Below are 125,632 nucleotides of genomic sequence, written 5' to 3' on the forward strand. Positions count from 1 at the left end.
ATGATCCCTTTTGGGGGAGGGAACTGCAGGACCCTCTGAGGGCAGACACAACACACGGTGGCTCAGGGTCAGCTCGGGCTGCGTAAGGGGCACTTGAGCCTGAGGGAGGCTGGGGGCCCAGGATCAAGGTGCCGGCAAACTTGGTACCCCTGAGGCCCCTGTGTCCTGGGAGGGAGAGAGTGGGTTTTGGTCCCTCCTCTCCTTCCAAGGACACTGACCCCATCACGGGGGCTCCGCCCTCACACACACCACATGTGGGGCAGACTTCGCATGCAAACCTGGAGCCACAGTTCAGCCCATGGCAGTAAGCGGTCAAACACGGCTGTGTGTTTTCCTTCGTCCAGTCCCGGATGCGGTTTTGAGTCGCTTCCCGCAGCTGGTCCGAGTGCGAGTTCCACCCCATGGCCTACTGGGTTCCCAGCTTGAGGACACATCAGTGAGAGCAGATGCAAATCCCAGGAAGCTGGACCCCCAAGCCCCACAGAGACGCGTCCTGGCTTGTTTGTGACTTGTCACGTGTCACCACCTGGCCTTGGTACGCAGGTGTTAGGGCCAGCAAATTTCCTTCTAAAAGTCTTAAAATGGGCTTAGAGGCTTTTCTTAAGATTTGTCACTAGATAAGCATGTAATTCCAGCCTAGTCTTCAGTCAAGTTCAGAACATCTTATCGAACTTGCTCTGGTGATCAGTAACTGGGTTCTCCAAAGGTGAGTTACTAATCCTTTGGAAACAAATGAATTCTTTCATGGCCCCAGGATGTCCACTCCCATGAGCTGTGAAAGGGCTAATTTCCTAGATGGATGCGGGCAGAATTAACTCACCTAATTCCTTCAGGGACGCCAGGATCTTTGTTAATGGGGTTTCTCCTGCTTTCGTTAGCCACCCACCCGACTCCAAGTGGCTCTGCATTTAAACCTGCCCCTTGTTCAAGAGAACACCATGCAACTCTGATTGTGAGTCACATGCGGCCAGGACTCGTGACTTGCTGCCCTCCCCCTGCCCTGGGGGGGGGGGGTGGCGGGCACTAAAAATTGACCGGGCTCTGAAGCAAGGAGATGGGGGAGTCAAGGAGACAGAGCAGCAGTGTGTCCAAGGAAGTGGCAGAAAGGGTCTCACAGTTAGTGGCAAATTCATCCAAGGACCTGCTTCCACTGTGCTTCCCTGGGGAGAGGATACTGTCCCAGTGTGACCTACCTGCCACTCATCATCGTCCCCAGCTGCCTTGAGTCCAGAGCAGATGGCTCTGCTCCAGGAGAACCTACTGTCACCAGGAAGCCTGCAGTCATCCTGAAATGTTTCTCGAATTTTCTTTTTCTCTTGTCCTGGGAAAGAGGCTCATTAGCCAAGAGCACATGGGAGCTGTTGAGGGCTTGGAAAAGCTTTCTGTCCTTATCCAGCTTCCCTGCAGACAGCACACCCCACATGCTGCCTCCTTGACTCTGGTGCAGGAACTGTCCTCCCAAGTTCCTGTAGGCCTGCCCACCCTCAGCTCTGAGCAGCTGCATCTGCTCCTGACAGAACAAATGATCCTCCTGATGGGTTTGAAAGTTCTTTAAAGTTGCAGTGCTAGTTATCAGCACCTCTCTATAGCCCTTAGGACCTTATGCCTTGATGCACTGTTAATGGTAGGCAGGTTTCTCCCACCCTGCTAGCCTGGGCAATCCATTCTTATATTTGCTTCATGATACATTGTGGGCAGAGAGAGACATTGTGATATGTATGAATAATAATTGGTCTCTGAATGTAGCAGTGACTACACATGTTACTCACTGTGAATTCATTTATTGGGTTGATAAATATTTGAAGAACAAACACTTGTTAAACAGATTAAAAAGAGTATTATCCCCCCACTTTCAGTAACAGAACATCAAAAAAGGATCAAGAAGGAAATAGAGGACTGACCACACTATAGACCAGTTAGACCAAGTAGACGTGCACAGAACACTCAGAAAACAGCTGCAGAACACACATTCTGCTCAAGTGCATGTGAAATAGTCTTCAGGATAGATCACATGTTAGGTCAGAAAACAATTCTCAGTACATTTGAGAAATTTTGAAATATACACACTATCTTCTCTGATCACAATGGAATGAAACTAGAAATCAACAAGAAAAGAGAAGAGGCACCCTCACACCATGCACAAAAATAAACTCAAAATGGCTGAAAGACTTAAATATAAGACAGGACACTGTCAAACTCCTAGAAGAGAACATAGGCAAAACACTCTCTGACATCAACATCATGAATATTTTCTCAGGTCAGTCTCCCAAAGCAATAGAAATTAGAGCAAAAATAAATCCATGGGACCTCATCAAACTGAAAAGCTTTTGCACAGCAAAGGAAACCAAAAAGAAAACAAAAAGACAACTTACAGAATGGGAGAAAATAGTTTTAAATGATGCAATGGACAAGGGCTCAATCTCTAGAATATATAAGCAACTTATACAACTCAACAGCAAAAAAGCCAATCAACCAATGGAAAAATGGGCAAAAGACCTGAATAGACTGTTCTCCAAGGGAGATATACAGATGGCCAACAAGCACATGAAAAAATGCCCAACATCACTGATCATAAGAGAAATGCAAATCAAAACTACCATGAGATACCACCTCACACCAGTCAGAATGGCCCTCATTAATAAATCCACAAATAACAAGGGCTGGAGGGGCTGTGGAGAAAAGGGAACCCTCCTGCACTGTTGGTGGGAATGTAAACTGGTACAGCCACTATGGAGAACAGTTTGGAGATACCTTAGAAATCTATACATAGAACTTCCATATGACCCCGCAATCCCACTCTTGGGCATCTATCCAGACAAAACTCTACTTAAAAGAGACACATGCCCCCACATGTTCATTGCAGCACTATTCACAATAGCCAAGACATGGAAACAACCCAAATGTCCATCAACAGATGATTGGATTAGGAAGATGTGGTATATATACACAGTGGAATACTACTCAGCCATAAAAAAGAATGACATAATGCCATTTGCAGCAACATGGATGGAACTAGAGACTCTTGTACTGAGTGAAATGAGTCAGAAAGACAAAGACAAATACCATATGATATCACTTATAACTGGAATCTAATATCCAGCACAAATGAACATCTCCACAGAAAAGAAAATCATGGACTTGGAGAATAAACTTGTGGCTGCCCGATGGGAGAGGGAGGGGGTGGGAGGGATCGGGAGCCTGGGGTTATCAGATACAACTTAGAATAGATTTACAAGGAGATCCTGCTGAGTAGCATTGAGAACAATGTCTAGATACTCATATTGCAACAGAACAAAGGGTGGGGAAAAAAATGTATACATGTAAGAGTAACTTGATCCCCAGGCTGTACAGCAGGAAAAAAGAAAAAAGAAAAAAAAAAGAAAAAGAAAAGAGAAGAGGAATATTTGCAAATATGTAAAAGTTAAATAAAATAGTCAAACAACCAATGTATCAAAGAAGAAATCACCAGGGAAAATAGAAAATTTCTCTAAGAAAATATTTATAGAAAAACAAAAATGGAAACATGAAATAGCAAAAACTTATGAAACACAACCAAAAATAGTGCTCAGAGGGAAATTCATAGCTCTAAACACCTACACTTAAAGAAATAAAACTAATTCAAAAGAACTCCTATGTTCATTGCAGCATATTTAAAATAACCAGTATAAGAAAACTAATTGTGTCCATCAATAGAGGAATGGATAAAGAAATGCGGCATATATACATATATGTATAGATCTTCCTCATCTTATAATGGATTATGTCTTGATAAACCCACGGTGAACTGAAAATAGCGTAAGTCAAAAATGAGTTAATACCCCCTAATCTACATCGCAACTCACACTTTAGCCTAATCTCCCTTCAGTGTACTCAGAACACTTACATTCGCCTGCAGCTAGGCAAAAACATCTAATACAAAGCCGATTTTATCATAAACTGTTGAAGATTCCATGTATCTTATTGGATGCTGCACAGAAAGTCCAAACCAGAATGGTGGTCTGGGCATAGAGTCCGTTGTTTGCCCTCGTGGTCCTGCGGCTGATGCGGAGCTGCAGCTGCCGCCACTGCTCAGCGTCACAAGAGGATCATGGCTCGTATCACCATCAGGAGAAGGTCAAAATTCAAAAATCCAAGTACAGTTTCTACTGCATGTGCATGGCTTTCACACCACCGTAAATTTAAAACATCGTAAGTCAAACCACCAAGTCAGGGACTATCTGTACAATGACATACAATTGAGCTGCTAAAAAAGAATGAAAACTTAACCATCGCAACAACATAGGCAGACCTTGAGGCATTATGCCAAGTGAAAGAAGTCAGACAGAAAAAGATAAATACCATCCGATTTCATTTATATGCGGAATCTAAAAAAAAGGATATAAATGAATTTATTTGCAGAACAGACTCACAGACTTCGGAAAACTTATGGTTACCAAAGGGAACAGGTGGGGGGTGGGAAGGCTGGACAGGGGTTTGGGTTTGGCATGTGCACACTGGGGTCTAAGGAATGACTGGCCAACGGGGACCAGCTGTAGAGCACAGAGATGTCCATTCAATATTCTGTGATAATCTATGTGGGAGAAGAGTCTGAAAGAGAATGGATGTGTGTATAACTGAATCTCTTTGTTGTCCAGCAGAAACTATCACCACATTGTAAATCAACTATTCTTCCATAAAACTTTAAAAAATGAAGGGAAAAATCCAGTCATCTTGATGCAGAAAAGGCATTTGACAAAATTTGACACTTTTACATGATAAAAAAACTTTCAAGTTAAGAATAGAAGGCACGATAAAGCTTATTTACCCCAAACCCACAGCTAACATCATACCCAATGGTAAAAGATTGCAAGTTTTCACCCTAAAATCAAGAACAAGGCAAGGATGCTTGCTTCCACACAGCTATTCAACCTTGGACTGAAGTTCTAGTCAGAGCAATTCAGCAAGAAAAAGAAACAAAAGGTATAAAAGTTGGAAAGGAAGAATTAAAACTGTTTCTATTTTCAGGAGTTCCCGTGTGGCGCAGTGGTTAACGAATCCGACTAGGAACCATGAGGTTGCGGGTTCGATCCCTGCCCTTGCTCAGTGGGTTAAGGATCCGGCGTTGCCGTGAGCTATGGTGTAGGTTGCAGATGCGGCTCGGATCCCGCGTTGCTGTGGCTCTGGCGTAGGCCGGTGGCTACAGCTCCGATTGGACCCCTAGCCTGGGAACCTCCATATGCCACAGGAGCAGCCCAAGAAATAGCAAAAAGACAAAAAAAAAAAAAAAAAAAAAAAAGAAAAACTGTTTCTATTTTCAGATGTCATGGTTCTATATAAAGAAAATCCCAAATAATCTACTTACACGCACAAAAAAAACCCCTAGAGCTAACAAACAAATTCAGCAAAATTACAGGATCAACACCAATAGATGAATTGTGTCTGTAGACATCATCAATGAATAACCCCCCAAAAAACATGTGCAATAGTATCCAAAAGAGTAAACACCTCAGAATAACACTTTCAAGGAGTTGAAAGACCTGTGTGTTGAAAACTACAACACATCGCTGTAAGAAACATAAAAGACATTCATGCACGTGGGTTGGAAGACAATGCTGTTAAGACGGAATACGTCCTAGAGTGACTTACAAATGCAGGGCAGTCCCCATCACACACAAAAATTGCAAAGGTTACAATGGCCTTTTTTGCAGAAATGGAAAAGCCAATACTTAAGTTGGTATGGAACTATAAGAGAGCTGGAATATCCAAAATAGTGCTGAAAATGAAGAAAGATGGATAAGTCACACTTCCCAATATCAAAACTTACTACAAAACTATAGTGATCAAAATAGTGTGTTACCAGCATAAAGACAGACACATAGACCAATGGAATAGAGCTGTGGCACAGAGGATTAAGAATCTGACTGCAGTGGCCCAGCACAGGGGGTTAAAGGATCCAGTGTTGCCATAGCTGTGGCTTGGATTCAATCCCTGGCCTGAGAACTTCCATATGCTTTGGATGAGGCCATAACAAAAAAAAAAATTTTTTTAAAAAGAACTGTGATTCCAGACAAACATCTAGAACCAATTGATTTACAAGGAAGGTGCTAAGATCATCCAATGGGGGAAAAATAGTCTCTTCAACAACTGGAACGACTGAATAACTGCACACAGAATATGAATTTGGAGGGAGTTCCCACAGTGGTGCAGTGGGTTAAGGATCTGGCGTTGTCTCTGTGGTGGTGCCAGTTTGATATCCTTCATATGCCATGGCCGTTTAAAAAAAAAAGAATGAATTTCTGACCCCACCTCACTCACTGTAAAAAAATTAACTAGGATGGATTGATGACCTAAATATAAGAGTGAAAACTTATAAAAATATTAGAAGGAAACAGGAGTAAAATGTCATGACCTTGGATTTGTCAGTGGGTTCTTGGATTTCACACCAAAAGCACAGATATCAGAAGAAAAAAATGGTCTTCATAAAAATAAAAAACTCGGAGTTCCCGTCGTTGCTCAGTGGTTAACGAATCTGACTAGGAACCATGACGTGGTGGGTTCGATCCCTGGCCTCGCTCAGTGGGTTAAGGATCCGGCGTTGCCGTGAGCTGTGGTGTAGGTCACAGACACAGCTTGGATCCCGCGTAGCTGTGGCCCTGGCGTAGGCTGGTGGCTACAGCTCCGATTAGACCCCTAGCCTGAGAACCTCCATATGCCGCAGGAGCGGCCCCAGAAAAGGCAAAAAAAAAAAAAAAAAAGACAATAAAATAAAATAAAATACTCATGCATCAAAAGACATTATCAAGAAAGTGAAAAGACAACCTACAGCATAGTGTAAACTATTTGCAAATCACATCTCGAATGAGGGTTTAATCTCCAAACTTAACAAAACTTACAACTCCACAACACAAACACCTCAGTGTTTTAAATGGGAAGAGAATTTGAATCAAGATTTTCTCCAAAGAAGATATAAAAATGGCCAACAAGCACATGAAAAGATGTTCAATATCATGAGTTATTAAGGGAATGCTTATCAAAACCATAATGAGGGAGTTCCCACTGTGGCTCAGCAGGTTACGAACCCAACTAGTGTCCATGAGGATGTGGGTTTGATCCCTGGCCTCGCTCAGTGGGATAAGGATCCAGTGTCTCCATAAGCTGCGGTGCAGGTCGCAGATGTGGCTCGGAGTCCGCAGTGATGTGGCTGGGCTGCAGGCCAGCAGCCGCAGTTCTGCTGGACCTCTCACCTGGGAACGTGCATATGCCACAGGTGCAGCCCTAAAAAGCAAAAAGCAAAACCAAAACACCAACAAAAACGCTGTGGGATACTACCATATATCCACAAGGATGGTTGTGACTTTTTTTAGAGCAAAACAAGGTGAAAATGTAGAGAACTAGGACTCCTCACACATTGCTGGTAGAAAAGTTAAGTGATGCAGCTGCTGTGGGAAACAGTTTGGTGGCTCCTAAAAAAATTACATGTACAATGATCTTGTGACCCAGCACTTCAGCTCCTAGGTGTACATCCAAGGGAAACGAAGCGTAAGTCCACACGGAAACTTGCACACGAATGTTCACAGCAGTCAAACCTAGAAACGACGCCAACGTCCCGCAGGTGAGCGGATAGACAAAGTACGGTATGACCCCGCAAGGAGAGCGTGTTCAGCCACAAGGAATGGAGTAGGAGACCTGTGCTACAAACCGTATGACCCCTGAAGACCTCATGCTCAGTGAAAGAAGCTGGACACAGAAGGTCACACATCGTAGTGACCTTCTACATGAAATGCCCGGGGCAGGCCAGTCCTCTGGGACAGAGTGCTGGTCGGTGGTCATCTGGGGTTGGGGTGCAGGGAGGGATTAGTAAAGGTTTGGGGCGTTTTTCCAGGGTGAGTGTTTTGAAAACATTTTAAACTAGAGACATGTAAGTGCACGTACACTTTAAATGGTTGTTTGTTATGCAAAGTTTACCTCAATAAATAAAAGTAAAAAGAAAGCCTTAGGTTTATGAGCGAGTCTGTCTCTACACGGTGATGGCAGCTTATCAGCTTATCGCGGTTATTTCAGTGCACAGACCAAACCACCGACACCTGCCTCCCCTTCCTGCCCCTCCTCCGGCTTCATGGCCCATCAGAGCCGGCAGGGACCAGATTGGCCCTCGAGGCCGAGGTTGTTGAAGATGCTACAATTTGAATCTGCCCCCGCAACTCTTCTGACACCTGGCCATCTCCTGGGGATCGTCCCTGGGCCTTTGACCCCTGAGGCAAGGTCAGAGCTTGGCCCGAGTGTCACACTTACCATCCTGCCGACAAAGAGCCACCCCATCTCCTGTGGGGTCAACATACCTCCTGCACCTCACTCGACAGGGAGGCCGTCGGTTCCGTGACTGGGGCCAGTGCGGGTGGCCTGCTGTCTGGGCCGAGGCGGGGCAGCACTGACCCTTAGCCCGGAGCTGACCCTGAGTCTGGGGGCAGGACCCTGCAACCTGCACGGCGGTGCTTCCTCGGATCAGCAGTCCCCGCTTGCCCTCCTTCGCCCCCAGTCTGGGACTTTCAATGCCAGGGACTGGTGCTGGGCCTTCTGCCCCATTCCCTCCCCCACCCCCACCCCTGGGTGCTGTCCCGCACCCACAGGTGGCCCTCCTGCCTTCAGGGAGCACACGCGCCAGGCAGCCGCTGCTGCTCCAGTGAGACCTACAGTAATTACCGTGATGACTAAGTAGGTTTGGTCATGTGTGTATTTGCCAGAGTTTCCAGCTCCTGAGGCCAGCGTGGCGTCACATACTGACACCAGCCAGCAGCCCGAGGGCTCAGAGCCTTCGACGTCCAAGCTCGCCAGCCGCCCGGGGAGTCTCGGGGGCTGTTCACGCAGCCTGGTCCCCGTGGAGGAACGTGTACCCACAAAACTCTGGAGGTTCTTGGAACAGATGTTGCGAAACCTTAGCTCCAGATGTGGCTCAGGCAGTTACAGGGAAATGGGCCGTTTGTTTATCCTGCTAAGCGCTGCCTGTGGGTCGCGTGTCCCCGGGCAGAGGATGCGTGGGGCGGGTCCCTGCCAGACCTCAGGGCCTGCGCTGCAGTGCACCCGACTGGGTGGTGGGGGGGGCTTCCAGGGCTTGATGGGGCACCAAGCAGGGTGGAACACTGGCGCAGGTGCAGGTGCAGGTGCAGGGCCCGCGGGTTTCCAGCTGTGCACGAGGAAAGGGGCGAGCAGGGCTGATGAAGGAAACGAAGGCCAGAGCTGGGGGCGACGGCCGGGAGCAGAGACCTGAGAAGGAGGAGCAGCAGGGGGCCCAGCCCCTCCAAGCGCCGGGCCGACAGCCTCCGAGACGCCTGCTCCTGGGCCTCCCAGCCTCGGTCTCACCTGTGAGCAGATACCAGAGGCTGCCCCACGAGGTCATGACACAGGAAGTGCTTTGGGCTCCTATCACCATGTGCCGGACACCCCTCCCCGCAGGAGCTTAGTGCCAGCTTCCCATGAGGGCTCTTGGCCTTGGTCCACTGTGCTCTGCGACCACGGATGCTAACGCTGAATGCCACACTCCCCAGGTCACCGTGCCCCACTGCTCTGGCCAGGACAGGGAACGGCTGCATGCCAAGGAGAGGCTGTGCTTGCTTAGGGAGCAGTCAGGGCCAAAGTCAGAAGGTGCTCAATCCTGGCCTGACTAGCCCGGCTGGAAAGACCCAATCGCCAACCAGACGCTGGGGCTCAGCCAAGCAAGGAGGCGGTCCCGCCCCAGGCCAGCAGCCTCCACTCCCCTTCCCCACCCCCCACTGCAGCCCGGGAACAGAGCCCGGGGAGGGGGACTGTGTCCCTGGGGGAAGTTCTACCCACCCCTGCCTGAGGCCCCCTGTGCCCCAGGCTGTGCCCCGCCAGGGAGGTGGGTCTGCCTGAGGGCCCTGCCCAGGTGGGAGCAGCACAGTTGGGAGGGGGGCACTGCTCCTGCCAGGCCGGGGTCCCCCATCAGCAAAGTGGATTCACAGGACAGACTGTCAAGCCAAAAAGGAATCCTTGGCCGTCTGGAGCCTTCGCATGGCTGGGATCAAGCTGCATTCTTTCCCCTTGAACATGATGTCTGCGAGACTCTCTTTGCAGCATCAGTAGTGAATCTAAGAGAGAAATGGAAGCCTGAACCTTATAAGCCGGGAGACTGTCTCTGGGGCCCTGAGACTGTTTCTCCCGTTAGAGGTCAAATCACAGTGAGACGAAGGTCACACATCAAAGTGACAGTTCACATAGTCCAACAGATGAGGAGCGAGCCCCCGACCCCTTACAGGACTGAGAAAAGAGGCGTTTATCCTCACCTCCTGAGGAGTTACCTTGTGGCGCCACGAAGGAACCGCTTTGGGGCTAAGTCGGCGTTCCTGTGTCCTGTGGGGGACCCAGCAGAAGTGTGGCGACACTCACAGAGCACACTGAAGGGGGGTGTGCCCAGGGGCAGAGAACACTTTGTGTCACACTTTTCTTGTCCTGCCTTCCCAGTAACTACTTCCCAGTAGCCACTCTTTTGGGGTAAGAGTTTGTGGGCGGGGTTGTCCAGGTGAGAGTTTGTGGGCGGGGTTGTCCAGGTGAGAGTTTGTGGGCGGGGTTGTCCAGGTGAGGCAGGATGGGGCCTTGTTCAGGGCAGGGCCATAGGATGAGAGAGAAGCCGCTCAGGCGGGAGGCGCATCTCTGGTGGGGTCCCTTACCTGGGGTCGGGATGCTCTCTGCAGGCTGCAGGGCGTTTGGCAGTGAGAGACTGTCGCTCTTCTGTGATTTCTTATCACTTTCCAGAAGTAAGCGAGTGTCACTGGTATGACCAGCGTCCACCTCCTTCTCCAATCCCACCCGAGCAGGACTCAAGGAGTGAGATGGTGTCACTGTCCCCAGAGACCCACGGCCTTCTGCTGACCTAAGTCCCTCACACCACAGCTGGCTGCCATTCGTCGTGGGTTTCTGTCCACTTTTCAGCTTTTTTGGAGATCTATTTGAAATATAACAGAACGCACATGTTTAAGACACACGGTTTGGTAAATTTTGACATCCAGACACACCGTAAAACCATCCCCATAGTAAGACGATCACGAACGCATGTCACCGCAGAGTCGCGGCTGCCCTCCTGCCGCTCTCGCTTGGGGACGCTGACCTTTCATCACACAGACTAACTTGCATGTTCTGGATTTTTGTAAGTGGAAAAATATGAATGTATGCTTTTATTGCCGGGCCTTTTTCACGCCGAGCACTCGTTTTCGGATGCACCCAATAAATCGTTCCTTTTTAGTGCTGATCCATTCGGGCGTGTGGATCTGTAACGTCCACTCCCGTCAGTGGACCCCGGGTGGCTTCCAGATGTTGGCTATTAAAAGCTGCCATGGGCTTCCATGTACCAGTCTTCATGTGGCCATACCTAGAAATGGAAAGTCTGGTTTAATTTTTTCAGCTCCTGCCAGACTGTTTTCGGAGGAGGCTTCTGTCTCACTCTCGGGCCCACTCTGCGGAGCCCCTGCCCACGTCCCCACCAGCACGTGCCTGTTGGTCTCTTAAACATTCGCCTGCACAGGGGGTTTGTAGCGGCAATTCCTGTGCCTCTCATTTGCGTGTCCCTGAGACTAGGGACGTCCTGCATCTTTTTTGTGCTTCTTGGCCATCCACATATCTTCTTTGGTGAAGTGTTTGTTCAAATCTTCTGCCCATTTTTAAATTGAATTGTTTCTCTTCTTACTGAGTTGTAGGATGTCTTGATACGTTCTAGATAAAAGCCTTTCGTTGGATGTATATTTTGCAAATATTCTCTCCTACCTTGTTGCCTGCCTTTTCATTTTCTTTGGTGCCTTTTGAAGGGAAAGTTTTAAGATTGATGAAATTTGATTGATTGGTATTTTCCACATAGTTTACACTTTTGCATCATATTTGAGAAATCTTTTCCAAAGGAAACGTCACTATGATTTTAGTGTATATTTCTTCTAGAAGTTTCATTGTTTTAGCTCACACACTTAGATTTAAGATCTATTTCAGCTTAATTTTTGAAATTGTTTAATTTCATGTGATTTCTTGGAGTGAGGCAAGGGTTTTGAGGGTTTTACTTTGCTGCTTTGTTGCCCATGAAGGTCCAAACAGTCCCGTGTCATTTCTGAAAAGATGATTCTTTCTGCTCGAGTTGCCTCGGCCCCGTTGTCAAAGCCGGCTGAGCTCCTCGAGCAGGTCTGTTTCTGGGATCTATTCTGTCTTATTAGAGTGGTGATATCACAGTTGCTTAAACTAACCTTAGAATCAAGTAATATAAATTCTCCAACTTTATCCTTTTTCATGCTTTCTCTGGCTACTTTAAGTCATGTGCATTCCATACACATTTTGGAATTAGCTTGATTTTAGGATTTCTACCCAAAACCTGCTGCAGGTTTTGACTGGGGTTGTTTGGCTCTACAGATCTCTTTGAGGAGACAGCATCGCGACGATGCTAACAGTGTTGAATCATCCCTTTGCCACAAACTCGCTACCTCTGTCTTCTCAGGTCTTCTTTCGTTCCTCTCAGCAGTGCTTTTCATTCTCAGTGTGTAAGTCTCTTATGTATCTTTTGTCACATTTTTTGCCCTAAGTATTTACATTTCTAGCTTTATCTTTTGAGCTAATTACCCTTCACGAGAGGTTGCAAAATAGTACAGGAAGGTCCCACGTACCACCACTCAGCTTCCTGGGTGGTGGAAACTTAGACAACAACAGTAAATTAGGGTGAGCAGGAGCTCCCTGTTGGCCCCCTCGTTAACTAGACTACGGCGCTCACTCGACGGAGGTTCGTGTGCGGCTTGGGCTCTGTCTTGTGTTGTGTCAAATTCCACACTCAGGATGCAAAACCATTCAGCCCCACAGGGGACCTGTTGTGCTGTCCTGCCCAACGCCTGGTTTCTCCTCTGTCTTGATAATCTGTCTTTTGGGGGCGTCAGGGCGACGAACTCGGTCCCTCCCGGGACAGACCAGGGCTTGCTCAACCACAGAGGACACTGGGGTTTCCAGGCTTCAGCTTCAGCTCTCACATTTGGGGCTGCTGCGGGCATTTATGTGCAGGATTTGTCCGCATGTAAATTTTTGCTTCTCCAGGATAATTAACCCTCCAGGCAACTGCTGGGTCATGTGGTAGAGGTGCCGCTGATCTTTTAGGAAACTCTGAGACAAACAGAATGGATGGAGCTGAGTCAAATGTGGGAGGAGGACAGAGGACCAAACTTGGAAAAAAGGGTTTGCAATTTTCCTTTCAAAAGTACCTTTTTTAAAAAAAGAAGTAGATCTACTACACATGGTCAATCAGGTTTTGGCTCCGTTGAAATGATGGAAATGATGACAGGTTCTGGGCTCAAACACACCCCCTAAACCGATCTAACGACACATTTCACATACATGCTGTTTACTGCACTTTAATTTTAATGCGATAAAGTTACACCCAAGAAAAAATTTGAAGAACATGACCAGATGGTCCAGGGTCAGACCCTCCCGCCCACCTGGTCTGTGAGGTTCACCAGGAAGGCCAGTGTCCCCTGGAGTGGTCAGCGCTGGGCGTCCCTGAAGGGCTCCATGCCGCCGCCGTGCCCCCCCAGCTTGGGGAAGAGTTCCTCCTGCTTGCCCGGCATTCAAGGCTCTTGGAACCCGGCACCTCAGCCCCACTGCCTGCTCCCTGGTGGCCCCAGCACGTGCAGCACGATCCCCTGGCTGTGGTGTCCGAAGGCTGGATCCCACCTCCCTTCCCAGCCCCTGGGCTCTGGAGAGACCCTGGGCAGAGGACCCCTGCCTCGGATGACATGGTCCTCTCTCGGTCCTGACGGTCGCACGTGAACTACTAACCAACCCGTGTCTTGGTGCCCTGGGGACAGGCTCCTGAGGGGCCGTGCGAGCAAAGGACCTACTTCCTAAAGTGGGACATGGACCACCCAGCCCCCAGAGGGCGGACAGCGGACCAGGTGGGGGGAAGCCAGCCGGCTCCCAGCTCGCCCTTCCCACCTGCTCGGGGAGCCAGCGGTCTCTCCCTCTCCTTCCCAGCTCTCAAGCCCTCAACCTCGCCCGAGACCCTGGCCGTGAGAGGGCCTGTCCCCCTCACCTTCCTGGGCCTCACTCCTGGGTCAGGACCTGGTCTCACAGGCTTGAGCCCCATGAAGCCTCCACCCCAGGACCTCCAGCTGCTTGGAGGAAAAGTGGAAAACAGTTCCAGAAAGCCTTCTTTGGCCCCGGGCCACTGTTTTTTGTTTTAGCAAACTTGGCCCTCAGTGCTATTTAACCAATAAAAGTTTGGCTGCTGTCCCCGAGCTGTGAAGTGGGGCTCTGGCTGAGGCCAGAACAAACAGAGCCTGGGGGCACAGGGTGCGGGTGGGGGTGCTGGCCCTCCGCCAAGCTGCCTCCTCACCCACCAGCCTTGCTTTTGTTGGATTTCAAGCTGTTCTCTCAAATACCGTTCAGGACATCCCGTTTCTCCCTCTTCAGTGAGGACAAGGATTGGTAGACTGGGTCCCTGACAGCCGCCTCTCAACAGCCGGACTGGGACCATTGGCCTCAGGGCCTCTTGCTTTCCGTTCCTGTGGCAACCACTGTTTGGGGTAAATTGCATCCTTGAGCTCCAGGGCTGCTGGTGAGGCTGCGAGCTGCTGGACACTGGCGCTGTGCCCTTATTTTCACATCTTCTCTTTGCTCCCGGCCCCCCAGCACCTGGAGGAGTGCCTGGCACAGCGGGGGCTGCACCCGCGCTTCATAAGAATGGGAAAGAGCCGTGCGCCTCGCCACACCGGGCTCAGCGCCGAATGTCCGCTAAGAACCAGCATCTCTGCAACCCGTGATCACAGTCGGAAGACTCTCTGCTGCATGAAACACACACACACGAATAGCGTCTTGGAATCCAGAAGGGCTGCCTCGTACTGAGCTGGCGAAAGAGGCAGGACGGGTGGTTCCTTAGTGTTGGCAGAAAGGCTGTTCACACACAAGAGGTTTTCATCAAGTTCGAAGGACTTTTTAGGAGCCCAGAGTTAGAAAAGACAGACATAACTTAAGAGCCCACAAGTGCAGGTCCATCAGGAACCGTGGCTCCAGGATGCAAGGGTCAGCCCTCCTCCATGCCGTGCGCCTGGGCAGGGCAGCCCAGGGCCCAGTGGTAGGTGAACTGTGCCTTCCTGGCTTGCTCCCTCCCCATGCTTCGGGGCCGTCAGCACAACTGCTCCTCCCACCCTCTCCAGGAGCCCACATCAAGCCTTGGGACCCGAGGGGGGACCGACAGAAACATCCTACTTCTCTGAAGCCCGGTCCCAAGTGCATGCAGATGGAGGGGGACCTGGGGCAGGGGGGCATCTAGCCAGACCTAATTAGGGTTCGTGCCGCCCAGCCCACATAACTGTCTTGTTGACTTAAATGCTGGGGTCCTCCCTGGTCAGGACATGGGGTGGGGGGCACGGGGACGTAGGGGGTGTGCTTGGGGACACATGGGGGACATGGGGACACTGGAGGACACTGGGCACTGGCCTCAGGGTGTTGCAGTCTGAGTGAGCTTTGCGTTTGTCTGTGCGAAGGGTGTCAGGGCAGCACCGAAGCATCTGTCTGGGGGTGGGTTTCCACGAGCCCAGCATTGTCCACCCTCCAGGACGCTCAGGACTCTGACAGAGGCACAGGGAGGTCTGTCTGTCTACCCTGCTGACCTCAGGGGGTCATGGTGTGGGGAGGGCGAGCAGGCCGGACACTTGACCTCCCAGCTTCATGTAAACTATGAGCCCTGGACTGGAGGGGCCACGGTGGCTGGGCACACAGGGCCTGGGTCAAGCAAGCCCCCCTCCCCCGCGACCGATGGCCGCCATCAACTCGCGTTCTGGCTCCTTTAGTGAGTAGACAATCACTAAAATGAACCACCTCTATCGCGCCATCGCCTCCTGGTGAAAAACAGCGGCGGTGAGGGCGCCGGCCCGCCACCAGGGGGCGCGCTGGGCAAGCGCGGTCGCGGCGCCAGGCGGCTGGGGGAGGGCGGGCTGCGGCGGGGGACCTGGTTTCACGTCCATTTCCTGGGAGCAGCAGGAAACGGCTTGACATTCGTAGCTGTCGCAGCATCAGCACATGTCAGTTGGCGCTCTGGCACGGCGGTCACTGAGGGCAGGAGCCAGTGCGGGTATCCGGGTCACGGCCGCTAGTGAGTGACCAGCGTCCCCCAGAGCACCTCCCGCCCCTCCCCCGCACGACCCCCCGCGTTCCTGCGGCAACGCGGGAAGCCGGTAGGGCCCACCTTGCAGAATTAGTGAAGGAAAACGTGCAAAACGGCTCAGGACAGTTCCTCCGCCCTTGAGGTGTCTGCCACTGTGGGTCCGTCTCCTCCACGCCTTCCCCGCCGGGGTCCACCGTCATTCCACGGCCGGGGCCAATCTGCGCGCTTGAGCAGGTGTGCCTTGCCCCGGCATCCCTTTCCAGAGGGAAGCAGCTCATTTTGCGGGGCTACTGCAGATAAATCAGGGTGCGCCCCGTGTCCACGCTGTCCCCCGCCCCCAGGGAATGAAGGCCAGGCTTTGCTCAACCATCCCCATGTCCCCAGCACCTGGACAATGCCCCGCTCGCTCGTGGTAGGCCTTCAGCAAACATTTATGGACCATCCTGGGGAAAGGGCTTAAGACATTAAAAACAAAACAATCAAACCGGGGCAATGCGGTGTGAATTTTGCAAAAAAGCTCTATTTACCTATCTCTATGTAGGTCTCTCGGTATATACGGAGAGACTAAGGCGACACTCGAGAGAAATTGGTGAAAATTCTGACCGTGGAAATCTGAGGGTAAGGCGATGACGAGTTAAATGTGCTTTACTAGTTCCCACATTACTCCCGAGGAAAATGCATGTTGGGTCTGGGGACAAGTTGGAGGCAATGCCTGTTTGCAGGGTGAGAGGTGCCGAGGCTCTGGCTGGGGGCTGTCTGCTCCCCGCTGCTGTGTCGGAGTAGGTCTGGGGTCAGCAGGGAGGAGGCGGCTGCGGCAAACCTGGAGCCTGCGACTGTGCCCCTGCCGGCTGAGTATGGACCCTGAGGTCGGTGCCTCTGGGCAAGGCCGGGGAGGGCACAGCGGCCTGGGCTGGATACTCTGGCTTCCCTCCTGCTCTGAGGTGGGCGTATCAGCCGCAGCAGTGAGCTACCGGTCCTCCCTGCTCTCGAATAAACAGATTTCCTCAAGGTGGTCTGCTCGTTTTCAACCCGCAAGGCCCGCGTCTGTCCTCCTCACGCTTGGGACTGGTGTGCACGCTGGTGGGAAGGTTGAGCCCCGCGGCCGTGCTGCACGGGTAGGGCCCTTGCAAAGGCGCTTCCGCCGAAGACCTCACAGGCCTAGGGGGCCAGAATGGGGTTTCAGGGCCACCCCCCCCCCGCCCCTCCAGGTTTCCACAGGGCCGCCAGGACTGGCTCCCCACAGACACCCCAGAAGAAACAGGAGGTTCATCTTATTTCAGAGGGTTTACACATTAGTGGAAGGTCACTACCACGCCAGCCAGGTTGAATGCACGTGGGTGCCTTCCTGCTCTGGGCCCTCTGTGGCCAGACGGGCCGCTCTGAAAGGGGCCAGCTGCATGTGGTGGCAGGGTACTGCCCAGGGCCAGTCACCCCTGGCCTGTGGCGGAGGGCCCGGTGCAGCAGAGCCAGAACGACTCAGGCCCAGAGGGCCTCCTCCGGCTGCTTCTCTTGGTGCCTTTCTCGGTGGCCAGGTGCCAAAGCTGAGGGCTGGGACGGGGCACTGGTGAAACTGACAGCACCAATGCCCTGAACCCAGACCGGGACTCAAACGCACCCTAAAGCCAGATTGGGACTTGAACCCATGGTTTTAAATTACACTCACTCCCCTGGTGTCTGGACTCACTGAAGTTCAGGTTCTTTATGCCTCCGTGCAGAAGGAACTCAGCGAGAGACAAAGGGATAGGCAAGAAATAGATTTATTAAGATAGGACGCTGGTGAGAGATGCAAGCGGGCAGGCAAGGAGGCTCTACCCAAGCATTAGGTGGGCTACAGTTTTATCCTCCAAGGGGAGTGGGGGTGGGGAAAGCCTGCCTCTTCCTTTCTCTTCTGAACCTGAATGCAGACCTCACCCCATCCCGCACCCAAAGACCTGAGGCAATTCTCGAACTTCCACCAGTCAAGCAGCCTGCCTTGTTCTGATGGCTTTCTTGAGCAGTTATTAACTTACAGTGATCTCCCAGCCTCCCCTGGGTTTCCCTCTCACCTGTGGTCCCTTATGGGGACTTCGACAGCTACCTGTGTCTACTCCATCCCTGTCACTACCGTGATGCTTCCGTCTCCAGGGGACAAGCAGCAGACCCAGATTCTGGGGGGCCATGGGGTCAGTCCTGTGCCCAGCACACCATGAGTGGTCAGCAGAGTTGCCTCGTCTATGCTCGAGTCCGACAGCTGGGCAGCACCCCGCCCCCGGCCAGCTTCTTGGGCCGGTTCTCCCTTTGGGCAGTGGTGGCCGCGGGGGGAGAACTGAGCTGATGCCCATGGTGGCCTTCGAGGGTTTCACCTGTGTCCTCTGACCTCCGGTCTCAGAGATGCTGCTTGGCCCCTGCCCATGTCCTCCTGCATGCTCCTGTGTGGCCGTGCATGGGCATGTGGACCGCGCGTCACGTGTGCTATGTGTGCACGTGCACACAGGCCGGTCCTGAGCTGCCTCCCTTCCCTAATTTACATTTCGTGGGATGAGAGGTATGAAAAGAAGGGACAGCCCTTGGCCTCGAGAGGGAGTACATCCTCCATCCCTCTTTATTGGGTCTTTTTAAGAGATGGCGTCATCGCTTCCGAGCCGTGGGGGTCACGTGTGGTGGTCACAGAGCCTCTGAAACAGTGCCTGGGGCAGAAAGTCAGCTGCCAGGCTATGTCTGGTGTAGCCAAATCCATCCCCACATGGGGTGGGGAGAGAGGTTCGTGCGGTGTCTCTCTGGGCCCCTCCCGGGTCTGGCCGACCCCAGGAGACTGAAGTGGAGACCCTGTACCTGGGCAGAGGGGTGGGTGTCGGGTGGACCCGGGCCGGCGGGGGGGGGCCCCCCACCTCCTACCCGTGTGAATTACCTTCTCTCGCAGCTACGCGCTCTCCTTGGCTTTCTTTCTGGTGGAGTAGGGGATGCAGCACACCCAGCCGGTCCTGGAGGCCGAGGGGCAGGCGGTGAAGGCCCCCCAGCAGGGGGCCAGGGAAGCACCCCCACCCCACCCGCAAGTCCAGGGCAGCCCGTTTCCCAGCCTGCCCCCACCTCTTTTGTTTCCTGCTCCGGGGGGAACCCCTTGAACACAAGGGACCTTAAGGCCAGCCGAGCAGAGCCACACAGCTCCCTCCCCCACAGCCTGCTGGGCAGAGGTGCTGCAGGCTGACGGTGGGGCCCCAGGGGTGCCAGCATTTCCAGAGCATCGCCACCATGCCTGCTCAACAAGGGGTGGGCTCTGGGGTTTCCATGTGCCACCAATGTTGCTTCTGGGATGAGGTGGTGGCCCCTTCCCTCCCAAGGGGCCACTAGAGCTCAGTGCCAAAGTGCCCCTGCGGGCAGCTAGAGGGCTGCAAGTGTGCGATGCCTGAGGGGGACAGCTGAACAGATGAGGCTCAGCTCTGAGGGAAGCTGAAGCTGTAGGTCTGTGACCCCACCTGGCAAGTGTCCAGGCCGGGGCCCCGTGGAGGGACCCTGTCCTGCTGGCCAAGCAGCTATGGCAGCTGAGGATAGTTCTTGGGCCCTGGCCTGCCCACGGGGTCTCTGGGGCACCTGAGTGTTGGGGGTGGGGAGCCAAGCCCAAGAAGCCAAGAGGGTGGGCCAGGGGCGGAAAGCCAACGGCCAGGCTGCGTCCAGTGCGGCCAAATCAGTCACCAGGCCCACGAAGCAGTGGTGAGAACGCCATCTGCTTAGGACAGACTGTCCTGCATCAAGTGCAGGTTTGGGAGCGTGCCGGGCAAGGCTGACGTCTCAGTAAAGCCCGCGTGCCAGCTGCGTGAGCTGAGGTCAGGTTCTGGGGATGGCACCTCCGCACCCCTCTCCCTAACACCCAAACCTAGGGAAGTAGTAACAACAGCTGCCGGTAAGCAACGTAATAACGCTGTGAACGCACACAGCTGATGACCCAGGAAAAGTCTGGGTTGGCCTCTGTGCCCGGCAGCCCTTCAGGGCCATGCAGAGTTCCCAGGGTTTCCAAGAGGTGGCACTTGGGTGTTTAAAACTTTCCCTCTGTGTTGTCCTGTTTTACATTTGTTTTGTAATTTATTTATATTTGCTTTTTAGGGCCATATCCACGGCATATGGAGGTTCCCGGGCTAGGGGTCAAATCAGAGCTGCAGCTGCCAGCCTACACCACAGCTACAGCAACACCGGATCCTTAACCCACTGAATGAGGCCAGGGATGGAACCCGTGTCCTCGAGGCTACTAGTCAGATCCATTTCCAGGGAGCCACAATGGGAATTCCCTCTTTCATTTATTTTAAATGACAGTGTATCAGTTTTGCAAAGGAAATAGAGAAATATTTCTTTCAAAAATCATGCGAGCAAATGAGTCAAGATATGAATACGGTTCTTGATTCAGAGTGGTGGAGAGTGGATAAATGGCTATTTCCTGCTGTGTGTTTCTCCGGAGCGTTTGAAATACCGTAGATCCATGCCCTTAGGTGAGCATCTCGCTGCTCACAGCGCACTTCCCAGCCTCCCAGTCTCTATGCCTTGGGGCTAGGTAGTCGCGACACACTGCCCCTGCCCTGACGGTCCCAGCCAGGCCCACTCTGCTTTGCTGGGCAGCAGGAACCCCAGCCTCACCCTCTTCCTCCCATCTCTCCTTCCCTCCTGCCCTGGCTTCCTCTTGACTGATGGGGACAGAAGAGGGCTGGCGTGGGGCGGGTTAGGGCGGGGCTCCAGCCCTCCAGCTTCGGCAGATGCTTAGGTCCCTGCTGTGCCCAGAGGAGGGAGAAGGCACGTGGACTCGCTCTGCCCCCAGGAAACCGTGGGAAAAGGCCGCACTTCCCCGAGTGTGCACCCATCACTCACTCGTCCTCTGACAGATCCCCCATGTCCAGCTGGGACGGCTTCTCTTCTTTCATGGCACATGTGATCACCTATGGGAGGTGGTGGGAGCAGATTAGGGGACAGGGGAGGGGGCAAACCTGCTGGACCTGCGCAGGGATGATGGGGGCGTGGAGGCTGCGCTGGCCCTGGGCACCCTCCCACAAGATGGGGCTCTGTCGGGTGGACATTTCTACTTAAGGGACCCAGAGCAAGGAACCATGACCTTGATGTGAGCCACCATGACCTCTGGGGTATAGGTCAAAAGACCTGGGCCCTTAGTCACAACTCTGCCCTGGCGGACCCTTCTGGAGTCCTTGAAACCTCTGGTGTCACCATGGTAGCCTTGAGAGGGTCAATAACCAGCTCTCTTCACCACAGAGCATGTTCTGAGGGCAAAGAGAAAGTGCAATCTGAAAAAGAACAGCCCTTGATAGGAGCTTACATTTGCCAAGAGGGGACTGCTCACTAGAGCAAAGAAATGGAGAAAGACATTTGAGAATCCTTTTACAGAAAAGGAAGGATTACGACAATGACTATGGGACAATGGTGACGGTGGTGACGTGATGAGGACGGTGGTGTGGGCGGTGGTGGTGAGGGGTGGAGGTGGGGTGGTGATGGTGACGTGAAGGTGGTGGTGGTGAGGGTGGAGAAGTGGAGGTGATGGTGATGATGCAGCGGTGGTGACGGCGGTGACGGTGGTGACGTGATGAGGACGGTGGTGTGGGCGGTGGCCGTCATGGTGCTGCTGATGGTGGTGGGGGCGATGGTGAATTGTGGTGGGGGCAGTGGTCATGCGGGTGGTGGTGGTGGCGATGGGGATGCCTATTACTGGAGCTTTCTGGGCACTGGGCACTGTTCTGAGGGCTTCACTAAACAACGCTGGGGTGTGGGTACTGCTAAGATCCCCACGTTGCAGGTGAGAAAATTGCAGCTCGGGGAGGTATGGTGACTTGTTTGAGTGTTTGCTGGAGCTGGACATGGAGGCCAGTTCTCCCAACTCCCAAGCTCGTGCCTTTTTACCACCCCAGCATGATCCCACAAGGGGTTCTTGGGGCCCCTGGGCACCTTGAAGGTGGACCCAGGCCCTAGAGTCTCTGGTCGTGCAGGAACGGGTGCAGGTTGGAGTGGGGGGAGTGAGGACGAGGTGAAGCGTCCTCTGGGCCCCTGGCCGGTCCTCCACCTGGAGGCCCCGTCTCTGCCTCAGCCTCTGGCCCACGCGAGTGCTGGGCCAGTTCCTGGAAACCCTCATGGCCCTGAGCAAGGCGCCCCCCAGGACGTGGTTTGGCCTTGTGGTCTGAGCGTCTTACCTCCTCGGCATGGTCTCCCAGGTCAATCTCCACAAACACAGATGGTTTCTGTGGATGGAAACCAGAGGCGTGGCTGATGGGTTTGGGCGAGCTGGGGAGGAGTGAGGTTCCGGGCAGCGAGTTGGGCTCTGTCCTGTGGCTGCCTGGGTCCGGGACCACCAGACACAGCCAGGCTTGGCAGGGGCCATCCATGGCAGCTCTGGCAGTGAGGGAGTGGAGGGGTGGCCCTGCTCACCTCCCCTCAGGTCCCTGAGGACCAGGGCCTCTGGGTACCAGGGCGATGCCTGGTGGGCACCTTCTCTGCCCACTACAGACCTGCTCACCTGGGCAGCACCTGAGCTCTGCCTCTACAAACCCACCTGCCCTCTGCCTGAACTTAGAGACCTGCTGAGATGTGTAAGGCCTGGGGGGCTCGAGTGGGGCTGCCCCAGGCCTCAACCAGGCGCCTTGGTGCCATGGAAGTGGAAGCACTTCAGTCAACAGCTGGAGAAGCACTTGGGGAGTGGAGGCCTCCCCCGAGCCCTGGACACGGGCCAAGGACCAGCTGCTGTAAACCTGGTGGGACCCGCCCAGCTCCCCCTCCTTCCCTACGCTTGGATCAGGACAGAAAACTGTTCCCTGGCAGGGTCTTTGGGGAGGGGTACCTCTCAGTGTGGGGCCGCAGGCCGCCACCCCGCAGGGCCCTGAGCACAGTTACTAACTGTGCTGCTTGGCAAGCTGGGCCTGGGGCGCCCAGCACCAGCCGAGAGCACAGAGCTGGATGCCAAAGGCTCAGCTCAGGGCGGGGGGGGGGGGGGGGCTTGGTCCAGCCTGCAGCCCATGTGACTCAAGGACAGTGCCTCCACAGCAGGACTGTCTGACTTGTCACCAAAGTGAAAAGCTCTTGCCTCTTTTTCCAGCAGGTCAGCCAGTTTTATGGACTCTGGCTCCTGCTCCTGTAAAAAGACACCAAACAGGTAAGAAAGGCAGGACTCAGGGCTGAGGGGCCGGCAGTGCCTTGGCATCAAAGACCCTTGGCCTGACCTTAGCCTCCGGGGTGCACTTGTCCACGCTCTGCCCTCTGTCCTGCTCCTCCTGGACGCTGGCCTCGGGGGTGTTCACAGCCTCAGGCTCTGCCCTGTCGCCCTCACGGTCCTCCTTCCCCAGGGCGTCCTGGTGCTGTTCCTGCTTGTCCTCCTCCAGGTTAGGCTGGCTGCAGGGGTGGGGGCGGGGGGCGGGAGCCCGGTGGTGACCCAGCGCCCGCGGAGGGGACGAAGCAAGGGCAGAGGATGGGCAGTGGGCAAGGCCCACCTGGGGCAGAGGCACATGTGGGGTGACAGATGCAGCAGGGCTGGTGCTTCTCTCTGCAGAGCTGTCCCCCTAACCTGCCCAAGAGGCCACTTCCTGCAGCCCCACCCCTCAGGTGAGACGCTTCCTTCCTGGACATCTGAGGGGATGTTTGCAGAGCCAGTTCCCGCTCCCAGACAGATGGGGAGGTGGGGGGGGGCTTTGGGGAGGGGCCTGCAGCCCCGAGAGCCCCATGGTCACCTGCCTCGAGCCCCCACCCCAATGTCCTCTTCTAAACTCTGGGCAGCTCCCCGCTGCACGAAGGCCACTCACCAGCTGGCATCTTCCGCATCACTTTTGAGGTCCTTCCCCTGGTCTTCAGACTCTGCAGAGGAAGCGGCTGGCTTGCAGTCAGCCTGTGATGATGCAGGCGGGCCGCCCGTGGGCCAGGGGTGCTGCCTCCACCCTTATGACCGGAGGGTTTTTATCCTGACCTGTTCTGCCGAATCCCCAGCCCCGGAAGCCGCCTGCTTGACTCCTGACCTCAGCACTTAGCAAGCCTCGTGCCAGAGCCTCCAAAGCTCACAGCCCAGCCAAACCCCCGCACCCCCAGCCCCCAGTCCCCAGGGGCCCTCTGCCCTCTCAGGGCACAGGCTGAGGCACTTGGCCAGGAGCAGTCCTCCTGGTCGTCTGGACTTGGAGCAGCAGAAGCAGAGGTGGGATCTGTGCCACACTCAGCCCCTTCAGGATGTGCCTCCTGGCCCCTGAGGGGCACTGCCAGGGTGGGGGCACCTGGCCAGGAAGGGGAGCTGGGCACATGGTCATGGGAGCGGCCCAACCGGAGGGAACAGCTGGGACCTCACGCAGAGCCGTGGTCGGTGAAGGACTAAGGGAAGCTGCATGTCGGTGACCTCACCGGGCAGCGTGAGCCTCTTAAGTGTGAGCTCCGAGCAGGAGACCATGGTTTCCTGGTAAAACGCAGGCTTCTCGCCGCCGGGAGCTGGCAGACCCCGAGGGGTCTCCTACCCCCATTAGGGCCTAAGAGGAAGCCTCCGATAGGTCTTCGGGTCAGCGACAGTCAGGGCCCGTTTCTGTGCAGTCACACCTGAGCCTGAGCTGGCTGAGATGAAGGGGTCTGCAGCTGCTCCAGACTCTCCCCAGCAGCGGGATCCCACGCCCCAGGCACATGTCCACTGGGGGAGTCCAAGCGTCTGATAACATTTCCATGGGAGACCAGGCAGGGTGCCTGCGAGCAGCTGCCACCCCGGAGTTTCCTACAGAATCTGGTGGGCGGATTGGTTGCTCTGTCCTTTCACCTCACAGACCATAGGGCTGAGGGCACCTGATGGACAGAGGAGGTGGTAGCCTGGCTCCTGGCAGATGCCCTGCCTTCTGCTCCTATTTCTTGGCGGAAGCAGTTCCATACAGACCAGGGTGCTTGGGGCACGCATACCTGCTCCGGCCATGCCCTGGCCCCTCTTGGCAGGGTTAGAAATACGCTGGCATGGGTAACGCCCCGACATAAGGTATACTGTACACACTTTACATTTACAAGCCACACACATTAGCGCCCAGCGTGCCAGGAGGCACCTAGCCCCTCAGTTCACAGCGGTCCGGGCCCTGGAGTGGGCTGGGGACTGGCCCCAGGCCCATCACAGTCCCTCGCGTGCGGTCGTCTTCTCCGCGCGCCAATGCCTTCACAGGTCAGTGGTCCTGGTCTCGGTCTGTCCTCCTCACCCCCCACCCGCTGGCCCTGCTTCCTGCAGACTCAGTGCCCAATCCTGCCCCCCTTGGCCTCTGGGTTTTTTTTTTTTTTTTTTTTTTTGCTATTTCTTCGGGCCGCTCCCGCGGCACATGGAGGTTCCCAGGCTAGGGGTCGAATCAGAGCTGTAGCCACTGGCCTACACCAGAGCCACAGCAATGCGGGATCCGAGCCGCGTCTGCAACCTACACCACAGCTCACAGCAACGCCGGATCGTTAACCCACTGAGCAAGGGCAGGGACCGAACCCGCAACCTCATGGTTCCTCGTCGGATTTGTTAACCACTACGCCATGACGGGAACTCCGGCCTCTGGGGTTTTAGGCAGGGGCAGTGGAAGCCAGGAGGTGGCCCAACCCCCAACCCTGGCCCCAGGAGAGCCGAGTGCCGCCGGCCCCCACCTAGCTCCTTGCACAGCCTCTTGATGCAGCTGGGAGGGTCCCCCTTCTGGTGCAGGCCGCCCACACTCCTGCTTCTTTGCAAGTCAGTCATCTCGCTGGCTGCCTTGAAGTGCCCAGGGCCCACAGCCAAGGGAGGGGCCCCGGGACCCAGCCGGTGCCTCCTGTGTGCAGCTGAGGGGTCCTTCTCCATCGTCCCGCCTTCAGGTCGCGGGAAAGAAGATGCTGGCTCTCACACAGCCTTAGATGGACAGCATGTCTTCTAGGCTCTGCACGAGGAACAGCCCGAGGTGCCAGGGCCCGTTGCTAGGTGGCCCCTGTGACATCACTGCAATGTCAGAGGCCAGAGGCCAGCCAGCCGCCCTTCATGCAGGCCGTGGCTGGAGTGGCGCTCCTTCTGGGCCCCTGGCCCCTCAGCAGAGACGGGGCCGGGCGGCCGGGCCTCACGTGGCTCCGAGGGCACTGCTGGTGCTGGGTCTGCTGAGCCTTTGGATGATCCCACGTTTACTTTCAGGGGCGAAGTCTCAGAGGTGGCGCTGGTGACTCCACTTGGCAGCCTGGGCCTTGGTGGCCTCCTGTGTCGACCCTCTGCCAGCCCTGTGTAGACTCAGCTTCGGGGCGGGGTCTCGGGACAGGCGTGCACGACCTTCACCGGCAGACCCCGGTCTGCATTTTCAGTCCAAGCAGGTTTGCTGGCGTTGCTGTGGGGAAGGGCTCAGACCTGGACTCTGGGAGCTGGTGTCGGGTGGGCTCTGTGTCCTCTCTCCTCGGAGGGTGCACGGCTGTCTCTGCCCATGTCCACACCCCACCCGCCCCTGTGTGTGATCAGCTCTGACGAGGACACAGTCAAACGGTCTGGGGCCACCCTGTGACCTCGCATGACCTCACTCGCCTCTGAAGGCCAGTCTGCAGTGCAGCCGCTCTCTTGAGTCCTGGGATTAGGACGTCACACATCAGTTTAGGGACACAGTTTAGCCCATAACACAGCCTGAGAGAAGGTTTCTGATAGTCTCTTCACAGGGACAAATAGTAGCAGATGTTTCCCCAGGACCCAGCCGACAGCACTTGGTCGTAGATCTTCAGAACGAAGCCAAAGTGTCCGCTTCTGTTTTCCCACACGCATTCGCATCCCCCACATGAAACCACAGGAGGCCGCGGGGCAGCCAGGCAGCCAGGGCGGGTGGCGCCATGGACGCCACTCTGAGGCTCTGCTCTGGAGGTGGACCGAGGTGGCCAGATGATAGGACGGCAGGCTGAGACGGCTCTTCCCTGCAGGTAACAGGTTTTCTGGAGAGAGCCAGTGGATACAGATTGGGGTCCCCAAAGCCCACTGTGACCTGCCATGGGGTCCTGGAAGAGCAGCTCCTGGCTCCCCACTCCCTGGTTCTGTCTTCTCAGCACCCCCGCCCCTGTCCCTCCACAGGGCAGAGCTTCTTGGGCCTTGGTCCCTCCTCTGTGAGCATCTCACACCAGTAGACTCCAGCTAGAAATAAAAAGAGAGCCGGATGGAAACCAAATGGAGGAAACACTGGAAAAAGGAGACGAGAAGATGCATTTTTGCCCTGGGGGGTGTGCTCCCCCTCCCCTGTCCAGAGGGCCCTCGAGCCCACTGCTTTGTTCTGGGAAAAGGAGCTTGTGATGGAACCCGCCTTTCCCATCCTCCTCCAGGTGGATACCCATCTCTGCCCACACTGGTGCCGCACTGGCTCTCCCAGCGCCCGGCTTCACATCTTCCCACCCAGAGAGCATCGTGGTTTCCAGCTCAACCCAAAGCCCTACAACTGGACCTCACCTGTCATCAGGGGGACCTCACTAGTGATCAGAAGGGCCTCACCTGGCATCAGAGGAGCCTTACCTGTCGTCAGGGGGGCCTCATTTGTCATCAGGGAGGCCTCACCTGTTGTCCTGGGACCCTCACCTGTCACGTGAGGGACCTCGTCTGTTGTCAGAGGGCCTCACCTGTCATCACAGATATGTCACCCAGTCTCCCACCTCCCTCACTCCACCACACACCCCCATCTGCATTTTCAATGGGCGCGCCTGTGAAACTAAGCCAGTCTCAGAAAGAATAAAACATCCATTTTAATCGACCAGTAAAATACATCGCAAATCATTAGTATCTTACAAACAGAAACACTGAGTTACAAATCCGTGTTGAAAATTGCAGTTCAGGGCAGCCTCATAGTCGTGTGCTCTGAGTTTCCTTTTGGCAACATTTCTTCCACCATTTTTGTGACAACAGGTAATGTTACTCTCTGCCACTTGGGTTAGGAGTCTGAACAATGACAGGCGCAGAGCACCTGGTCCTACGGGGCCTTTCCGAAGTCGGGCTGCAGTCAAGGACTGTTAGGGAGTCAGCAATGGCTCATGAGGGTCCCCAGCCCCAGGAGCAAACTGGGCAGACAGCCCCCAGCGGCTTCAGACGGTGAACATGGCTCCTGGCCCCAGTGTCCCCGGCATCGGCAGGCCCAGGAGTCCCCTCCCCCCTACTCCCTGGAGGCCCTTTACTCGGCTGCGTGAGACACACCCATTCCCATTCTGTCCTGTGGTAGCACCTCCCCGGAGTGGTACAGGTTTGGATGTTCTGAGTTACTTTATATCAAAGAGCTAATTAAAAACAGTCCTTTAAAAACATTAAGAAAAACAGCTTGAAAATAACGCTATTTTATTTTTCTATTTTAGTCTTCCCCAAACTGCCACCATGGTGGCAAGTGTGGATTCTACTTTTAAGCCCCACTGACAGCAAACAACACAACTTTGCCTGATGTGGGGGCCAGGAGGATGCCCAGCTCAGCCTGTCGCCGGCTCACGCAGCAGCCACAGGCCGTGGATGCACCTCAGCAGCAGGCCAGGGGCTCCCAGCTCAGGAATGAAGCCCAGGGCCCCCAGAAACTCTCTGCAAAAGGACCCGTACCCCTAAGTACCGAGAGCGTCCTCAACTGGCATCTCCGTGCAGTTCTGACCCTCCAGCCAGGAACTACGACAACATCAAGCTGAACCAGGAGGCTGTGTGCCCAGAGGAAAAGAACAAGGCTCACAGTTCCCCAAGTGGCAGCTGACGGGTGGAGAGGGCAGGAGTCATGGACCAGCAGGGCAAACGTGCATGCGACACAGGAGCGCATGCTCTGCGAGGATGCGGCGTCGCCGGCACCCAGTTCTGGCAAGGCCAGCTTAGGTCCCCTGCCACTGGCACGAATCAGGTGCACGGCCGCTCTGGAAATAGCCCAGGTGCCTCAGAGGTTCACGAGCTCCATGCCTGTCATGCTGCGAGCACCTAGCTGGCTCTTCCTCCCCAAACACGGGCTTTCCTGGTGCAGCTCCGGCCCATCTGGGACAGGGTCCGTGGGTGTCACATGGAATGGGCGGGGGTCTCAGACTGCTGCCTGATGTAGCTCTGGAAGCTCTTGTCTCCAATGGGGTGTTCCCTGTGGGGGCAGTGAGGAGAGAATGAGGCAGAGGCCCCTCTGTTGCTCGCGCTCTTCTCAATGTCAGCCGTCCTTCGCTGCCTATAATTGTGACGCACATTCATCACAATAAACGTGGAAAATACAAACAAGCAAAGGAAGAACTCAGCCTAAAACTGCTGTGGAAGCTCCCACCGTGACCCTGGTCTCCACGTGTGGCTCATGCATGCACACGTGTGCAGACCGCGCACTCTGTTCTATTAGCTGACAGACGCTGGCACGGCTGCCGCCACAGGAAGCAGGGCCACAAGTGACCGGCTGTTTCCAATGCGGTGGCTTTGTCACCTTCAAGAAAGGCAGCGTTTTTAGATGGTCGGCATCCCTGGAGGCACCGGGCAGCCTGGACAGAGCTGGGGTCTCTCCCAGAGCCAGCCTTCTTTCCCAGACCAAACCCACAGGCTCCCGAAGGGGGGAAGCAGGAGGAAGGCCAGCTCCACGCAGCCCCCATCCCAGACAAGGGGGGTGGGCTCTCCCACATGGTCCAGGTGTTCTGACGGCTCACGGGCTGTTACCCCGTCCTTGGAGCAGAAGGGGTGCAGCCTGGTTGACCTGCCTATAGCCACAGCTGCAGCGCACCCCTCCCTCCCAGGATGCAGGGTGGGTCCAGAGCCAGCTTGGGACGGGGTGTGGGACTTCCTAGGGTCGGGGGGGTGGGACCCTGGCCCATGAGAGCCGGATTCCAGAAGCAAATGGGTCAGAGGCAGGCGTGGAGGGAGGTGTCACACAGGGAAACTGTCCAGAGGGCCCCAGGCCCCCACACCGCCGAGACGCCACACTCACTGGCTTCCGTACTTGGTCTTCTTGAACTTGTCCCTTCTGTACTGGGCGTGCTCCTGCTCCAAGGCCCCTACCCCCGCGATGACCTGCTTCAGCGTCTTATAGGTCTCCTGGGGGTCGTCGATGAGGAAGGTGGAGTACTCCTCCTGCTCCGGCCCATCATACACGGATCTGCTCCCACAGGCCTCTGCAGCATTGGGGAGTCAGCAAGGGGGCCGGGATGGCCGTTGGGGAGGGGGTGTCTCCGAGGGGGCCCAAGATGGCCGTGGTGGGTCAGTGCATGGGAGCCTGGGATGGCCACTGGGGGGGTGAGCACAGGGGGCCCTGAGATGGCATGGGGGGGCCTGAGATGGCTGTGGGGGGGGGTGAGGGGGACCTGGGATGGCGTGGAGGGATGCCAGCACATGGGAGCCCAGGACAGCCTGGGGGCAGTCAGCGAGGGGAGCCCAGAATGGCCATGGTGGGGGGAGGTCAGCAAGGGGAGCCCAGGCTGGCTGCCCCCTGAGATGGAGAGAAAGGCTGACGGCTCTGGTGAATGCACATGAAACCAGCCCTGAACCCTGAGCCCTGAACCTGGAGAAGCCTGTGGGGCCGGGAACCTACCTCCTAAAGCACTGGCTTCACTGTCACAGAAAGTCAGGGGGACACTGAGTGGGTGTCCCTGCCGTGGGGGGTGGAGTGCAGACCCTCCGCTCATAGGCAACTGCGACACGCTGCCTCCAAGCACAGCAGGGCTGCTGGGGCCCAAGGAGACTTGGAGGTCATGAGCCCAGGGCAGTTCAGCTCCCACAAAGTGGGGTTTCAAGGCGACAAAGCCTCTGAGAGTGACCATCAGGCAGAGCCCTGAAGGCGGTTCAAGTGCCTCAGCACTTTGGCACCGACACGAAGGGAGCTGTTAGGTCTCCAGTGCTGCTGGCACTGCTGTCAAGGTCACTGCCATACTAGGGGAAGGCTGGGTCTTCAAGACTGCTCCCCATCAGGCACATCTGAGACGACTGCCATCACACTGACAGAGACACGCACAGGCTGTCGGGATGGGTGACAGTGTGAGCTCCTGGGGAGACCCCCAGGACACAGGTGTCAACCAGACTACGGGCGCCTCAGGGGCCGGGGCACAGGGCAGCCCTGTGCCTGGCACCGCTGGGAGCACAGGGAGGTGATGGGTCTGGACAGGAGCTGGCTTAGTGCACAGGTGGGCAGGTGTCTGCTCACCAAAGCACAATGCAAAGGACTAAAGTACCTTCAGGTCTCTGGGTGCCTCCAGGAGAATGAAAAGCAAAGGCCCAATAGGTTCCTGGGCGGGACCCAAGGGCTCCCCACAGAATTCCTAGCGGCAGCTCTGAGAAGAGCAGCACCAGCCCCGGTGCAGCCAAGGGCGCACTCCCCGCCCCCGGGGGGGCTCCTGCCACTTCTGCCTCTCCCGAGGTAGCTCCAAGTGACAGCGGTATCATCTGACTTGTCCCACCCAGACTGGATAACTCCATAGTGTGTGGAAAGCAGTGAAATGCCCAGGAAAATGAAGCTGCATAAACGTCATGCCCGGAGCAGCTGGGCAGCCACACACTCACACGTGTCCACCTCTGTCTAGAAAACACACAAGATCCCACCCTCTGCCTGGGGGCGTGGGAAGTTACTAAGACACTAAGGGTCTTCTCAAGAATTTGGCAGTTCAGAAATTGCAAGCTACATTCCACCTTAACATTATCCACAGAACCTGTTATCAAGGTAGCTCCCCCTAGGGAGCCTCATAACCTGCTGAAAAGTCTCCCGTCGTCTGGGCTATAAACACGCAGGCAGGTCTCGCGCTGGGAGGGCTCGGGCCTCCCACGCGTCACCCCTGCAGAAGCGCCCGTGCCCGCCGCGGCCGCCCGCCCTCACCCTGCATCTGCTCCAGCTTGCGCATGTACGAGCTGAACAGGGTGTAGATGCGCTCTGTCTCTCGGTCCCCATCGATGTCCAGCTGGATGTTTGCGGGGAGGCCGCTGCCCAGAGCAGATGGAGAGAAGGAGGGGTCAATGGCGACAGTGACTGTTGAAGGTCCCGGGGGACGTGAGGAGGGCGCCGTGCTCGCCCCCGACCCGCCGGCTGGGCACTCGCAGGGACCTACCCGGTGCAGGGGGAGCAGCCGGCGGCCGTGTCCGAGGAGGCCCTGCAGCACAGCCAGTGGCCGTTCAGGTAGGCGGAGGGGTGGTAGACGGTGAGCCGCTTCTGGTTGCACTGGCTCACCTTAGTGAGGATGTCGATCCAGGCCTTGGCCTCCACGCAGTTGTTGGCCTGGATGTACAGCGCCCGCTCGGGCTGGATGACCTGGAACATCTGGGGGAAAGGGCGGGCTCAGGAGCCGCTCGGCCGGGCTCCCGCCCCAACCACCAGGGCCACCCTCGCGACGCCGAGGACCAGTCAGAGGGCAGCAGGGGGGCTGGGGGCGGGGGCGGCAAAGTCCCTGGCGTGCCCCAGGGGCGGAAGGATCCAGGAGGGGACGCGAGGCTCCCCGCTCCCTCTCTCCCCACCGCTCGGGTTGCTGGGCCTGGAACCACCTGTGGGAGGGCTGTTCCCACCACCATCACCCTCAGGGAGACCCGCCAGCGGGCCTTCTCTGGTCCCCTCCAGGCCTCAGGACGACGGGGAGGAGCCAGAGAAAAGAGAGGCGACAGACCCGTCTGGGGCCGCTGAGGGGCGGGGTCGGCGGGTGGAGGGAGGCACGGGGAGGCTTGGCCCACAGGGGCCGGGCCGCGGACCTCCCGCCACCCTTCACCCTGGCCCTGATCACAGGCTGGGGTCTCTTCAAAGCTGGAAGATTAGGCAGTCATTTGCAGAATTCTAAGTTTTAACTATTATTCATTATTTATAGTCCCACCTTGCTTCGAAAAATATTTCTATGACTTAAAATACATCTAATGAAACTGAAAAATATAAAAAATATCTAGAAAATTAGGAACAGAGAAGCAGAAATGGGAATAGACTTGGGAGAAGCAGGACCTAAGTGTGCAGATTTCCCAGTGAAAGCAGACAACCCAGAGAGGCCCCTGGATCAGGCAGGCTTCAGCTCATGGCCGTGGGAGGTGGGACCTGTTACTGAACCAACTCAAGGGCTAGGCTGCAGGGACACTGCTCTGGAGACACCCCCTCTGGGAGCGGGGTCCTCCCAGCACCCCGTGTTCCCTTGCAGAGCCTCTTGGGGGGGGGGCAGATGCAGTGGCCACAGTGGGAGGGGTGGGGCAGGGTTGTGTCCTCCAGAGAGTTTGGAGGTGCCTGGTGACCAGAAGACGCAGACATCACACCCCAGGTCCCCACAGGGGTCCGGGAAGCAAACTCAAGGCTGTTGGTCAGGATCGGGACGACTGGCAGAGGCGCGTCTGACCAGCCCATGGCCTCCATCTAAAGTCTGACTTTGTAGCGACTAAAACCATGGGCAGCCACCCACCTGCCACCAGGTCAGGCCACGGGTGGGACGTGGGCCAGGCACCCCAATGAGCACGACTGAGTGGGTGGCATGTGCCATTCTCAAGGGCCCCTTGCACGCCAGGCAGGGCTCACAGCAACAAACACACAGATAAACCTCCACGGGGACAGAAAGCTCCTGGCAAAAAGCAGCAAAGGGGTGGAGGCGGGAAACGTGCAGCTGGGCAAAGGGTGTGCGGACCCAACACGTCCGGTGTCCCCACGAGCCCCTGACATGGGACTCCAGCCGTTGTGCCTCCTCCGTGTGGGTCCTGACAAATGTATCACCGAACCTGCCATGCCGGCCACCTGGCACCCAAACTGATGGCGGTCCCCAGACACTGGCCCGTCTGCCTCCGACATGCCATGGCCACAGAACAGAAAATCGGAGGAGAGCGCCAGGTTAAGGAGATGGCAGAGAACTGAGGATCTCAAAGCCATTATGGGACAGTGGGATGCTGGGTCACTAGTACTGCAGCGGCCATGGCGGGGTCCTGACTCCGTGGCCGAGTGGGGCTGCCTAAAAGAACGTCCCAGTTTCTAGGAGACACACGCAAGCATTAAAGGTTCAGAAAAACATGCACGTCCCACACGGAGAGCTGAGGGGGGACTGGGACGCAGCTCCAGAGGCGGGCAAATGCGAAGACCAGTCCCTCAGGTGCGCACTCTGCTCTGCTCTGCTCTTGCAGCTTTGCGCACAGATTCAGACTTGACCATGCGGGTTCCAGGAGCAGACGCAGGACGAGGGCGCAAGCCAGGGGTGGAGGGACACTCACATTCTTCATCTTGAAGGACTCCTCCTCCAGTGGCTCCACAGCCAGGATGTTCTCGATGGGGATGCTGTAGAGAGGCGGGTCTCCTGCGGCAGAGCGCGCCCTGAGCAACAGCGGCCTCGCACACCCACCCCTCAGGACCCGCGGCCTGCCTCCAGACGCCAGGTCCCCACTTCTCCACAGCGAGAGGTGCCAGGATGGCAGCATCTGCCCTGGGCCCTGCCCCCCACCCCCAGCCCCCTCACGGTACCCCCACCTTTCCCACGAAGGGACCGGCTCACCTTGCCGGGGGCTGAGACAAGGCTCTGGTCCCTCAGAGTAAAATATGTGAAAACCAGCAAAAAGCAAGCTTTTCTTGTTACCTTTGCTTTTCTGGTAGGTAAATTCATGGTTTGTCAGGCGGAACCATCTTTTCTTAAAATTCTTCATCCCAAAGCGTTTCCGCCCTTGCGCTCTTTTAATCATGAACCTGTTGAGAAAGGCCAGCTGGTGGGGAGCATCCTCTGGCTGAAGGCACGTTCCCCTGCCCTCCCCAGCACCCCAAAGTCACAGGTGCAAAGCCAAAAACAACTCGCCACTTTCGAACCTGTGACAGTACAGACTGTGGGTTTCAATAGCATATCACTCTATTTCCAAGTGACATGATTTAAAAACCAGATGCCTCTACTTTTGAAAATTCTAGGCCCTGTACTGGTGTTGACTTCAAGTTTGTAATGACAGGGGTCTATCCAATGCAGCGCCTCCACCGCCCACCCTGGAAACATGGACTGTGGGCCCCCAGCCCCAGCAGCTGTTCTGGAAGCAAGGCCGGGGACGAGAAGCAGCTGCTCTCTGCTGAGTCCTTGCTCCGTGTCCGATGGCAGCCCTTCAGAGGCGGGAGGTCGCCCATGCAGAAGCGCCTGCCTATTTGAGGGCATTCAGGCTCCCTTCCTTTGCTCCCAGACAGGCATTTCTCCACTTGCAGTGCCAGCAGAAAACAGGCCCAGAGAAGTGAAGGCACCACGTCTCTGATGCCCTGGCACAGCCTTGGTGTGGCTCCAGCCTGGGCCCGCCCCGCCTCTCCCACTGGCCTTACCCTTCCTTAAGCAGGATGGGCTGCTGTACACTCTTGGGGTCTCTTCTCCCCGAGGATGAGATCAAATCTAAGAACTGAAGTGGGAAGGAAACCAGATGGTTGTCAGGGGAACTGGCTCCTCCGAAAACCCATTCTTTGTGGGGACAATGACCTGTACCTCCTAACCCAGGGTGGGGATCCCTCTGAGGGGACCATGGGGTCCTGCCCTCATCTCCCCTGTGGCTGAGAAGCTTCCAGCCCCACCTGAAACCAACCCCGCACCCCATCCCATTGGGAGGGTCTCGATGCACCTGCAGTTGTTACCACACCTGAGAGGCTACCATGTTTCAGTCAGCACCTGGGTGCAGATGACCCAAGAATGCACCTCCCATGGCATCTGAAGCCGTCCAGGCTCCCTGGGCTTTGCAAGGGCGGGGCCCTGGCTCAGCTCTGCCTCCCGCAAGCCCTCTGGAACCCTTCCATCACTCAGCTGCCTCCACTTCCCCGCTTCCCTCTGGGTCCGTTTTTTTATGATTTCTGAGAAACAAATGTGTGCAACCGCCTCTCAGCAGGAGAGAAAGCAGCTTTAGGACCCAGAAGAGTTTCTCTGCAAGCACCGTGTTCTCACTCTGGGTCTGGGGTCCCGGAGCATCCAGGCCGGGGCTCCAGGGTGGGTTGGACACCTCCTGGGGACAAAGGGGCGCTTAGGGAGCAAGGACTCGAACACAAGGCAGGGATGGGGCCCTGAGAGCCGGACCCGGAGAGGCATTTATGGCAGCCTCGGGACGGACCACAGGCTCTGAACTGTGTGAAAGCGCTGATGGTCAACTTTGTGTTACGTGGGTTTTAACTCAACTTTTAAAAAAGCAGCTGTCTCTGGGCCACAGCGTACAATACAGGCAGCAAGTCTGTTAACGGACTGCAGGGCTGTTACTCACGTTTTTCACTGCATCAGCGTATTTCTGCTCATTGAAGAATTCATAAAATGCAGCCATGTAGGATTCCTTAAAACTGGCCTAAAACGAAACAGGCCACTTAGTGAAGGCCCCACCTGAAAAATCCAGAGGAGCAGGTCACGACCAGCTGGGCTGCAGAGCTGAGGAGCAGGACGAGGTCCCCCCGCCTTGGCCACGGCGACAGGCCGTTGGGAGGAAAATTACTGCGAGGGGTCCCCGGTGGGGTCTTGGTCACAAAGGCGCAACACCCCTCACTGGTGTGCAGCTCCCAGATGCAGTCGCTGGCATGAGGTTGAGGGGAGCCCTGAAAGCCAGACCCTGTGTTCGGAATCAGACAACAGCGGGAACCCCAAAGGATGGGAGTCAGACCCTCTGGCCTGGCAGCAGCGTCAGTCTTGAATGAGTCAGTGAAGCAGAGACGCAGAGTTATCAACACAAGAGGTGGAAGGAGTCAGGCCCAGGGACAAAGGGGCTGCCACTGCATGTGGACAAGCCTGTGGCCACCAGGCAGAGGCCACCGGGCAGCACCCAGACCCCTCAGGTGCTCAGGCCGAGGATGCCGGGCTCGTGTGGTAGCCACGTGCTGGAGACATGCAGTCTGAGAGTCTACACGTGGCAGTGGAAGTGCCACCACCCACAGGGGATGGCCACTACTACATGCTGCCATCTTTTCCTCGCAAAGAGCAGGTTCACAGCCCCACAAGAAAGACGCCTAAGCGGGTGGGGCTGAGCCCGCCTCCCCTGACCCTGTCCCTCCACCTCCTTCGCGCTGAAAAGAGAACTAAAGTCAGCAACTCACAGACTTGGACTTGGACAGGCTGCCGAGAGTCTGAATGGTCTTGGAGACAAGTGTCAGCGTCCTGGACGTCTGGGGGTCCTGCCAGTGACAGGAGAGGGGATGGATGTTGAGACAGAGCCAGAACCACAGCTGACGAAGTGAACAACAAACACTCCCTAGAGCTGCCCCAGCCAAACCTAGGAGTCCCTCTGGGTCCCCACCCAGGAGCTGCTCAAAGTGTAGGCTCTGGGCCCACAGACCCCAGACCCCGGGTGGCTGCCCCGGGAGCACCCTGTCAGTCTCCCGGAGACCCTGCCCGGGTACCACTCTCACCCTCCACATGTGCGCAAGCTTAATTTGATCCCAGCAAAACCAGGAGCAGGCCCCTCACCCCGGAACCCCTCACACTGGCTTTCTGCCCAGCGCTGGGGCCACCTGGCCCCCTGTGCCAGAGCTTAGAGCCTGGCTCACGTGGGAGCTCAGTGAGCATCTGCTGATCACCAAGTGTGCAGAAGGTCTAAATGTTCCCCTTGTTCAGAGCTGGACGGCTCTGACGGGACAGGGCTGGACGGCCCGGGAGGGCTGACGGGACAGGGCTGGACGGCCCGGGAGGGCTGACGGGTCGGGCCTGGACGGCCCGGGAGGGCTGACGGGTCGGGCCTGGACGGCCCGGGAGGCCCAGTTCACTGGCTGACAGGACTGCCGCGCACTTACCGTGTGGTGAGGCGTGAGCTGGAAGAGGTTGGGAGACAGGATGGCTGGAGCGAAGAACCTCAGGAAGATGAAGCTGCTCACAGCCGTGTACCTCACGTCCAGGTCGTCTGTGGCCAGGACACAACTACCTCAACCCAGGCCCCTGCTACCCCAAGGCCCCCCCTCCCCCCGTCCATCTGTCTGTCTCTGTCTCCGACTAAAAGATCAGGTCTGGCTGGAGCTAGGCTGTGAGAGCCGAAGCTAGAGAGATGCTCGCGGTTGGTGTTTATGTGCAGCGGGGCTGGGAGGCTTCAGTTTGGGAATTTATTGCTTCCGTCTCATCCCAAGGAGGGTGAGGTTGGGCGAGCTTGTAACCGCCCCCCACCTCCACAGGCGAGGTCTTCAGGTGTGGGCAGAGCCTGGCCCTCTGGAAGCAGAGGGGCTGGGATACCGCAGGGACGGGTCTGGGACCCTGGGCTCTCAGACAACACCCCTGGGCTGATCCCTGGACTCCTCAAGGCAGGAGTGAGCGGGGTCAGGATGGGGCCTGCTGGACGGGCGGGAGCTGGAGCCACGCGGCCTGGTCCTCGGCCCTCTGGACCCGGCCTGCACCGGGGCCCAAGTCCAGGTCCTCAGTCAACCTGACACCTGCATCCAGGGCGGGACACCTCTGCTTGGCCCGTGCGGAGGTCTGCGCAGGGTGGCTGCTGGCACCTCCCTGAGGAACTAGCATGAATGAAAGGAGGTGTTCTGCCCTGACCCCTCTGGGCCCAGTCACCCAAAGGCTTATCCTGCTTTCTTTCTAGAAAATGCAGCCGAGCAAAGCTATTGCTTGCTGTGGCCGGCCGCAGGGAGAACCCAAGAGCCAGGAGGGGTGGCCTCTCTGACGGTACAGGTCCAAATGAGCCCCGGGGACAAAGCTGGGCTGCGACCTCCTATGTGGGGCTGGGTCTGTCTCCCAGGCTCTCACGGGGTGGGGGGGCAGGGCGAGTGCAGATAGGAGCAGGACACAGGGCAGAGGGGTGCCCACATGGCGTCGGAGCCCGGCCCAGCAGCCATGGTCAGAACCCCCTTTACGGGACCCTGAAAGTCCCCTCCCCACTTGGAGGCATCCATCTGGGGAGGGGTGCAGGTGTCCCTGCACCTGCGTGCCAGGGCCTCACCTTGGAAGCGCTTGGCAGCCGCCTCTCGCAGGGAGAAGAAGATGTCACACATGACAGTGGGGCAGCTCACCCCCGACGCGGTGATGACGCTGAAGACGCGGTCCACGTACTGCCGCAGGTTCTCCTGCAAAGGGGGCACAGTGCTGTCTGCACCCCACCCCCTCCCAGGGCTGCCGCACCCCCGGGGAGTGGCGAGAGCAGGGGCCAGGGCGCTGGGCGCAGCACGGACAGGCTATGCGTCTGGAGAAGGACCAGCCTGCTCTGTCACAGTGGTTCATGCAGACACCCAGAGAGCTGGGGGAGCAGCAGCGTGGCCTCTGCACCCTGCCCCTCATCCCGAGCGCCTGGAGGCAGCACCCACAGGGGTGCCACTTCCTGCAGGCAGGATTTGGTCTCTGCTCTTTAGAAGCAAAGCCTCAGTACGATCCGTGCGAAGAAACCACACGGAAAGACTACCACAGGGACTTGGCTGTTTTACAAGACAGGCGGTGCTGCGGGAGCGGCCAGAAGCGGCCCTGCTTTGGACCCGTGTCTGCAGATGAGGGAGGCCGGTCAGGCTGGGGAGGCTGCCCCCTCCCCAGAGGCTCCTGGTTCCTGGGGGAGGGCGGGGCGCAGAGGAGGTGGCACCTAGCCTGGTGCCTCGGCGCTGCCGGCATCCCGCCCACCCCAGTACTGGGGAGGCACATCCCCACCGGCTCACCATGTTACTCTCCAGACTCTCACCATCCTTCAGCCTCACAGGGTCAATTTCACAGGACTTGTGGCCCTGGCAGATCTGCAAAGAGCGTTTAGGACACAGAGAGCGTGAGCAGCTGCCGGAGCACAGAACCGGGCGCGGCGGGCAGTGGGCCTGGTCCAGAACCAGACGAGGGGGCAGCAGTGTGGCCCAGGCCCGGGAGGCACGCTCACGTGGGACAAGGCTTCATGGTTTAGCAAGGTTTTTACTTAAGTGCTGCTGGGGTTTGGCCTGTGGATCAAACCAGAGCACTTTTCTCAATTTTTTCCATCGCAAAGGGCCTGTTTCTTGTGAAACTGTTCTGGGGAAAGCGCCGCCCACGAGGTGTCCCCGCAGGGTCAGGTAAGGAAGGAGAGCTGTCTTTGCAGGGCGTCTGACCTGAGGTTCAGCAGCAAGGCTGTCTGACCACCTGCCAGGGGGAAGGGGGCCCTGGGAAGATGCCCTTTCCCTCTTGCCTGTCCCTCTGTCACAGTGGAATGATGGCCTTTAGGCACATGTGTTTGAGAAGACGAGGACGGAGGAGCTCTGGGAGGCTGAGGTTCCCTGGGAGGCTCGGGCTCCGCCTCCTGCCCCCCACCCCGGGCCTCCCTCGCGCCCCCGGGGGTGCCCTGCACCTCCTCTATGGTGGGCTTCAGGGTGACGTGCAGGTAGTGCATGCCCGCCAGCTTCATGGTCTCATCGATGCACTTGGACGTAAGCGAGTTTCCTCGGAAAATGGTGTTGGGGTCCCTGGAAATCAGCGGTGGGTAGCGAGGCGTCCAGGGAGCAGTGAGGCCACCCTGACTGGAGTCCCGGCCCTGCCTGTGTAACAAACCACCCCCACCACACCCAAGGGCAACCGGCCGCAGTCACCACGGGTTCCGAGTGGCTCATCTGCTCCTAAGGGCCTGGGGTCAGCACAGGGGGCCAGGCCACCCTTGAGGCCCCTCCAGCAGGGCACGTCGATCTTTCTGAGCCGACAGCACCAGGGGGCCACTCCCAGCAGAACCACACTCCCAGGATGGCCTCAGGCCCCAGGGCAGCGATCTGGCCTCCGAAGTGGGCTTAGAACTGACTCGCAGCCCCAACCGCGGGACCTGAGCTGCCTAGAGGCAATGGGTGCCCCCTCACCCCTTCCCACCAGCGCCTGGGGTTTCCAGGAAAGAGGCACATTTTTCAAACACTGTGTCTCCAGGGAACTCTGACTGTGCAGCTTCTTCCAGGCACCTGCCCCCACCCCCTCCCCAGGTGCAGGACTCACTGAGTCCTCCGGACCTCGGCGCTGGCGATGGCGCTGATGAAGGGCACCACGCGGCCGTAGTGCAGGAGGAGCCTCACCAGCGGGACGGCCGCCTCCTGCTTCTCCCTGCAGACCTCGCCCAGGATGTGGGCTGCGGACGCCGACACGGGCTGAGGAGGACAGGCGTGAAGGAGGAGCGCCCCGGCACCCTCCCACCACAACAGACGTGGCTCTTGTCCAGGCGGGAAAACCTGGGCCTGGGTGGTGGTGGTGGGGGTTCCTGTGCCTTCCCCACCCCGACATCCAGCACCTGGGCGGGTGAGCGGAGGGCCCATGACCTCGGGGTCACAGCAAACCACCTGCAGGTCGTGGGCCCTGCCACCTCTCCTTGCAGGGGTGTCTGGGGGGCCCTCACCCCAGCGAAGGGTCCTGAGCACAAACAGGCCTGAAGGGACTGGGCCACAGGTGGGCAGGGCCGCGTGAGCGAGCGGACACACGGGTACCTCCACGTCCGCCGACTTGAGCAGCAGGTCCCGCAGAGGGCTGTAGTAGTCAGAGCTGAAGACGTGATCCTCCGTGTAAACCACGTTCAGCCGCAGAGACCCCAGGTCCCCCGGTTTCAGGCTCTTGCTGCCGTTGTCTCGGGGCTGAAGGAAGTACCTGATGCGGACACACGGACAAGGCAGCGTGAGGCAGCAGCACCCTGCAGGAGGCCGGCTCCTCCGGCATCTGCCCAGGTCCCTGCACCTGGGCATCCCCACCTGACACTCACAGGGGATCTGCGCAGGGGCGCCCCTCACATAGAACCACAGACTTAGCTGAGGCGGGAGAGTGGGGAGCAATCAGCAGGGTGGGGGCAGGGCGACCTCTGCGGTGGACAAATGCTCCCCGAGGACCGGCCTGGACAAGGGCCGGCACGGCGCAGAGCCAAGGCAGTCACGTGTGCAGTGGGGCTTGGGGGGACGGCATGCTGGCACTGCCGGGTGGGGCAGACCCCAGGCATGGCCATGAGCGGTGTTCCTGCCTGGACACCCTTTCTCTTCTGTCCTATCCAGGGGGGCCCTGCAGGGACCAAACACTCTGAGCTCAAGGGTCAGGCGCCTGGGGTGCAACGGGGTCAGAGCTGAATCTGGCTGAGGTGGGGCCTCCGGGGGACCTGGGGCAGGAATTCCCAGTTTCCTGGTGTTGGGACACCCCCGGAGGCACAACCTAAATTCACCCTCCCGGAGCCAAGGGTGCAAGGCTCTGGTGTCTGGCAAGGTGTGTGGTGGGACCTGCCCCTTCCCCCTAGCCCATGTCCGTTAGAGAGGACATGGGAGTGACACCCCAGTCAGTGGCCGGAGTGTCCAAGTCTGCTCTCTGCTCCCTGTGGTGTGATGTGACCTGTGGACTCTGCTGAAAGGGAGATGGGGAGCAAGGCCCTGGTCTCCCGGACACGGAGGAGGCAGCCGAGGCCCGGCAGGTGGCCGTGAGCAGCTCTGCTGAAGCCCGCAGGTCCGCAAGCCACCCCAGGGCCCATCCGGGCAGCTGAAGCCATCCTTAGGGCGGGCTGCTGTGGGTCCGCCCCGTGGCCCAGCCACGCATGCCCTTACCAGGCTTCGTAGGGGCTGGACTGCCGCAGCACCTTCAGCGGGACCCTCAGCTCTCCCAGAAACTCGTCCCCGAACTTCAAGTTGCTGGCGTTCCAGAGGTCCACCCTGGAAATGGTGTCGATGGGGCTCTTAGGGAATGGCCAGGAGGCCAGTTCCCTCTCCCCAGAGCACGTGGAGGCCCCCCTGGGCCTTCGGTCCACACCAAGCAGTGGGCAATCCAGGAGGTCAGGCCCTTTCCTGGAAGAAGCTCCCCCTGGCCTTGTGCTGGCGGCCAGGGGCTGAAGGGCCACGACACACAGAGTCCAGTTGGCAGCCATGCCCCCACCCCTGGGGGGCCTGGGGGGAGCAGGACTGTGGCCCCCGGAGGCGGGGTGCCCTCAGTGTGCAAGGCCCAAGGCAGAGGAGCGAGGGGACAGGCCTCCTCACCTGCACCAGGTCCCTGCCACCTGCCAGTGTGGTCCCAGCCTGTAGGCCCTGGGGGCAACCACAGCAGTCACCACCATGGGCCATAGCAGCACCCATGCCTCTCGTCACCCTTTCCTTTGGATGGGACTCACTATTCTCTCTGATTTGGGGACTGTACTGTGGGACAGAGGCCCGGCGCCCCCCCTTGTGAACCAGCAACCATCACCACAGCCCCAGTCAGGACCATGCTGGGGGCCGGGGCCCAGTCCTGGCAGAGGCAGCAGCCTCCTTTCCCTGAAGGTCAGGGCTGCCCTGCAGAAATCGCACGCGTGGGCGGGGAGGGAAGCACGCAGGCAGAGCATTTTGAAATCAAAGATTTTAACTAATTGGAAACATTCAAAACTGGGCTCAAACCGAGTCTGTGTGTGGATGCCACCGTCTCTTAGGGAGGGTCCCACAAGGGGAGGAAACAGCCCTGCCCCCATGGCCGGTCACTGCTCAGAGGCCAGGTCGAGGGAGGAACCCAGAGCTGCCCCCGAATGAACCTGGAACCTCAGTCACGTGGGAAACCCTGATCCACAGAAAAACTGCTTTTAAATGACATCAAATCCGGAGAACCTGTGAGTGGGGCCAGTCACACCTAACTGCCCACCCCAGCCCCGGGCTTATGATTTGTGTCCCGACACCAGGCGGCACTGCGGCTGGGGGCTCCTCCCCAGGAGCCGGTGGAGGAGGGTGACGGGGCTGGGTGGTGGCCAGCGCCACCCCGAGGGGCTCGCAGCCTCCGCCCTTCTCCCCAGAAGACCCTGCAGTCTGACCTTTCAGCCCCACCGCCACTTCCAACATCCTTGTGTTAGAGGAACCAAGCCAAGCGACGTTCCTTTCTCTATCTGTTCCCGATTTGCAAACACAAAGAGCAAGCAGGAGAGGGAGGGGAGGCTGCAGCCGCCGGCAGGAATCTGGACCACACGCCGACGGCCGCTCACCGGATCTCAAGCTTGTCCACGTCCTCCTCCTCAAAGTCGAAGTGGGACTTGCGGCTGTAGCTGCAGGGCCTGGTCACCTGGGGGCAGAGGGAGAGGGTAAGGCCTCCACCGCCCTGCCTGCCTGCTCATTTCCTGGGGGCCCAGCTGGAGGCCCCGGAGGGCAGAGTGGCCACACAGGCTTCCCTGTCTTGAGTCTCTTAAAGACCATCTCCCCCCGACAGTGGCAAGGACGTCCTGCAGCAGAGACGGCTCTTCACCCAGGGCCTCCCTCCGGAAGCGGGGGTTCGGCCTCCAACCCTTCCCACAGCTGCCCAGCAAGGCTCTGGACTGGCCCGCTCCTCCCAGCCTCCCTGCACGTCCACACAGGCTCCTGCCGCTGCCACTCCACGCGTGCCAGGCCCCCATTCCCCAGACGCCACCACCAGGCAGCCCTGCCCGAGGCCTGGCGGAAGGCGGCCTGTGCTCTCTCTGCTCTAGGAGCGCGGTGTCACGGTCGCCACAGCCAGGGCACCTGGCTCCTGCTCCCTGTGCTGGGCAGCCGCCCATGGAGACGAGGGGAGGCCTCCCGTGCTCGTCCACGCTGGCCCTGGGTGCCAGGGAGCCTTGTGGTGGGAATGCCAGCCTTAGCGTCACCGAGAAGCCCCAAACCAGCTGCTTGCTGTTCTGCTCTGGTCTCGGCTTAGGTGCTGTCCTCCAGTTCGCATCCTGAGAGGCAGTCGGAAGGCACGTCCTCTCTACCCCAAATCCTATCTCCAGTGAAACACGCCTCCCTCCACTGCCCAGGGAAGCCTGGGCACAGCAGGCAAAACGCAAAAGCCCAAACCAGGCAAACCACCCCCCACCCCCCAAAGTCTTGATAATTTGAAAGTATTAATTTGTCAGCATTCAACTCAAAACTGGATCGTGCTGAAAATGCAGCAAATGGCCTTTCTTCCCAAGGAAGGAAGGGAAGTTCCTGGGAAATTGGGCTCCGGAGTGGGAGGGGTTCTGTGTGTGGAGAGGTCCCCCGGGAACCGTGAGAGCACGTGACTGGGACTTCGGTTCCAGATTTTGCCAAAGACACAACCGCGTTCATGTCACGGAAACACCAACCTCGAAGTAAAACACTTCGTCGAACTGGGGGTTGTTGGTCTTCTTTTTCACCTTTGTTTTCTTTGCTTCTGACCTGTAATCAGGGAGGAGGGAGCAGGATAGAAAAGGGCACCGCTGATGCCGAATCTCTCGGCCTAGGACAGGCCTCCTGCTCACGAGAAACACACGGCCGCTAGCAGTGCTGCTGTCTCCAAGCCCAGAGGGCATGCAAACTGGGGACCTTTACCGAGCCCCAAATGCCCAGTGCGAAGGCTTTGTAAAAAGGGCTTTCTTTTTCCAAAGCAACTGGAGGCGATACAGGGAACAAAGGGACATGAGGCCGCACCCCCGCTTCCAGAGGAATCCCACCACCTTCCAGGCTGCAGCCAGACTTGCCTGCATGGTCCTGCCAGCGTCACTGTGGCGTAGGGGTCACACTGCCCATTCACGATGGGGAGGCCCTGGCACTCCAGGATGCTAAGGAGAGAAGCAGAGGGTCAGAAAGGGACATGAAGCCCAGGGTGTCTCTCCAGGCCACCCTGGGGTCCAAGAGGGCAGCTGCGTCAACAGCTCAGGGCCAAGAGCCTCGAGTCCCTGCAAAGTGCTGATCACCAACTGCCCGGGGGTTCTGCAGTGGCCAGCAGTCAGCAAACACCCGGGAGCAAAGGCAAGCGTGCCTGCCTTCGGGAGAAAGGAAAAGCAGCCTCGGTTGAGGAGGACATGTTTCTGGTGTCAGCTGAAAAAAACGCACAACCTAAAGCGGGAGAATTATGCTTTATTAGCTGGACACTCTGAGGATTGCTCTGAAGAGGAGGAGGAGGAACAGGACATGCAGGAATTTTTACAACCAAAACCCTGTACTTGGAACCTCAGAACGATTCCTATTAACCAGGACGACCAGCATCCTCAAGCGGATGACACAAGCACTCTTCTGCGTATGGGCAGATGCAAGAGACCGGGCTTGCGTTCCGTCAGTGTGACGCCTCGCTGTCAGGGCCAGCACCCTGCTTTCTCCTCCTGAGTCTGCTCAGGGCTCCCTGAGGGCTTGATGGCTGCTACGTCCTTTGTTGACAGAATTTTTGTCCACTCTGGTGATGCTTCTTCACTTCCTAGGAGCTCCGGAGAGATTTGCCAGCCTGTGGTTTACCTCCCGTAGCCCTGCCAGGGGGCAACTGCGGTTACTCACCGGCTGGCGGGAGCGCTCAGAGCCGCAGCCTCTGCACGGCCTTCAAAACCCCTCTTGGTGCGAGATGCACTCAGGCTTCACACCGACCCCGCTTGTAGGCCCAGGGCCACCAACTGGCTCCTGGCTCCCTGGGCTCTGGGACACCAGCTCTTAGTCCACCCTTGTCACTACTCCATCACCCGTCACATTGGCTACTATCCCTGGACTGTCCTTTCTCCTGCTTCTGGCCGGTGTCAACAGAGGCTGGTCACTGTGCACTTCACGTTGTTGGTGAACAGACTCTGGGCTCCTCTGCAAAGGACAGAACCGCTGGGCCTTGTGCTCTCAGTGGTCTGGGGTCTTCTATTTGAGGAGCAATTCTTGTTTGCAAAGTCAGGGAGGCCAGCGGCCCTGTCTGGGGACAGTTTGGCCTGGAGTCTATGCAGAGTCCAAGGGCAGGCAGGCTCTCCCCTGGGACCCCCAGCTCTGTGGCTCCTTCACCCCACAGCCCCTCGCTCGCCTGGCCATGAGGGGCTCCACCCTGCAGGTTCGTGCAGGTCCGGGGAGCACCATGAAACCCTCTCCCTGCCAGAGCGCTCCCAGCTCCAATCTCTGGGTCTCCAGGCTCTCCTGGGGCACCTGCTGGAGGAAGGCTGGCACCTGGGGTGCATCGTCTGCTCCCCCACATGGGATCCAAGGGCCCTCAGCCCCCACGACTTAGTCCTTGTGTAGGGGGGAGGGAATCTGGTCCCACTGGCCCGCCCTGGCCAGGAGCACAGCCCCAACCTCATGCTCTGATTTGGGGGATCCGAGGGCGCCACTTTTCTTGCCATCGGAGGTTGGGAGACCACGGCTCCACTCGCTCCTGTGCACACTGGGCGGCCCAGCCAGTGCTGACCCCGCGACGCCTGTCTGGCCATGTGCTCCTCCTCGGAGGGGCGGCCCTGGTCCTCTCCTCCCTCCACCTCTGCTGCCTTGTCTGTCGCCCCATCAGACAAGGCCGGGCCCGCTGTCGACTTCAGCTGGCGTCTTCAACTCCTGACTGCACTCTTCCTGGAGTGTTGCTGTGTCTCTCCCTGCTCCCAACCTGGTCTCAGGTCATCTTCCTTGGTGAACTGACTCATCCCTGACTAGTGCCTGCCGAGCTCTCACGTCGCAGGCACTTTTCCGGGGACAGGCCAGGAGCCCAGAGCCAGATGGGAGCTGGTGTGCAGGGTTCACATCCAAGAAGCTCCGGGCGGCTGGGGCCCAGCAGCCCGTGGGGTAACACACAGGAGGAGCACACTAGGTGTGACCAGAGAGTACACGGTGACCCCCAGGTGAATGGGGGTGCTGGGGGGCTGCAGGGCAAGCCCTCTCTCAGGCGTCAGGGCGGTGAGGGCCTCAGAGGCAGCAGCCCGAGGCTGGGACAAAGGCTGGGTGCCAGGCAAATGCATTTCCATCCCTTCGGGATGCCAACGGTCTGAATGAGATAGCGGTTTTCTCGGCAGTGGCTTGGACGGTGCCGGTAGAGCTGCTGAGTCTCAGAGAAGTGCGGCAGCTGCCCATCCAACGTCACTTTCCGTCCTTGCAGAGCAACGTGGGGGGGTGGTACCCTAACTGAAAACAAAGCCTGGCACCGGCCGCAGACACGCAAAGGTGTCTCGGAGGACGATGGGTGCAAAGGGCCCAACGGGAAGGCAGGCGGTGTGGCCCATCCCTGCCCCCCCAACTGCGGGTGTCGCTTCACCAGCCCCACAGCTCTGGGGATCAGAGGGCAGCTGCACCAGCCGGGAGCCCCCGGGCGGCCTGGGACACATCCAGCCCTGGAAAATGTACGTCCGCACACAGTGCACTTGTCCGAGCTGAGCTTCTGCAACTCGCAGGGATGTTACAGGGGAAGGAAGGACACTCTGAAACATACTAAGTGGCTAAAGCAGTTGGCTGACCTGGAATCTAACTGCTGGACCTACGATGCCTGCGTGCCCTCTAATGCGTGCAGGTTCCGCTCCACCTGACGCCCAAATCCTGGTCTTGTGGCACGCTGCAGGGACTTCCGCCCCCACGCCTCCCTCCTCCCCTGATGCGGCACATGCCAGCCCCCCCGCCCCAGTAACCAGGTGCCGCTAAGGTTACAAACTGGCCTGACACAGAGGATGGATGGACGTGGAAGGGAGCCGCCCCCAGTGACAAGGGTGCCAGGATTCGCTGTCAGAAACTGGCTCTTCCTGAGCCGAGGGTCCAAGGAGGAGCAGGATCCCCACCAGCCCAATGAGGTGGGAGCCCTGATGCCCACTGGTCGGGGGAGGGGCATTTGGAAGGTCCACTCAGCGTTCCAGGCCATGAACAGGTAGGCACGGGTGCTCACGGCCTGCTATCAAGGACTGGTCCTATCCATGTAGAGAAGGGACCCAGGTCAGAGGGAAAAGGCAGGCACCTGTCTGGCCAGGATGCCTGACTCATGCTCAGGTGAGGGTCCCACACATCCTGCCCTGGAGCTGGCAGAGGATGGAGGGGACAGTGGGGATGGAGGGGATGGTGGGATGTAGGGAAGGTGGGGATGGCAGGGATGGGAGGGGTTGGAGGGGACAGTGGGGATGGTGGGGCAGGTGGCTGTGACATTGCTGGAAGGTTCTGCCCTGATAACCCAGCCTCCATTTCAGAGTGCTGCCCTATGGTCACCCAGGCAGGACTACTGTTGCCCCAACAAGCAGGGCACACCCGCCTCCATCACACAGAGGCGGGGCTGGACGGCAGCTCTCAGGATGGGGCCCTGGCCCACAGCTCCTGTGTTCACCCCTGCTCTTCCCTCTGCCCAGCCTGGTCCATGCCTCCCCACCAACGCCTGCTTTCTTGCCTAGAAGGGTCATGTTAAACAGCCATAAGTCTCTTTTTAAACAAGGGATAAACCTGTAAGAAAGAAAACAGCGGACCGTCCCCTCACTGCTGTAGGGTCTGAGAGCACAGCTGCTGTCTTAAAAGAAAGGGCCCAGCAAAGGCGCAGAGGACAAGCTCGCGGAGCTCATCGCCCTGGTTGCAGAAGAGGAAACCACACCCTTTGGAGGCCACGCCCCTCACGTGTCCCACGCGTGCCCTGCATGTTCTATGGCGACCTCCCTGCAGCCTGAACTCACCCGGCGCTGCAGTCAGCCAGCGGGCGATGAGTGGGGTGGGCTGAGCTGTGGGCACCCGGGGCCCCTGAGACAGTGGATGGGGGACCCTCCTCGCCTCCTCCCCAGGCCTCCTGTGAGCGCAAGCTGGGGTCTCTTGGGCCCCCACCTCCAGCAGGCAGACCCCTCCTGCCCCTCACCGGGCAGGAACCACGGACTCTCCAAACACCTGTGGGCTCTGGGGGGCAGGGTCACTGTCTGCCCACTGCCCGCGGGTCTCGCTGCGGGGCAGCCGCCTGGTGGACCCTGATCACGCGCGTGAGGTCTCTGTGTCTGGAACCTCGGTGTCCAGCTCCCTCCGGACCCCCTGAGGGTCGAGAGCCCCGCCATGAGGTACGGAGACGCTCACACACACACTTTCACACCTGCATTCACACACACACAGACACACCTGCACACACAGGCACACTGCATACAGACACGTGCACACACACAGGCACACACGTGAACACCCAGGCGCAGTGACACGTACACACACATGTACACACAGACACATTTACACTGCACACACATGTATACTCAGGCACAGACACGTGCACACACGTGTATACACATGCACACACAGGCTCACGTGCATGCTGACATGTGCACAACTCACATGCACACAGTGCAAGCTCACAGTGCACACACGCACACAGACATGTGCACACTCACCAAGCATTACAGGGTAGAAGGAGCTCTGGATTCGGGGTCAGAGACCTGAAGTCAGACCCAGCTCTGCCCCAGCCAGGGGCACCCCCTCACTGTTTTCCCGTGAGTGACGCCGGGGGTGTCCCCAGTGCCTCTGCCTAAGCACTGCACTGAATGACCTCGGCTCTCTGCAAAGGCAGACACATCCCCCCAGGGTGAGATCTGTGTTACTGGCGAGGCCACGTCATCTGGGGGAACCTCCAAGTCTGGAATTCTGAGTCATTGCTTTCAAAACACAAGCCGCCCTGCTCCCTGGGGGTCAGACGCACACTCTCGGGCAGACGGGCTGCAGGGACACCCCATGTCTTACCGCGCGGCCAGCTTGTGGCAGACGACGCCCGAGTCGGTGATGACCTCACTCAGCCTCAGCTCCAGGTGGACTTTGCCCTGAAAGGCACAAGCAGAGGGTCAGGGTGGTCACGCACAGGGGGGCTCACAGTCTACCATCGCCTGGCCTTGAGCGGCGGCCGCTGTGTCCCTCCACCTCCCTTAGATGCCAGGGGCTTAAAGGTCCCGCTCTGCTGACGGCAGGTGCTGCTTCAGAAGAAAGAAGGCAAATGGCACAAGGAAAAGGGCTCGAGGAGCAGTGACCCAAGGTGTCTGATGTCCACTTTGGGCCTCGGGCGGGCGTGGGCAGCTCTGCCCCAACATCTTGGTGCTTCTGTGTCTGTGCTGAGTCTGGACTGGAGGCCAGACCCGCAGCCCTGCTCTTCAGGAGGAAAGTGATGCTCGCAGGCGCTCCAGGGAGGGAGCGGCAGAGCAGTGTGTTTGTGTGTGTGTGTGTGTGTCGGGGGGGGGGGGTGCCCAGGTCACTGTCATGGACACAAAGAGAAGGAGAGGGAAGTAGAGCTCCCCAAAAGTCTGAGGAGGCGGCGTGGTGCACATGTCTCCGTAAATTAAACTTTCATTCGAAACGGAGCCCAAACTAGAAGCTGGGCTTCCTCTCCTGGGGCGGCGTTTTCTTGCAGAGGCAGCAGGTGGCGGCAGACCCGTGAGTTAAACTGGGGCCACCTGGGAAGACAGTACAGGACACACGACAAACACAGGTGGCAGAGAGGGCGCCTCCACAACAGCCCGGGGCCTTCGGCTCGGCTCAGGGCTCCTCATCTCACATGTGGGCGGCCTCACCTCCCGCACAAACAACCTTGCCACATACACCAACACTCAGGGGACCGAGGGACACACCCTGTGCCCGGGGCAGGCAGGAAGTGGTTTCCCGGCTCAGCCTCCTCACGATCACTCGGCCTTGGGGGAGCTCCACCCCTCGGCCACAGACACAGCTGCTCCTTTGGCCCCAACAGGACCCCCTCCAGGGAGAGAGTCATAGGCCCACCCTGGCTGAGGCAGGGTCGCCCACCTCCCACAGGGCCTGGAACCTGTGCCCACAGAGGGTCGAGCTGCATCTTGCATGTGAACCACCAGCCCAGGCAAGACGTATTAGGACTTAGACAAGAGCCCTCGCATTTACGTTGGTCTATGAGATAAAACCTTAGGACAGAGCACCGAAAATGCTGATTTTATCATCTTCCCCAGTCTTAACTAAAGAGTGAAGTTTAAAAAAGCAACTGGACTGAACAGTATCACCAGCCCACACGGAACATCCATGGAACCGACCAACCTGGGCCCTAAACACACAATAGCAATTCTAAGAAAACAAAAATCATGTCACAGTGCCTCTCAGACCACAGGGGAAACTAAACGAGAAATCAGTGACAGAAAGAGCTAGAAAGTCCCCAAATACACCAAACTTAAACAACACACTTTCAAATAATAAGCCAAAGAAGAAGTCTCAGGAGAAACAGAAAAACACTTTGAATTCATTTGTTTTCATAAGTGAAAATAAAACATCCAAATTTGTGGGATGCAGCAAAAGAATGCCTAGAGGGAAATTTAAAGCAGTGAATGCATGTATTGGAAAAGAAGGCCTAAAACCCAATAATCTAAGCTTCCACCTTAGGACTCTAGAAGAAGAAGGGCAAACTAAATTCAAAGTAAGCAGAAGAAAAGAAATAAAAATAAGTAGAGCAGAAATCAATGAAACTGAACATAGGAAATCAATAGAGAAAACAAACCAACCAAATCTGTTATTTTGAAAAGATCAATAAAATTGATAAATGTGTAGTCACCCTAGGAAGAAAGAGAAGACGCAAATTGCTAAAAACGGAAATGAAAGCAGAGCCATCACTCCTGAGCTCATGAAACCACCTGTGGGTCTGATGGTGGAGGCAGGTCACTGCCCACCTGTCAGACCAGCAGGATCCACTGCACAGGGCCACCCCCACGTAAGCCGCGGGTGTCAGGGAATAATAAGGTGCCAATGGCAGTAAATGCACCTCGAGAGGCCAACCTTGCGGGTGGGAGCACATGGGTTCTTGGTACTTTCCATTCAACTCTTCTGCATAGAACTGCTCGACAAGAAGTTTATTAATTAAGAGAGAAGACAGCACCAGTGGCTCCTGTGCATTTTCACAGGAAGGGGTTGGTGCCTGGCCTGCAGAGGGGCTGCACGTGGCCAGAGGCGTGCTTGCGGCAGTAGAACGAGCCCTCGCTGTCCTGTGCTCCTTCTGCGAGAGGTCAGCGCAGAGCAAACCTGGGGCCGAGGAGACTGAGCACTGGCCCTGTGCGTGCGCTCACAGACACACAGACACCCCACCCTCACCCCAGCAGGAGCTGAGACCATTGAGAGGGCAGACAGCCTGAAGGCCGCCAAGAGAAGCACAGGGTCCCTGGAGGGCACGGGGAGGCCACAGATCTCCTCTCCTCCCGGAACTCCCATGCCTTAGGAAGACCAGGGCCTTGGAAGTGGATGGCTGTGGACACAGAGGACACACCCAGGGCATCGGCTGTGAGGCTGGAGTTCCCATCCCGCTAGGGGGTGAATGGGCTGCACTTCGCTGTGGCAGCTCGACTGTCTTCACCCCTTTGGGAACTTGTGTTGCAACAGCACAAAGCAAGGCTCGAGGCTGCAGCGACCTCGGGGGAGTCGGAGGGCTGGGAGGCTCAGGGAGGGGCCCTTGGGGACGTGAGCGTGCATTTTGGCCACCGCTGCCCAGCAGGGACTGTGGTCCTGGAGGGGCCCAGCCTGGGCCCGGGAAGGAAGAGAGCATCTGGTCCTTTTCAACAACGTGATGAGCAGACCTTCCAAACCTCAGCTCCAGAGGGGCTTCCATCTTCCTCCTCCCCCGGTTCAGTGACTCACTGGTCTCCTTGGCCCTGGTTTTGCGATGCTTCCTTGGCCTGCTAAGCGATGGCTGGGGAAGCCATGCGCGTCCACTGTCCTTCTGTAACCGAGACACGACCTTTCGGAATGACGCGTGGCTGCAGGGACAACACCCACCTGCCCCTTTAAAGGCCGCTGCTGCGTGGCAGCCTGACAACTCGGTGTGGAAACTGAGCAGCTGTCGACCACACAGTCACCCTCCATCTGAAGCAGCGACGGCACCACCGTGTGTAAATCGGGGGTCAGTACCCTCGTCACAGGGACAGACCATGAACCACCCGAAATGCACAGGCTGCACAGTGAACACGCGTCTGTGTTGACAAGGCTGTGATGACCCAGTGGCTCCAGATCTGGATAGTGGTGGCTACACAGCCACACGCGTGAGACACGGCACAGCACGTGCACACATGACTGGTGAGGCCTGAATGGGGTCGGTGACCTGAAGTCCCCAAAAGGGATGTCACCATGGGGTCAGCAAAGGGACACAGCCTTGCTCCCCACTTTCCCCAAAACAGATGTCACCGTGGGGGCCCAGTGAGGGGACATGACCTTGCTCCCCATTTTTAGTCTTCGAGGGTAACCAAGAGCACACATCACTCCCTGAGCAGAATTTCCATGACTTCCAGTAAATCTGGAACCATTTCAAAATCAAAAGTTAAATTTTTTTTTTTAAAGGCAAGAAAAAGGAAAAGCTACACCTGCCAACAAAACCAAACTTCCATCTGGGGACTAAACAGCAGGCAGACATGTGGAGATACCGTTCATTGTGGCCACGGGCAGCTCGCTGCAGGACAACAGTGGTGGGGCAGCTGGTGTGACCCAGTTACAAAGCACGTCTCTCAGCACAGGCAGCGGAAACGTCTGCCTAAAGGGGAGCTTTGCAGGTCCCTATTTCCCCCGATGTCACCAGCCGTCACTGTCAGGACACTGCTCTTGCACTTGGGGGTCTGCTCTCAGTTCTGAGTAAGTACAGCCGCACGCGTGGCCCCAATGGAGTTAACTCAGCGTGAAGCTACGCTCACTGTGTGCCAGCCACTCAGCGCCTCAATGAGACCCTCTGGCTGTCTCTTCGCCGAAGTTTGGGGGTCAACCCCGGTGGCCACCAGCAGCCTCAGCAGCAGAAACCGAGCCTCTGTTGGCAGGTTCTGAGCTCGGCCCAAGGCCGAGGGTCCACGAGAAGCCCAGTGGATACATGGCCCAGCCAGGCTTCCAGACACAGGCCCGGGAGGCAGCCCAGCCAGGCTTCCAGACACAGGGCCGGGAGGCCAGGAGGCTTCGGGAGGGGGCCATTCGGGATTCTGTCTGTGACGCCACCCTACTGTTTGCAAGACCTCGCCTTACAGAGGGCCAGGGTCACAAACTGGCTGAACTCGGAGCAGGCCTGGCCTGGCCTGAAATTCTGGACGTGGGCACGGGCTCAGGACAGGCCTGACTGGAAACACAAGCCAGGGTCAGTAGGGAAGAGCAGATGCGGGCGGCCCTCCCAAGGCCTCTCCTAGACCCTGGTCCTGGGAGTGCCTTCCCCTGGCCAAGGGGTCACTCCCCCAACACACGGTCGGGAGCTCGGATGGTGCTCCGTCACTCTGGACACCGCCTTCTGCCCCAGCCGCGCTGCTGAGGCCACAGCCTCGTCTTTTCCCCCTCATTCGCCCATTACCTCAAACTGTGTTATATTCTTCATCGTACATTTTTCAAGCTGCAGGACAAAGTCTGACAAAAACCAACGGGACAAACAAAGCTAACAAGCTCGGGAGGTCACACAGGAGGGCAGCTGCCGATCCCCGTCAGGACCAGAACACGGCGCCTGTTTCTTTGGGCACGACCAGCTCTCTCCCCCGCTGAGGCCTCACCTGCACCTCGGAGTCTGCGTCCACGTGCTGCAGCTGGAACCACGTGTCCCTGTTGTGGTACTTCTGCAGGTCCTCCTTCTGAATGGCCACCTTGCCTAGAATGTCAACGCAGAGGAGACACGGTCACGAGGGGCCAAGCCTCCGACCCAGCGAGTCTGCGAGCAGAGTTGCTCCACCGTCGCCCCGGTCATTTCAGACGGGAAAACGCGGAACAGATGATCAGGTAAACTGACCGGTCACTTCCCAGGCGTCCACAGCCTCCTCCCTCATTGCCCAGGCCACTCAGGCCCTGGGGAGCGTGGGGGGTGGGGAGGGGGCTGAGCAGGTGCCCAAGACCCTGACGGCCGTGCCGCAGAGCTGGACAGGTGAGTCTGCTGGGAGGGCTTTGCCACAGATTCCATGGAAACACGTGTGCTTGTATGAGCTGCAGCTTTGGGTTCATGTGTGCGCACACCCAGCTTGCAGGGAGTGTGTGCACGTGTGCATGTGTGCGTGGAGGCAGCTTACACGTGTGTGTGGGGGGCGTGCACATGAGGGCAGCTTACATGGTGTGTGGGGGGGCAGCCTGCATGATATGTGTGTGCGCGTGTTTGTGCGTGCGCAGGCAGCTTACACAGTGTGTGGTATGTGTGCACACGTGTTCCCCTCGAGCCTGTGGGTGCAGCTGGAATGGGTGATTAGCCCTGTCTGGGTCTGTGAATCAGTGTCTCTCAAGGAGTGAGCACAGGCCGTAGAAACGCTGGAGAGTTTTCTAAATTCAGGTTCCCGCCCACCCCCCACCCCAGATGAGAAGACAAGCTTCGTTTTCACTAGAGAACTTCTGTGAGTCCCAGAGTTTGAGGACACCCTCTCTAGACAGTTCTGCATTCCTGACACAGGCTTGGTACTTGGGAACCAGAATTTCAGTGAAAATACACATGTAAATGTACATTAGCTGGTGTAGACTTAGAGTATTTAAACACACATACACAACCATCATGCACTGTTACTCACTCACCGTATTTATTCCAAACAGGGACTTGGGCAGTTAGCAAGCGCAGGCCCATGGCTTGGGAAGACAGAGGGCACTGGACTTCCTGGCCCCACAGCCCAGTGGCCTCGAGCACAGGGACCACACTGTCCTGTGCCCGGCCACGTAAGCACCCGGGGTTTACATGCATGTGCACGTGATACACACACACAGACACGTAACGTCTTACATACATTACAAATCACATACAGAAAAGGAGTGACAGGGACAACATGGAAGTAAGATTTTCTAAGTTTGAATGCTTTCTTTCTGCACCCGGGACACACACAGCCTCATCGAGGCCCTTGGTCCAACTGCCCAAGATGAAGCTTTGAGTCCCTGAGGCCCGTTTCGCCCCAGCGTCATCTGCTGCTTGGGACGCCTCGCCAGGCCCTGTCTCCATTCTGCGGAGCCCCGAGCTGGCCAACCAGCCCTGCTGGCCCACGTCAGAGTTCTCTTCTCAAGAGAAGACATCTATTTCAGTTTCCGTGCAAGCCTGTGCAGCGCCAGCTGGACGGGAGGCTCCGGCAGCCCCACAGGAGGCCCGACCCTCTCCCAGCGGGTGCATGATCTCCCGCCAGCCCCTCACCCCCATCCTGTCCTGCGCCGTCCTGGGGGGCAGGCCACAGATGCCCCCCATCCCCCCATGGTTCCAGGCTGCTCGCCTCCCCGCTGCGGCTCTGCCTCCCTGCCTCTCTCCCATGGCTGCTTCTTCCCCAAACGCCCAGTCCTCTGAGGTCCTCTTGCAAAGCCACTTTCTCTTAGCTGTCCCCAGGGGTCTGCAGGGCCCAGACTTTTGCTCCCAAAGCCTCACTTCTGCTCCCAAGCCTCTGCAGTGGCCCAGCCCAGCTCCATCCGTTCATCAGCGAGAGATTTAAGGAAAAGGACGCTTGCTCGCTCTGCAGGGCCCACACTTCTGCTCCCAAGCCTCGCTGCGGCCCAGCCCAGCTCCATCCGTTCATCAGCGAGAGATTTAAGGAAAAGGACGCTTGCTCTCTGGGCCTAAGAGAGCTCAGTATATGCTCCCCCCACACGCGGTGGGCGTCTGCGCTGCAGGCAAGTGAGAAGTGACAGGTGAGAGAAGGATAGATGTGCCCCCAGGGCTGCCTCCAGAGAGGCCAGGTGGGCTGGGCCGTGAGGAAGCCCAAGACCCCCTCGCCGTTACTCTCCTACTGTCGCTGCCTCAGGGACAGAAAGCCCTCTCCTTGTCCTGTCCTTTCTGAGAACGTGCCATCCCCCTGCTAAGGCCCTGTGGGCCCACCTGTCACCAGTCCTGAGTTACTAGTCGCTGAGGCTTCTCTCTGCCAACTGGGCTGCAGGGTTCAAAGTGTGCTTCTCTTTTGTTAATCTGCCTTCTGTCTAACTCCGCAGCCCCTGCACTGCCCAGAGCACCCAGGCGACCGGGAACCAGACTCCCTCCTTCACACCTTGGACTCCAGACTGCAGGCGATGCTGTCCCCGGTGCTGGGACCGAAGGCGGCTCCGTTCAGCCACTGTCGCCTGCCTTCACCCTCCACCTCCCCGCCTGCTGCCACCCAGCGTCCCAGCACATCCACCTCGGCCCCCACGCTCACCCCCAGCCTGTCACACCGCCTTGGCAGAGGCCCGCTGGCGGTTCAAGGCCAGCCTTCCGTCCACAGCACTCAGGGCACTCACAGGTCAAAGCATTGCCCGCCCAACCTCGTTGGCTCGGCTCTGGCCACGCAGAACCATCTGGGGCCAAATCCTGCCTGGCCACAGGCCTTCTGGGGCATTTAGGCCATGGCCCTCAGGCAGCGGGTGGAGCGCAAGCAAGGGGGCAGCAGAGGGCAGAAAAACACGGGGGCACAGGCCCCGGAAAGCGGGTGCGCCACAGAAACTCAGAGAACCGGAGTGCAAGCCACGTGGAATTTCCTCCAACCAGCATCGAGTTACGAGGACAGGACGCCCCCCGGCCCCCCGCGACTCCCCCCAACTTCTGGTCTTGGGGGCATCAGCCCGAGGCCCTGACAGGGTCCCCCCACCTCCGACCACGCCCAGCGCGCCGTCACTGGGCAGCCCCAGGGACGAGCCCCTCCTGTGCGCGTGGCTCCTGCACAACCGCATTCTTTCCCCAGATGGGAACAGGATTTTGAGCCTTGCGGGAATAAAGCCACAAGAAATAGAAACTTCTCAGAACTGAATTGGGCAACATATTTCACTGAAAAGGGATCGAGAAATCTTCAGACTCTGTGATTAGCTCAGCTGGATAGAAGGATTACATTCGTAGCCTGAAATTTTAAGGAACTCCAATGTTTTTATGAGCTTTTATTGGAATAGGGAGGAGTCATGTACTTTATGCTCAGATGACTCCTAGGCCTTACTCATCATTACTACTTTTTATTTTTGGAAGTACTTAAAATAATTTTAAGTAGGTAATACAGGAACATAGAACAGAATTCAAAACATTCCAAGGGTATAAAATACAGCCAAGAGTAAGCTTCTCTCTTCCCTACTATAGGTTCCCACTTCAGGGTCACTCTGTCACCAGCTTCCAATCTGACCTTCTGGAGATGGACCACACTCAAGAACACACGAGTGTGCACACTGCAAACATGATGGTAATGTTTCTACAGGCTGTCCTGGAGAGCACCTGGTCTTAACCACAAGGTCCCCTTGAATGCGTCTGATGTGTCACACCGCACAGTTGCCCACTCGATCCTGGTGACATCAGGTTACTACATCCCTCTGGGCCTCAGGTTCCACGTGGACAGAGGGGGCGCTGCTTGCTGTCCACCACTAAAAACCCTGTGCATCCCTTCCTCTGATGGTGACTGCAGCTGTCAGGGTCTGTCAGAAGACAGAAGCATGTCAGGTGGCTTGGTGGGGGCATGTGCCATGGGGACCAGGTATGGTAGCGTCAGAGGAGGCAGGAAAGGTAGGCAGCCAGGGTGAGACCTGCAGGATTGCAACTACGGTTGGACCGAAGGAGAGAGAGCCATGTGCCTCCCTGAGACAGGTAACAGAGAACAGGTCCCATCACTCCTGTTTAACCTGGAGTCCTAGCAGGTGTGGAGGCAAGTGGAAGGACAAGGGCCGTAGACTGGAAAGGAAAAAACGTAAGTCTTTACTCACAGAATCTACAGAAGGATCTACAAGAAAAGCTAGCAGGACAGGTGTGTTTAGCGAGACCACAGACTACAAAGTCAATACGTAAAAATCAATTGTATTTGTACATGTAAGTAATGACAATGAAAACTGAAATTGAAGATAACAAGAGCACATTCACAAAATGATGCTTTTTTGAGCCACTGGTGTACAAACCTTAGAAATCTTTGTCTACGCCATCAAAAATATAAAATGCAGGGATAATTTTTTTAAAAATATATAAATATAAACACACACATATATTGTGTTGCAGGATGTGTATTATGAAAATGCATCACAAAACACTGACAGGAGGAGAGAAATTAAAGACCCAAGTACGTGGAGAGACACGTCAGGTTGAAGGCTTGATTTTGTGAAGGTGTTAGTTCTCACATTAAACCACAGATCAATATAGTTATAGTCGTTTTGGAAATTGAGAAGCTGATTGAAAATGTAAATGACAGTTCAAAGGACCTAGAACAGCAAAACGAGCTTGGAAAAGAACAAAGTTGGTGAGCTCATGGAACTGATTTAAGACCTGCCATGAAGATGCAAGAATTGAGACAGGGTGGTACGGGAAAGAAACACAGGTCAGCGAACAGAACAGAGAAGCCAGAAAGAGACGCACACATGTAAAGTCGGCTGATTTTCAAAAGGAGCTAAGGTAATTCAACTAGACATTTGTAAGGAGAAAAACGAACCCTGACTCTTTTTACCTGTCATATGTAAAATTCACTTGAAATAGGTCTAAACCCAAGAGCTAAAACCAAAAGTTCTCTAGAAAAGACAGAAGAAAAATTTCACAACATAGGGTAGGCAAAGATTTCTTAGATATGACTCCAAAAATAGAAATCCTAAAAAAAAAATTTGATAACTTGGACTTTATCAAAATTTAAAACTTGGGCTCTTCAAAAGACGGTGGTAAGAAAATGAAAAGACAGCCACAAACTAGACGACAATACTTACAAATACATACCTGATAACGGAACTACACCCAAAATACATGTTTTAAAAACTTAAAAAACTCAAAAACCACAAGACAACCTAATCAAAAGGGCAGAGGATTTGGACAATTTGCCAAAGAGCTACAGATGGGGAGCAAACTTATGAAAGATGCCCAACATCACTCTTCACCATGAAAACGCATTATTCACCACAGAACCTGCAATAAGACACCACACACACATCAGAGTGGCAAAAATAAATTAACAATAAGAGCTGGCGAAAAAGTGTTGGAGGGAATTCAGAACAGGGCACTCAGGGAAACAGGCTGGCAGTGTGGAGGAGAAACGTTCTCCACCTACGCGTTTGGGCTCCCTGCATCCAGAACGAGAGGCAAGCAGAGTTTGTGACCACGCCTCTCTCAGACAGACGAGGCGGCCAGGACAGCAGCATCTTGACCTGAAGCAATGGCACCGATTTTCAGAGCGGTGACAACGCAAGGCCGACGAGCCCTGAGGGTCGAGGCAGGTGCTGCACTCGGGACGTGATGCCCCAAAGACTGCAGTGAGCTTCGCTCCTGGGCTCCCCAGGGTTGCCTCCGAGCTGACGCGTGTCTGGGCTCCTGGGCTGTCTCAGGTTAACCTGCTTCTGTGGCAGAGAGATTTTCTTGTGTCTGTTTCCTCTCAACTGCCTTCAGCTCAAACAAATCTTCATGCCAAAGGGGCCTAGTTGGGGATGGCGAATTCTGCTGTCCTTTAAAACTCGCGGCACCCGCCAGCAATCCCTCTCTCAGGCCTCCTCTGTAAGAAAGTTGCCAACACAAAGACCAAGACAAGAATGCCTATGACAGCTTTTTGTTCAAATCACTAAAACTGGGCACAACTCCATACCCATCGAGGGCACTTCCCGCAACGGACACCATATGTAAACGATACCGCAATAAACCTGTCTTAGAAACAAAAGACACAAGGTCTCATTTCACCCAGCCCCCTTTAACGGAGAAACTGCAGAAGCCCCTGCCAGCCCCCAGGCTGGAGGGACAAAGTGGGGATGGTGGGGCGAGCCAGACCCCCAAGAAAGCCAGAAGTGGGACAGAGGGGTGCCCCGGTGTCCTGCTCCCCGAGCCCCAGCAGCCCACTCCATCTGGAGAGGTGGCCCTGACCCAGCACAGCCTCAGCCACACTCCACGCGTGCGTCTCCATGGGCCCCTGGGACCTCCCCCGCCTGCCCCCGCTGCAGCGGGGCCCACGTGCATCTGCGCCAGGAGAACCCGTGAGATGCCAACAGATCACACGCGCCGTGAGAAGCTGGTGACACTGTGCTTATTTCTGTGACACAAATTTATACCCTGGAACTTGGTTTCTCATCCTAGTAACAACATAATTACTAGTCATAACTTTAAATTATCTCTAGAGATCCAGACACCCTCTTATTTTTATGGCTGTGAGAACGACAGTGAAAACATTTAAATCTGGTTGCACGCCGACACATCCCAATTTTGAAGCCACCAGGAACTGCTAAACCATGGTTTTGCAGGTTGTTTTCAAAAATAGCAGGTGCCTTAAACAGAACCATTAACAAACATCTTATTTGATTGAGAGATATAACCCCAGAACCAACCTGACAAGGCGCTCTACTTAAAATGTCCAAAGATATTTTAAAACTTCTTTTTCCTTAGGACTATCACTCAAAAAAGCTCCCATGGGCCCCCAAGAATTAGCCAAATCCCTCTTCATCCTGGTTTAACCTGCGCCAACCACCCTGACTGGTGCACCCCGTCCTCCGTCAGGTAGCACATCATCCTCCAACCCACGATGTGCTCCCCTCCTTTCCTCCTTGAACAGACCTTGGCCCCAGGTCACAGGATGTTTGCCCAGCAGATACGAAAGAAACGCTCCCGCAGGTGAAAGTGAGAACACGTGAAAACCCACTCACCAGCCTCCACAGACCATGCGAGAGGCACCATGGCTCTTGGGAGCCGACTCAGGATAAGCCACACGTGACCAAAGGAGCCTGGGTGATGGGGAGGGGAAGGCAGAGGGGGTCAGGACAGGAGCGAGTTCTGGGTGAGGGGCAGAGGGGCCACGAGAAGGTCTTTAGGGAGGGAAGTGGCCTCCGAGATGACCGAAGCCAGTGTGGACACTCCTCTCTCCTCCCACAGCTCTGCCAACTCTTCTCACATCTCCACCAAGGTGACAAATGTTTGCTGTGCACCTTCATCTAAGTGTCTTACCCTCTCTGAGCCTCAATTTCTGCTTCATACAGCAAGTAGAGGTGATACCTAGTTTCTGGGGTGAGTAAAAGCTTCAGTGCTTTCATGCCCATGAAAACACAGGGCCTGCCATGTGGAGGCATCAGCATCTGCATTTCCTTCTAATGATCAGAGTCATCAGAGGAACCCCAACACCTCCAAGAGCACCCCAACACCTCTGAGACCCCCAACACCTCCAAGAGCACCCCAACACCATCACAGCCCCCCATGGTCAAGTGCCAGGGCCAAAGACAGGCAAGGCTAGTATGATGGTCGAAGGGGCCCACAGGAGTCACTGTGGCAGATGCGGGGACCCCACTCTCGCCTTGAAGGACGGCTCTGAAGCCTTTGCAGACATGTCCCAGTGTCCCCACATGAGGCTGTGGGGTGTCATGCTGATGGGGTAGGGCCCAGGACGGCCAGCAAGAGCAGGTGGAAACGCTAGCGTGACTCGCTGGCTCAGACGGGTGCCTGAGAGAGACAGACGCCCGATTCCGTCAGAACAACACCCGTTCGGAAGAGGCAGAGAAATGAAAATACACAAGTAAATGTACGTTGCCTAGTGTAGACGTTCAGTATTTAAATGCACATACGCCACCACCATGAGGAAATGAGGAATGCAGCCGGGGAGCCTACCTATGATGGAGTCCCTCCGGAAGACGTCTCTGTCAAAGACGTAGAAGGACAGGTGACGGAAACTCCGCGGAATCTCGCAGTAGAAGTCTTCTCCATAGAAGGGGCTGCAGAGACAGGGCTGCGTTAGATCCAGCCGGGTGAAGGGCTGCTTCATGACTCAGCAGTGCCACTCTTAGTGGCACATAAGACACTGGCACATGGCAGAATTAACAAAGGTCACAGATCCACACGACTGCATTTCTGGTGGCCTGAGTTGCAGTCATACGGCCCCCATCAGAGGTGTCCACACATGGTCCCGTGAGAAAATGATGAAACCTCCAGAAAGTGACTCCCTCTCAAACACAAGTGCTTGAGGAGTCAGTCCCCCTCTTCCCAAGCACACGCACCATCCAGTTTGGGACCAGCTCAGCACGGCCCAGTCCACCCCCAAAGACCAGGCAGGGTTGGGAGGGGTGTGTGGGCCCGACAGGAGCCCGTGGCCCTGGAGGGCCCAGTGGGAGGGAGGTGAGGTTGGATGACAGACAGGGAGGGAGTGGGACCTGGGGCCGCATCAGAGCTGCAGCTCAGGGCGCTGCTGTCAGAAACACCTAAGAGGTTCTGTGTGGTTTATTGGGCAGCCCGGGTCCAAAGCAGGAGCGGCGCTGTGCCACCCTGAGGCCCAGGCATGGAGAGGAGGAAGCCACCCCACCAGGTCATGTCCCAGGGGACAGACCTTGCAGGCCCTCGGGCACATGTCGTTCTTCCAGTGGCAGGTGTTGGCAGGACCGAGATGGGCCGCCACAGATGAGTCCTGACTCCAGCACCCACCCCTCGCCCGGCCCCATCCCAGAGGGACTGTTTGCACTCTTGGCTGCAAATCAGAATTACCTGCAGAGGTTTTTAGAAAACACACTGCCCAAAGAATCCTCTTGAGAGACAGTCACAGGACTGACACCTTCAAATCCACACCTGCCACCTGCCTGACACAGGGCTGTGACATCAGCCTGTTACAATGGGGGGCATGAATCTCAGCCCCAAGAGGAACGGGAGCACCAGGACAGAGCAGTCCGGCACCTGCACAGCACCCCCACAGGAGACAGCGGCTCCCAGGCCAGCGAGGGCACGACCCCTCACCTGCAGGCACCATCTCCCAGGGGACTGGACTCATCGGCCCCCAAACTTCGCAACGAAGGCATGGCTCTGCACAGAAAGCTGGTTCATAATTAGACTTACACATACATTTTTAGAACCTCCCTGTGTTTTTGCTCCTTCAAGACCTGAATTTTTTTGCTATAAAAAAGGACACTTCCATGAAAAGGAATGATCCCCTTCATTTTAACTAAAAACAAGAAGCTGCTTTTTCTTTTTCTTTCCTTTTCTTAGGGCCGCATCCACAGCATATAGAGGTTCCCAGGCTAGGGGTCTAATCGGAGCTACAGCTGCTGGCCTACACCACAGCCACAGCAACGCCAGATCCTTAACCCACCGAGCAAGGCCAGGGGTCGAACCCGCAACCTCATGGTTCCTAGTCAGATTTGTTAACCACTGAGCCACAATGGGAACTCCTGCTTTTTCTTTTTAAGAATGAAAACCTATTGAGGGTTTTAATTGTAACATCAATATTAGACCCACTAAGAAGCTAGAATGAAAAAGACAGAAATAACACGTTGGTGAGGATGTGGAGAAATCTGAATCCACATCCACTACTTGAGCGAATGTAAAATGGGGCCCTCACCTTCCTAAACGGCACACCCAGAGTAACCGCTGCGGCCCAACAACCCAGGCCCGGGTGTATGCCTCAGAGCGATGAAAACACACGTCCATGCAAAACTGTACCTGAAAGTTTCCAGGCGAAGCAACTCAAATGTCCATCAACAGGTGAGGGACACACAGACAGGACCCCTGACACACTGGTGCCGTCAGCCCCAGCAAGGACGGCCGCTCTGTCCCTCGCTACAACACCGGGTGGACCTTGAAATCGTGCTGCTCAGTGACAGAGGCCGACAAGAGGCCACACGGGGTGTGGTTCCATTTACATAGGGTGCCCAGAACAGGCTCATCTGGAGAGACAGGGCGCGAGGCAGCAGGTGCAGGAGCTGGGACCACACAGGGAACGGGCTTCCTTTTAGGGAGCAGAGGTGCTCTGAAGTTGACTGTGGGGATGGCACACAACTCTGAACATACTAAAACCCACGGAATGTACACATCACATGAGTCAACTACAAGGTACGTGATTATATCTAAATAAAGCTATTTTTCAAAAGCCAAAATTTTAAAAGTGACAAACAGAATTAGCATTCTATATCCTATTTGAGTTTTTTTCCCTCTAAAGATACATGGTACAGAACAAAACAAACACAGTAAAAATAGGGTTACATTATTTACCTGGATACACAGCCTGCTTTTTCCTTTAACATCAGGCTGTGGCCACTTCACAGGCACGCAGAGTTCAAAAGCACCCACGTCTGAGTGGCCACAACTGCAATCTCGGCCCTCCCAAATCTGGACAGAAATTCCTCCCTGATTTCAGAGCCCCGCACGGCCGTCCCGCTGCTCCCTCGGGGCAAATCCCTGTGGTACCTCTGGGATCCGGGGCCCCAGACCCTCCAGGAGGTGGGGGCCAAACTGCCATGGAGTCTCATCAACATTTACAAACTCTGCTAACCTGGTGACCAAAAAACCACTGCCTTCATTCAAAAAGTTTAAATTATCAGTGAGGCTGAATATCTGCCAGATGTTTCTAAGCACTTTTTGTTTCCTTTGTGTTGAAATGTCTTTGGTCCATATTCTATTAAGTGTCCATCTTTTCATAGTCTTCTCAAGTTCAGGGCACTAATCCACGGAGACCTTTTAAATTTGTGTTGCAAATTAAAAGACAGATCCCTGATGCGAGCTCCTGCCATGGACAGGCAGGTCAGCCCACCGCTTCCATCAGGAGCTGAGGGGACCCTGAACAGAGGCCAACATCAGCAGGGTGGTGGCACGGGCGTGCCCCCATGTGCCAGCAAGTGGCCAGACCCCAGCAGAGGCGGCCCGTGCAGTGTCTTCATAGGAGAAGAGCTGGAAGCGTGTTTCTAAGAGAAAAGGAAACGGTGGGCCTTGGGGAGCAGGGTAAAACAGGCTCTCCCTCTGGAGACTCCAAGGGGCCACACAGCCTGAGCCCCGGGTCTCTCTGCGCACAGGTTGGCAACAGACACAGGATTGTGCCAGCTTTTCCATAAAGGGGAAGCATGGCCAGAACACTGCCTGCCTTCAATACCACTGTCTGGCAGGAGAAAACCAGTACACGCAGCACGTCACCTCTGAGGCCGGCCGCAGCGACAAGCTCCCACGGGTGATTCCAGGGAGACGCTCCAGCACGGTTTCACAGCATCCGGCAAACCCTCGTTGGGAAAAGAGAAAAGCCCCTGACAAGGGAAGCTGCCCGCCCCTCCCTGCCTGAGCCCAGATGTCCCGGCAGGGCCCCTGGGACGGAAGAGTCACTTCCCAGCATCTGCACCCCCCCCCCACTCCAGCCAGACACGAGGTTCGCTCCTGAGAAAAGGGCCTGGCCTTCCCCATGGTGTGCGGTGTCTGTTTCCCAATCCAGCAGGGCGGGGAGGGCAGGAGCTGCCCCATCCGGGGCGGGCGCTGGGCGGGGGGGGGGGGGGCGGTGTCGCTCGTGGGAACCACGCTGTGCTCAAGGGCCAAGAGTCACGGATATGCCCCCGAGTAACTGCCGCCCAGCAGTTAGGGCCCAGAACAGGGACCGGGCCCATGCAGCGGCCCAGGAGGGCTGGGAGCCAAGCAGGCAGGGCCAGTTTCCAAGGGGTTCCGAAGGCTCGTGAGCCACTACCTAAAACCTGCGTTAAAAGCTCTGTGTTCACGGGACAAGAGCGGGGCGGGGGGGGAGGGGGGGAAGAATCCCGCAGCTGTGGGTGCTCAGGGTCCCGTGATCCGCAGGCCACACCCAGCGCTGGGAAGGCCAGGCAACAGCAGATCCGGCAGATCCGAGACTCCTGTGGGTTCTCAGAGGCAGGAAAAGCGTTTTTGGTTTCTTCTAAGTCCTTCTCTCACTTCCTTTAAATGGTGATTTGAAAACTTTAAAATGCCTGAGCAACTCAGACCCTCAGCATCTGTGAGTCTGAATTACAAAAGCTTTTTCCTGAGCTCCACAGGGAGCCTCCTCTCACCCTGAGTTCTAGGTCCAGCCTGACTGTCTTCTTTCGGGGACAGGATGAAGAAACCCTGACTTGATCAGGGACCAGAGGGTGGAGTCAGCCCCCCCAACCCCAGGAGCAGGCTCTGAACTCAGATCAGTTTTCACAAACGCTGGGGAAGCAGCATCCCACCTGGACCCCACCTGGGCCAATGCGGCCCGCAGGATGAGGCCGGATCACCAGACACGAGGGGACCTGGGGCCCCGGCCCGCAGGCAGCTTGGCAGTGCCCTCTGGGTTGAGAAACGTGCTCCAGGAGCTTCAGATGCTGCCCCAGAAGCACCAAGACCCTGGCCAGACGTCTGTGCCTGAGCCTGAGCCAGCATGGGTGACCTACAGCCCGTGGGCCCCTCCCCAGGACCAACGGGGGAGCGTCCTCCCTGCCTGGGGCTCCCCGGGATGGGGGGCTCACCTAATCGAGATGGTGGAACTTCTGAGCCTGAGGCCTGCGTTTATATCAAAGAGACTTTTCTTGGCTTTGACTTGGGAAGTTAGAAAAGAGTGTTGGGAGAGAGGATCCCATTTGTACAGTCTCGTAATTTCAAAGTTGGTGTTTTCTAGTCAACAGCTTGGTTCTCATTAAAAACATCTGAGAAAATGAAGTCTTTCTTCCCAAACCACAGACTTCCTCTGGTCCCTTTCAGATTCTAACCCCAAACAGCTTCTCCCTCCTGAAGACTGCAGGGGCCTTTCTGGGCTTAGTCATTTCCACACAACAGCCCTATTTTCTGAACAATCTGCATCTCTCTGTGAACAGAAGGACCCTCTCAAGTCGTTGACCCACATGCTCCTTCTGACTCCACAGCGGAAGCTCCCACCCATCCGCTGGGAACAGCCTTTCATTTGGGAACGTTCTTGGCGAGAATGAAAGGATTGGAGAGTCTGTAATTACACCCAAATCGGTGAACATGACGATGGGCTGGCTGCTGCTTCATTCTGCTCTGGAAAGCAGTTATTTTACTAACATCTAAATTTTAAATTAAAAAAATTCAAGGAGTTCCCATCATGGCTCAGCGGTTAGAGAACCCGACTAGCATCCATGAGGACATGGGTTCGAGCCCTGGCCTCGCTCAGTGGGTTAAGGATCTGGCATTGCTGTGAGCTGTGCTATAGGTCGCAGATGTGGCTCTGATCCCGCATTGCTCTGGCTGTGGTGTAGGCCAGCGGCTATAGCTCTGATTCGACCCCTTAGCCTGCGAACCTCCACATGCTGCAGGTGCAGCCCTAAAAAGACAAAAAAAAAAAAAAAAGAAAGAAAGAAAAGAAAAAATTCAGATGAAAGAAGTCATGGGCGCAATTTGTAACCCGCCTCATTGCTTGACAGACACATAAGCACCATAGGGCCAACTAACGGGAGGGGCTGAGATGGGGAGGCGGGATGGGCTGGCCGACACCACAGCCACAGCAATGCAGGGTCAGTCGGGTGGAGCATGAGGGAGACACAGGGCATGGGGGTCAGAGCCCAACGCCCTGACCACCTTCCCCTGGAGAAGGGCAGTAGGGATGTGTCCTCCGTCCTTCTTCACACCCCACCTGCACTTCACACTGACCGAAGACAGACCACGCTGGGCAGTGCCGACCCTCATTGCTGCGGGAGGGCCCCCTGGACTATGCCCCTCGGATGGGGTCAGGCCCCGGCAGGTCCTTCAGTGCAGAGATCAGGCCTAGGCCCTTTGTCTCCTACAGCGACTTTGCCAGAAGAATGACCAAGCCTCTCGGTGATGCAGAGCCTGGAGTCAGGCCATGACACAGGAGGGGAGAAGCCACTCTGAGCCTGAACACTGCCCACATGGTGGTCCATCTAGCGGGCAATGCCTGCCTTGTTTTCCAGGTGTGTCCCCCTCTTCTGCCCTCGCAGCTGCCATGTGAGTCTGGGTCTTGTGCCCCCAGACATGCCCGTCAAGGCCACAAGCTGCATTACTACTTTAATCCTGTGGCCTTCATGTGGCCCCTGGCCTGTGGACATCCTTCTACCCTCTGCGTCTCTAACTCTCTCTCTCACGTTTTCTATTTCTTGGTGTCTCTGGGGTGTATTCCAAATTTCCTTTCTAATCCACCAAATTTCCCTTCAGCCATGTCTAATCAGCTATTTAATTCATTTAGAGGTTTCCTCTAAATCCTTGCGGTCTTCATTTCTGGACATTCTACTTGGCTCTTTTACAAATTAGGTCAGGCTTTCCTTGTCAATCTTATTATTTTAAATCCACTCAACTTTGTTCGTGGACATTCTGCAAACTCTCCAGGTCTGATTCTGCTCTCTGCTGTTTCTCTTGGTAAACGCACATGATGCTTCTTTTCCGTGCTCTTTGTGCATTTTCTCCTCTGAGCTCAAGTTCCCTGGAATATTGTACCACAGAGTCCTGAGGCCCAGATCAAAGGACAGGATTGGATTTGCTTTTGACTGGCCACAGTTGCTTCAGCAGGCATTACAAAGTACTAATCCAGAACTGCATGAACCTACTGCATGAACTGTGAGTTTGGACACAGATGTCCTATGGATTCAGGCTACACACTCACAAGAGCCAGATTTTGGTTTCAAGTATTTAGCACGAAGTGGAGGTACAATTTTCCTTGCTAACCTCTTTTATGGAGCAGTTGTTTGCTTTTGCCCTTACATGGTAGAGTCGAGGTCTGGGGCTGACAGCTTGCCTCTGATCAGTGTGAATAAGGTTTTTGCCTCAATACTAAATGGCCACACACGCCCATATTTTTAAACCATTTTTAACTGAAGTATAGTTAGCTTACAATGCTGTGTTAGTTTTAGATATATAGCAAAGAGATTCACTTATACACACAAATGATTAAAATATGTACATATAAGTATTCTTTTTCAGATTCTTTTCCCATATAGGTTATCAGAGAATACTGAGTAGAGTTCCCTATATATAATTGTGTGAGTATGTTAATCCAAAACTCTTTATTTATCCCTCCTGCCCCACGTTTCCCTTTTGGTAACCATAGGTTTGTTTTCAAGGTCTGTGAGTCTGCTTCTCTTTTGTAAATAAGTTCATTTGTATCACTTTCTTAGATTACAGATAAAAGTGATATATCTGTGTTTGATTTACTTAGTATGATAATCTCTAGCTGCATCTCTGTTGCTGCAAATGGCATTATTTTGTTCTTTTTTATGTGTGTAATAAAATTTCATTGTGTGTGTGTACCTATCTCATCTTCATTATCCATTCCTCTATTGATGGACATCTAGGTTGATTCCATGTCTTGGCTGTTGTGAATAGCACTGCTATGAACACTAGGCACTACTGGGGTGCATGTAACATTTCCAGTTAGAGTTTTCACCTTTTCCAGATATATCTCCATGAGTGCGATTGCTGGATCACATGGTAGTTCTATATTTAGTTTTTAAAGGTACCTCTATACTATTCTCCACAGTGATTGTACCAATTTACATTCCCACCATTGTAGGAGGGCTCCCTTTTCTTCACATCCTCGCCAGCATTTATTATTTGTAGACTTTTTGATGATGGCCATTCTGACTAGAGTGAGGTGATACCTCATTGTAGTTTCGATTTGCATTTCTCTAATGATTATTAATATTGAGTATCTTTTCATGTGTCTGTTGGCCATCTATCTGTCGTCCTTGGAGAAACATCTATGTAGGTTTTCTGACCATTTTTTAATTGGGTTTTTCTTTTATATTAAGCTGTATGAGTTGTCCATATATTTTGGAAATTAATCCCTTGTCAGTTGCATTGTTTGCAAATACTTTCTCCAAATCCATAGGTTGTCTTTTCATTTTGTTGAGGCTTTCCTTTGCTATGCAAAAGCTTTTTTTTTTTCTGTCTTTTTGCCTTTTCTATGGCCGCTCCCACGGCATATGGGGGTTCCCAGGCTAGGGGTCTAATCGGAGCTGTAGCCACTGGCCTACACCACAGCTCACGGCAACGCTGGATCCTTAGCCCGCTGAGCAAGGCCAGGGATCGAACCTGCAACCTCATGGTTCCTAGTCAGATTTGTTAACTACTGCACCACGATGGGAACTCTGATATGCAAAAGCTTTTAAGTGTAATTAGTCTCATCTGTTTACTGTCCCATGTTTTCTAAACTCTTGGAATTATTTTGTGTAGGTTTGTCTCTTTCTTTGCTGTTAGTTTTAACTTTCTGCCTCTAGCACGCCTCTCCTTATCTGGCGTATGAGATGAGCGCTCAATAAATATTAATTGAGCTAAGGCATAAACTAACCTTTTAAAAACGAAGCTTACTGAATGTGTCTGTAGGAGAGCATGGACAGTCTGAGAAGGAGCTGGAAGCCCTGATGGGCTGGGGTATCACGTCAGTGTACACGCTGGAGTGAACTGGTGTCTCGAGACGCGGCTCCGAGGGCCGCCCCCATTCTGGCGGCATCGCAGGCGGCTGATTTCCCGGGAGAGGCGGTGCTACCCCAGCACCATTTTCGCTGGCTCTCCGCTCCCCTTCCCTGCTCCAGAAACGCAGGCTCTTGTGCCGCCACAACCAGAAATCAAGGTTTCCATTTCTAAACTTGTCAGAAATATTTTCAGATGGTCCCCATTTCTCGGCCTCAGCTGAAACAGAGGTTCGGAACCCCGGAGCTCCCACCCAGCAGGGAGGCAGAGACCGGCTTCCAATCCTCTAACATGAACCGTTTAAACACACAAAGGACTTTTCTCACAGTCAGCCAACGGACGTAACCCTTGCAGGTGACAATGGCCTTGTCACCACCAACCTCAAAGCCACAACTGGCCCCTGACAAACTCCTCAGTCTTCTCGTTTTCCTTCAACAGATGACCTCGGAGAACCTGGGTGTGAACTAAGACCACCGACAACTCGGTCGTGGCTGCCCCGCCAGCGCCAGTGGCAACGGTGCCGACAAAGAAGGGACATGTCCCCACATTTGGGGGCAGAAGAGCTGAACCGTTTCTCAGTGTTAAATTCTTCAGTCACCAGAACGTGTTGTTGGCTCCCACTCAGAGGCGGGAATATTCAAGGATGTAATTCATCTGCTAAAAATGTTCTCAAGCTCAAAATAGCTCTTTGGATGGACCCACACAACCCACAACACTGGGCCCAAGGGCTGGGCGCTGTCTGCACACGCTCCAGAGCCACTCACACGCCTGGGGCCCCCGCTCCCAGACTCCACCCACTAGTCCCCGCCCACACCGGGGTAACTGCTGTGACCGTAGGGTGCCACCACTTCCTCCCCCAGGGTGCGGTCCAGGGCTGGTGGGAACCGCAGAGGGTGCCCCGCCCTACACATCCTGGGGACATCTGTACCTTACCAGGCTCTCAGTGACTCTCACCCAAGCTGAAGCCAAGAATGCTGAAGCATTTCTCAATCTTAAGACCTATGAGATGCTGCCCCTCTCACCCAACCCCTCTCTCTCTCAAAGTCTGTCCCCATGTGCTCTCTGGGTCTCTGAGCTCCAGGTACAGTTCCTCCAGCCCCTCCTGGGCGCCTCTTTAGAAAGAGAAAGACGGTAAAGGTCTCCCCAAATATTTACCCTCTCGGAATCCCTGACTTGGACACTTTGGCGCCTACACACTTGTCCCTCCCGCATGTCTCGGTGGACCAGAGTACGCAGTGCTCTGTCCCTTCCTGCTCTGTGCTGGGTGCTCAGGGACCAGAGCCCAGCTGCTGTTGCCCCATCCACTGCGCCTCACTCAGGAGCGGGGGATGGACAGCCTGGGGGACAGTCTCCAGGTGGCAGGCCAGCCAGCACCAAGAAAAGCAGCAGCAGGCATTACCAGAGTGACTTCTCCACGATTTTGGTCCTGAAAACCTCCTCTTGGTCCAGGTTCACGGTGCAGTAACAGTCTCGCATCTTGTTTGGCCCTGGGTACGTGGGAAGATTTTTGGCTTCACCTGGAAAACAAATTAAATATGTCATCCGTTTATCACAGAATTATCCAGTGTCCTTGCTGATCACAGACACCTTGCCCAGTAACAGGTTTATTTTACAGCAGTGCACCAGCCCGCTTCTGTTCACTCCTGGGCTCCTCCTAAGGCTTTGGTTCTCTTGCCCCCACAAGTCCATGTTGATGAGAGAACCATCTGTACTATTGAAACACAAGGTAACCTACACATTAACCTCTAAAACAAACGGATAAGAGAAGGAAGCCATTGGCCTAGGAATTACAGATTATTTGTTGTCTTTTACCCACATTAGTCCCTTTAATAATTGTAACATTTAACTTTCAGTCAGATACATAAAAATTAAGATGCATCCCCTAACCAGCTCCAAGGGTATAGCTCCTCGGCCCTCCCAGTTGCCGTGAAGCCCTTCAGCTGGCAACACTGAAACTCTGCACCCACCAAACATCGGCTCCCCATTTCCTCTTCCCCCAGCCCCTGGCCCCCCCTTCCAGCTTCTGCATCTATGAATCTGACAACTCCAGGAAGCTCGTAGAAGCTCGTAGAAGGGGGCTCACAGGCACCTGCGGCCCGCAGCACAGGGTTTTCAAGCCGCAGCCACACCAGCCAGGATCCCTGTCCTCTTTAAGCGAACATTTTTCTCTACACTCCCCCCTGCCCCTCTGTATTTTGAACTTCATTTGATAGTATTAGGTCCAAGTTGGGGCCCTCTGAAAGAGAAGGCCTCTGTTTCTTTGATGTGTGAACTGGGACCGAGTAGCCAGTGAGAGACTCCAGGAAGGATGCGCTGCTGTGGGCCGGCTTCTCCGCCACGGCCACCGAGGGGTCAAGGGAGGCACCGTAGGGCAGCTGGCCCGTGAAGCACCCTGGATGCCAGGACGCCTGCCTTGACCCTGGGTCTGTCTGGAGACTCCCTCAACCCAAAGCTGGGAGCAAGCATAGGCTGCAGGTCCATGGCCTTCAACCTGGAGGAGAAGCCCCCTCCCTGGAAGGGAGGAACGAACTCCGGCCTCCCACAGCCTCCGCCCCCACCCGGGCCCCGCAGCCACCGGCTCAGCACCCACCAGCCCAGCCCAGGCACAGCCGACACCTGTTAATACCACCCAGGGCCAGACTCCTCCTCTGGTTAAAACTGAAGGAAAAACAGTAACAGAAAGCAAAGCAGACCCAGAGCAGAACTTCCTCAGAACGCAGCGCCCAGCACAGCCACACCTACCACCCATACACACACGCTCACACCGCACCCGGTGAAAGATGTGCAAGCTTCACTCACAACCTCCAGAGGCAGAGAGGAGCTCGATTTCTTCAAGCCTCTCTTTCTAACTTTTCATTAACGCCATCACCTGGAACCCTGAGCAGACAAGTTAGCGCGAGTCTTTCAGTCACCGGAGGGGTGGTCTCCGTGCCAGTGAATCTTACTTCGGATGCACTGAGTAGAGTCCCTAACAGGACCAGCTGCCACCTCCTGCCCACACGAGTGAAACACCAGGCCTGCCCTGGGGACCTCGGCTTCTCCACCGTCAAAGCAGAGCACACTGTCCTCTAAGCCCTGGCCCCGGAACTTCTCCCCAGGAACCATCCAGGACCACCAATGACTCTCAGCTGGAGAAGAAAAAGGAATAATGGATGTGCCCAGCATCGCCTCTGACACAAACGGGAGTAAAACAGCAATGACACAGCGCTGGAGCAGCCGGCCCTGTTTCTAGGCACACGGGCCAGGCTGCTGTCCCCAACCCTCGGTCAGGGTGACTGCAGCCTGGAAGAGCCAGATACACAGGCAGCAGGGGCTCCAGCTTGACGGGGAGAGGGGAGAGCCACGTGCGGACACTGCACCTCCCGGAGGGGGCGGGGTGGTCCCCGTGGCACCGCTAGGTTCAGCCCTGATGAGGAAGCCCACTGCCCTCGAGGGGCAGCCACACCATCCACACCCCAAGTGGGTTGTCGGAGGTGGAACCAGCCCGGTCACATGGCAGCCAGTCACCTCCAGGAACCTGACCTGGTTTGTTGCTCTTACGGCCTCAGTGGACCAGGCGGCCGGGGATTGGGGGAGCAGCATGAGGCTGATGGCTCTCACAGCCAGCCATGAGTCTGGGACTTCAAATCTACCTCGTCCACACAGTTTGGGAATTTGTTCTTTCCTACAAAGTGTGCTGGTTTTCAACTCAACTACTGGCACACCCTGTAAGTAACGCCTGAACAGGTGTGCGAGCCCAGCACTCTGGAGAGCAACCCCCGGCACCCAGGGGCCCCCGTGCACAGGGGCGGGACCCAGGGATCACATCCTGGCACGCCGTCTTCATGCAGGCCCCTGGTCACTCCAGACACTTGATGGATCTACACATTCTGGTAGACGATACAGCTCATTGTAACGACACAGAAGATCAGCTTCGTCATTAAAACAGTCTATTTTCTTGAACAGATTTTTGACTGCCTTGCTACTGTATGTTAGCACTTGATACTAAATAGAACAAAAGTCTGTAAAACAAGATGAGGCTGCATTTCTGAATCAAGTCACAAGCAGCCTCCTTATTGCACTGATCAGAGGTCAGGGAGGTGGCCAGACCCTGCAGAACATGGCGACATCAAGGGCGTGATACAGGAACACTCACATGCATTTCCTCCAACTTCCAAAAGGAACAGGTAACAACATAAAAGACAAGAATAAAATAAGGCTGTGAAAGTGGAAAGTCAACGTTTAACATGTGATGGTTAGGAAAGTTACACGTATTGAGCCCCAAAAGGAGTGGCCCAATGACCCACTGGGCTGAGCTTCCTAGCAGCAAAGGTGCAAATGGGAATACGGCAGAACATGTAACTCTCATAATTTACCTAAAAATGAAACACACCAGACCTCCACAAGCAAACACCATGAAAAGCGGGACCAGCATGTCTTCAGAGAAGACTTGGCAACAGATGCATAAACATGCTCAGGGGCCATTTATTCTCTGTCCCCTGCTGGGGGGTGGGGAGGGGTGACGACCCACTGGGGGATGCGCTCAGCAGGAAGGGGCGCCAACGGGCCTTGGGCTCTGTGCCAAGGACTTCAAGCACCAGGAGTCCCGGGGAAGAGCCGCCGAGGCCCCACTGTGCAGGGACCGAGAGGCATGGAGACCTCCGCCACCCCCAGGAGCCCCCTGCCCTCTGCTCACTCACCCACCCTCCCGGCCCGGGACCTAGCTGCTGTGACTGGTCTCCTTTCTTCTCCGCGCCCAGCACCCCAGCAGCACCCGGCAGGTATTCGTTCTAGCGAGTAAGGGAGAGGCCACCACGTGCTGACACTCACCAAGTGACAGCAAGGCAGTCAAAGTGCCCTCTGCTCCTCTGACTAAGGGGGGGACTCCAGCCTCCCTCCCTCTGGTCTGGGTGGCCTCAGGGCCCTGACTGACCAGCAGGGACTGCAGGACTTTCAGGGGGAGGGCACAGCCCTGAGCGTCTACCCTCGTCTCCTCCAGATACCCTCTGTGTTCACAGCTAGCAGGCCAGACCCAAGGCCACCGCTGGAGGGACCAATACGGGTGCCGGCCTGACCTCCCACTGCCTGGGTGGGGGCCATGCCATGTGCACGCAGGGCAGCCCACACATAGGCCGACTGCCACAGCTCCAGCCAGGCCTCGCATCCAGCCAAACTGCTGCTGAACCCCAATCCCTGCCCCACTATTGGGAGACAAAACGACAGAGGCATCCTAGGCCTCTGGGGCAGCCACACCCAGACCACACCGTGTGGTCAGTCTCAGACCCTCACGAGGCTCCAGGTGGAGCTGCCCCTCCAGCCCAGCCCCTCTACGTACACAGCAATGAGCTGAGCACCCAGGAGACTCCAGGCCCCCAGGTGGGGTACCCTGCCCTGTGCACTTGCTGCATTTTGACTCTGACCCAAAGTACCCCTGACTAGAGAAGAATAACAAAGTGGCACAGCTGTGCAGCCAGGGGACAGCCCGGGATCTAAAGGACCATCACCTGCTGGGTGAGTACAGCCGGGGCCAAGCCCCTCCCTGTCCCTACCATCAGCCTCATTAGCAGGGAGCCGCCCAGCCACCGGGGACCTTCCTGTCCTCCCATCACCAGCCTCACGCTTCTCCTAGAAAAAGCCTGGGACACCTGCTTCTCGTTGGTCAGGAACCTTCTGAGCGTCTTTCCCAGTGGGCCACCAGCACTGTCATAATGTACACACAGATCCCTGACCCAGTGCGAGGCCCTGGCGCGGTGACTGAGGGCCACCCTGGGCTGGCACTGAACTTCAGGTCTCAGCCGGGGGCTGTTGGCCAAAGGCACTACACTCCCAACACAACAGTTCTGAAATTCTGGATTAGATGAAGCCATTGAAAAACAGTGACTTCAGGAGTTCCCACTGTGGCTCAACGGTAACGAACCCGACTAGTATCCATGAGGTCTCGGGTTCAGTCCCTGGCCTCGTTCAGTAGGTTAAGGACCTGGCATTGCTGTGAACTGTGGTGTAGGTTGTAGATGCAGCTCAGATCCCGTGTTGCTGTGGTCATGGAGTAGGCTGGCAGCTGCAGCTCTGATTCCACCCCAAGTCTGGGAACCTCCATATGCCTGGGTGTTGGCCCTAAGAAGACTAAATAAATAAAAAAATAGTGACTTCACTTTTTTCCAATCAAGAACTCCCACTACTTTTGAAAACTCAAAAAACCAGTCATGCTGGGCCACTTGCCCTCGTAATGGTCACCAGCTCAGGACAGCCTCTCTCAGGGGCACCTGCCTGCCCTCCTCATGGGCTGTGAGCGTCAGCATCTATCACTCTGAACAAGAAATGCCACTGCCCCTAAGGCTTCATGGAAGCATCGCCAAAGGACAAACGCCAGGTCCCCAGCCACAGGTGGGTCTGCTCTACCCCAGCGGATGGCTCGCCCTTTGCAGCCCCAGGCTGTCGGCCCAGACACAGCGTCCGCCTCCCCCCACGGTGTAGGCTCCAGTTCACCTCTGTCAACGCGCACTTCGGGCTGGATTGTGTGTGGGCCACGGGGCAGGGGGGAGGTAATTCAGGGCACAGATCTGTGGCTCCCCTGCAATTACAAAACGCAGGGTGGCACTGCCCACCCAGCTGCCCGGCTGTGCTCCCACCTCAGGGGCTGCAGAGCAGTCTCCACCGGAGCCCGCCCGGCTTCCGCATGGCTGAAAAGGAGAGACTGCACAGGGCAGGTGTGCCCACCTCCCCACCCTGGCTGTCCCCTCAGCCCTGTCATGCAGATGCTCCCTGAAGAGCTCAGTGGGACCCCTCTGCTTGAACTGTGGGCCGGGGGCACGGGTGTGGAGGTGGGGGTTGGAACCTAAAGCAGAGTTTAGGTTTCTGGACAAGAGACAAAGCTTAAGGCACTAAGAGTGCCAGGTGGAAAATCATCCACTTCTCCATTCTCAGACTGAGTCTCTGGACGACAGCACACCCTAGCATCATTTAGCTCTTCCATCGGAACTGAATTCTACCTCTTCCGCACCTTTTCAACACACAAAACATGAGCTAACTCTGCTTTCACTTAGACTGCGCGAGAAAAGCATGCTCCGCTCTCTTGCGCTTCTCCAGTTAAGCTGGAAACGAAAACGGAGCTCCGGGCAGTAACTCCATCCTGGAATAAAAGCTGTAAAACTGAGTCAAGGGAAAAAGAAACCACTCATTCCCTTTGATTCTAGAATGTTGTGTTTAATGGGTACTTCTGATTCCTTGGAAAATGAAATTTTGTGTCTCTGTTTGTGAATTACTTCTTCACCTAATGCTGCACTGCTATCTAAGGGCTGCTAAGACCAGAAGAGAGTAAGGGGCATTCATTGCTGCCACCTCAATGCTGGGGACACATGAAAGCCACCTCTGAAGGGGTGAGGAGAAAGGGCCCACTCCCAGCCAGGGCTCCCTCCTGGGCGTTGGGGCTGGGCGGGAGGAGGACCATGTGACGTCACACAGTCCACGGGCCTGGTGAGCGGTGTGGACGACAGCAGGTGGGTCAGCACTGCTCCTGGGTGACTGCTCCCTGCCCTGATGAGCCGTGCCTGCGCTCGGCCTCCGAGACCCGTCCCTTGAGCTGCCCCACTCCCCCTTGGTGCCTGCACAGTGACCTTCTCTGGCGCCTCGGTCTCTCCCGTGTGTGAACCCCTCAAAGAAAGGAGCCAAGTCTGAACAACCCCGAATTCTCCTGAGAAGCATGGCCTCGCCCCACGCCCCAGCAGAACTGCCCACGTTGGCGACACAACACCTCACTCGAGAGCCAGATTGCCCAGCGGGCCCGCGTGTGGCCAGGGCATGCTCAGCCATGGCACCTCACAGGGTGGCTGCCCAAAGGAGACTCTCCTCGGCCTCCGGAGCAGACACGGAGGAGAGAGCCTGTGTCCACTTCTGGAGGAAACCAGAGGTTCCAGAAGCCTGATCTACATCAGGCATGGTGGACAGAGATGAAAACATTCTGTTTTTGTAGATGTCCTTTAAATTTTGCTTTCGTTGCTCAGTAATAACAGGTTAGTGGTGCCTGGTAGAAAATTCCCACTTGAGGAACCCAAGATCAAACGTTATGATTCTCTTACAGCCCCCAGCCCTGCCAGGGACCCACTCTCCAGAAACAGCCGCTTACTATTTTCCATTCCTTAGTTCTTTGAGCAAGCACCATACATTTAAATAGCAGCCTCACTGTTCTGTCTCAGTGCATCAATTTAAAACCATCTGTCAACTCCCTGCTATGAAAGATGAGGAATTTAGGCTCATAAACCCTCCCTACCCTACTTCCCAATCTCTGTTACTAAACTTCCTTTTACATTGTCAAGTATTTAACATTTCATCCTGTTCTGTACCTACAACTGTCTCGCCTACTTTCTTTTTTTTAAATTTTATTTTATTTTACAGCTGCAGCTGCAGCTCACGGACGTTCCGGGCCAGGGACTGACTCTGAGTCACCGCTGCGGAACACCAGGTCCTTACCCACTGCACGGCCCAGGATCGAACCTGCCCTCCCAGTGACCCACGCGGCTGCAGTCGGATTCTTAACCTCTGCGCCACGGCAGGGCCGCCTCACTTACTTTCTTTGTAGGTTGGTTCTGATATTTGGACCCCGCAGTATCGTTTACAGCGTCAAGACTCTGCCACACTTGTTGGGACTGGGCCCCGAGCCCAGAGGTGCACTGTGGTCGCTTCATGCCCCTGGCACCTGGCGCCGTCACCCAGACACAGCTGCCTCCTCCTGGGCCCACGTTTCGCTCCTTTCCTTTGTCTGGAGCACCTCCCCTCTCACTCTGTTCTGCCCAAGGGTTCTCGCACTTGGCAGAGTGCAAATCCAGGGCTCAAACTATTCTTCCCGCCTGCCTGGTAAGGCCCAACTCCATTGCAAGAGCTCCTCAAATGCGCCAAGTGGCCCCAACTCCAGGTCCAGCCTCATCCTCCTTCTCAGACTGTGATGCACCAGCCCCATTGCTCCTGGAGATCTGGGGAGAAACGCAGGCTAACAAGTCACATGCAGGGCCACACACTCTTGAGGGGACAGGAACTGCTCTGCTTCCACTGGTGGCAGGTCCCTCCCCGGGACCCAGACGGCAGCAACGATGAATTCCAAGGGTTAGGATTTCTGGCACGAAGGGTAGTCTGTAGTTTTCCTGCAAGTACATTGAACTGCCAAGCTGCTCTCTGGCCTGCCACTGCCTTTGAAAATGCTCTGTCCATATCCTGCTGCCACCAGGTGATCAAAACCGTGCACCTTGCCCATCTGACAGGTAAAGCAGTGTGTGTGCTCTGCCCTGTTTCTTAGGAAAGGCTCTTTTGAAGGACCTAATTTTATTCCATTTATTCCACAGTTAGAGCCTCCCTCCGCCCCTCTCCTGTCCCTCTTCCCCGTCCTCTGAAGGACAAGGCCCCCCCAAACAGCCCTGACAAGGCCAGCACACACCAATTTGATGGGGTCCATGGAAGCATGGGTTAGGGAGCTGACATCTTTGCTGTCAAATTCTGCCTGTGGAGCTCCCCTTGTGGCTCAGTGGTTAACGAACCCAACTAGCATCTGTGAGGATTAGGGTTCGATCCCTGGCCTCGCTCAAGGAGTTAAGGATCCAGTGTTGCTGTGGCTGTGGTGTAGGCCAGCAGCTACAGCTCCAATTGGACTCTTAGCCTGGGAACCTCCATATGCCATTGGTGTGGCCCTAAAAAGACCAAAAAATAAAAATAAAAAAAAATTCTGCTTTTCCCAGCTGTGTCTGGATCCACCCTTCTGGCGACCTCCATGACACACAGTGGTGCCTGGACTAGAGGGGCTGAGGCCCCGCCTGGCCACGCTTTGGGGACCACCCACCCTCCAGCCAAGGACCGATCACCACCTGGCAAAGAGCTGGCTGGGCCGCCGCAGTGCAGGGTTCTGGATGCCAACAGCAGAACATCCCTCCTGGTTTGCACAGCGCCATTCTGAATTCAAGGAGGGAAGACAATCTGGAAAATATGAATTTGGGGAACACTGCCAACAAGTTGCGGCCATGAGCCCCGTGGGTCTTGATGAGCAAAAGGGGGACGCCTGGCCTGAAAAGGCCCTGCTGGACTCTCAGAGGAAAGCTCTAGGTTCATCTTTCAGAAACAATCCACATATGATCCCACCTTGCATATTTTGGTACTATTTTTGCTTTTCTTTCTTTTCCCCACACCTTTCTCCAAAAGAATCCTAGCTTGAACTTGAGAAAGACAAGTTCTTGAACGTCAACAAAAGATTGGAAAAACCATGTTCTTTCTTATAAATTTAAATTGAATTCAAATTCCCGCACATTTGGAGCGAAACACAAAGTTCTGTAAGTAGGTTTAAATGGACAGTGTTCTGCTGTTTGCTGAGCCTGACCTGGAGCAGCCACTGGCCGGACATGTCCCGATGGCCCAGGGCAGAGGAGCCCTCACTCCTCCCGGACGCGAGTCGGGCTAAAGGGGTGCGGGAGGCCTGGCTGGAGCCTGAGCCTCTGGCGGCCGCTCACAGCAGCCCCCATTTTCTGTCAGGGCATCTCCCCTGGACGAAGGCGGGTACGACCACTTCACCAAAGGCCGCTTGGTGGCCTCTTCGCCAAAGGTTGTTTGCATACACGACCCCCTCGCAGGTCGAGTGACACTCCAGCTACAGCACATCTTGGGGACGGCGTTTCTGGAAACCCGAGCATTTCTCTAACTTTCGCTGCAGAGACGCTGCAAAGCCCCTTCCCCCGTCTTGCTCTAAGCAGCCAGAAGCCAGGGACAGTCAGTGACAACGCGAGGGGCCCAGTCACCACAGCAGTGGCAGCGCCGAGGGCGGGGGTGGGATGGGCTCGGGACTCTGGGCTGGAAGCAGCCCCCGAGGACAAGGCCCACGACCTCAAAGCCCAGGATGGTGCCCTCCCGCGGCCTCTTCTCCAGGCCGGCGCCTCCTCGCCCCCGACAGCCAGGGGCAGCCCTGTGATCGGACGAGGGCAGAGGCCACACGTCCGACAAGCGTTCTTGCAGCCAAGACACACCAGAAGCACCTGCAATGCAGCAGCAACAAGACAAAGGACCTGAGAGACATTCCGCCAAGACATGCTGACGCCCACGGGACACGGAAAGGTCTCAACACCAGGGCTCGTCAGGGAATATGCTGGCCCACCTGCTGCACACACGCCTCGCACCGTGAGGACCGCTAAAATGTTTTTAAAAAGGAAAAGAACAAGTGTTGGTGAGGATGTGGAGAAACCGAAGCGCTCGTGTGCTGCTGAGGCGACATGCAATGGTGCAGCCGCTGTGGGAAGAGTCACCAAATGGCCCAGCAATTTCACTGGAAAGAAACGAAGACGGGCAAACAAACACGCACGTGAATGTTCACAACAGCGCTGCCCACGCCGACAAGCAAGATGGGGGTGTCCTGAGACAGGAGTGTTTGCAGAATAAACGCTCTCCTGAGTCTCTGGGGGCACCACGGTTAAGGATCCAGCGTCGTCCCTGCCGCAGGTTAAGGATCCGGCTCTGGAGCTATAGCAGGCTAAAGATCCGGCATTGTCACTGCCGTGAGAAGTGGGTTCGGTCCCTGGCCTGGGAACTTCTGCATGCATGGGCGCAGCCGAAAAAGAAAAGAATAAACGCTCTGGAACCAGGCGGGGGGAGGTGGCACCATGTGCAAACGCTCTAGGTGCCCCTGAATCGTACACTTTACAATGGCTAAACTGCTGCATTTTACAGTATGTGCATTTTGCCACAATTTAAGCAAAATTAAGAATAAATGAAAAGACGATTACAAGGTGACAGAGACAATGGCTGTTCCGTGTAACATGTGACAGGTGCAGCCACACGCCGCCTCAGACCCTTCTCTGGAGGAAGAAGGGGTGGAGTAACAACCTCGTCTAGATGTTACATTTGATTTTATTCTTCATTTGCACATGTTTGCTGGGGGATAAACACAAGTCCACAGACCTTCCTGCACAGCAGGTAATCAGCACCCAGGCCAAGGCCGGGGATATTTCCAGCTCTCGGCAGGTCCCCACACCCCCAGGTCGGTGACCACCTCCCTCCCAAAGCCGGGCCTGCTTCAGAATTCTGCAGCCTCATCCATTCTGCCAACTCTGTAGCTCATAAATGCAGGGCCAGAGGCACTAATCCATTAGGGCTCGCAAAATGATTTCAGCTAGAAGCGAAAGTAAGTTTCGTAAGGAGAGGCCTATCCCTCTTCTGCTCAGAGACCCACTGCTGAGGCCCACATAAAACGTCAGGATAAACACCTGTATTCCCTTTTATTTACCAGGTTTTCAAAAAACAAAATAGCTCCCTGGTGTCCTCAGAAGATGAATAATTTTAGCGTTTGTAATTTTTTCAAGTGTTGTTTTCATTGAGATATAATTTATTCATCAAATTCAGCCTTTTAAAACATATGAGTGGTTTTTAATATGACATTGTAGAACCATCAGCACTAGTTCCAAAGACTTCGTCACCTGAAGCAGAAGCCCCGAGGGAACTCCGCTCCGCCCCGGGCAGCCATGGGCCCGTGTCCATCCCTGCAGGTCTGCCCCTCCCGGACTTTTCATGTGACAGAGCGGATGGCCTTGGCCTCTTGTGATCAAGGCTGGCCCATGTGTGGCCTGTCTCGGGCAGCACATTCCAAGGTGTAGGAACAGCCTCACAGGAAACAAAGCGGGTTACAGGCATGTGGTCAGCTTCCTTAGGCCTCAGTCCCGTCTGCTAACCCAGTGGCTGGTCACCAGGACAAGCGGCCCCTGCGTCTGTCCATCCAGAGGGTCTCAGAGGCTGCTGCCAGGCCAGCAGCAGCACCTTGCCAGGGAGTCAAAGAATGAAGTAATGAAAGCTTTCCACCTGTTTCTAAAGGGCTGCAGTGCCCACCTCGATCTGCAATGGTGACTCAGGCCTTGGGCCAGCCCCCTGCTTTGGCCTCTCCTCTGAACCTGGCCCCACCGCAGAGCCAGCTCCAGCTCCTGCAGGGGCCCCTGGGGCTCCAGCATCTCAAAACCTGTGTAAAACTCAAAATCATCTTTGGCATCACTCTGCTCTAATGAGGCAAGAGGCACCGCCAAGTTCACCACCTGCTGAGCCACCAGACACACACCTGTGTAAAACTCAAAATCATCTTTGGCATCACTCTGCTCTAATGAGGCAAGAGGCACCGCCAAGTTCACACCTGCTGAGCCACCAGACTGTGCTGGGGAGGGAGGGGTGCATCGCTGGTCGCGGGCCTCGTCGTGCACAACAGCCACGGCTGGCCTCGCGGCCTCCCCAACTTCCTTGGGGAATCGAGCCCCAGAGGCACCCGGGCAATTTGAACCAGGGGGGCGTCTGAGCCGCTGACCAGGCTGTGGGGAGGAGGCTCAGTTAGAAGGCCGTGTGTGTGTCTGAGACTCAAGCCAAGTCCGCCCTCCCCTGAGCCTGAGGCGGGTCAGGTGCAAAAGGCCCTCCCGGTAATGGACTGCCACTCCTCTGAAACCACCTGCTCTCCAGCTGGGGGAGACCCCCCAGGAAGAGCCCAGTTCAGTGGACCCCCCCCCATTAGGATGGGGGCCCCCCGGCATCAGGCTCCTGATCCAAACCCTGCCCGCTGCAGAGACACACCCAGACCCAGGGGCCAGACCCACGCCCGGCGCACGGCAAGCCAGGGGCGCTCATCCTGGTCTTGGCCTCTGGAGTCCAGGTGGCCCGTCCCCCCACGCCTGAGATGGGGACCATCCCCAGGGAGCCCTGCCTCCTGCCCCTGGTCCTTTCCAGGTCTGGGGGCAGGTCCCTGTGCTCAACCAACATGACATGGCAGAGAACAAGCCCACAGCAGAAGGTGCCTGTGGACCAGCTTCCACAGAAGGTCCTCAATAGGCAGACAGCCTGGCCCAGAGTGGGGCTGCCTCAAGTCCTTCCACGGTGAACCTGCCCACGTCCTCAGCGTGTGGGGTCCACCAGGAGGAGAGGCAGGTTGACCGGCTCTGATGCGGCAAGACCTGCAGCCTCAGCCTCGGCACATGCACTGTCACCTGCGCCGACTGGACCGTGGTGCGAGTGGCGGGGTGCGTGTCCAGGGGATCCCAGAGGCCCCCTTAGGGCAGTTCTTGTCCCATCAGAGCAGAGGTTCTGAGAGGCTTGAGGCTCAAGGCTCCAACCAACTCAGAGGATCCCGCAGAGGACTTCCAGGCCCACTGAGTCTGTTCTGGAGACTTGAGCACAGACCAGCCCTGGAGCTCCGGCCACCAGTGGCCAGACGCCATCAAACCATAAGGAGGCTCGCAGCCTCAACACACCAGTCACAGGGCGTCAGTGCACGGGGCCCAGAGAAGTGCCTCCACGACCCTGCTCACTGGGGACGGCCCCACCTCTGCGAACCTGCCGCAAATACTGTCTCCAACCTGCTGACCCTACAGAGAGCCACAGACCAAAACCCGTGCTGGCCGCTAGACCCGAGCGTTAGTGGCAATTTTAGAATGGGAGGAGAGTGCAAAATGAAGACTTTGGTTTTTCCTTCCTCATTCATTACCTGAAAGATTGGCCAAGAGCAAGATTGGATTCCAGGTCAAAGAGACGGCTGTGTGTCCCTCCCTCCCCATGTCACAGCCATTGGCCAGTGGCAAGCACACACAGAAACGCATGCAGGCAGCCCCACCCCCTCTGCAAGACATGCCCCTACCCCAAGGAGATAAGAGCAGGTGGGGTGGGCTCTCCTGGGTGGCGGGTGGGACTGCGGCCCCCACTGTTAGACACACCAGCGCCAAGTGCAGGGCCAGCGCTGGCGGTGGGCTGTGACCTGTGAGGGCAGGTCCGTTTACTCCAACAGCAGAAGCTCTCAGCCCGAAAGCAGGTGCTGGTGAGGCAGGACCTCCAACGCCCGCTTTGAGGCTGAGCAGCTGGGCTTCGGGACGGGTGCCCAGGACAGAGGCTATGGGGAGAGGCTCTGGGGCCATGCAGACAAGGGCAGAGCGGCCCTTGCAGCCTCGGCCCCTGGCATGCAGGCAGCTCCTCCCGCCTGCCTCCCACCTCCCCCAAAGCCTCCATCACACTGAGCGGCCACGGCTGACAGAATACACTCCACACCCCCTCTGGCCTGCAGTCTGACGACACTGAACATGCACTGGGGCAGAGCTGCCGCACGGTGTCCAAGAAGCGGGACAGGTGTCCCCGGGGGGCCCCAGACCGCTCTCTGCCTCCCCTTACACCTGGCAGTGTTCCCACAGCTGCCGTTTCTTCTCAGTCTTTTAAAATTCCTTTGAGAGGCTATGAATAAGTCAATATTTAGGTCTCCTAATGAAATAATCCATAAAACACAGACTGATGAATGATCAGTGTTTATTATACAATATTTATGTTGGCAAAAAAAGGGAAACAGTTAAATGTCCAATGACCAGAGAGTCCAACAGCAGAAAACAGCCTGAGCTGGGTCTCCGGAGCTGATGGGACACAGGGCCAGAGTCGCGCCAGTGCTGAGGGCGGGACAGATGGGGGCCGGGCGGGGGATGGCCGAATAAATCGAGGCTAGAGGTGATTTTACAAAGAACTTTTAGGGATACGTAGAAATGTTTGATGTGAACGTTGCAAAGGGGACATGTAATAAATACATATATATGTGTGCATTACTTAGTAAGTATATGTGCACATACAAGAGATCCGTATGAAAAATAAAAATGGAGAAGAAATAACTGAACAGGAAGACCAAAATGTTAACAGGGGCAAATCTTTCACTGGGGAAATGAGACATTTTTTCTCATCCTTGAAAACTTAGAAGTAGATTTTCCAAAATTCCTATAGACCATACATATGTTTAAACAGAAATACCTACACATTTAATGGCATCTGAGATTTATTTCAAATAAAAATTTTAGACCTTATCTCTCTTTTGCCAACAATGACTTCCTTGTACACAAAGCACTGGCATAGTTTACAATTACATGTAGTAATAAAGGCCATTTTTGATAAGCAAGTTTAAATGTAAAATGAAAGTACAATTTAGAGCTTTGTGAGTAAATGCCCACTTTATTTAGCTTAAATTAGAAATGTGCTCACAAACCCCACTGAGGCTGAGTGCTTCTAACTCCAGAGGCTGCTATATCATCTGTGATATTTTTTTGTCTGTTAGGAATCTAAACACTGACCTAACTTTACAGAGCTGATCGTGTCTGTCCACAAAAAAGATGACGTGTATGCAAGCTAGCAATGCCAGCACCTGTCAGCCTCCGAGTCATAATCCCATTGCTAACTCACACACAAGGCAGACACCCAGCCCTTTTGCCTTCTGAGAGATTTTTTCTGGTTTAAGGTCTAGAGACAGGGAGTTCCCGTAGTGGCACAGTGGAAACGAATCCAACTAGGAACTAGGTTGCGGGTTCGACCTCTGGCCTTGCTGAGTTGGTTAAGGATCTGGCATTGCCGTGAGCTGTGGCGTAGGTCCCAGACGCGGCTCGGGTCTGGCATTGCTGTGGTGTAGGCCGGCAGCAACAGCTCTGATTAGACCCCTAGCCTGGGAACCTCCATTTGCCAAGGCTGTGGCCCTGAAAAGACCCCAAAAAAAGATAAAGTCTGGGGACAGCTATAAACCAATACTGAACATTCCAGATGTATTCCTTAATTTATTGTAATCTGAATTTAAGCCATCCACTCCCTGCTTACAGGGTGCTGCTGCCTGATGAAAACATATAACTTATGGAAACCTCTCTGGCCCCACGTGACCTGGCGTCCTCCATGGGCTGTGCAGACGTCGGCCCCACCACTCACCTGCGAACCCACGCGGTCGGAGGAGCTGCCCCTTCTCCTGATGCTTCTATTTTTGGCTCCCAAATCTGAGCCTTTGGCTGCCCTGGGCTGTCGGCTTATTAGTCACCCAAAGGCCAATTCACAATTTTCCATGAATTAAAGTAAACTGAATCCACAGAGGAGCCCCAACCCTAACTCCTGCCATTACTCCCAGGACATGAAAAGCCGAAGAGGTTTCCTCCCTCCCCCAGGACAGTGACAAAGGAGCAGCAGGCAGAGAGGACTGGAGAGGGTGGAGGTCAGGCCAGGTAGGGAGGCAGGGACCAAGGCCATAGGGCAGAGGGCAAAGGGAAGGTGGGGGCACAAGGGCAGAGGAACGTTCCATGAATCAGGAACACAGGGAGCAAAGCTGTGTGCATTGTAAAGAGAAAGAGAGTGACACGCAGCAAAAGGAAGAAGGTCATGCAGAAGCCACAGCCCTGGCACAGCCCTGGGTGTTTTGCCACCTTTTTCACTTGCTGGCGATCAAGAGATATAATGCTCCATCCCCTGCCTCCTTCCAGGTTCCTGGGGACACATGCACGTTCCTGCCCCACGAGGCCCCCGCTCCTCCTGCCCTCGAGGGCTCAACCCCCAACCGGCAGCTCCGCTGCACCCAGGAAGCTCCAAGCCACCAGGGTTGGGGCTCCAAGGGCAGTAGTGCTTTTCCCGGACAAAGCCAGCATGATAACCAGCAGCCTCCCGCTGTCACCGGAGACCAGCATGAGCCTCCTGCCAGCCCCAGGTCCCCATCAGTAAAATGGGCTCACCACCTGTGAGGTGTCTGGTTCACTCAGCAGTGACCATCTGGACCCCCACTCACCCCCCAGCACAAGCATTTTAACAACAAGGGGTGTGACCAGGGCTGTCACCGCCGCACGGCCTTCTAGGTGCTAGGACAGTAGGAGTGGATGGGGCCTGCGGGGGACACAACCTCACTTTGGGAGCTGGGTCCACAGGGCGGGGGGCGAGGATTGACCAAGCACAGTGACAGCCATTCGGCTTGAGTTGTCCCGAGCCATCCCAACACGTGCCGCAGGAAGTCGGAGTCCTTCCATAAAAACGGATTTACCATGGAGAGGCGCCCAGAACAACGTGGCTTTGCCTTTACCCTTTCAGCTGAGCTGCGGGAAGGAGGGTCAGGGCAGATCTGGATCCAGATGGGTGTCCACACCCTCAATGGGGTCAAATTTCCAGGAATTTCCCAAGGGAAATTCTTCTTTGAAGCTGACAGCAGGCAGCACAGAGCCAGCCTGACTCACGAGTTCTTAGAACCAGAGTCGGTCATGGGATGTCCGGCTGCTTTCTTTCAGTCCAAACCGTGGGCACTGTGGTCTCGTCTTGGAAGAGCACTACCTAAACAGCGCTGGGCACCTTCTCAGTGCACTCTCTGACTCAGGCCCAAGGATATTCCCATCCACCCAGAAGCCAGGCTGAGCACTCGGAGCCCGTCCACGGCCGCCTCCTCGCCGTTGGCCCGTGGACAGCGTGACCGTCCAGTCCTGCCTGGGCCCCAGCCATGAATTACAACTTTGCGTGTTCTGACTCTGCCTTCCTATAGTCCCCAAATCTTTAGCGGAGATGTTTACTTGTGTAAACACACACACACACTCACACACACATGGCCTCCAGAGGACAGTTGTGCAGCCTCAAGGGACGAGCCTGAGGAGCTCGTGGCCATGACCCTCAGACAGAAACGTGAGGGGAGAGGAGAGAGTGACCTGGGAGGAAACCTCCTCGCAGCCCCGCTGCCCTCTTCCTCTGCCCCCTGGGCTTTGAGGTGGTCCAGGGCCCAGCCAGCCCACCCAAGCGGTCCTCAGGCAGGGGACCAGGCACTGCTGCTGTTTGAAGCTCCCTAGGGTAGCGATGGGCAGCCAGCTTGGGGACAGCTGCCTGACTGCCCCCATGGGGTCCCCTCTGGGTCAGGGGCACAGAGGTGGGCACTGTCCCCACGGCCGACTCCAGGTGGCAGCATGTCTACAGGTGAAGCCCTCCCTCGTGACTGTCTGAGGCCTGTAAAACCACCTGAAAAGAAGGTCAGCCACAGGTGAGCTGACCCTGACCCTGACCTGGCCTGCGGCCAGCCCCCAGCACATGAGCAGTGACACCCTCACCACTCAGGGCCGTTCTAGGTAAAACAGCTCCAACACAGAACAGAAAATCGTTGATGCCACAAGCCAGCCTAGAGAAAAACCCCAGTGCACTGGTGTCTCCAGGAAAGAAGCCCACTTCCCACGCCCCACGCTCACACGCAGAACCCAGCCTCTCAACACCACATAACATTCAGCATTTCAAGCACATTCGTGACAATCTCTTTCCAAAATAGCCTCTAACCACACAAGCTGTTCAAAGCACCTCAAAATCCATAGCAAAGAGTGTCACGCCCCATCCAAGGCTGGCACTCAGGGCCTCCCTGATGCATCTGAGCAACACTGGCCCTGCCAGGGCCTGGGGTCACCTGGCACAGGGGCAGGAACCCGCTCTACTTACGGGTCCCACCCTTCCTTTTCACTCCGAAGAACGGGGTGGGGGTGGTACTGGAAGCAGCAGAGGAGTCCGGTGTGGTCACGTACGGGGTGCGTCTGCTCTCCTGCAGCCACCGGCACAGGGCAGCTGCCACGGGAGGCGCTGATGTGTGATCTGACCGACTGGTGACAAACGCAGATGAGGGCAAGAAAACCCTGCATCTCCCCGGTGTCAGCCCCTTCTGCGCTCAGGGCGGCCTCCACTGGGGGCCTGTTTCACCTGGGAAAGTCAGGGCCCCTCCCCAGAGCTTGGGTCCAGCCTCTGCCCAAAGGAGATGACCCAGGACACTGGGCGCCCGGCTCAGCTGTAAGGGAGCAGCGCGCAGACCAGGGCCTGGGGCTCCCGCCGAGCTGCCCTCCGAGAGAAGTCCCCCAGCCCCGCCCCAGAGCTGAGGACTGCACCACTGCTGGCAATGCCACTGTGGGGACCCCTGGGGTGTAGGGGAGAAGCTGGAGGAGGGATCGAGGATCTCCTCCTCTCCCACCGAGGGGCCCAGCAGCCTCCTCTCCCTGGAGGGCAGCAGAGGTTGAAGGCTCTCAGTGCAAAGGGTCTCAAAGTGGAGCCCCAGCAGGAAGGAGACCCTGCCCACTGAGGGAGACAGAGGCCAGCTGCCAGCAGACTGTGCAAGGGTCAGGGCAGGGGGCACACAGAGCAGGCGGGCACCAAGGCCAGAGGCTGACCAGGAGCTGGGGGCGAGGCCCTGGGGTGGCCCTGGGTGGCCGAACGAGCAACATGGGGCCTGGGCCACACCTGCTCCAGGTCCGGCAATTCACAGGTGCAGCTTATTCGACAGGGCCCCCGCCCACCCAGCATGCTACACCCTAACTCAGCAGCCACGGTTGGGGTGTTCTGGCCAGCACCCTCGACTGCAGAGCGCTGATGGGGACAGAAGGAACGTCAAAGAAACAGAGTTGAAAGGCGCTATGGATCCCTGCCACCCCACTGGGAACACCAAGTTGCTTTTGACAAAAGACAGGTACATGCGGGAGTTCCTGTCATGGCTCAGTAGTTAACGCACACGAGGACTCTGGTTCGATCCCTGGCCTTGCTCAGTGGGTTATAGATCTGGCATTGCCACGAGCTATGTGGTATAGGTCCCAGACACGGCTCGGATCTAACACTGTGGCTGTGGCCGTAAGCTGGCAGCAGCTCCGATTTGACCCCTAGCCTGGGATCCTCTATATACCGCGGGTGTAGCCCTAAAAAGACAAAAAAAAAAAAAAAAAAAAGAGAGAGAGAGAGAGAAATATGCAAATGAGAAAACCAGACGGATAGCCTCAGTAACCCAAATTTCAAAGCTGTGATAGTTTACGAGAGTCTGAATTTACCCCACAATGTGCCAAGCAGACACCGAGGGTCCGGCCCCAACAACCTGACATTTGCCGAGATGTTAGAAAGCCAAACCACAGCTTATCGTGGGGCTTAAAATGAATTTCCTCTTGTCACGTGCTAACATCTATTCTGGATTTCCTGGGGTTTCCTTTATTAGACTTGAGTCCAAAACGGTCTTGGAAAGGACTCTGGGTCATCTCGGCCTCACACGTGTAAGGGTGAACTCAGCAGAGGGGCCACGGAGGTGGGCATGTCCCCACTCTTGGGCCAGCCACAAAATCTGCTCAACGCTGCAAAATGGGCCAGGACCTTACTGCCCCTTTCAAAAAAATGCCTCGTCTTTAAACTGCAAAAATGAGTGGAGCAGCATTATAGTTTTGATTTTACTTACAAAAGCAACTTGTTTTCTTCATTGCTCACTAACCTTTGTTTCCCTCACCCATTAACACAATCAGGGAGAGTTTCTGGACTAAACCTCCAGATCTGTTTGGTGTTGATTCCTCAACAGCCCATTTCAGCTCTAGGAAGATGCAGACTCTAAATCGCCCATGAAATGACCCCAAAGGCTGAGGAGGGGAAGGGAGCCAGCCTCTCCTCCTCCGCTAGCATCTGCCCCGCAGAGGGCTCCCCTTTCTGGTGTGCGGTGTGCAACTCAAACCTGGGTCCAGCAGCCCAGTATGAATATTCGTGTCCCCCTGACAGAGCAGCTTCCCAGCATCTCCTGGGCAAAAAGTCAGCCCAGGAATGACAGTTGGACCCACCCAGCCTGTGCAAGATGCACTTTGTAGCACCTGAGTTTGGGGGTGGCTGCAGGCTCATCTCAAGAGAGTGCCATGGAGTTCACAAGATGGCTAATTCATCACTACCCTGACATAAGACCATCATGCCATAGAATGAACCAGAAATTTATAGAATTTAAAACCTGCTAAACAACTCCAATTGCCACCTAAAATCCAGAGTCTCTAATGGGGGGGCTAGTCCTCCCATGTCTTCCAAAACATAGGCTGCCTTGTGTGAACTTTTTTAACTACATAAATGCTCTATAACTAGCCCAGAAGTCAGGTGTGCCTCCAGTGCACCTGCAAAACTACATTCAAATGTGATATTGTGCTGCTTGGTTTACACTTTACTTTTAGGTCATAACCAGCTGACCAAAGAAGCACCCATGCTCTAAAAGAATGCACAGGCTCAGAGGCAGCCTGCAGTGGAGCTGGGGACATCTTGGGGTCCCCTTGACAGGGCGGATAATGTATCTCAGGCCACGTGGCAAGGGAGTACACGGCCAGACCGCAGGTGCAGCCACAAGCCCACACCCTCCCAGCCCAACCCTTCCATAGGCAGCCACATCCTCCCCAGGAATCTGCCAGCCCAGTTGTGCTTTCGACTGGTCATGAAAACATCTGTGCCCCCCCTCCAACCCTGTGACGCGGGCAGGGCTGGGACCCTCTGAGCCTCCCTCTCCTCCTGCCGGAAGTGAGAGAGCTGGAAGGATGGGGCCAGCTCCACTCCCCGCTGACAATCCTGCGAAGTAGCTATGACAAACTTCATTTTACAGACACTAAAACTAAGGCACAGAGAGGCTGAGTGATTTGCCGAAGGTCACAAAGCAGGCAAGCTATAGAGCAGGAGTGCAATGCAGCCTGGCCGCAGTGTCCCTGCCCGAGGGTCCTGTCTGCCTTCCTTGTCCACGTCCTGGACCGTCAGGCTGGTCCAGATTTCGGGCATCTTCCAGTCGGGAGTACATGAGATTCAGCGGCTTCCTGCCCCCACATTCCTGAAGAGAGGCGGAGAGCTCGTCAGACAGATGGTTGATTTTCCCAGGAGTCTGATACCTGCCCCCGACCCCGCCACTGCAACCCCCACAGAGCCTGTGCCCGTCAGAGAGTGAGCTGTGGGGGAGGGCCTCCACCCAATAGGCTCCCCCCCGCCACCTCCCAGTTGTGACAAACAAAAAGTCCCCAAGCATGGCCAACTGTCCCCCAGGGACAAGGTCAAGCTAAAGGTTCCTTCCTGCACCTGCGCCTGGTGACTCTCAGGAGCCCCGTCCCTTACAGCAACCTCTCCAAGCTGCCGCACCCGAGCCCACTCCACACAAAATCCACGCGTATGCGCATGCCCCGCAGCACTTCCCAGATGAGATGCACACGGGAGCCTCCCAAACAGCTCTGAAATACTGTTTGCCAAGGATACCTCTACCACTTTTAGGCCACTGGGACACTAAAGTCTGGAGTAGCCCCCAGTGGGCTCAGAGCAACACCTGCTGATGCCCCCAACCCTGCGCACGTGCAGTAGGGACCCAGCCGGCACCTGCTGGCCCTCTCTGTCGCAGAAGTTCCTACTTTAAAGAACCAGCACCTCATTTCCACAAACCCAGTGGATGCCAGTGTGGTTCCTGGAAGAGCAACTGGGCAGCCCGGCTGTGGAGCGGGCAGGTGGCTGGTGCTTGGAGCTGAATTGTCGCTCATTACAGTGATTCGTGGCCAGGTGAACAAGACACAAACAGGTCTAATTTGGGGCCCAGGCTCTGCAGCTCCCTTCTCGTCCCTCCTGACCACCGCCCCCCTGAGGCTGAAGGGCCTGCTTGTCCGGGAGGGACATGGGCAGACAGGGACAGGCTCCCCTGGAGAGAGACAAAATAAACAGAAAGTCAAGATACGGAGCAAAACCACAGAGACCAGGGGCTTTCTTTCCAGGAGACCCTTCACTTCCGGTCAGGACATGCCGGGACAAATCCTTGGGTCCAAAGGCTGAGAAACTCTCCAAATACGGAGGCGGAGCTGAGCACAGCAGGAAATGATGAACAGAGAAAGGAACGCCAGATTCCAGACAGACGGGGCCAGCTGGGCTCGGGCAGCGCAGGGTCTTCCGACTGTCACCCCCTGACACTTCGGGAGTTCTCCCCATGTGGCTGACCCGCAGGACACAGCCAGGAAAGTGAGGGGTGATCAGGCTCCGCAGCCCACTCTGCTCGGGTCTTGAGCCCCAGCAGGCAGGGCGCCAGCATCCAGGGAGCTGAGCTTTCACGAGGCTGGCAGTCAGTGGAGAATCTGCACCATTGCAGCCTAAGGCAGAGCCCCTCTGGCCTGCTCCACAGGGAGCAGCACCCTGGCCCCCACCCAAGGCCCGTACACCCCGTGTGCCATGTGCCGTGCTTCCCTCTTGAGCTGGTTCCAGCATATCCTCCGGGGCAGCACAGCCCAGCCCGGGACCTCAGAGCTGGCCAAAGACTGAGACCTCCCACCGGCACAGCCAGGAGAGAGAATGGGCCAAAAACAAATAGGAAAAAAAGCTAAAGAAAAATGCAGCTTGTGGACCTAAAAAGCGAAAGATTTCCAATACAAATATTAAAAATCAAAAACAACTGCAGAAAAGACATTCAAGTCATAGAAAGTGGAAGGGCAGGTGTCCCCACAGCAAGGCTCATGGCAGGTTGGGGGGGTGCAGGCCAAGCCACCCTTGGGCCCCCAGACAGCAGGTGCCCCCAAACGCACAGCCCCAGACCCCTGGGCACCAGACCCACATGAGCCATGTGACTGTCTGCGGTGTGTTTGCAGCTCTGCCACGTCGGGCGGAAGAAAGAAGAGTGAGAACACCTTAAGAAATAGGAACCACTGTTCACCTCCGTACACCTTGTGGCAGCCCGTGAGGCCAGTCCCCTGGGCATGGATCCTGCCGACGGGAAGAGTCAGCGGAGCCACTGGCAGCCTCCCAGGCCCCATCCCATCACCACAGGGTGACACAACATCATGCACCCCTATCCCCAAGACAGGCCCCAGGCATGTGTGTGCACCTGTGTGTGGCCATGTGCATATCTGTGTGTATCTATGGGTGCACGTGTGTGTGTGCATGTGTGTGCATCTTTGTGTCCCTGTGTATGTTTGTGTCTGTGCATCTGCGTGTATGCCTGTGTGTGCATTGCCTGTGTGTGCCTGTATGTCTGTGTGTGCACTGGGCCTGGGTGTGCACTGGGCCTGTGTGTGCCTGTGTTCCTGTCTGTGTGTGCACTGGGCCTGTGTGTGCACACAATTGTGTTGTGACAGGAAGAGACCCTGTAAGTTGGTAATGACGAATGACTCAAGGAAACTCCTCAGGGCGGGGGCGGGGCAGCCCTTTCTCAGGGAAGCCTGGTGACACCTCTCGGGCTCCTGGACACAGTGCACACGGGTGGTGTGTGCTCCCACGTGAATATCCCATAAGCAGAGGTTTTTGCCCTTGAAACTCACCCCTACAAAATCGATAAAACGCCCAAGTGCTTGATGCTAAGTGGAAAACCATTTCTGGTGGTCAGCCCAGGACAGGCCAGCAGGGCCACCCCAGAAGGCTGCACTTGTCCCCCGCAGCCCCAGACAATGTGGAATTCCCCAGCACGGCTCTCACCCGAAAGGCCATGGGAACCAGCCCTGTCACAGCCTCGCACTGCAGACCTCTCCACGAGAAGCCAGCCTGGCCCGGTCCCCTGAGGGCTGCACACTCATGGGATTTCTGGAACCAGCTCGTGTTTCTGGATCCCCACAAACAGCCCTGTACCACATTTTGACCCCAGCCCTGGAAAGCCCCAGTTCATCTGGGCCTAAATAAGCAGATGCCCAGAGGCTTGGGGGCCCGGGGCTGAACCACCTCCCAAAAGCCCACGTTTAGCTGCCTGACTGCATCCGTCCCACCTGGCGTTGCCTGGCTGGGGGCTTGTTCTGTCCTGCATAAGTGATATCTGGACCTAGCGGTGAGGGTGCCGCCCCAGCAGGGACGGGAGGAGGGGGTGGTCAGAAGCCAGAAGGCAGGTGTCAGTAAGAAACAGTGCTGCCCCCTGCCACGGCAGCCTGCCCCCTTCTGTCCGCACAGCCTGCCCCTTCTGTCCACACACAGCCTGCCCTCTGTCTTAAGCACGTCTCTGGTGAAGACGCTCAGTTGTTCAGCAGCTCAGGACTCACAGCTGGGTGGTGGGGCAGTGGGCTCTGAGCCCCTAGCTGTCAAGGGCCTCTCAGGACCACAGGTTCACAAGAAGGTGTCTCCCTGCTGAGAAAGGCCCATAAATGCTCATTTAAAGCTTTTCTGGGAAGGAGGCCGCAGTGGGAAGTCAGCTCTATCTACTGAGGAAGCACTCTGACAGCACACCCAGAAAGGCTGATCCTCACTGACCACACAAGCGCCCGGGCCCCAGCGATTACCAGTTCATCACAGGACAACTCAGCAGTCACAGACTCTCCTGCTGTGTGACTTTGGGAAAGTGACCTGGCTTCTCTGAGCCTCAGGGGAGGGGCCGGTTAAAACATCTGCACAGAACTGTGATCCAACTGATGCAGGCGTATCCTGCGGGGGGAACCCACTGCTCCCCACGGCGTGTCCACAGCTCCCCAGGTAATGGCTGATTGGTGGCCAGCGTGGAAACAGACAGTCAGACAGAATGGCTGTCCCAGGACCACCCACAAGAGCAGCAAGGAACATGACATCTTTGTCCTCAACCACAGGGCAGGCCGGGTCACAGGGTTACTGGGGGTCACCCTGTGTGGTCTCTGAAAAGGGGCATCACATGGAAGGAGAAACTGGCCCTGACCCCACACTCAGATCACACTTAACTGGACCCACCGTCCAGCCCAAAATAAGACTCCAGAGAAAGACACCAGAATTCAGTACCCTCCGCTCCGTTAGACGTTCCGAAAACCCAGAAACTCAGGCTCAACCAGAGGGTCCTGCCAGCCCTGGAGGGCAGCCAAGGGGGAAGGCCTGGTGCTGTGGGAAGAACCCAGAGGCAGCGCTGGCCAGGAGGACGGCAGCGCTGCTCCTGGAGCAGGATGGAAGCTGCCGGCCGAGCCTCCAGGCTGTCCCTCTGAAGCTGAGAGAGCCCGCAACCCTGTCTGCCTCTGCACCTTATCTCGCAGGCAGTGGGGGCCAAGACCAGACACTTCTGTCACTTGGGAAATTATTCAGCTAACAGGAACAGAAACTACGTGAAGAGGAAAAAACAGGCAAGAGCCACTCCTGGTCTGACTCAGGACTGAAGGGCATGGCGCTCAGGCTCTCACCCGAGTGGGGTCCAGTCCCCTCCTGGCCCTAAGCGGGCCTGGGAGGCTAACATGCAGCCTCACCAGCTGAGCCTTCAGCAGGATGCGGACTGCCCCGTTGCGGCCTTCAAGCTAAGTGAAACCATCCAAGTTTCAGGACAGCGGGTGCCTCAGCCCAGCACCCGCCCTTCTAGCGTCCTGGACGCTCAGAGACCTGGGGTCATGGCCTCTGATCCCATAGTCCTCTTTCTGGTCCATGACATCCAGCAAAGCTACAACACACACCCAAATCTTCCCAGCCACTGGTGCCGAGTGGCCCTGAGTCTGGGCCCACAGCCATTCTGCAGGAAGTGCGCCGTGGCTGCTGGCCCACGGGGAGAGCTGGGCCACGGCCCCAGGAACACTCACCTGCTGATTTCTCAGGACCTGCATTTAGACCACCATCTGAATGTGCACACTGTGCATGTTGGAAGCTGCCTCGCACTTAAAGAGAAGCACCAGGTTCCCTGTGTGTGTGATGGTGTGACCTTACATGTCCCCTCTCGCCTGTGTGCGTTTCCCTGCCATGGGGCGGCAGCCCACCTGCCCGCGAGTCTGAGCCCGTTACTGGCTCAGTCTGGAGCCCTCAGTTTCCTGCACAGAGTGAGCCCTCCACATCTAGGAAAATCACTTGCTTTCTACCCGCCGGTATCCTCTACAGAACGTTGTTTGTTTCATTCTTTACGTGGTTGTGATTTTCAAACGCTTCGTTTACCCTATTTAAATACACAATAGTAATATTCCTGCTTTTTCAAACAGAGCTTTTATCTCGAATCTGCTTTCCTCTTCTACAGAAGCGTCTCCACTCCCTAGCTCAGGGGTCCAAGAGACAGACGTGAGTCCGCCTCCATTTCCACCTCCGCACAGGTGTATCTGTGCTTCTCGGTTCTTCTAGAGGATGACCTGGGACAGACTTTCCGCATGTCACCTAGACAGACCCCACGGCCTTCTGCCTGTCCCATGGCCCGGCCTGGCTCCAGCTCCTCTCTCTGAAAGCCAGGCTATGGAAGCTCCATCACGAAATCACCCTTTCAGGAGGCAATAACTTTGCTTCCTCTCTTTGCTCTCCGAACGTTCCTGCACATCAGCATGGACTGGTCATAGCTAGAACATGGACCCCCCACCCCGCCCAGTGCTGGGATGCAGAAGACAGACGGTCAGCAAGGACACCTCTCCAGCTAATTTGCTACAAGATGAACAGAGCGAGTAGCTTCAAATTATATGAGCACTAACACCTCTCCATAAGGATCGGAACAATGCAGGTGCCTTTGCTCATGCAAGCTCCCTGCGCTGCACAGAAAGGCTCTTACTCTCCCCTCTGACAAACAGAGAAACTGAGGCAGAGCAGGCTTACATTTGTCAAAAGTCACAGAGTCCTCAGGAAAGGTGGCCGGGCCTCAGTCTTAGGTCCCAGCTCTTGTCCTGAGCAGGCTGGTGACTACAGCAGCCTGGATCCACCTCCCTCATGAGTGAGAGGGGCAGCATCCATCTTCAAGTGTGACTTGCAAACCTCACTTCTTCCCTGGGACGTAGCTGCTTCCACTCTGGCTATTTCCAGCGAACCATATCTCCTTTCTGAACACTTGCTAAAGCCTAATGCACCAAACTCACACTTCCCGACCCTGGAAGCGTTTACACACGCAAATGCTTGCTGCAGAATGCTGCGTTCCAGGGCCCTGCTCTGCCTACCTGCCTGACAATTTTCCCGACATGCCAGAGGGTATGTGGGCTGCAGGTGGCCCTGCTCAAAGAATTGGCTCTGGATTTCTGTCCTGTTCAAGACACATCCTCACAGGCTCTGCCCCAGGACCCTGTGGTCAGTGACAACCATGTCTCAGGTGCTCCCCACTGCCTGCCCACAGGATCCAGAGGCCCTTGCCTCCCTCAGGGACATGAGTGGCCACCTCCCGTCCAGGAGGAAGGAAAGATGGACAACACTACATGTGAGGAGGCCCCAAGCAATGTGGGTTAGTGCCCGGCTCCGCTCCCAGGTGGGTGGCCCTGGTCAGGTTACTTAAACTCCATGGGTGTCCCTCCCTCGATGTCAGTGTCATGGGGTTTGGATAATTTAAGTTAAAACGAGATAATATGCACACCAGAGCCCTAAAGTCTGCACCCTTCCCACCTCCACCTGTCAATTCACTCCCCTTCCCACAACAGCCTGGGGAGTTGGCCTGGGGGCTGAGCCAGTCTGCACACCAGTCCTTAGGACTAAAAATAGCACAGCAGGCTGAGCCCGGTTAATAGAATATCCCGGTTAATTTTAGCATCAGAGAGAGAGAGCTCCGGAGAATAGAAAACCCCTGATGCCAAGAACCTGTGTGGCCAGCAGGGCCCCTCCTCACTCTCTCCCTCTCCCCTCCTCTCTTCCCTGCGGCCCCCATCTCCTTCCCTCTCCCAGGGTCTCACCCCTCCCCTTCTCTCTCCCCCTCCTCCTTCCCCTCCCCCTCTCTCTCCTCCCCTCCCCTCCCCCCTTCCCCCCCCACACCGACATCCCCTCCTGTGCTCACAGAACGTATCCTCCAGTGGACCCCTCAAAGCCCCTGCTACTAACAACGACCATTTCCACTTATTAAGTGGGACCACCTCCTCGCCTGACCCCTGCAGACCCTGCAGACCCTGGGACGGGCACACTGCCACTTGCCAAGTAGGAAATCAAGATAAAAATCACAGCCTCTGCAGTGCAGACCCAGAACCTGGAGCTCCCAACCCCTGTGGTCTGGGGCACCTTTACCAGGCCGCTCCTCACCAACGGAATGGCCAAGGGGGGCACAGACCAGGGGCCTTGGCCTAAGGACCTCCTGCCTCTGGTGGGATTCTGTTTGCCCTGAGGGGCATGCCCATCTGGGGAAGTTCCTTGTACTTGCCCTGGACCCAGACTGCCCTCGCCCTTCTGGGTGGATGACCAAGAGGTTAACGTTACAGAGAGGCTTCAAGCCCAGGAACTTGGGGGCCACTACACGGGGTCCAAGTGGAAGGCCGGCAGCTTGGCCTCATGTGGGACTCACCAGGTAGCTCCAAACTGCCCTCAGACACAAGGACAAAACCTACTCACAGACCAAGAGGACTTTTCTCACCAAGTGCAAGGCCAGGATACTTTTTTTAGCTTGAGAAAAACATCTCTATATATTGCTCTTAATTGAACACATTTATCAAGATGACACTTTTAAAAACAAGCAGTAACTATCACAGAAAAGAGAAATGTCCCCGGGAGTCAAAGCTACATGGCAAGGCCGACGGGAGCACTGGGTCCAAAGTGACACTATGGGGTCTTCAGCCCTTGCTGCCTACGAATCTTCAAGCTGCTTCCCTTCCAGAATAAAGGCCTGACTCATGGAAAGTCAGAGGAGACACTTCCTCAAAGCAGCCTCATAGGAAGTGTGTTCGGTCTTACATGACATGAGATACGGCTGTTTCCAAAGATAGGCCATGGCGGAGGATCTCCAGTGCACAGCGCCACCGGCCAAAATAACTGCGAGGTTCAAGTGGGCAACGGGCAGGTTCTTCAAGACAAGGACTCGAAGTAGTTACAATAAAAATGCCTTCCTTCCATTTGGCACTTTCTTAAGTATTATCTCATTTACAAAATGTGGAAGGAAAAGAAAGGGGAAGAGGGAAAAAAAGGAAGAGACTCTTCCCATTTCCCTAGCGCTGCCTCTCAGTGACCAGGTGCATCACACGTTCCAAACGACTTAAGGACTAAGAGGCCAAGGCCCCCAGCCCTGAAAACTCTCAGGCCCCAAACTGTCCTGCTTTTCCCCTCACAACAGCAACAGTGACACTGCCGACCGGCATAACTGGAGGGAGCATTTCTTCCTTTGCCTTTTTCCGGGAGTGAGGGGGCGGGCATTAAGTAAAAGCCTGAACAACACCGTCTTGTAAGCTCCCACCGGACACTGCAGACAATAAGTGCCGGCATTTTGCAAATGGAAAAATGAGGCCATGAACGGGGCGGGTGGGGGGGGACGCTTGCCCGGGTCACCCAGCCAGCAGGCCAGCAGCAGACACAGGGCACGCAGCCAGCCAGCCAGCCTGGAGGCAAGGCTTGGTGATGTGTGGGCCGCCGGGGCAGGGTCTCCCGGAACCAGAGTGCGCCCGGAACCCCTGCACACCTGCCCCTCCTCCATGCCGACCATGGAATCCCTCGTGGTTGCGCCTTCAAACCAAGGCACTCGGCAAGTCGGGCGGAGACGTGGACAGCAGAGGACTGAGGGAAGAAAGGGAGAGCTCAGGGCACCACCCACCACAGCCGGGATCACCACCGACGCGTTCCACCCCCAGGGAAGCCAGACCGAGCCCCACCCCAGCCCCCGTGGTCCCCCTCCGGCTCTCCAGCACAGGCTCTAGTTCAGCAGCACAGCCCAGAGCACCGCTTTGTGCCAGTGTTGGAGGGTGCCCTCCTGTGTATGCAGGCCTTTGCTCCCTGCAAGCCCCAGCCACAGAGGTGGGACACAGATGCTCTGTCCTGCAGCCCAGCTGCAGGAGAGAAAAGGAGAGCTGTAAACACATCCAGGGAGCTGGGCCACCGTGCAGAGGCATTTCTGCTCATCCTTGCTGTTAAAGCCCCCAGACATGGGCAGGGGGCTCCAAAGGTTCTAGTAACACACGGCCCCCACCCAGGGTTAAAGACTGCAGACACTCAGTCACTGCACTGACCCTCAGCCAAGTTGGGTGTTTCTCATGCTTATTTAAAGTGCAGCACACAGGGGAAAAAGCCTAACCAGGCAGCATCTTCAGCCCCCTTTTCTCCACACCCAGCCCCCTACCCCCTGTTGGGCCCAGAACCTGCCTCGAGGATGTGCAAGCAGGCGAGCAGGGCTCCTCTCCCAGGCCTTTGGGTGTCCCCTGGCCGCTGCTTCGCCTCCTGTGCCATTTCGATCCTCTCTGCCCCACAGACACAGTTCCAGAACCCTCCCGAGTCAAGTCTGACACTGCCCATGTGGGGCCTGAACCCCAAAGTTCCCTGACGCCTTCCTGCCCACCACACCCAGAAGCCTGGCACGTCACCCCACCCTTCATGCCCTGTGCTTAAGGAGGCAATCTCAAAGCCTCCGGAGGACCGTGGCCCTGAGGGGCACTTCCCTGCCACTCTTCGGGTGAAGAGCCAATGTGAACCTCTCAGCATGAGAGTGACAGATTCCAACCAAGTAAACAGAAGCCCTCTGCAGGCGCCTCCTCAGGGTCCTACCCGCAGTGCTTCTGAGCCAGCTATCAACAGCGTCGCAGCCATGATCCACAAACCAAAATAAAGCAGACACAGGAAACAACACGCTGATTTGGGGTGGCTGGAATTCCTGAGCAGCACTGAATGTCATCAACAGCTGACACTCAAGCAGTCACTGGGTGCCTGGCTCTGTTCCCGGAGGCCCTTTCTCACAGGGGAATGTGCAGCCCCCCGGGGAGGACAGGGAGTTCAGCGGGCAAGACAGACCCTGGGGACAGGCAACACTCTGAGTCCCGAAAAGCCCTCTCCAACAGGAGCTGGCCCCTCATCCGTGAGAGGACACACTTGTGGCATTAATGTGTAGCAGACACTCCAGGCGCTGATCTTGCTCTGGGGTGAAAAAGTCTTATATCTCCAAGATAAAACAGGACCACCAGGAGAAGGTGACACTCTCTAGATAAACCCAGGAAGTCCAGACATAGCCTTCCAGCTGCACTTCCCTCCCCCAGCTCTTGGGTCCAGTGAGAAAGGCAGGCTGCTCCAGGGACACGACCTGAATGGCAGGCCGGGTGGCCAAAAGCTTCCGCGGCCAGTTCTCAATGGAAGGGGGGAGGGGTGGCTCCTGTGGCTCGCTGCCCTGAGGGAGCCCTGGGCCAGGGCGCTCCACATATTCACACACAGACATACACACACAATCACTCAGGAACACACATATGCACACACAATCCACCTACACAGTCGTGTGCACACCCAGGCACCAGTCAGCAGCCTGCCTCTGCCCCTCGCCCCGGGGCAACATGTGAAAGAGCTCACACGTTCCCAGCAAAGCAAGTTTCTGGGCGCTGCACTGAGCGGAGGTGCGGAACCCCGAGGTGGGTGTTTGGGGCACTAGAAATGTACGCATCCGGAGAGTCCCCACACGCGTGCGCGCGCTCATGCACACGCAGACACACTCCCAGCAGGGATGGGACCCGGGTCCAGCCGCACCTCTCCCTGGTGCAGGCGACCCCACCTGCGGGGACTAGGGGCCGCTCGCGGCGCGGAGGCACCGCGGGGAGCTGCGTCCCCCGAGCTCGGCCCGGCCAGTCCCGCGGAAGGTGGGGAAGGGGCTGCGGTCTCCCAGGAGATGGCGAAGGGGCACTCGGTCCGGCATCTCCCGAAGGTGGGGAGAGAGTTGAGGCCAGAGGTCTCCGGGAAGGTGGGGAGGAAGCCTTGGCCGGGCATCTCCCGAAGGTGGGGAGGAGGTAGCGGCCGGAGGTCTTGGAGGAGGTAGGGAGGGGTCAAGGCTGGGGATCTCCTGGGAGGTGGAGAGGGGAGCGCAAATGAGGAGCGCGCGTCGCCGGGAGGCGCCAGGGCCGCGGCCCTCAGCGAAGGGGTCGGGAGTCTGAGAGCGCCCGCCGATAGCCCCCTGGAAGGCCACGACGCCTCTGCCGGCTCCCGGGAGCTCACCGATCTTGATCTTCACGCTCTGGAAGACTCGGAGACCCTCTTCCTCCACCGCCATGCTGGGTCGGCCCGGAATTCGTGCGCCGAGCCCCGCCGAGCAGCAGGAGCCAGAGCGGCGGCGCAGTCCCCGCGCTCTGCGCGCGTCTCGTCGACCGCGGGTCGGCCGCGCCTCTGTCCCCTGGCTCCGCCCACGCACCCGACCATTGGCCGAGAGCGCGAGCGTGGGCGGTGAGGCTCCGCCCACGGCCCTGCCCAGTTGCCTTGTGCCTGAGGTCCGCAAAGGGGCAGGAGCGAGACGGCTCCGCCCACATCCCAGCCCCAGATCCCCATTGGCCGAACCCCGCAAGGGGGCGTGGTCGGTATCAGAGAAGGGTTGGAAGGTACCACGCCGGGGTGGTTCACCCAGCAGGGAGGATCCCACAAGGGTTGCTGGAGGAACTGGGCCGAGGGGCGCTGGGGGGTACTGGGCGTGGGGAGGGCGCCAGGAGGGGACCGGTCAGCTGTCGCTGGCTCGGGGAGCGGGGGGCGGTGGCGAGGGCCGGGCGGAAGGGGGGGCGGGGACCGGGAGGGCGGGGCGTGGAGGACTAGGGTTGCAAAGAAGGTGGCGGGGGCTAGGCGAGGGGAGGCAGAATCTGGCGGGAGGACGCGGGAATAGGGAGATGTGCACATGATTTTAAGAAACTCAGACCTAAAGGAATCAAGGAAAAGAATTCTCTGGCCCAGCTCGGCCCCCTCAGAGCAAGTCCGCACTTGCGGACCAGCTGCTGGAGACCTGGCCTCTGGAGGAACAAGGGTTCCACTGAGGTTGCTGATTAGGCTCCGCAGATGTCCATTCCCTTCTGATGCCTTCCTGTCCCTCTACCGTGCCCTGGTCTCCCGCCACCTGGCTCTGAGTCTTTCAGGCCACGTGCACTCCTGTCTGCCCTTGCTGATCCCCATGCTACCATCCTCCCCTTATTTTCTGTCTCCTGACTTCCTGTCCACTTATCTCTCCTCTGACTTAGGAGTGCCCAACATCACACACACAGACTTACACACACACACACCAGAATACAAGCTTAATAAAGAGAGAGGCCTGTTTTTCTCACTGTTTTACCTCACTTCCTTAAAAAAAAAAAAAAAATGCTTAGGTACCTGTTGAAAAAGATTACTGACCATTCTTACCCTCCTTCCAGGTCCTCAATCAGCTGCTTGAGGCAACCTTCTCAGGACTGTCAGAGGAGGTGTTTACTCATGGTTTACTGAAGAGGCTGGGGTCAAGCCCCCAGTGTTGCTGCCTCAGGACCCCAGCAGGCTCCTGTAGTTGTGTGGCCACCCAGAGCCCACCCTCCTCCTAGCCAAGACTTGGCCTCCATCAGGGTAACTGAAAAGTAACCCCAGTTCCTGACCTTCTCAGAGGACCAGCTGAAACCCCAGTAGCAGCTGCATTGTTGCCAAGTGGCTCCTCTGTCCCCATCTTCCCCCCATTCTCTCACAGACTTTCCCTCCCAAACACTTCCAACCAGGTCCTGCACATGGATTTCCTCTTTGGAGTCTGTTTCCAAGGGAACCGCTGTAAGGCATCTGGGGCCAGGAGTGTCCAAGGAGTGGCCTCTATGATGGGGTTTGAGAGCCAGATGCTAAATGACAGCTGGCAGCCCTGCCCTGCTGCAGCAGTGCTGAGTTGCCAGGAGGCCTGCTGAGGGGGACACGGTGGGGTGCAGTGTCTCAGGTATTGGAGAAGTTGGAAAAAGCAGGAATCATCTGGACTGTGGAATTAGGTGGTTCTCGTAGAAATCAATGGAATGAAAAAGGTCACAAATTTAAAGAAAAGTGTGACAAAAAGGTTTCCTTGGTACCATGTAAAGATATCCTCATCTCCTGCAGTCAAAGCCGGGACTTAACCTTGAAGACAGTGGTACCCAGAGCTGGTTGAAGGCTCAATCCTTGGAAGGTTGCTGTAACCATTACACTTTGGGGAGGATCATCTGGATTAATGCGTTCAAATCCTTGAATCCTGGGTTCCTCTAAATCTTCTAGACCGGAAGAGGTGTCCCACTGCCCCCATTAGAGTTGAACGCGCCCTCTGTGCTTGAAGGTGATTCTGGGACAGTACACACACCCAGTGCTCTGCCTCCAGCTCCACTCCTCACTGCACCAACATCACCCAGCTGGAGAGGCACTGCATCTGCAAACAGACCCAGGAAACCCAGTAGGGGCAGGGGAGCAAAGACAGAAGCAGAGCCAGGGGACGTTGGACTCAGGAGAGGCAGAGGGTCAAGATAAACCAGGTTAGAGTTGATCGATATGGCCTCATTCAACCGTGGATTTGGCACCCTGGCAAGGACCACAGGACCCTAGCATGGCCTTTGAAAGCCTATAAAAGAGCAGCATCCCACACTGAGTGAAGTGGAAATGCGAAATGGTCACGGTAGGTGGCAGAGGAAGGCATCTGTGCTCAGAGACATGGCACAAGAGAGAAAATACGCTCCATGAAAGCAGGAAATGTGGTTGGTGACTGGGAAAGCCAGAGGACACAGAGTGAGGGAGAAGGTGCCGGTGAGAGCTCAGCTTGGCTGGCCACTGCAGGACTGCTGAGGGTGGAGACGCTGTTGCGGGGAGCACTGGGCTTCCTAAGAGCAGTGAGGATGTTCAGGTGGTGACATCACAGGACCAGGTGGTGACGTTTCACCATCAGAAGCCGGGCAGGTGCAGTTACTGTGCAGCAGGTCTGCAGGGGCAGCGCTGGCACCCTGAGCTGCAAAAGTTCTCGTGATGGTCAGTCAAATGTCTGGGGCAGGACGGAGAGCTGGCCAGCAAAAGCACTACTCCGTTTATGCAATCAAAGCCATCAAAGACAGGGATCAGGAGGCTGAAGAAAGTTGCTTCAATAAAGCGTTACAACCCCCTACCCAGTTTCCAGATGCGAGCCAGCTCTCATCCCCAGAGCCACCAGCTGGAGGAGAGGACACAGCTGCACGTGTTTATGTGAGGGTTCCCCAGGAACTCTTCCCCAAAGGGGCCTGTGGCCATTCATTCAGGCAATTCTACCTGGGAAGGGAAACATTACAGGGTTGGCTGAGCTGGGGTCTGAGCTGAAGGGTCATCATGCCCTGTTGGAGGTCCCAGAAATATATGGGGCCCTGGCCCAGGAGTGGCTCAAAGAGAGCCCCCCACATGATCATTTCCCCTGGCACTAATGATAAAATGGGCAGGGCTGCATGTGACAGTTGTCAGAACACCTGCAGGGGCTCCTTGGTGTGCGGGGCCCTTCCCAGCACAGAAGGCAAGTGGGGTGCTGAGATGGAGAATCAAAACTAGTGACACATCCTGGAGGAAATAGATCACAGAGATCAGACCTCCCTGACAGACCTAAAGGGTTGTTGAAAACACCAGTCCCATGTCTGATACCAGAATAGCCCTGGAAGATGACAGTGAACCACCAAAATCTCAACCACATGGTAGCTCAGGTGCAGCTGCTGTGCCAGGTGTGATGTCACTACCGGGCCACACAGCACAGCTTCTGGTCCACAGTGGATGGCCATGGAACTGAGAAGGGCACTCTTCTCCACCCCCCAGAGAAGGAGAATAAAAGTTCAATTTCATGGCATAGCTCTAGCTCTCACTCAGAGAGAGCTTTCCTGCCCTCTATTCAGATGCAGCCTAGAAAGACCTGGACCACCTGGGCAGGCTGCGGGACATCAGTCTGGCTTGCCATATGGATGATATCGTTTTAATCGGACCAGGTGAGCAAGAAGTTGGCAGTTCATAGCGGAGTTTGATGACATGTGAGCTCTAAGATGCATGTGCTCAGAGGATAGAAACGCGTTATGAAGATGCTCCCACATCAGGCATTGACAAGCAACTCGCTTGCCTACAAGAAGCCCGGAGACCCGCACAGTGCATTTCCTCAATTCCATCGCTGACAAGACTCACCTCCACATCTTCTCAAACCCCGTGTCCTGCACAAAGGAGTTGAGCATTCTTTTCTAAATTAGGAATATTCCCTTAGAGCTGTGATTATGAGAGACAGGAAAATATTGAGGGACTAAAGGAAGAGGTAATGACCTGTAGGAAGTATCTATATTCTCTTATAACTCACGGTCACCTTTTTCTCTCTTCTCTGCACCCCAAAAATATTCTTAAGGAGCATCATCTATCAACAGGTGGATATTTATGTATTGCTAAGGCAATGTAATTAGGTCATTTATTAGTCATATCTGATCAATCTGCTTTCAAAGAGTTTGTAGTGACATACAGTAGATGACCAGTATACAATGAATAATTAAAGGGTACCAAAAAAGACTGAAGGAAGAAATGATTGTATCAAACAATGAATATTGCGTTCAGCTCTGAGTTTCCTGATAGTTAAATTGAAAAGGGAAATATGAACACACGCTATATTCCCTATATGTTACATTACCTAATAAAAGGAAGTGTATCCATTTTTTCAGAAAAGATAATATTTTGGCCAGCTAAGCAATAGGAGAATTTTTTTTTCATAAAGGAATATTCAACAAGCTAGGGAAGGATGTTTTCCATGTCAAATAACCAACCTTTGCTGCTGCGCTCACAACAGTGCCTGGCATGTGGTAAAAGTTCAACTAATATTTGTTGAATAAATGTACTGGTTTCTCCTACTGTCACACAAAAAAAATGGGAACATAACGTTAAATAATAATTCTCTGATAAATTTACTCAGGCTTGTAGGAGTCACGGAATATAGCTCTGGGGACCTAGTAGACTGTGAGAGAATTGGGGAATCCAGAGATATAACACCTGCAGATAATCCTTCTCCACTTCTGGTGGTCTGGGCCACACCGAGGACGAAAGCTATGGAGCGGAGACGTCTGCCCTGAGGTTCCAGGTGGAGGTGCAGAGCCCCGATATCCTGTGCTGCTGGTGGAATGGAGGCCGGGCTCTTCCCAGGCCTGCAAGGAGACAAGGGTGGATGCTTAGTAGCTCCTCCTGGGAAGCGGGGACACGCTGCCCCCCTCCTGGCAGCTCTTCAGGGACCAGGTGCCTAGAAATGGAAAGGAAGTGACAGCGCGTCAGGTTGGAAGCTGGGAAAAGCCACTGGGCTCTCCCATCTCTCTCCTCCCTCTGTGGCAATGGGAGGTCTCGCTTTGAAACTCAGAGGTAAGAGAGAAGCAGCCTGGACCCCTCAGTCCCCACAGGGAGGCAGCTGCCCTGGAATTGTCTTGAGAACGTGAGCAGTCATCTTCTGTCGCGCAAAGCCAGTGAGGTTTAGGGCTCACAGGTAGAGCCAAGCCTCCCTAGCCTCATGAGCAGCAAAACCCTTAACAGTTCGTATGGGACGCTGTTGATTAGTAGCAATACATCTGTCAGTTTGAGTTAATAGTAAAATATAGGCCCAGATATCTAAGGGAGTTACCTGTTGAATAGACTTGTGTAATATGCCTTGATTGCTTCTTATGAAGAACATTCTATGTTCTTATCACGATGAAGTTTAACTTGTTGTTTTGACCATTATTAGCCAAATAGCAAGGAGCTTTTCAAAGACACCCCTGAAAGCAATTACCTAGACTCCAAATCATGTCTCCTTAGCAGTGGCAGGAGGTCATGTGTTTTTTCCCTCTAAAATCCCCGTCAGAGCGTCGCAGGAGCTCATGGGCGAGTACCTGGCTCACAGCACTTGGAGGGGGATTTCCGTCCGTCCGTCCTACAGCAGAATCACGCCGCCAGCTCCAGAGGAGAACCCAGGAGCTGGGGAAAGCCTGCCTCTGAGCACAGATGCTTCCTGTCCAGAGAGCCAGGCTCTGGACACCCAGCCACACACACAGCAGTCCCCAGATGCTCTTCAGATTCTTACAACCAAGCAAAATAGATGTTATCAGTGGCCAGTAGCTTCCCTATGAAACATTAGATTGAGAGACTCAACATAATATTAAAGAGACTTGAAAAGGGCCAAAATGACACCCATGTGTCTACCATTATACTGTATTTCCTTCAAGGTTTTAGTACTATTTATAGACAGTCTCATGCAGTGGCCATACAATTTGTCTGAATGAGTGTTCACTCTGTTTAGTGATTCATTCATTTAGCACAGCCCTCACGGAGCTCTGGGCATGTGTCCAGAAGCTGCGAGGTCCCTAGGGAGACAAAGCAGGCACCCGCCCAGGTGGCTGCGCTGACCACCGGAGGGCTCTGCTCCCAGGGATGCCCCTCCTCCTGCAGCACCTCCACCCCCACCCCCGGCAGGGTGGAAAATCACAGGGAGAGGCCCAGAAGCAGGCGCAGTCTCGAAGGACACGTGGTGGTGCCGGATCAACACTGAGCACCCACTTCTGAGGTTGTGGGGATTTGACAGCTCCTCACCCATTCACAGAAGCTGTGTTGCCATCACTCCCAGTTTCAGGGCCGTGGGTGGCGCAGAAGAGGGTGGCAGCCAGCCAGACTGTTCATCCTAGGGAGGCCCTGTGATCACAGAGAGGTAGGAAGACAAAGCGGGGGCTCCGGGCAAGCATGGCATCTGTGGGCATAATAACTGCCCTTCAGCTTTGAGTGTGACAATGATGGGCTGACCCTGCTCTTATTATACATGTGGCCTGGGACAGGACAGGGGCGGGCTCTCCCCTCCCCTAACCCCCCAGCTCCTGGAAGGTGCGACTTTCCGGCAACACCAGCCCCAACCTGGGACATGTGGAGACAGACAGGCAGTGGCTCTGGCCCTGCATTCCCTTGGGCTCCCCTCCTGAACTCCACCCCCCCAAGGCTGATGGGGGTCAGTCCCCCAGGCCAGGGTGAGTCTGCAGCCAGTGTTGGAGAGGCCTCACACACCAGGCCCTTCCTCCCTCTGGGAAGAAAACCTCCTTCAAAGACAGGGCGCTCGCCACGCCAGTGTCCACTGACGCCCTAAACCAGAAGCAGCCTCCACTCACCCGTCCACAGGCAAAGAGTCAACAAACTCTACTCAGTGGCAGGAAGGAGCAAACGACTGACACATAACCCAGGGACCTCAGGCCTGTGGGAGAGCCTGTCTCAGTCACCGCACGATTCCCTTCATGGGACTTAAACACGACAAACGAGAGACGGAGAGTGGGCAGCGGTTGTCAGGGGCCAGGGAAGGGAGCACGGTGGCTGTGGGTGTAGCCACAGCAGCGGGATCCAGGGGGATGCTCTGTGTCCTGGCAGTGGTGCTGGCCACACAAGTCTGCACGTGGGACAGAACGGCACAGCTGCACACTCGTACACATCCGCACACACGCATACGCACTCACACACGCCTGTGACACGGGTGCATCCATGTGCGCCTGGGCTGCATCTCTGCTGGAATCTGCACAGTCACCACATTATGCAAAATGTCACCCTTGGAGGAAACAGGGAGGCCACACGGGGTCGGGGTCTTACCCCTTATAACTCTGTGAATCTACCGTTATCTCAAGTTAAAAACTTTGTTTGGTGAAAGGACCAGATGGGAATGGATATACCCATGCTCCCACCCCTGCTGCTCCTGCTGCAGCCCCACAGCCACGTCCTGTCCTGCGAGTCTCCAACCTGGTGGCCCAGGAAGGGCATCCCCTCCTGCCTGCTCACCGGGCCCTGCAAGGGGACCGTCCTTGATGTCATGAGAGGGTGACGTGGCATCCCTGTTCTCATCGTGAACTGGCAGCCCCAGGGCCCAAGGACATAGCGGCCTTGCCGCCTCCCTCCTTTCCAGGGTCTCCTCTTCCAGAACCTCCCCGTTTATCTGCGTTTCCCGCAGGAAGCACAGAGACCGACAGCCCTCTTTGCTCTGAGAGGTCCGCTGCAGCATGGGAGTGTGGCCCTCTGGATGGCTGCTCTTACACCAACACCGGCAGCACAGTAGCTGGTGTCCCAAAGCCAGAACAGCTCAAATTCTTGTTAAAAGACCTGTAAGAGCCACTGACCAGATAGAAGCACACAAACACTTATCCTGACCAGACAAAATGTGTTCTACAAGCCTATATTCTAGTTTCACTTAATCTCATCTGGATCTTTTAGTTCTGAAATTGATTTCAGGACCCTCAGGTAGATAGTGAAACAAGTATCCTGGAGGTACCAGCTCTCAAGAAAAAACCGCATTTTCAGGAGTTTTCCAGCTGGTTGTTGAACAGAACCTTTCTCCAGAATCACATTCTCTACGCTTACAAAGTTTAGAGATCTGTTCAAGCACCTGCTCCTGAAGTTACCCCGTCTGTAAGACGCAGAGACACTGTATAAGGGCAGCGGGGGACTGCAGGGTTCCTGGGCTGCAGCACCAACTGGGGCCCAGGTAGCGGGAAGCCATGAGCTCCCTGCTGGAGCATCTGTAATTCCAGCCACACCCCAACTTGCACAGCTGAAGGAACTCCTGAGGCCGCTGGATGGAGAGGGAGGAGGCCAGGGGCCGGAGCAGCGGGAATAGCACCCGGTCACACAGGGTCTCGTCCCCACCACGGGGCCTGAGATGCAGACGGAGGCCAATGCGGGGTTTGAACAGAGACTCAGTCACCTGAATCAGGTTCCCAGAGGATCTCTCTTGCTGCCAGGTCAGGAGTAGGTGCCGTGCCTGTGCTGGTGGGCAGGTGGGGTGTGTGTGGGGGGTCTCCAGGACTTAAGCTTAGGGGGTGCAGGGTCATCAGGCCTCCAGAGCTAACCCCCTCCCTAGAGCAGGGCTTCACACAAGGGAGGCAGGAATTGCCTTCCAGCCTCCCCCTCCCTGGGCAAGTCTGCACTGTGGCCGTGGCCGTGGCCCAGGTCTGCCCTCCCATCACACACGTTTCTTGGCCCAAAGGGAGTTTAAGAGGTGGATCAAAATGAGGGTAAGGCCTGCGGCGGCGTCTCAGCTGCTGGGGTAAGAACGCGTGCTGGTTTAGCAGCTCTTCTGAGCTGTGAGGACCCAGGAGTGAAGGTTTGGTGGGTTGTCAAGTGTTGGGACGGTAAATCGCTAGCACCATTTCTGGACTGCTGACCAACCAGAGCACCTTGGGGGCACACCTCCCCGAGTTCCTTTCCAGCTCTCAGTGCCGAGTCCCCAATTGAGAAGTCCCATGGCTGGAAACACATACAGATTTAATGTCTTTAACTCTTTTTTTCCTTTTCTTTTTCTTTCTTATTTATTTATGTATTTATGTACGTATTTATTTATTTATTTTTGGTCTATTTGGGGCCACATACACGACATATGGAGGTTCCCAGGCCAGGGGTCAAATCGGAGCCGCAGCTGTAAGCCACAGCCACAGCCTTAAGCCACCGAGCGAGGCCAGATTTGAAACGGGCATCCTTGTGGATACTATGTCGGATTCATTTCCACTGAGCCACACAATAGAAACCACTTCTTTAACTCTTTAGTGGGGGTTAAGGCAAAGAGGTGAGAAAAGTAACCAGAAGCAACGCTCCATCCCAAAATGAGAATCTGCCTTTTATTTCTGGCCCTGTTCTCAACTGCTAGGTATATATTAGCCTCATCTCTGCGTCAGTCTTCTCATAAGATAATTAGAAAATTTTTTAAACAGTTGCATGGTATTTTCAATTTTTTATTCAAAAGGACTGCATTTATTTCTCATGTTTGGAGAGGGTCTTATACTCCTTTCTTTCTTTCTTTCCTTCCTTCCTTCCTTCCCTCCCTCCCTCCCTCCCTCCCTCTCTCTCTCTCTCTTTCTTTCTTTCTTTCCTTCTTTCCTTCTTTCTTTTCTTTCTTTCTTTCCCTCCTTCCTTCCTTCCTTCCTTCCTTCCTTCCTTCCTTCCTTCCTTCCTTCCTTTCTTTCTTTCTTTCTTTCTTTCTTTCTTTCTTTCTTTCTGCTTTTTAGGGCCACACCTGAGGCATATGGAGGTTACCAGGCTAGGGGTCTAATGGGAGCTACTGCTGTCAGTCTACGCCACAGCCACAGCAACACAGGATCCAAGCCACATCTGTGACCTACACCACAGCACCGGATCCTTAACCCACTGAGCGAGGCCAGGGATCAAACCTGCAACACCATGGTTCCTAGTTGGATTCATTTCCACTGCACCACGATGGGCACTCGCAAGGATCTTATACTTTTGCTTCATCTTTGTTTTCATATTTTTTTTTGTTTTGTTCTCTAAACTAAATGCCAACATTTAAGCTCTATATAGATAGGCATAGCTGTTTAATTATCAGTTTGAGACTCTTAAGTTATCTTCAGATATTCAAAGGCTTTTGTGCTAACAGATTTTTTAAAAATTCTCAACCATGTTCATAATGTCCTGACAGCTGGATGTCTCTACAAGTCTTTCAGGGCTAATGGAGGAGGCCCAGCTTGACCCAGAGCCCGTCAAGAATCGCCAGCAATATTTAACTCCTCAACACTGCGCGCAAACGCTTAATCCCTGGTTAAGTTACCAGACTCTATTTGAAGCTCAGAAAGGCTCATGTCATAGCTGATCCCAAAGCTAACTTTTCGCCCAGAATCTGGTCAGCAAGGAGAGCAGCTCTGAGGGTCTGTGCGCACCTGCATCTCTCAGCGACCTCTCCATCGTGCCCCCCCCCACAAGAAGTCTGTGCCCACCAGGTGTCCTCCCATGGCATGGCAGGGCTGAGGGCTCAGGGCCATGTCTCGTCTGCTCAGAGCAGCTCTGAGATCACAGTCTTCTGCTGCTGTTGCAGAAGATACCCATCCCAAGACAACACAACACACGGGAAGTCAGCCACTGGGAGTCAACATGATATGTGGCCATTTCTCAAGTGGCAGAAACAACCTCTACTAAGTGCATTTTAAGTCAACTGTGAAGTGATGCAGGTACGACAACAATTTATAGGGCTACTGTCTTTACTTCGTCTCATGTTTCCTCCTTAAGAAATAAAAAAGGAGTTCCCATCATGACGCAGCGGAAATGAATCTGACTAGGAACCATGAGGTTGCGGGTTCCATCCCTGGCCTCGCTGAGGTGGTTAAGGATCTGTTTTGCCGTGAGCTGTGGTGTAGGTTGCAGACGTGGCTCGGATCCCGTGTTGCTGTGGCTCTGGCATAGGCTGGCAGCTACAGCTCCAATTAGACCCCTAGCTTGGGAACCTCCATGCGCTGCAGGTGCAGCCCTAAAAAGACAAAAGACAAAAAAGAAAAGAAAGGAAAGGAAAGGAAAGGAAGAGAAGAGAAGAGAAGAGAAGAGAAGAGAAGAGAAGAGAAGAGAAGAGAAGAGAAAAGAAAAGAAAAGAAGAGAAAAGGAAAGAAGAGATTGTGTTTTGCACACACACACTAACCCATCTTCCAGTCTTCTCAGCCCTGAAGATTTTGCCCAGGGCTGGCCACACTGGCACATCACCTACAAAGTGCAGTAAAAGCTAAAATGCGGTTGAGAAAACAGGGGCTGAATTTCGGATCATCCCCGCCTTATTTCTTTCTCAAAAAATCTGTGCTTATCAGTCTCACTGTTACTGGGGCCGAAAAGAACATTCTTTCTTTTTTTTTTGTCTTTTTCGCCATTTCTTGGGCCGCTCCTGCGGCATATGGAGGTTCCCAGGCTAGGGGTCGAATCGGAGCTGTAGCTGCCAGCCTACGCCAGAGCCACAGCAATGCAGGATCCGAGCCACGTCTGCGACCTACACCACAGCTCACGGCAACGCCGGATCGTTAACCCACTGAGCAAGGGCAGGGACCGAACCTGCAACCTCATGGTTCCTAGTCGGATTCGCTAACCACTGCGCCACAACGGGAACTCCAGAACATTCTTTCTAATTACACACAACTGCACTTTGGTGCTAATTACGCTGATTACACATCTCTCTCCATCACTGCACATGGTGCAATTGACTTCAAGTGCTTTGCAGATACAATGCCTGATGTTTCAGTAACTAAGTCAGCAGTTGAGCTGGCTCAGGTGGCTAGCATGTGCCACCTGCTGGAAACACTGACAATGTCCCAGTGAGAAAGAAGCCTGGAAAGTGGCAAACTCAGGCTCCTGGGTCTCAGCAGGTCCAGGGCTGAGTGCCGGTGGTCAGGCCACAGGTCCTCCAGCTACTTGGGGTTATTCCAGATCTTTCCCAGCCATTGGGTTACTGAGGTGCTTCTGTTAATCTCAAGCCCACTCCACCCCCACCCTGGACCTTCACCTGATGAGCCTGGAACCAGATCACAGGAAAAGTGTCTGGCTGGGTCCCACCCTGAGGGTCTGACTCGGGAAGTCCATGGCAGGCCCAGAATTTGCGTTTTCTGTCAGCTCCCAATTTTCTGGGAAGGACTGACTAGCAGTCCCAGTCTACCATGGACTAAGAGTGTTCTTTGGACAGAGGACTTCAGTTTTAAAGCCAGAGAAGTTCTGGGACGAACCTGGGACTGCACTTTGAGACACTGACCTGAAGCCCCCGCCCCCTAGTAAAGAGTTCTACCGCTAATACTAGCTAATACTAACAGTCCAGAACTCATGTCCTCATGGCAGACCCCCTCTGAGATGTAAATGCACTAGGACCACAGAACAAGTCCTAACACCTAATCTGAATTTGTTTACAAAAAATTTTCTCTTATAAAGAGAAACTTTGGGAGTTCCCGTCATGGCTCAGTGGTTAATGAATCTGACTAGAAACCATGAGGTTGTGGGTTCCATCCCTGGCCTCGCTCAGTGGGTTAAGGATCCGGCATCGCCATGAGCTGTGGTGTAGGTCACAGATGCGGCTCAGATCCTGTGTTGCTGTGGCTGTGGTGTAGGCCGGCGGCTACAGCTCCGATTAGTCCCCTAGCCTGGGAACCTCCATATGCCACGGGTGTGGCCCTAAAAAGACAAAAAAAAAAAAAAAAAAGAGGAACTTTGAAAGAGGTAGTTGTTCAAATGGGAGGGGGGACCTTTCAGAGACCATAGTGCATCTAAGCTAAAGAGGAATTTTATATACTTCAGTTCTTTAGGTGTTAGCTCTACACTTTATAAAATGTTATGTTCTTTTCCAATGGTGTGTAGAATCATTTCCACATCTTCATTTTATGCACTAAATAGCTTTAGCTTCATCCACTAACTTTTTAACAAAAGTGCTCTATTTAGTTATATAACAACCACCACACACCTTGTGGCTTAAAGTGGCGTCTCTCTCCTGATTCTGGGGGTTGGAGGGCGGTTCTCCAGGAGGTGGGGCTGGTGGTCTAGGAGGGCCTCACTCACCAGTGCAGAGGGGTGGCCATGGTTCCCTACCATTCAGTCACTTGTTCTCAGGGAAGCAAACTGGGATAACTCGGCAGCAAAGGGGTTCCCCACAGTACAAGCGGCAAACCCAAGATCCATGCGCTTTTCAAGCATCTGCTTGTGTCCTAGTGGTCAAACCAAGTCACGTGGTCCAACCCAGAAGCAGCGTGGAAAGGACCACACGGGCTCAGACACAGGCCTTGTGCAATTTGCCACCATCTATCTTTCTTAATAAAAATGCCGTTGTTTCTAAATTGCCTTTCAAAGCAATTTGTGAGAAAGGAAAGGCTCACTACCAGAGCACTACCCAGCAGAGCGCTAACCAGCAGAGCCCTAACCAACAGAACACTACCCAGCAGAGCGCTAACCAGCAGAGCCCTAACCAACAGAACACTAACCAGCAGAGAGCTAACCAGAAGAGCGCTAACTACCAGAGCACTATTCAGCAGAGTGCCAACCAGCAGAGAGCCAACCAGCAGTCACCTCTGTGACTGCTGTCACCCCATCTTGCAAGGTAGAAATCTGTCCTGCCAGCCTGCTTCGTCAGGTCACCAGCCCTGGTCCCACCCAAGGAAAGGGCAGAGGGGGCAAATCCATAACCCAAAGGCCCCACCCGAGAAATAGCAGCCTCTTCCCCTCACCTCCCCCTGGTGAGGAGTTTACCCATGGCCGCCGGCACAGGAGGGACACAGACGCGGTCAGCCACGTGAAGGCTCAATGCTGCGTCCCCTGAGCTGCTGCTGATGGTGCTGAGCTTGTCTGCATCCTTGGCCGATGCTCCAACACCCACCGGCCAGTCTGCACAGCTAGTTGCAACCGGATCTCCCCAGCCCCTGGGGTCAGGTTCTTGCATCACGTCTTCTTTCTGCTCGGGGAGTTTTCTGCTGTTACGTCTTTGTAATCACTTGCCCTTCTCTTCTCCTTTCTGAAATCCCAGTAGTCAGACATTTTACTCCCAAGCTGCTCAAAGGCCCTTACCTCTCCTTGTGTGTTTCTGCATCGCAAGTCCATCCAGCAAGCTCTGTTGCGAGCCTCCCTCGAGCTCCATCCTGGCTGCCATCTCTTCCATGGGATTTTAAGTTCCGCAATCAAATTTTGATTTCTTTCCTATTCTCTGCCTGTTCATAAATAGCATCCTGTTCTCACATTTTGGATTGTGCGGTATTTTCTTGAATGTTTCTGAAGACAACAATTCGACTTTTGGTTTTCTTTCTTTTGTTTCCCACCTAGCCCCTCCCCAGGTCAGCGGACTGTGTGGATCTTCGGCTTGTCCCCTTTCGCTGCCTTCCTCTTCAGGCCGTGGGACGAGCCTCAGCCTCCTTCGATGACCTGCTGTAGGTTTGCCATGGACTCTGAGTGGAACGTAGCTGGTGGGGGTGCGTTCAGGGTCCACAGATGGGGTTTGGTGCTTTACTTAGACAGATGGGTGAGGAGCTAATTGGCCCTAGACTGGCAATTCCCCTCCTCCCCGCCGCACCACTCCAACCCAAACCAGAATAAGGGAGATTTCACTCTGGGGACCAGCCCGGCTGTTGGCTCAGGGCTTGGGAGAAGACCCCTCTCCTGTCTGCCCTTCAGGGGAGGGGAGGGGCAGAGGGGCAGGTGCGGGAGCCTGCTCACAACAACTGCACCCGTGTCCACCCCCCAACCCCCCGCCAGCCCCTCCAGGGTCCTGCCTACAGGGTGAAACCTGCCTCACCTTCCCTCCACACTTTCCCTCCTTTTGCACCCTCAGAGACTGCTTGTCTTTCTAGTGCCCTGTCCTTCCTGCCTCCCTGCGGGCGTCCCCTTCCAGCCTGGCCCCAGGAGGAAGGAGGCCCAGTGGTTGGAGCGCATCCAGGCCCCCTGATGTGGAAATGAAGTCGACCCATTTCTCTCCTGGAGCCTAAGTAACGCTGAGATGGAGGCATTAGTCTTTAGTAGTTCTCCCGTAGGCAGGACTCAGTGCAGGCCCTTAGAAACCACCTCTACTGCTGGTCCACATTAAATATACCAATCATCCCTCCTTTGTTCTCTTGTCTGATCACTTCAGATGTTTTCAGCTTGTGCTGAAACGCTTGACATTTTTTTGTCTCCGGGCACCTCTTTGTCACTACTGAATATGCCCTTTTGGACGACACGGTTCTCTAGATCAAGGCCAGCCTGGAGGGGAGGGCTGACAAATGCATGTGTACATGGATGGGCTCTGAACCAGCCCCGTCTTGAATCCCTGTCTGTGTGGGGCTCCAAAGGCCTGTTAGCTGCTGTCCTGTCTCCATCACGGTCCTGGACACGCTGTAGAATGCTGCAAGCTCCCACAGACCCCCTTCCTGTGGGCCATCTCAGCTCTGTTAGGGTGCTGTGTGGTGCAAGTAAAAATCTTCTGGTTTCACTAATATGCCAGATCCCTATCCTCAGATATAAAGAGAAGAAAATGCAGCACTATTTTCAATAGCTAAGACATGGAAACAACCTAAATGTCCATCAACCGAGGAGTGGCTCAAGAAGATATGGTACATATACACAACGGAATATTACTCGGCCATTAAAATGAATGAAATGCTAGCATTTTTAGCAACATAGATGGACCTAGAAATTACCATGCTAAGTGAAGTCAGCCATACAATGAGACACCAGCATCAAATGCTTTCACTGACATGAGGAATCTGAAAAAAGGACAGACTGAACTTCTTTGCAGAACAGATACTGACTCACACACTTTGAAAATCTTATGGTCTCCAAAGGAGACAGTTTGGGGGGTGCGGGGATGTGCTGGGGTTGTGGAATGGAAATCCTATAAAATTGGATTGTGATGATCATTGTACAACTACAAATGTAATAAATTCATTGAGTAATAAAAATAAATAAATAATAAAGAGAAGAAAAAAACAGTGTCTTACTGACCATGCACTCTACTTACCCAATGTCACCCCAGTGGCCCCACTGAATTGGGAAGAATTGTGCTGACTCAATGTCCAATTCACTTACACCCTTTAAAATTAGATGTCAAAGCAAATTGTTATTCCACACTCATGGGCCAAACATCATGTACCACAGATATTAGTTGTTAGCCTTAACATTTAAGACACAAGCCATGAAATATCTGTTTGTTCGGTTTCTATGAGTCCCAAGGTGTTTTCCTCAAGAAAAAGCACAGATCCCAAAGCTGATATTATTTGGCATCAAAAGAAAATGGGTTAAACTTCCAAAGAGAAAATGATTAGTGTCTTCCCAAGGCCTTGGGGTTGGGGTCTTAGAGTGCAGGTGGGGGCCCTGGGCTTCAGCTTCTTTAGCTTCAGGGTAAGTCTGTATTTTTCCTGCAGAGAGACCAGTGGTATAGGAGCAGGTGGGAAAGAAGAAAGGCAGGGCCAGGGGAGGGATGGGAACAGAAATTTTAGGGTTGGGCAGTGAGCAAGTAAGATTTAGGAAATTTAAATCTTGGTGTGGCCCCCATGGAGACTCAGGGTCAGAGACCTGGTTGAAAGGGACCCGGAAGCTCGTGAGGCAGCTGCTGAACCAAGGGAGGCATGGAGGATGCCGCAGCCCCCGCCACCCCGTCCCTGCCCTCTGCTTCTCCGGCCATGTCAGCACACAGAGGAAGGAAGACCCTCACCTGCACCTCCTTACCTGGAAGAAACCAACAGCTTGTCTTCAGCTAAAGACCTGGTCAAACCTAACTTTTATGTCCTTGACACCAAGATATCTCCTATGACGTCTGCAGAAGAAGGTGAATTATTACCAGTGAAACACAATCACCACAGAGGTCGAGGAGAAAGGAAATGTCACAGGACCAAGAGTCAGAACCCCTGGGCTTGGCTCTGCTTCCACCGGAGCCGGGCCTACTGTGCGTGGCTGTAACAATTGTCATTACTACTTCCTGGATCTGGTGCTGTTTTGACAGCAATTTCTTCCACTTAAAAAAATTAAGTAGCTCAAGAGTGCCTCTAGCCCAGGATAAGATGACTACAGGGCAATTTTCTGACATTTAAACTCAGTTTTTCCCTGGAAGAAACAAGCTTTAAGAACTCACTGATTTAGTATTAATGAAACCATGACTGACGGGAAAGTACAAAAGGAGGGAGACTAATAAACAGAACTACTTAAGATATAACCATGTAATGTAACCAGTATAACCACGTAACTGTAACCAGTATAACCATGTAATATAACCAATACAACCATGTAACTCTAACCAATACAACCATGTAACTCTAACCAGTATAACCATGTAATAGAACCAATACAACCATGTAACTCTAACCAATACAACCATGTAACTCTAACCAGTATAACCATGTAATAGAACCAATACAACCATGTAACTCTAACCAATACAACCATGTAACTCTAACCAGTATAACCATGTAATAGAACCAATACAACCATGTAACTCTAACCAATACAACCATGTAACCCTAACCAATATAACCATGTAACTCTAACCAATATAACCAAGTCGCTCTAACCAATATAATCATGTAACTGTAACCAATAAAGCCATGTAACTCTAACCAATATAACCATGTAACTCTAACCAATACAACCATGTAACTCTAACCAATACAACCATGTAACTCTAACCAATACAACCATGTAACTCTAACCAGTATAACCATGTAATAGAACCAATACAACCATGTAACTCTAACCAATACAACCATGTAACTCTAACAAATACAACCATGTAACCCTAACCAATACAACCATGTAACTCTAACCAATACAACCATGTAACCCTAACCAATACAACCATGTAACCCTAACCAATACAACCATGTAACTCTAACCAATATAACCAAGTCGCTCTAACCAATATAATCATGTAACTGTAACCAATAAAGCCATGTAACTCTAACCGGTATAACTGCATTTCCAACTGAGGAAATCATCGTAATTTCTAGATTTTAACTAAGTGGTGACTGTCCAGTTACCAAGGCCTAACACAGCACTCCTATTCTAGGAATTTCAAAGCACTTTAAGAATTCTCTTTTTACCCCCTAGGGGCAGCGTGCAGCTACTTAATGTGGGATCTCAGCTTCCAGACCAGGGATTGAACCTGGGCCACAGTGGTGAATGCGCCCAGTCCCAACCACCAGTCCACCAGGGAACTATCTCGCTTTAAAAATTCTTCAAGTGACAACATGAACCTAAAGATCTACAGATAGTACTTGTTTTTTCCAAGGGTGAAATAAGATAAAGAAGGCCATTCAACTAGAAATATACGGATTCTTCTACTGAAGAAGGTGGGCCACATTTGACTCTTTCCTGGGAGAACAAATACCAGGACAGCTGCTCCAGTACTGAAAGGGCATCAGATGCAGGACATCAGCTTCTTCTGTGTGAATCCAGTTGGCAGAATTAGAATCACAAGGTAAAGATGATGAAAACGTAAATTGCAGACAATTTCAATTATTTCCTCTGAATTCAAGTTGCCTTAAATGAATGTGCTTCTTCTGGAAATCTGAATTCTCCATCCCTTAGTTATCCATGAGTGAAAAATCCATGAATCCAAGAGGATGGAAGCAGACCCCTCCAAGTTCCTCCATCACTAAATCCAGCGGTTCTGGGAGCCCTTTCTTTTCCAGGTGCTTCTACCTGTCATCTTAAACCAAGCTCAGGTGCCATGTCACTCTGTCTCAACTACAGGGACACTGAGGTGGTCCAACAGGTGAGTGATGTGCCCAAACACAGCATCTATCACCTCCTGGCCCAGGACTTCTGCACCTGCTGCTGAACAAGAGCTCATAATCACCGGCGGGGCACATACTTCAGGACACACCATTTCCACACGTTCCTGCTGAGCAACAAGAAGAAAGTAATTTGTTATTTGGGTCTTTGATCTCTTCCTCATCAATTTTGGTAAACTTGGCCCAAATTCCCAAAAGCAAGTTTGTGCAAGTTATTACCTTCTCCATAATTTCTGTGAATTTCCAATCTTCCTACCTCCTGGGCCCCTTGTCTCCACTGCTGCATCCATGTGAACTAGCAGGCTCACTGCAATTTCCCAAAAGGCAACCTGGTTTGGGGAGCTTAGTAACATTCCTGAAGTTATGGCAGGTGTGGGGAGGGATTATACTGTGTACAAAACCGCTGTCCAGCATCCTGCTGGTCCTCAGGGTCTCCACCCTCCCCAAACCATCCATCCTCACAGCCCCTCACAGATCCTTGAGAAGGGCAGACCTCCCTTTTCCTCTACTGCCTTTCTCATAGGACAGACTCTCCAGGGACGCTCCCCCCCATGCCTAGCTGGAGTTAATGACAGAAATTAATAATAATCTCCCTTTCGTCACATATGGAAAGCAACCACCTGTTCTGATTTCACAAGGCTTACCTTCCAGGAACAATGTCCCTCAAAACTAACCGACATACCATGCCTGAGTAGCTTGAGTAGTGGTTCCCAACTGGGGTGACAGGTGGCAGCTTCTGGAGACACCTTTGGTTGCCACTCTGAAGGGAGGGACAGAGGGACGGAGGGAGGGTTAGGGTTAGCATCGAGTGGGCACAGAGCAGAAGTGCTGCTCAAATCAACCCTACTTCAATAAAACTTTAAAAATGAAGAAAAAAAAAAAAAAAAAGAAGTGCTGCTTGATACCCAGCACGGACACGATAGAGAACCACAGTGCCTAAGGTCAGTCATGCCTCAGTTAAGAGCCCCTGAGTTAGAGCACTTACCCAGTGGCCTTGCTTGAAGTTCTTCTAGTCAGGCAGTCAGCAGTCCTAGTAAAGCATGGGGAGGGGTGGGGAGCATGGCTCTAACCGGATGGCTTCCCACCCAGAACACTTCCAAGCCGGGGGGAGGGGAGCAGGAGGAGGGGAAGGGGGTCATGCTGGGCCCAGGGCAGGCTGAGCAGCCACAGAGACCAGCTTCGCCACCACCACCACACTGGATGGAGATGCAGCCTCATCCTGGTCACTTGACAACCTGCTAGGCCAGCTGCCCCCACAGGACGCTTTACAGTGAGATGCAGTGGCAGGGAGTCCCACTTAGAACTGTGTTTCCATAGAAAGCCACCACCCTTCCTTATGGTGCAGAGAGAATAGAACTCTTCTCAGGTTTCATGTTTCTTCTCAATTGGAGGAGGGGGTGCAGTTTGTTTTCCAATTGCATCTTCTCCTTTTTTTTTTTTTTTTTGTCTTTTTGCTATTTCTTGGGCCGCTCCCGCGGCACATGGAGGTTCCCAGGCTAGGGGTCCAATCGGAGCCGCAGCCGCCGGCCTACGCCAGAGCCACAGCAACACGGGATCCGAGCCGCATCTGCAACCTACACCACAGCCCACGGCAACGCCGGATCGTCAACCCACTGAGCAAGGGCAGGGACCGAACCCGCAACCTCATGGTTCCCAGTCGGATTCATCAACCACTGCGCTATGACGGGAACTCCTCCTTTTTTTTTTTGAAGGGAAGGATATACTGCCAAAAACATTCATGAACTGCTCCCTTGTTTGTATGAGGGAGAAAAATGGTTTATTTATTTTACAGTTGCACCCACATTAAAATGGCAGCGAGGGAGAGTGGGGTTCAGAGCCTGGGGTCCTGTTCCTTTCCTGGGCTCCTGACTTGTTCTCAGGCATCTGGAGGGTCTGGATGCAGCCCCAGGGCTCAGAACACACACATCCTTTTTAGTCTGTGCCTCCTGCAGAGCCAGAACGACAAGGGATATTGAGACACCTGCGGCCACACCAGTGCCAGTCAGAGGTGCTCCCAGGGGTCTTCCTGGCAGGCAGTGCCCATTGGTCCTCCAGGGACCAGCTGCTCTGCTGACCTCTCAAGTCTAGACAGCACCCACCTCCCTGCCCTGCAGAGGCAGAGGTCTTGCCAAAGCCACACTAGAGGACCCATAACTAGTGACAAAAAGTAGCTGCTTTAAAATAGCACAAAAGAGATTTTCTCAGTGGCTCAACAGGTTAAGGATGTGGAATTATCACTGCTGTGGCACTGGTTTTGCATGCCGTGGGCATGGCCAAAAATAAAAATCTAAAAAATTTTAAATACGTAAATAATTAATTGAACAGCGCAAAAGCTCAGAGGGTCTTACTGCCTTCTCTAGCCAGCTGAGAAATT

The 125,632-nt window shown here is 55.1% G+C and overlaps 2 protein-coding genes and 2 long non-coding RNA genes across 15 annotated transcripts; 1 reads left to right on the forward strand and 3 right to left on the reverse strand.

Annotated features, from left to right (window-relative positions):
• Nucleotides 1–9,956: 9,956 nt before the first annotated feature.
• On the reverse strand, nt 9,957–10,796 carry LOC146398743 (uncharacterized). Its single transcript, XR_014820016.1, has 3 exons — nt 10,662–10,796; nt 10,293–10,344; nt 9,957–10,082 (listed from the first exon to the last, which is right to left on the reverse strand). It is a non-coding gene; the product is annotated as an uncharacterized LOC146398743 (long non-coding RNA).
• Nucleotides 10,797–17,940: 7,144 nt separating this feature from the next.
• Nucleotides 17,941–26,038, reverse strand: C11H13orf46 (chromosome 11 C13orf46 homolog). 5 transcript variants are annotated; one of them, NM_001435364.1, is given in 8 exon segments: nt 17,941–18,922; nt 18,999–19,071; nt 20,942–21,009; nt 22,267–22,314; nt 23,154–23,201; nt 23,290–23,458; nt 23,866–23,917; nt 25,694–25,883. In NM_001435364.1, coding segments are annotated over 7 exon segments (636 nt in total). In that variant the 3' UTR covers nt 17,941–18,922; nt 18,999–19,010.
• On the forward strand, nt 20,836–29,251 carry LOC110255870 (uncharacterized). Of its 3 annotated transcripts, XR_002336797.2 has the most exons (5): nt 20,836–23,222; nt 23,616–23,668; nt 26,205–26,377; nt 26,700–26,965; nt 27,114–27,789. It is a non-coding gene; the product is annotated as an uncharacterized LOC110255870 (long non-coding RNA). The 3 variants fall into 3 exon arrangements; XR_014820015.1 differs by lacking the exon at nt 23,616–23,668 and having other exon boundaries at nt 21,108–23,222; XR_014820014.1 differs by lacking the exons at nt 20,836–23,222; nt 23,616–23,668 and having other exon boundaries at nt 26,010–26,377; nt 27,114–29,251.
• RASA3 (RAS p21 protein activator 3) lies at nt 27,755–104,663 on the reverse strand. 6 transcript variants are annotated; one of them, XR_014820011.1, is made up of 24 exons: nt 104,522–104,663; nt 72,714–72,831; nt 62,816–62,919; nt 54,873–54,967; nt 50,113–50,189; nt 45,195–45,275; nt 44,820–44,892; nt 43,728–43,804; nt 42,337–42,441; nt 41,248–41,404; nt 40,766–40,914; nt 40,140–40,254; nt 39,490–39,564; nt 38,790–38,913; nt 37,648–37,754; nt 36,955–37,032; nt 36,138–36,215; nt 35,221–35,294; nt 34,508–34,614; nt 34,149–34,231; nt 32,080–32,247; nt 31,810–31,913; nt 29,935–30,118; nt 27,755–29,115 (listed from the first exon to the last, which is right to left on the reverse strand). XR_014820011.1 is itself a non-coding variant. In XM_003131110.6 (24 exons), the coding sequence occupies exons 1-24, from the start codon at nt 104,574–104,576 to the stop codon at nt 29,040–29,042; spliced, it is 2,505 nt and encodes an 834-aa protein (XP_003131158.2). In that variant the 5' UTR covers nt 104,577–104,663; the 3' UTR covers nt 27,755–29,039. The 6 variants fall into 6 exon arrangements, 2 of the variants coding, with proteins under 2 accessions (XP_003131158.2, XP_084838545.1); XR_014820010.1 differs by having other exon boundaries at nt 31,810–31,909; nt 32,078–32,247; XR_014820013.1 differs by having other exon boundaries at nt 36,138–36,250.
• Between the last annotated feature and the right edge of the window lie 20,969 nt (nt 104,664–125,632).

This window comes from Sus scrofa, chromosome 11 (genome assembly GCF_054392235.1).
Source record: "Sus scrofa isolate SSC_HxYL_T2T_F1_AM1 chromosome 11, Sscrofa_HxYL_maternal_Yorkshire_Landrace_v2.0, whole genome shotgun sequence".
In the NCBI taxonomy this organism is placed as follows: domain Eukaryota; kingdom Metazoa; phylum Chordata; class Mammalia; order Artiodactyla; family Suidae; genus Sus; species Sus scrofa.

Excerpts from the sequence above, each read along its gene's own strand:
- C11H13orf46 (XM_084981132.1), bottom strand. The coding sequence starts at position 25,883 with ATGGAGAAGGACCCCTCAGCTGCACACAGGAGGCACCGGCTGGGTCCC. Across the intron at positions 23,459-23,865 it reads GATGCGGAAGATGCCAGCTG|CCAGCCTAACCTGGAGGAGG; the intron begins GTGAGTGGCCTT and ends CCACCCCTGCAG. Across the intron at positions 23,202-23,289 it reads AGTGCACCCCGGAGGCTAAG|GAGCAGGAGCCAGAGTCCAT; the intron begins GTCAGGCCAAGG and ends GTCTTTTTACAG.
- RASA3 (XM_003131110.6), bottom strand. The coding sequence starts at position 104,576 with ATGGCGGTGGAGGAAGAGGGTCTCCGAGTCTTCCAGAGCGTGAAGATC. Across the intron at positions 72,832-104,521 it reads GAGCGTGAAGATCAAGATCG|GTGAAGCCAAAAATCTTCCC; the intron begins GTGAGCTCCCGG and ends TTTGTTTTCCAG. Across the intron at positions 40,915-41,247 it reads TCAAGTCGGCGGACGTGGAG|CCCGTGTCGGCGTCCGCAGC; the intron begins GTACCCGTGTGT and ends TGTCCTCCTCAG.